The sequence below is a fragment of the Hemiscyllium ocellatum genome, chromosome 35 (genome assembly GCF_020745735.1).
Source record: "Hemiscyllium ocellatum isolate sHemOce1 chromosome 35, sHemOce1.pat.X.cur, whole genome shotgun sequence".
Lineage (NCBI taxonomy): Eukaryota > Metazoa > Chordata > Chondrichthyes > Orectolobiformes > Hemiscylliidae > Hemiscyllium > Hemiscyllium ocellatum.
Window position 1 is genome coordinate 36,659,791 of NC_083435.1, and position 144,179 is coordinate 36,803,969.

General features: G+C 46.1%; 4 protein-coding genes across 8 annotated transcripts; all 4 read left to right on the forward strand.

The window, feature by feature from the left end:
* The first annotated feature begins 2,917 nt into the window (after window positions 1-2,917).
* On the forward strand, window positions 2,918-14,846 carry LOC132832630 (beta-2-microglobulin-like). The gene is made up of 5 exons (XM_060850712.1): window positions 2,918-3,044; window positions 3,162-3,440; window positions 12,804-12,911; window positions 13,310-13,342; window positions 14,348-14,846. The coding sequence occupies exons 1-5, from the start codon at window positions 2,918-2,920 to the stop codon at window positions 14,350-14,352; spliced, it is 552 nt and encodes a 183-aa protein (XP_060706695.1). The 3' UTR covers window positions 14,353-14,846.
* A 5,911-nt stretch (window positions 14,847-20,757) lies between these two features.
* On the forward strand, window positions 20,758-57,580 carry LOC132832631 (uncharacterized). Its single transcript, XM_060850713.1, has 15 exons — window positions 20,758-20,938; window positions 22,373-22,633; window positions 24,031-24,306; window positions 24,423-24,701; window positions 32,067-32,174; window positions 32,581-32,613; window positions 33,110-33,139; window positions 41,466-41,726; window positions 44,286-44,576; window positions 45,543-45,821; window positions 46,491-46,610; window positions 47,056-47,088; window positions 47,781-47,816; window positions 48,935-49,740; window positions 54,770-57,580. Exons 1-13 carry the CDS (start codon window positions 20,887-20,889, stop codon window positions 47,810-47,812), a joined length of 2,055 nt encoding a protein of 684 aa, XP_060706696.1. The 5' UTR covers window positions 20,758-20,886; the 3' UTR covers window positions 47,813-47,816; window positions 48,935-49,740; window positions 54,770-57,580.
* Window positions 57,581-57,923: 343 nt separating this feature from the next.
* Window positions 57,924-81,774, forward strand: LOC132832428 (class I histocompatibility antigen, F10 alpha chain-like). Of its 4 annotated transcripts, none has more exons than XM_060850410.1 (7): window positions 57,924-58,046; window positions 60,487-60,747; window positions 64,066-64,341; window positions 64,458-64,736; window positions 71,989-72,096; window positions 73,032-73,067; window positions 81,638-81,774. In XM_060850410.1, exons 1-6 carry the CDS (start codon window positions 57,995-57,997, stop codon window positions 73,061-73,063), a joined length of 1,008 nt encoding a protein of 335 aa, XP_060706393.1. In that variant the 5' UTR covers window positions 57,924-57,994; the 3' UTR covers window positions 73,064-73,067; window positions 81,638-81,774. The 4 variants fall into 4 exon arrangements, with proteins under 4 accessions (XP_060706393.1, XP_060706392.1, XP_060706390.1 ...); XM_060850409.1 differs by lacking the exon at window positions 81,638-81,774 and adding an exon at window positions 79,570-79,584; XM_060850407.1 differs by lacking the exons at window positions 73,032-73,067; window positions 81,638-81,774 and adding an exon at window positions 72,501-72,942.
* Window positions 81,775-110,105: 28,331 nt separating this feature from the next.
* LOC132832482 (uncharacterized) lies at window positions 110,106-132,107 on the forward strand. 2 transcript variants are annotated; one of them, XM_060850532.1, is made up of 4 exons: window positions 110,106-110,267; window positions 110,417-110,528; window positions 127,137-127,291; window positions 127,568-132,107. In XM_060850532.1, exons 3-4 carry the CDS (start codon window positions 127,192-127,194, stop codon window positions 131,338-131,340), a joined length of 3,873 nt encoding a protein of 1,290 aa, XP_060706515.1. In that variant the 5' UTR covers window positions 110,106-110,267; window positions 110,417-110,528; window positions 127,137-127,191; the 3' UTR covers window positions 131,341-132,107. The 2 variants fall into 2 exon arrangements, with proteins under 2 accessions (XP_060706515.1, XP_060706516.1); XM_060850533.1 differs by lacking the exons at window positions 110,106-110,267; window positions 110,417-110,528 and adding an exon at window positions 110,689-110,797 and having other exon boundaries at window positions 127,165-127,291.
* The last annotated feature ends 12,072 nt before the right edge of the window (window positions 132,108-144,179 follow it).

The window sequence follows — 144,179 nt, forward strand, 5'->3', positions numbered from 1 at the left end:
CCTTCCAGACACTAACATGTTTAAAGTGGTTTTCATGATAGTCTCTGACATCAATGATTTTCCTGAGTTTTGTGGTGGTGTTATTATGGTCAGTGGAGCCTGTCATTATGATGTTGTTTCTGACGGTGATTAGTAATCAGCTCCTTTCTTTGAGTTACAGCCACTAATGACCTTACTGTGATTTACGCAATTGTTTCTAGAATTAATGATTTTCCTGAAGCTACAAGCACTGCAATGGTCAATGGAGTTACAATAGGTTATCGTGACAGCAAAATCCATCACTGCATCCCCAGGCAGCAATTCATCAAAGAGTATGTTGACATAAAATTCTGGGATGACATCACAGGCCTTGTGATAGAGCATACAGAAATGGCAAACAAAACTCGAAAATGTGATAATGAAGAGGATAAACCAGACATGAGGTAAGAACAGGCGTGTCAGAAATTCCCTGTTTGTTGTCCCTTTTCATCACAAAACCTAATCTATTCCTCAGCACTGCCTGCTGGGCTCCAGTGCTGGGAAAGACATGTCTTTGTTCTTCTCCTGTTTCCTTGAACCTTGTTTCCATCACCTCCTCAGCTCCGACATTTACCCCACTCCTCACATCCTTGGGTATTGAAGAATGGGAGCCATTGTTACAGAAGCGCCAAACTGCTTTACGTACTTTCAGCAAAATTTCATGGCCTTTGTGCTCTGTTCCTGTTTTTAAAACACTCATTAGAAGCTTAGGTTTCAGTTTGACTCACTTTATCACCACAGCCGAGTCAGACAGTGACACAACTTCATAGAAACATTGAAAATAGATGCAGGGATCAGCCATTTGTCCCTTCAAGCCTACAGCACCACTCAATATGATCATGGCTGATCATGCAATCTCAGTGTCGCCATGCTGTTACCTATCCTACATTGTGTGATAAATATTTTCTCATTTTGATTTAAACAAATCAGATTTACAAATGCCACAGGGACATATAATACGACAGCAAATTATTGCAGCTACTGGAAACCTGAAATATAAATTCAAAATTCTGGAAATCCCCAGCAGGTCAGGCAGTATCTGTAATGAGAAAAAGACGGTCGAGGTCTCAGGTTCAACATCTGCACCAATCCTGAAGAAGGGTCTTGTTTCTCCCTGCACAGATACTGAGAGACATACTGAGCATTGTCAACACTTGGCATTTTCTCCTGAAGCAAAACAACCTGTTTGTCCATCCTGCAAAAAGCCATCAGAGCTCCTCATTCTCCAACAGCAAGAAACCCAGAGGCAGCTGCTTGAGGTCTTGTTTAGCACAATTCTAAACTTTAATTTTATATCATGTTAATGTATGAAGTAAACATTCACAACTTGCTCAGCAATCAAACTAGACAAAGCATGACATTGATAGCTTGTTACAAATTGAGTAATTGATAAAAATAACCAATGAAATGTGTGAAGATGCAGAGCGAACTAAAAATCTTTCTTATCTTTTTGCTGAAGAAGCAGAGCTGGAAGGGGACAGCCTGAGGCTCAGATCTGGGTCATCAGGGAGGGGGAGGAGATTCAATAAGGAGTTGGGTTTAAGTAACACTGAGTTGACATTCTCATCTGGTGGTGCACTCTCTGAGCTGCTGTCGATGGAATTCATACAAACAAAAGGTGTAGGAAGTGGGTTTCCCTCCCAACTGGGTTTTCTCCCCCTCCTGGTCCAGGGTTCACACAGTGGGACACACACCAACAGTCCCCTACTCCCACATTATACCATTGTGAAGGAGGAGTTGATTTGGGAGATGGTTGACTCAGGGCCTCACACCAGCCAGAAACAGTCCATTTTTAATTTTCTGGAAATAGTGTACATGTGGTCAGGTCAAGTTCAAATGAAAAAAATAGTTTTGGTAATTTATTGGAAATGTATTTAATAAGAGCACGCTAAATGTATCACAGAAATATACTACATCTCACCACTGGGTGGCATGGTGGCTCACAGCGCCAGGGTCCCAGGTTCAATTCTTGTCTGTGTGGAGTTTGCACGTTCTGCTCATGTCTGTGTGGGTTTCCTCTAACAGTCACAAAGATGTGCAGGTTAGGTAAATTGCCCATAGTGCCAGGTGCATTAGTCAGAGGGAAATGGGTCTGGGTGGGTTACTCTTTGGAGGGTCAGTGTGGACATGTTGGGCCAAACGGCCTGTTTCAGCACTGTAGGGAATCTAATCAAAACACAGAAAATGAGTTTCTAAGTTAAACAGAAAGTGAGGAATATAAAGATATTAATTGGGCAAGAATCATTCCTATTATTCATGAACTACATACTATTTGTAGTTGAGACATTTCCCAATCAGGAATCATATAACCAGTGAATTGAGAACAGGAGGGACATCAAAGAGAAATATTTGAGTGGTCACGGTCCATTCCTGGAGGCTGACAGGGTGGTAACAGACAGATATTGACTACATTCCCCCAGAATGCAGCCTGTGATTGAAATAAATGACAACAAGGACTATAACAATCACTCCAGGATAGTGGGAATGTGAGCGCTGGAATTCTGACCCGGATCAGAGAGCCTGTTCCTTATCTGCTCCAGGTTGAGGTGTGAGGCAGCCACTGGAGAAAGGGGCAGTACTGCCTGAGTCTGGGACCCTCTGACAGCACAGGCCCTGGGGATTCGCACCGTGTGTAACCCCCTCACCCTGGGCCTGATACGAGATCCCCAATCTGCTTTGATCAGACTGCATTTCTCAGTTTCAGTTCACAATTAATCACTGAGGATTGATCCCTGTTTGGTCACTGACAGGAATTCACATTCTCCAATGGATACATTCTGTTGAGGTCAGTGATGGTGGCTCTGTGAAGAGATCAATGAGATTTGGATTCAATGGAAAGGATTATATCAGTTTAGACCCAGACAGAATGAGATGGATTGTAACCAATCACTTTGCAGTGATGACAAAAGAGAAATGGGATTCCGATGAATCCTGGAACAATTACTGGGAAACACAGCTGCATGGAATCTTTGTTGAGTATTTAAAGAGATATCTGGAAGCTGGAAAGGAATATTTCAGAAGGAAAGGTATGTATTTCAGTTTTGATCCCATGTTCTGACCTAACCTCACTGATCCATGAAACCGTTCTCCCATTCCATTCAGTGTCTGTCTGTTGTTTGTGTTTTCACCCTTTCCCATCACAGTTCAGCCTGAAGTGTTCATCTCCAGGAGGGAGCCCAATCGCCAGGACAAGCCGCTCACTCTCTCCTGCCTGGTCACTGGGTTTTATCCTGCAGACATTGAGGTGACCTGGCTAAGGAATGGAGAGGTCATGTCTGAGACTCAATCCCCAGGGGTTCGACCGAACCACGATGGGACCCATGAGATCCAGAAAGAGATTGAGATCAATGCTGGGGATGAGGATCAATACTCCTGTCAAATTGAACACAGCAGCCTGGCAGACGCCAAGCTCTACAATTGGGGTAAGGGACTGGAGAGTCTGTATGTGTGTGTGTGTGTGTGTGTGTGTGTGTGTGTGTGTGTGTGTGTGTGTGTCTGTTCCACGATTCATTGAGGTTGCTCTGATCTGTCCCTCACTCCCTTTACCCATTCCTGCTCCATGTCTTTTGCTGCTCTTCCCCAATAAAACCCTCCTGGTCTCAGGCTGGAAATATTCAATTGATCCTCAGTGCTCACAGCAATTTGGTTAGAAAACTCCAGATTTCCATTCGCATCAATAGGAGGCCTCTGATTGGGCCGTTAACCTGATCCAATCAGGGAGTCCTGACTGACATTAAAAAAAGGGTGTGTCAGAGGTATTGAATCTGAATCTGAATGAGGTACTACTAAAGTCTAGGACTGTTCTTGTGTAAATGAAGGGTGACTTGGTGAGTGAATGCTAGCTTCTGTCGGGCTATTCCAGTGGCAATGGGAGTAAAGCATGATCGTGAAGAAACTTGCTCACAACAGGCGCCTTTCAGTCAGGGGAGCATTTGGTACATCATGCCTTTGTTTGGGAAACTTGACTCGTTCGATCCTGTCAGCGAGGACTGGGCCCAGTGTGTGAAGATAAGGTGGCATATTTTCTGGGTAAATGGCATTGTGGCAGGTGAAAAGCAACAAGTAATTCTCCTGACAGCTTGTGGGGCTGCAGCTTTTTCTGTTATTAGGATTCTAGCTTTCCCTGTGGCACCAGGTACTAAAACCTTTCAAACATTGATAGGAATAATTAAGGAATATTATGAGCAAAAGCCCCTGCTAATTCTGAGATGCTATCATTTTTATTTGGCAATTCAAGAACCAGGGAAATCCACACTGGGATATCTGACTAGGTTAAGAAGACTGGCAAAAGTATGTGAAATCGGTTTAACCCTTAATGAGATGCTAAGAGAATGGTAGGTGAAATTACTGCTGTAACTATGATGTAATACTGATATAACTGTGATGTAATGAATGATGTAACTATGATGTAATGAATGATGTAACTATGCAAAAACACCTACTGGCTGAATCCCAACTGCACTTCAGGCAGCTACTACAACTGGCTTTATCATTGGAAAATGCAGCAAGTGGAGCTCATGAATTACAGGGTATTCCAATGGAAATGGACACCCTCAACAGTCCGACTGAACTTGGAGGACCCCACCTGGGTGCATGCAATTGCGTAGCCTCAGTCAGGACATATCGATCAGAGGGACTTGAGGTTGGCTCACCGTAAAACACTAAACCAAGCCTCAACAAACAGTTAAAATGTTGATCAGGATCCTGGCCATTAAGGCATTGCAGTTTCTGTCGATGGGTGGAATTGAGACAGCAAAAGTGTCCTACTCGACTTAAATTGAGCGAGATAAATTATAGCCCCATATCCAGGTGGGTATCCTGAAAAATCCATCCATATCTGGTTTGGAACAGTTAAATTGCATCGCGACATCAAAATCAGAACCAACCAATTTAAACGTCTGGTTAACTGGTCATTCTGTTCTGATGGAGGTCGATCCGAGTGCAGCTGTATCAGTGATCACAGAACCAACCTTTAACAAGATTCACTCTGAACTCCAACCCTTAACTTTGCACAAGTTCTTGGCCAGACTGAGAACCTCAACTGAGGAAGCTTCAGAGAATAGGGGTACAACTTCAGTTCCGCTCTTTCATGGAAGGCAGCTGGTTCAGTTACCAGTGATTGTGCTAAAAGCTTCAAATCCGAGCTTAATGGGGAGAAATCAGTTGTGAGAGATTCACCCCAAATGGCTCAAGATGTTTCACTTAGAAAATGGCTGCTTGAGTGAAATTCAATTTAATTACCTGTAGATCATCCAGAAAGATCTAGGGGTTATCAGAGGAGCCTTGATATTGACCAGGAATCAATCCCATGATGCTGTAAGGCCTGCCCAGTGCCATTGGCCTGACAGGCAAATGTCAAGGCAGAAATTAGAAGGCTGGAAAGTGAAAGAATTATCAAACCAGTCCAGTTTGTGGAATAGTAAAAAGTGAGGTCTGCAGGTGCTGGAGATCAGAGCTGAAAATGTGTTGCTGGTTAAAGCAGGAATGAAGGGCTTTGGCCCGAAACGTCGAATTTCCTGTTCCTTGGATGCTGCCTAACCTGCTGTGCTTTAACCAGCAACACATTTTCAGTTTGTGGAATAGGCAGCAGTGATTGGAATGGTACTGAAGCCCAGTGGGTCGGTTTGCCTTTGTGGCGATTTTAAATAAAGTGTAAACTGCTTTTGACAGCAGAATAGATCGCCAGCCCCTCAGGATTTGTGCCCAACGTTGGTGCAGGATGGGCGTTCTCCTTCACACAGCTGGACATGAGCTACACTTACTTGCAATTGTGATCAGACCAGGTTCCCAGATGTATGCTACAATTAATATCCATCAGGGATTGTACCAAGATACAAGACTGCCATTTGAGGTATTGTCAGCCTGTTCGATCTTTCAGTGGACAATAGAGAACATCTTGCATGGTCTACCCCAGGTCGCCATTTACGTAGATGGTAAATTAGCCAATAACAGGGAAAACTAATAAGGAGCAGTCAGAGAACTGGATATAGTCCAAAGGTGATTCTCCAAGGCAGGCATTTGCCTAAGAAGGGAAAATGTGTATCCGTAATGATCTACTTGGGATACAGATTCGACAACTCTGGGTTACACTTGTTGGAAGATAATGTGAGGGAGATCAAAGTTGCTCTGGTTCCTACGTCTGTCCAGGAACTTACGTCATATCTTGGGCTGGTAAATTATTTTGGAACGTTTGTACATAACCTGGCCTCCGTCCTGGCACCATTACATCAACTCGTGACAGAAAGGATCAGCCTGGGAAATGGTTGCAAACATAAGACCGAGCTTTCAATGAAGGAACGATACAACTGTCATCCTCTAAGGATTGGCACTCTGTGATCCCAAGAAAGACCTAGTACTGACATGCGATGTTTTCCTGCACAGCACTGGAGTTGTATTAGCTGATGATGGCTCAGTGGAGAGGAACATCCAACAGCATATACATCTAGGACTTTGGCCAATGCAGCACGTAAATACACCCAGATACAGAAGGAAGGATTGATGGTCATATCTGGGGTCAGGACATTCCACCAATACCTTTATGAATTAAAATTTGTGATAATCATGGACTACTTGGTGTGCTGAAAGAGGACAAGGCAGGGCCACCCTGTAATTTTGGGCCACCTTCAATGGTGGGTTCTAATACTAAGTGCTTACAATTGCAAGCCAGAACACTGCCTGGGAGGCTGAGTAGTGAATGTGGATGTATTGAGCCGCCTGGCCATGAGCAAATACACCACTGGTAGCGCCCCCCAGTGGAAAGGTCTGTAATGGTATTAAACTTTCTGGACAAGCTCCTAATCAGAGCTGACTATCAGGCTTTGGACACAGAAAGATCCAATCCCTTCAAACTGGAAATAACTTGTATTTATGGGGAAACCAAAAGGCACTTGAAATCCTTTGAATTGAAAAATGTTTGGACCCAGAGATACCAGCTCACGGCAGAGGATGGAAAATTGTTAGAACTTGTTAGAGAAATTGTGATTATCCTGAGTAAAGGCTGCCGCCAAACTCTAGCTGAACTCCACCAGGGATCTCTACAATGAAATGTGCGGGGAGACATCACATGTCAACACTAGATCTTTCTTGGGATCACAGAGTGCCAATCCTTAGACAATGACAGTTGTTTCATTACTTCATTGAAATCTCGGGCTTATATTTGCGAGCAAGTTAAAGTGTTCAGCCATCTCTGACACACACACACACACACACACACACACACACACCACCCTGTGGCTGAATACTTTAACTCCCCCTCTCACTCTGCCAAGGACATGCAAGTCCCTGGGCCTCCTCCACCACCAAACCCTAACCACCCGATACCTGGAGGAAGAATGCCTCATCTTCCACCTTGGGACCCTTCAACCACACGGGATCTTTGTGGATTTCACCAGTTTCCTCATTTTCCCTCCCCACACCTTAATCCCAGAAGAAACCTTCCAACTCAGCACCGCCCTATTGAACGGTCCCACCTTTCCATCTTCCTTTCCACCTAACCACTTCACCCTCCTCTTCGACCTATCATCTTTACCCCCACCTTCATCTATCTATTGCATTCCCAGCTACCTTCCCCTTACCCAACCTCCCGCTCCCCCCCCTCCCATTTATCTTGGGCCACAAGCCTCATTCCTGATGATGATCTTACGCTCGAAACATCGATTCTCCTGCACCTCAGATGCTGCCTGACTGGCTGTGCTTTTCCAGTGCCACACTCTGACCCTGACCAATGAAGGCAAGATGCCATACGCCTTCTTTACCACCTTATCTACTTGGGTGATCACTTTCAGGGAGCTATAGATTTGAACCTGAAGATCCTTCTGTCTATCAATGCTGTTCAGAGTCCTGCCACTAATTGTATCCTGTTCCTTAACATGTGATCTCCCAAAGCACAGCACCTCACAATTACCTGGATTAAACTCCATCGACCATTTTTCCGCCCATATCTGCAACTGATTTATATAAATGATGAAAAGCAATGGAGCCAGCACCGATCTTTGTGGCACACCACTGGTCACAGGCTTCCGCTCCAAAAAGCAACCCTCTTAGACCAACCTTTGTTTCCCACCTTGAAGCCAAGTTTTATATTCAGTTAGCTAGCTTCCTCTGGGTCCCATGTGGTCTAACCTTACTCACCAGTCCACATGTAGAACTTGGTCAAACACTTTGTTGAAGTCCATATGGACAACATCTACCCCTCTACCTTCACCAATCTTCTTTGTTACCTCTTCAAAAAACACAGTTAAGTTACAGAGACACAATTTCCCACGCACAAAGCCATGTTGACTATCCCTAATCAGTCCTTGCTTTCCAAATGCACGTAAGTCCTATTCCTCAGAATCTCCTCCAACTATGTACCCACCACTGATGTATGGCTCATCGGTCTATAGTTCCCTAGCTTTTCATTACAGCCTTTCTTAAATTGTACCACCACATTAGCCACCCTCCAGTCTTCTGGCACCTCTCCCTTGGCTATGGATGATCCAAACATCTGAGCTAGGTACGCAGCAACCTCTTCCCTAGCTTCCCACAGAATTCTGGGTAACACCGGATCAGGTCCTGGGGATTTATCTACCATTATGCATTTAAACTTCAGTACCTCCTCTTCTGTAATGTGCACTGTTTTCAAGCCATCACTATTTATTTTCCCAAGTTCCCTAGCTTCCATGTCCTTCTCCATGATACGTACTGACACAAAATATGTGATTAGAATCTGATTGATCTCTTATGGTTCCACACATAGACAGCCACATTGATCTTTAAGGTGCCCTATTCTCGAACTAGTTACTCTTTTGCCAAAATGTACTTTTAGAGTCTCTTTGGATTCTCCTTAACTGCATTTACTAAAGCTGTCTCATGTTCCCTTTTTGTCCTCCTGATTTCCCTCTTAAGGATACTCCAACTGCCCTAATACACTTCTTGGGATTTACTCAATCCCTGCTGTCTATACCTGATAAATGCCTCTTTCTTTTTATTGACCAGAACCTCAATTTCTCAAGTCTTACAGCATTTCCTACATCGACCAGCCTTGTCCTTCTATTATCATGCAGTGGTCAAACCCCTCTGTTACGTAAAAAGAATAACTCTGATAGTGAACATTAAACCAAAAAAAATTCACATATCCAAACCCACCCCCCCCCCGGTTCTCTTAATTTCTTACGATCTGACCCCAACTCTACAAATAAAAGCTATTCCAATAACACACTTATTAAACATTACTTTAACTTAACCTCAAGACCACATACCCTCTATCTTCTTCGGTGTCTTCAATCTTCCCCCTGCTGTTCTCCCTGGGGTTGTTTCCTTTCTTTGTTACCGCGAGGATGTTTCACATGCAAAGGTACCTTTGATAGAGACTGTTTCTAATTTCTTTGAGAGCAAGATGTCAGATGGGCAGTTGCTCAATGGATCGATGGCAGTTGCTTTCTGACCAATTTTCAAAACTCCCATGTTTTATAGCCTCCATGACACAGTAAATTCTTATAATTTGATTGGTTTCCAGGTGTCAAAACAATAAACTCAAACTCAGTTGGGTTTTTAGTATCCTCGGCACAATTTAAACTGATCAGTTAAATTCGAGTTGTTGTCAAAACAGCAGCAAAACTCAGGGTAGACAGGCAGGAGGCTGGAAGAACACATCAGGCCAGGCAGCATCAGGAGGTGGAGAAGCCAACACTTCAGGTGTAACCCTTCTTCAGGTCTGGGGCTGGGTGTAAGGGAAGCTGCAGGTATCTATTTCACAGCCAGTTGCTGCATGTATCTATTTTGGAACAGCTCATCTCCCAGTCTTTCCATTCAGGCAGCTGAGCCTGCACTTGAAGTTTACTTCAAACTTCAGAAAACACTTTCTACTTTAAAGTGAACAGACAGGCTTTTGACGTTGTAACACTTCACACTAACAGGAACATACTGTCTCTAGACCCTCATTATCTTCTTCTTAAAGGCCTCCCACTTCCCATTCATCCCTTTACCTGCAAATAGCCTCCCTCCAATCATCTTTTGCAAGTTCCTGTCTGATACTGTCCAAATTAGCCTTACTCCAATTTAGAACTTTACCTTTTTGATCAGTTCTATCCTTTTCCATCACTACTTTAAAACTAATAGAGTTATGATCACTTGCACCACAATGCTCCCCCTGGACACCTCATTCACTTGCCCTACAATTGTTCCCAACAGAAGTTCAAGTATTACTCCTTCTCCAGTCGGTCCATCCACATATTGAAGAAGAACATTTTCTTGGACATACTTAACAACTTCCTCCCAATCCAAGCCGTTAACACAATGACAGCCCTAGTCTATGTTTGGAAATTAAAATCGACTGTTACCATGCGAATATTCTTACAGATATGAGATCTCCTTACACATTTGGTTTTCAATTTCCTGCTGCCTACTGGGGGCTATAATACAATCTCAACCAGGTGCTCATCTCCTCCTTATTTCTCAGTTCCACCCATATAACTTCACTGGTCACTCTCCCAATATATGCCTCCCTAAGTACAGCTGTAATGTTATCCTGAATGAAAATCTTGTCCTCCTCTCTTGCCCCTCACTTTCTATCCTTCCTAGAGCATCTATACCTTGGAACATTGAGATACCAGTCCAGTCCATCCCTGAGCTATGTCTCTGTAATAGCGGTGACACCCTAGTCCCATGTTCCCAACCATACCCTAAGTTCATCTGCCTTCCCTGACATACCTCTTACATTGAAGTAAATGCAGTTTATCATTCTGACCTTGGTCACTGCCAAGCTCTTGCCTGTTTTGACGATTTGAGCTGTTCCCCTCAGAGCTGTACCAGCCTCAGCCCTTTCTCTTTACTCACTGTTACTTTGATTTGAGTCATCCCCTTACTAGTTTAAAGCCTCTGGAGTAGCACGATAAAGCCTCCCAGGTAGCACAAGGAACGGACCACAATTTACAAACCATAAATTTTGTCATGTTTTTAAAATGGTTTGAGATTCTTCAGGTAAGGACAGCTTCATACCACCCAACATTGAATGGCCTGGCAGAAAAAGCAGTCCAAACTTTAAAGGCTGGCTTGAAAAACAGCCGACCCTCTTGATAGTTACCAAGGTATCATGGTTCTTATTTGATTATGGGATCACCCCACATGCAACAGCAGAGTTGGGACCAGCAGAGTTGCTGATGGGTAGAAGACTCTGCACCAGGTTGAATCTGATCTTCCCGGACCTGTGGGAGTGGGGTGTAATGGCCTCAGGAACACCAATGCTGGACACAAGTCTCTGCCAAACAAGAGAAACTGTTTAATACAGGGAATTAAGGATCAGACCAGACCCCTGCAAAATATTTTAAGAAGGCAGCCTGGGACCTAACTTTATCTTATTTTAAAGGCACATGTAAAATGCTGTGTTCCAGATGCAATTCGATTGGTCACACTACTCAGCTTTAGGCAAAACACACTTTATTGAAACACTAGAGCTAAAATATAACTAAAGAAAGTGGAATTTAGAATACCATAAATCTATCAGAAAAATGAACAAATCAATAGACACAGTACTGATTACTAATTAATGATTCAATTTAGTAACATCCCATAAACACACCCCTTGGCAAAGTTCAGAATATAGATTTGTCTCACAGGTAACTGCAGCAAGCCAGAAGGAAAAGCTTCAACAGAAAGCTCAGAGAGAGGAGCAGCAAGGAGACATTTACTGTAATTCCGAGCCTGTTGAGACTCCAACAGTAACTGATGCTGAATCGCAAAGCTAAAAAACTACAAATTAGAAATCTAGGTCCGAGAGCTGGCCACACCCATCCAGGCTGCTTCTATTGTTCCTGCTTTAAAAAACCCAAGGCCTTGTAAGCCAGTTACTTCATTGGCTTTCCAACCAGACAGCTTGACACCTCTGCCTTACAACCTCTCTTTAAAAAGAAACAGGACAAAATAACCCTTTAAAGTCGCAGTATCATCACAGTAAGGGGAGGAGGTTTGGTGTAAGAATGATGGAAATGGCCCTGTATGGGAAAGAGGCATTCTCCATGTGAGATCGGGACCAGTGATGTGGAAAGGTCAGGCAGGTGCGATGCTCCTGAACCAGCACAAGGTCCGTTTGAAAGTTGTAAATTTGTAAACAATGCAGGAGCAAAACATACCCTGCCCCTCTGAGCAGTCAGAAAGGCTGCCAGAACCCAGGGGTTCACTATTTCTGTCAAGCATTGTTGAGAGTTTAGAATCTGAGATGGACATGACGGAAGGAGCCAAATCGATGCCTCTGCCACTGGAAGAAGAAAATAAAATCCTGCCAAGGCACTCCTGGCACAAGAGGCGAGCTCCTGTGCATTTGATGTTGCCGTTATTATCTGCTGAACATGGAGGAAGCTGTCCCAGTGTTAAACCGCCCCAGGATGCTCTCCAAGGAAAATGGCTGGCCTATGTTCTCAGACTCAGGGGGAGGGAAGTTGTGATTGTAACGAGGCTAGCCAGCAGGACCTCAGGGAATATGAGTTCCCTGATTGATCCAGCCCCAATCAGGGAGCCCTGGCTGACAAATAAAAAGGGAAGTATCAGAGATGATGACACTCATCTCTGAAAGAGTCAGTCCTAAAGTCAAGGACTGTTCATATGTAAATAAAGGGTGACTCGGTGATGGATACCATCCTCTGTGCAGTTATTACATCGATCCCATCAATGAGATCTGGAGTGCAAAATTTATTGAACCAAGTCCATCAATTCCCAATGGGTGGGTTAAACTAAAACTATCCCCAATTAACACAGACCGAGAGTGGATCCAGGAACAGAGATAATCCTGATATTATTCCAATGTGTTTCAGAAATCCCAGAAAACAGTATGGTACGTTCCCATCTTATACCTTTGATTGGATTAATTGCTGCAATGGCTGCAATATTCGGAATAATCATCTGGAAAAGGCCCTGGAGAGGTAAGATTCAGAGAGAGGGGAATGTGGAAGTGAGAGGACATAGTTAGTGTGGGGGAATCTCCAGTACTGGGAGTACAGGACACTGTGGGGAATGGAACTGATTGAATTCCAGCACAGATACACACGTATAAACCCGTCTCGTTCCCTGTCTGATCATCCTTTGGCCTAGATCAGGTCTAACATTGATCAATAAACCCATCACACACACTTATATCCTCACTGACTGAATATCAATGGGATGGGAGAGATCTCCAGAATCTCCATAAAGTGTAAGGATAGAGGGGAGTGTGGGAATGAGGATTTCTGACACAATCTCCATCCCCTCACAGTTGTTGTGTTCTCACTGTCTGAGAATGGATTATTCCCCATTCTAATGGACATTTATTTTGTTTCTGCAGGTTCACCAAGTGGGACCTACACAACAGCTCCCAGTAAGTGACTGAGGGGACAGAGTGTTGGGAATGATGGGAGAGGGATTGGAAGGTGTAGAGTTACATTCTCCTGGATGGGACACTCATCAGTTTCCTCACGGTTCAGTTCTTCGTGACTCTCTCATCCTTCTCTTCCTCAACTCCAACCCCCACAACCTCTCCATTGAATCCTCACCCCCTATTTTCCCATTCCGTACTCCCTCTCCCTCACTCCTTCACCCTTAATTCCTTCTGCACTGTGCTGTGTGAATGTGGTTAGTCAGTGCTGAGGGTGATTAAATCCGGGGTCCAGTGAGTGAGAGAGAATATTTCAGAGTATGTAACTTTATATTTCATTCCATTCCAAACATTCTCTTTTATTTTCTTATCTTTGGACGTCTCTATTCCAGCTTCTTCATAATTTAGTCAATGAGATGTCAATTTCTGTCCGTAGACTTATTTGGAAATTCTTCACTCTCCTCCTGAACCTGTCCCACCCTCCCAGACACTGTTAAACCCTGTCAGACTCATTTCACTCCCCTCCTGACCCTGTCCCACCCTCCCAGACACTGTTAAACCCTGTCAGACTCATTCCCCTCCCCCCGACCCTGCCTCACCCTCTCAGACACTGTTAAACCCTGTCAGACTAATTCCCCTCCCCTCCTGACCCTGTCCCACCCTCCCAGACACTGTTAAACCCTGTCAGACTAATTCTCCTCCCCTCCTGACCCTGTCCCACCCCCCCAGACACTGTTAAACCCTGTCAAACTAATTTCACTCCCCTCCCCATCCTGAAGAGATTGCCTTGTGTCTGTCCATTTCTGACCTTGTGGGTTTCCTGAGCTCCACTACAGGTCATTCCCGGAGCTTCATTGCAGAATAATGGGATCCTCCTGTTCCAGTTTGAACATGGACATCAACGTCCATCCTTCCATATCACAGCAGACACACAGAATTACAGCTCATTGCTCACACCCAGTCGATTCAGGATTGAGATTGACTTTTCCTGAAAATGTGTTTCCACAGGTTGAACAGTGGATCCCAGATCCGCACGTGGATCCTGATTCTGCAAGTGGGACCCTCTCAAGTCGTGTTTCCATCCCGTCTCAGAAATGTGAGCAGTGTCACCATCAGAGGGATCTTCACGGATGGTTCCTCCCTCACACTTTCTCATTCTCACTGTCTTCAGTGTCTTGACCTGAAATGTAGCAATGTCCTGAACTCCCTCTGAGCGAGGTTTGTACTGTAGGACGTGAATCATTTCTGCACTTTATGCAACAACATTTTAACTTTTATGTGAAAGTCTCTATGAATTTTGTTACGGTCATATTGTTAGATTGATATCTCTCTCTCACTATTTAACTTCTACTCTTCTATTTTTATTCTCATCTGTTTTAAGCTGAACTGATCGGTTTTGCACTTTACGTAAACAGCGTGATCAAATGTGAACTTTTATGTCAACTTCCTTTATTTTATTTGTTCACAATCATGTATTTATTGCAGCAAACATCTGTCATTATTTATCATCAACAATTAACTGCAGATACTGATCGTTGCAGTTGTTAATCAATAAATTATTGCTGATCATTGATTTGTCTGAATTCTTCATTAATGATTTCACAGGAAAGGGTTAATTCATTCACTCTGCAGATTGTGGATCTTGGAATCAGCAGTGTTTGAGCTTCAGTTCAGTATGAACTGGGAGGGGGTTATGACCATGTAACTCCCCAGGAAGCCTTTCCTAAACCAAGCAGGATGTACACAGTAAAAACCGACAGCACTGTACATGCTGTAAATCAGAAACAACAATGGAAATGGCTGGAAAAGCTCAGCAGGTCTGGCAGCATCTATGCAGAGAAATCAGAGTTACCGTTTCAGGTCTGGTGACCCTTCCTCAGAACTGGTCTGATTTCTTTGATTTCTCTTGACAGATGCTGCCAGACCTGCTGAGCTTTTCCAGCAAACTGTTTTTGTTCAGGATGCACAGTGTGATGTTTATTTAATGTGTGTGTTTCAGAGTTGGATGGTTGATAATGTCTGGGAGTGTTCATTCTCTGGGGTGGGGGAGCGGGGAATGTCCGTTCGGAAGGATCTGAATGAGTGTGAAGAGAGGGCCAGGCAGCTGCTGGGAATCAGGAATACTTCACTGACTGGTGACCCAGCAGCTATTGGAGGGAGGAAAGGGCAGGCTCACCAGCTGAATGTTTCACCCAGGGCTGAGCACACAAGCTTCTGGTCTGGGACAGATGAAGAGGAACCTTCATTGTCAATGTTTCCTTCTGACAGGTGCTGCCTTTGGACACACCGCCTGGATGGGGAGGGGGGGGAAGGGAGAGTCTGTGTCAGCAGCTGAGACTCTGTCTTACTCCCCAATGTGACCCAGGGCTCGGTGCCCCTCCAGGTCCCCTGCCTACTCCCTCGGCTGCTGTCACACCCACCACACCCCACTAGACACACACGCGCGCACACACACACACACACACAATCACACACATAGAGGCACATATTCAGCGACACACACACATACACCGAGAGACCATATATCCAACGCTAATATCTGTCAGAAAAAACATTGACAACAAATACTCACACCTCAGTGAGTGATGTTTGTGTCATGCAGTGGGTTTTGAGTTTTATTGGCGAAACTCTTCAAAAAAAAAAGTGGTTCTGTGATGATGGAAAGTCAGTGTTTACAATATAAAATTTGCATTTCACAAATGATATCTCTTTTTGTTTAAAATACATTAAATGTGTCAACTATCATCTGCAGTTAACACTTAATTACTAGATACAGTTCACAAAAAATATTCCTCAACAAAACTCTTCCTTGCAGTCTGTCCCACTTTCCCCTGAAGCCGTCCCACCTGGTGTGGGCACAAGTTGGTGATCTTGGTTGTTTGAGTGAAAGCTGCTTCTTGTTCCTGCCCCAGTACCACTGGCCCTCCTCAGGACTGAGCTTGGACATTGGTTCACAGTCTCATGACAAATTAGACAAGAACTTTCCGGTGTGGTTTATGTGACCAACACAACACTGCACACTTCTCACATCTGTCCATCCCCATGTCTTTGTTACAGCTCTCACCTTGTCAGGATCAGGGTGAAGTCCTCTCACTATCGAACATTTCCTGTGCACTCGACTTCAGTTTCCTTCACCTTTTCCTTTTTCAGTTTCCGCTTCATCTGTCAGGACCCCTCCGCAGTCACATTTTATTTTAATCAGAAACTGTGCAATGGCTTCTTTCACTGTCTTTCCACATCTATATATGAGCAGCTAATCCACAATAATATCCACTGTCAGAAGATCCCTGATGTTCTCATGCTGTCTGCTTTGATGCTGTTCTGGAACAATCATTGAAATCCTTTGGATCGATGCAGACTCTCAGATTTCCAGGTGTTTTTTTCCCCATGGCCGCGATGCTGCAAATGCATTCTGTGGGAGTTGTCCCTTTCTTGATAACTCCCTGTTTTTTTCCCAGCTCGACTATCTTTCCTTTCAGGTTGGACAGGAGGGCAGCTGGATCTCTCCTCAGCAAATGCTGCACTGGTCTCCCACTCTCATCCTCTTTGAGATGATATGTGTTGCCAATCTAAGCTTTAGACTTGCTTCAGCTGGGATGAATGGATTGTTACTCAATGTCTACGATCTGGATCTGCTGGTCTTTATTGTGACCAATCACATTGGTTTCTCAGCTTCATTTGTCCACTTGGGAAGAGTGAGGTTTCATTAGGTGGTCTCATATTTACCCTTGATGGATTCATTTTCAGGTCATCAAATAGAGCCACTTCACACGTGTCTGTGAAGATTATGATGTTGCATGAATCACTGGTGCCTGTCTGACAGTTCACATTCACCTGATGCCCTCCTTCTGCAGTCATCGTTCTAACAATAACAAACTGTTTGTTACCTTGAGACCCAGTGATACTGACAGGTTATATGGTTTAGAATGACCCGTTTAGAATCACCATCTGACACGTCTCCAGCAATAATCAGTTTGGGCCTGCTTTTCCTCTTTTCAGCTGAAGACTTGTGTTTAAAGTGAATCAGATTCTGGCATGTAGACCATAAATTCCCCCCAACACTTGATGTCCTTCCTTTTCTTTGCTGTGTTGTCCTCTACAACATTTACATCCTGTACACTGGGGCTTGATGTTTCTGCTGGCCCTTCAGCAAATATTTCTTCTTGTTTTTCCCATTGTGCTGTTCTTGTTTACCGGGACAGAGTCTCAGCATAATGCAAAACCTTGTCTTTGTCCGTTAATCCTCTCCAGCTTTGATTGACAACCTCAGAGCTTCTGCACACGGCAATAGATTTCTCGAGCAAGTTTCTCCTCTCTCAGAAGCTGCGCTGTCATGGTGGGACCTCTCAAAAGACATTCTTATCTCCAACAAGATTAGCTTCTATTATCCAGACTCTGAGATTCCAGCCAGATACCTCAATGCCATCACCGTACTGATCCATATTCTTTGTCTCCTTCAGGGATCTGAGGTCCAGCACAGCTCCGTTCTGTGTAATCAGTAATGGAGTGCTCAAAAAATAGCTTCAAGGCTTTCAAATTGTCTCCAGCCTGATGTTTCTGTCCCCAGTGAGGTCTAGAATGTAGACCAGCTTGTAGCTGGAGCTTGGGCCTGATGGGATGCATCCCAGCGTATTCAAGGAAGTAGCCAAAGAGATAGTGGATGCATTGAATCTTCTGGAAATTATCCGATTCTGGAAAAATCCCAGAGGATTCGAAAACTGCCAATTTTACTTAAAAAAGAAAGGAAGCAAAAAATGATAACTTTTGGCTAGTCAGCTCAATACCTATTGTTGGGATATAAAGAGGTTGACTGAATGTGCCAACACTTGGCGGATGGAATGTAATGTGGGAAAATGTAGGTTATGCACTTTGTCAGGGCAAACACAGGGACTGAATATCATTCAAATGGAGAAAGCCACAGGAAAGAGGGATTTCAGAGTCTTCAGCCCTGAATCACAAAAAGCCAGTGTTCAGGTTCAGCCGGAAGGCAAATGGAATGTTGGCCTTGACTTCAAAAGGATGGAGTGTAAAAGTAAGGAGGTTTTGTAAAAACTATAGATGGCACTGGTCAGACCCAGTGGGAAGACGGTGACCAGGTTTGGGCCCTTTATCTAAGGAAGGATATCCTGGTAGTGAGGGCAGTCTGAAGAAGGTTCACTCGGCTGCTCCCAGATATGGAGGTTCAGTCTGATGGGGAGAGCTGGAGTAGATTAGCCTGCACTCATTGGAACATAGAAACATGAGAGGTGGCCTTTCCCCAGAGGAGGGGAGTCCAAAACTAGAGGATAGAGGGATAAGAGGGGAAAGATTTAAAGGGAGCTGAGGGGCCAGTGTTTCACACAAGGAGTGGTGGGTATATGGAACCAGCTGCCAGAGGATGTGATAGAGGTGAGTACAATTACAATATTCAAAAGACATTTGGACAGGTATATGGACAGGAAAGGTCGAGGGGAATACAGGACAAACACAGACAAATGGGATTCATCTAGTTTAGGAAACCTGGTGGTGGGCATGGGCGAGTTGGGCTGAAGGGTCTGTTTCCATGCTATATGTTTCTACAACTCTCTGTGACTGTAGGCCTTTTTTTTATTTTTTTATTTCAAAAATATACTTTATTCATAAAATATTTTGATAATCTGTACAATTGGTTATGCCATACATACGTAAACTTTCCATTTCTTGGCATACAGAGACCGGTCGGTACGACTACTATCCACATATTTAGGCGTGGGCCCCCTGATCTTCTTTAGGCAGGCAGATGTTACACGGTGGTCTTTCCCCACTGCGCCTTGGCGGCAGCTGCCCCAAGCTTCAGCGCGTCCCTCAACATGTAGTCCTGGACCTTGGAATGTGCCAGTCTGCAACACTCAGTCGGGGTCAACTCCTTCAGCTGGAAGATCAACACATTTCGGACCGCCCAGAGAGCGTCCTTCACCGAGTTGATGATCCTCCAGGCGCAGTTGATGTTCGTCTCGGTGTGCGTCCCGGGGAACAGGCCGTAGGACAGGTGATATGTAACGGTCCAACTACTCGGAGCGTCCCGCGGCAGCGAGGCCAGGCCTATCCTTCGCGACACCGGGGACAGGTAGAACCTCAGTACGTAGTGACACTTGGTGTTTGCGTACCAGGGATACATGCACAGCTTGATGCAGCCACACACAAAGGTGGCCATCAGGGTGAGGGTGGCATTGGGTGTTTTTTTTCCCCGTTGCCCAGATCTTTGTACAGCGAGTCCCTTCGGACCCGGTCCATCTTTGAACTCCATATAAACTGGAAGATGGCCCGGGCGACTGCAACGGCACAGGTTCTGGGAATAGTCCAGACCTGTGCCATGTATAACAGCAATGACAGTGCCTCACACCCGATGACCAAGTTTTTTTCCCATGATGGAAAGCGACCGTAGCCTCCATCTGCCCAGTTTCTGCCTCACTTTACTGATACGCTCCTCCCATGACTTGGCGTATGCCCCAGCCCCCCCGAACCAAATACCCAGCACCTTCAGGTGGTCGGTCCTGACGGTGAAGGGGATCGAGGATTGGTCGGCCCAGTTCCCGAAGAGCATGGCCTCGCTCTTGCCTCGGTTTACCTTGGCCCCCAAGGCCCGTTCGAACTGGTCACATATGCACATGAATCTGCGCATGGATAGCGGATCCGAGCAGAAAACGGCGACGTCATCCATGTACAGGGAGGCCTTAACCTGCAGGCCCCCGCTGCCAGGAATAGTCACCCCTCTCAGGCTCGCATCCTTCCTGATGGACTCAGCAAATGGCAAGGCAGGAGAGAGAGGGCAGGCCTGCCTGACTCCAGATCTGACTGGGAAGCTATCTGATTCCCGCCCATTGACTGAGACTGCACTGACTCCAGGCCTGCTCTAGAAGTAACTCCCAGACCATGGGCCCTTCAGGACCTCACTCTGGAGCTCAGGGACACCTGGTACTTGCTTTGCATCAGCCAGGTCACTGTGTGCAGGGATAAACAGTATCTTCCATACCCAGACAGACTGACCTTAATACATAACGCTGGATACAAGGGGAAATGTACAAGTTTAAACGGACGCAAAGAGGGATGCATCCACCCGGATAGAGATGAGAGTTCAGGGTCTCACATGACCAGCTTTTATAATTGGATAGGGATCACTGTCCTTTCTAATGAAGAGTGGGAGCGGGGCTGTCGGATGGAGAATGAGGATTTCCCTCCCATTTCAGCTGCAGCACACGGTCTGTGCTTTCACCTCCTGGAGCGATCCCCGTTCCTGATGTGGGCAGCGTCTCAAACCTGCAGCTCTTGGTGTCAAACCCCTGTGTGTCTGCCTTTCAGTCTCCCGGTAACTGGTGACACTCTCACGGTTTCACATTTAATTGGGTGTTTTTTTTCTGATACGAACCAATCATTCCCCTCTCTGTTTGAGTTGGAGGAAGTGATCAAATTTCCATCCAACTTGGAGAATGGATTCACTACAGACGTTTTTCTTTGTCATTTCCAGTCCATTATCAGCAGCTTTTAACCCAATCCGTTTTTGATGGGAATAGGGAGAGTGGATTCCCAGAATGTTGCTGATCCTTCTCTCCATCTCCCTGTGTTTTTCCCGGGTCTCTCCCGGTAAGTACAGAATTCAGCTTTCCATTCTCTCTCTCTCTCTCTCTCTCTGTGTCTGGGGTGAATGTGAGTCTGTTGGGGAGAGTTTGAAATGGGGGATGTTTGATCAGCCGCCTGTTATACAGCCAGCCTGATCTTTTACACATTGAAGGCAGCACAGTCTGGGAGACTCTGATGGGATTTGTGTCCAGGTCTCCTGACAGCAGGATGTAGAAACCCCGAGATCAGAGAAGCTCCGAGCAAATGGTTCCAATGGAGAATTTTAATTTTCACATCGATTGGGAGAAGCCAAACAGCTTCATCATTCCTGGTCTAAAGTCTTGTAAACACTGCGGGGAGGAGAAGGAGACTCCATGTCTAACCCAGCCCAGGCCCAGCTGTGATGTCCTAATGTTAGGAGTGAGTGTTGTGGATGGGCTAACAATGAAGCAGGCCGTGAGTCAGCAGTTACTCACTGCAGAATTCCCAACACCTGACCTGCTCTTGCATACAGTATACATGTGGTGCATCCACTTCAGTTTCTGGACAATTCAGTGATTACAACACCATTGAATATCAAAGGGAGATAGTCACATTCTCACCGGTTTCAGTTGGTCAGTACACGAGGCCTGTGTGTGCTGCCAGTATAACTTGCCACTTACCAGCCGAAGCCTGAATATTGTCACAAGTGTGGCACTGGAAAAGCACAGCAGGTCAGGCAGCATCCGAGAGGCAGAAAAGTTAACGTTTCAAGCATAATATTCTTCCTGAAAATTGCCCAGGTGTTGCTGCATTTGGAAATGGATGGTTTCAGTACCTGAGGAATTAGAAACAATGCTGAACATGGTGCAATCATCAGTGACTATCCCTATTTCTGACCTTATACTGGAGAGAAAGTCCCTGAGGAGCTCTTGTACTGATGTCCTGGAGCTGAGATGCCTGACCTCCAACAACTACAACCATCTTCTCCTGTGCCAGGTATGACTCCAACCGGCAAAAAGTTTTCCCCCTTTTTCCCACTGATTCCAGGGCTCCTTGATGCCACACATGGTCAAACGTGGCCTTGATACCCAGGGCTGCCACTCTTGCCTCCCCTCTGGAATCAGCTTTTTGTCCATGTTTGAACCAAGTCTATAACGAGGTCAGGAACTCAGTGGCCCCAGGAGAAGCTAAACTGGGTGTCACTGAGCAGGTTATTGCTGCTTGATGACACTATTAGTGACACTTTCCATCAGTTTACTGATGATCGAGAGTAGGCTGATGGGGCAGTTAATTCACTGGGTTGGATTTGTCCTGCTTTTTTGTGGTCATGCCTGAGCAATTTTCCACATTGTCACGTTGAGGCTGGTGTTGGAGCTGTACTGGAACATCTTGGTTAGGTGTGTAGGAATTTCTGGGGCATATGTCTTCAGCAGTGTGTAAATGTTTATTAACCCCTTCTTTAACTGATATTTGCAGACACCCACTCACTGACTGTGATCTACACGGCAGTCTCTGGCATTAAGGATTTTCCGGAGGTGACTAACATTGCGATAGTCAATGGAGTTCAACTCAATTACCATGACACTAATGTTCGTCGGATGGTCCCCAGACAGCAGTTCATGGTGGACTATTTTGATGCAGAATACTGGCAATATCTCACAGGTCTCGGGAATACACGATCAGACATGGCAAAGGAGAATCTGAATACAATGATGCAAAGTACTAACCAGACATCTGGTAAGATCAGTGATGGGGTATTTCTGAAGGGTAATGTTGACTGTGTTAGAGGTGGTGTCCCTCTGGGTTCTGCATCAGAAGGTTGTAGGTACAAAGCCCCACCCCAGGGCATAAACACAGCAATTACACTGAACATGCCAGTTCAGGCTGTACAGAATGCTGTGCTGTTGAAGTTGCTGTCTGTCAGATGAGATGCTGAACAGACTCTCCGTTGGCTTTATGTTGATGAATCTTTGAGGAAGAGCAGGGAGGTTATCCTCAACACCCTGGTCAGTATCAAACTTCAACTTTCATCATTTGCAAGTTTGTAGGAGCCTTCCTGTGTGTAAATTATCTCCCACATTGCCTCCTTTTAAACCAATTACTAAAGGTAATGAATTACATCACACTTCAGCATTCCTAGAGATCAAAAAACTTGCTTTTTAAAAACAAGTTTAATTTTATTTGTTCTTTCCAATGAGTGACAGGCAGGTACAGAGCCTGAGTTATACTGTTCCCTGTAACACTTGTACATTCCACATGAGACACCGTGTGAGCCAGAGGTATGCAGAGTGAGACTCTGTTCCTTCTGCATTTATCAAGTGTGTCATACTGATGAAGATCAGGAGATGGTTTACGATTGAGTGAGTGGGAATCTGGTAAGATGGGTGTGATCCTCCAGGAACAAGCAGATTGTTGGAGAATTCCTGTCATCTCACTGGGTCTCAATGTCTGTTCATACATAAGGTGGGCGAGGGAGCATTGATTTTCTCCCGTATTACAGAATGGACAATGTGAATTCACCAGGCAGTGTGAGAGGCCAATGAGAAGCTCTGTAGGAAATATCTGAGAGAGATAAGGCAGTGGAGATAATCAAGTCCATTCCCCAGCACTCACCTTTTTTCACTCCACTCAGTCCATCCCCCAGCAGTGACCTCTGGGTCACCCCACTCAGTCCATCTCCCAGCAGTGACCTCTGGGTCACCCCACTCAGTCCATTCCCCAGCACTGACCCCTGGGTCACTCTACTCAGTCCATTCCCCAGCACTGACCCCTGGGTCATTCCACGCAGTCCGTCCCCCAGCACTGAACCCTGTGTCACTCCATTCAGTCCATCCCCCAGCACTGACCCCTGGGTCACTCCTCTCAGTCCATCCCCCAGCACTGACCCCTGGGTCACTCCTCTCAGTCCATCCCCCAGCACTGATCCATGGGTCACTCCACTCAGTCCATCCCCTAGTACTGACCCCTAGGTCATCCCACTCAGTCCGTCTCCCAGCACTAATCCCCTGATATCATTCATTACTAGACAATAATTTCCAATTCTATTTGATACTAGATTACTCTCCCCTCAGATCAGGCAGGTTGCCATGTATTTGCAAAAAATTAAATACTATTTCCTGTTTGATCACCGATAGGAATTCACACATTTCAATGGATAACAATTGTTGAAATCACTGATGACGGCTCTATTAAGAGATCGATGCGAGTTGGATTTGATGGAAAGGATTACCTCAGCTTAGATTCAGATAGAATGAGATGGATCGCAACCAATCACAATGCAGTAAAGACTAAAGAGAAATGGAATGCTGATGAATCCTGGAACAAATATTGGGAAACACATCTCGAGCAAGGGTTTGTTCAGGATTTAAAGAGATATTTGCAAGCTGGAAAGCAGTATTTTGGAAGGAAAGGTATGTATTTCAGTTTTGCTCCATGTTCTGATCTAACCTCACTGATCCATGAAACCGTTCTCCCATTCCATTCAGTGTCTGTCTGTTGTTTGTGTTTTCCCCCTTTCCCATCACAGTTCAGCCTGAAGTGTTCATCTCCAGGAGGGAGCCCAATGGTCAGGACAAGCCGCTCACTCTCTCCTGCCTGGTCACTGGGTTTTATCCTGTAGACATCGAGGTGACCTGGCTAAGGAATGGAGAGGTCATGTCTGAGACCCAATCCTCAGGGGTTCGACCGAACCACGATGGGACCCATCAGATCCAGAAAGAGATTGAGATCAATGCTGGGGATGAGGATCAGTACTCCTGTCAAATTGAACACAGCAGCCTGGCAGAGGCCCAGCTCTATCAGTGGGGTAAGGGACTGGAGAGTGTGTGTGTGTGTCTGTGTGTGTGTCTGTTTGTGTGTGTGTGTCTGTGTGTGTGTCCATTTTTTTTATAACACCTAAACTTTTAAAACTATGAACATACTTTGATAGCTCTTTCTGAGATTGACCTTAGATTTTCTGAGACTCACACTTCCCCAGACTGGGTAAAATGATGGTGGGTGGAATTCCCTCTTTTAGTGAGGAGGGGAGGTGATGACGAGGTGGTATTATCACGAGATTATTAATCCAGAGACCTGAATAACATCCTGGTGACCTGAGTTTGTATTCAATATGTTAGATGGTGGAAGTTGATTTGAATGAAAATCTGGAATTAAGAGTCTAATAATGACAATGAAACCATTGTTGTGTAAACCTGTTTGGTTCATGAATTCCCTTTTGGGTGGAAATCAGCCGTTCTCACCTCCATGTGACTCCAGACATACAGCAGTGTGGGTAACTCTCAACTGCCCTCTGACCAATTAGGATTGATTTATAAATGCTAGACCAGACAGTAACACTGCTGTTTATGATTTATAGAAATTACGTAAAGTTAAATGTTCGAGGGTTATTCAGTAAGTTCTCAGATGATATGAAATGAGTGTGGTGGGACATAGTGAAGAGGATAGCCTTCGATTACAGGAAGATATAGAAGTTCTGGTCAGGTGGGCTGATCAGTGCCAAATGGAATTCACTCTGAATAAGGCGAAGATGATGCACTGGGGCAGGACAACCAAGGCAAGGGAATACATGATGGATCCTGGGAAGCACCGAGAATCAGAGGGCCCTTGATATGCTGGTCACTGGTCCCTTAAGGTATTAGGACAGGGAGATGAAGTGGTTAAGAAGGCATGTGTTACACTTGCCTTTTATTAACTGCGTCATAGATTTGAAGATAAAGGAAGTTACACTGGACATGTATCAAAACTTGGTTATATCACAGCAAGATTATTGTATACAGTTCTGGAATCCATATTACGGCACGGTGGCTCAGTGGTTAGCACTGCTGCCTCACAGTTCCAGGGACCCAAGTTCGATTCCCAAGTCGGTGGCCTGTCTGTGTGGAGTTTACACTTTCTCCCTATTTCTGTGTGGGTTTCCTCTGGGTGCTCCAGTTTCCTGCCACAGTCCAAAGATGTGCAGGGTAGGGTGAATTGGCCATGCTAAATTGCCCATAGTGTTAGGTGCATTAGTCAGAGGGAAATTTAGGGAAATGAACAAAGAACAAAGAAAATTTACATCACAGGAACCGGCCCTTCGGCCCCCCAAGACTAAAACTGTTGCTCAATTCTTCAGCATCTGTATCCCTCTGCTCCCCACCTACCCATACATCTGTCCAGACGCACCTTAAATGAATCTATCGTGCCTGCCTCTACCACCTCTCCTGGCAACGCATTCCAGGCACCTACCACCCTCTGTGTGAAGTATTTGCTGCATGTATCCCCCTTAAACTTTTCACCTCTCACCTTGAATGTGTGACCTCTTGTTATTGAATCCTTCACCCTGGGAAAAAGCTTATTCCTATCCACCCTGTGTATACCCTTCATGATTTTGTAGACCTCAATCAGGTCCCCCCTCAATCTCCTTTTTTCTAATGAAAACAATTCTAACCTACTCAACCCCTCTTTATAGCTAGCACCCTCCATACCAGGTAACATCCTCATAAACCTTCTCTGCACCCTCTCCAAAGCTGAAAATGTGTTGTTGGAAAAGCGGAGCAGGTCAGGCAGCATCCAAGGAGCAGGAGAATCGGCGTTTCAGGCATGAGCCCTTCTTCAGCTCTGATCTCCAGCATCTGCAGTCCTCACTTTCACTCTCTCCAAAGCGTCCACATCCTTTTGGTAATGTGGCGACCAGAACTGTACACAGTATTCTAAATGCGACCGAACCAATGTCATGTACAATTTTAACATGACCTGCCAGCTCTTATACTCAATACCCCGTCCGATGAAGGCATGCCTTCTTGACCACTCTATCCACCTGTGCAGCAACCTTCAGGGTACACTGGACCTGCACTCCCAGATCTCTCTGCTCATCAACCTTTCCCAAGACTGTTCCGTTTACAGTATATTTCGCTCTAGAATTAGACTTCCCAAAATGCATCACCTCACCTTTGTCTGGATTGAACTCCATCTGCCACTTCTCCGCCCAGCTCTCCAGTCTATCCATATCCTCCTGTATTCTTTGACAGTCCCCTATGCTTTCTGCTACCTCACCATTCTTTGTATCTTCTGCAAAATTACTGATCAGACCAACTATGTCCTCTTCCAGATCGTTTATGTATATCACAAACAACAGTGACCCCAGCACTAACCCCTGTGGAACACCACCGGTCACCTTTCTCCATTTGGAGCAACTCCCTTCAACTACTACTCTCTGTCTCCTGTTGCTCAACCAGTTCTTTATCCACCAAGCTAGAACACCCTGCACACCATGTGACTTCACTTTCTCCATTGGTTTACTGCGGGGAACCCTATCAAATGCCTTACTAAAGTCCATGTATATGACATCTACAGCCCTTCCTTCATCTATCAACTTGGTCACTTCCTCAAAGAACTCTATTCAGTTCGTAAGGCATGATCTCCCCCACACAAAACCATGTGGCCCTAACACTGATAAGCCCATTCTTTACTAAATATAAGTAGATTTTATCCTTCAGTACCTTCTCCAGCAAGTTTCCCACCACTGACGTCAGGCTCACTGGTCTGTCATTACCTGGAATATCCCTACTACCCTCCTTGTACAGGGGAACAACATGAGCAACCCTCCAGTCCTCCAGCAGCTCACCTGTGTTTAAGGACGCTGCAAAGATATCTGTCAGGGCCCCAACTATTTCCTCTCTCGCCTCCCTCAGTAACCTGGGTTAGATCCTATCAAGTCCTGGAGATTTGTCCACCTTAATATCCTTTCGCCTATACAACACATCTTGCCTCTTTATGTCAACGTGATCCAGAGTAAACAAACTTCTCTCTCTAATCTCATGTCCCTCTCCTCAGTGAACACTGATGCAAAGTAATCATTGATAATCTCACCCACTTTCTCAGGTTCAACACACAACTTTCCTTCCTTATCCTTTAGTGGACCAACCCTTTCTCTAGTTATCTTCTTGCTTCTTCTGTATGAATAAAAGGCTTTGGGATTCTCCTTATTTCATGACCCCTTTTAGCCGCTTGATTACTTGTTTAAGATTGGTCTGACTCTCCCTCCAAGGCCCATTCTGTTCTAAGCTGCCTGGACCTTATGTACGATTCCCTTTTCCTCTTGGCAAGTTGCATAATTTCTCCGATCGTCCACGGTTCATGAATCTTGCCTTTCCTATCCCTTGCCTTTAACGGGTCATGCCTATCTTCAACCTGTCTTTGAAAGTCTCCCACATCTCAAATGTGGACTTCCCTTCAAATATCTGTGTCCAATCCACATTTCCCAGCTCCTGCCTAATTTTGATATAATTGGCCTTGACCCAGTTTAGTACTCTTCCCTTAGGACCACTCTCACCTTTATCTACGAGTATTCTAAAACTTACAGAATTGTGGTCACTATTCCCAAAGAAAACCCCCCACTGCAATTTCTACCACCTGGCCTGGTTCATTCCCCAACACCAGATCCAATATGGCTGCTTCCCTTGTCAGACTATTGACATACTGCTCCAGAAAACTTTCCTGGATGCTCCTTACAAAATCTGCCCCATCCAGACCTCTGACACTAAATGTATTCCAGTCAATGTTGGGAAAATTAAAATCTCCCATCATCACCACCTTGTTGCCTTTATATCTTTGCATAATCTGTTCACCTATTTGTTCTTCTACCTCATGCTCACTGTTGGGAGGCCTGTAATACAGCCCCAACAATGTAACTGAGCCCTTCTTATTTCTCCAACCCACCAATAATGCCTCACTACCCAAGCCCTCCATAGTGTCATCCTTTAGCACAGCCGTGATATCATCGCCGACCAGCAATGCAGCTCCTCCCCCGATTTTACTTCCCTCCCTGTCCTGTCTGAAGCAGCTATATCCTGGAACATTTAGTTGCCAATCATGCCCTTCCTTCAACCAAGCCTCTGTGATCTCAGTAATGCCATACTCCCAGGCACCAATCCAAGCCCTAAGTCCCTCTGCCTTACCCACAAAACGTCATGCATTAAAGTATATGCACTTCAGGCCGCCAGTTCTTTTGCGTTCATCTGCTGTCTGCCTACTCTTCCCCTTGGTAATACTAACTTCATGATCCTTTCAGTCTCAGTTTCCAACTCACTGTCTACTAGTTGTCTCTTCTGGTTCCCAGCCCCCTGTCGCATTAGTTTAAATCCTCCCCAACAGCAGTAGCAAAAACTCCCCCAAGGACATTGGTTCCAGTCTGGTTCAGATGTAGACCGACAATTTGTAATAGTCCCACCTTCCCCAGAACTGGTCCCAATGTCCCACAAATCTACACCATCCCTCAAGCCCCATGTTCATCCTGCCTATTCTTTCATTTCTCCCCTGGGTAGCACGTGGCACTGGTAGTAATCCGAGATCACTACCTTTGAGCTCCTCCACTTTAACTTCATCTCAATTTTTTACTGATATCGTTGGTGCCCATATGAGAGTCCCGTTTTCGGCCACAGAACCGCCGATCTAATCTCCTTACACTTGGAAGAAGTGTGTCCAGCTGCAGCTCTTGTTTGCCCGTGTGGTGGCTCTGGAAGTGCGGTTGGACTCACTGTGGGGCATCCGAGATGCTGAGGAGGTCGTGGGTAGCACGTTTAGTGAACTGGTCACACCGCAGGTTAGAACTGCTGAGGGAGACAGTGAATGGGTGACCAAAAGGCAGAAAAAGAGCAGGAAGGCAGTGCAGGTGTCCCCTGCGGTCATCTCCCTCCAAAACAGGTATACCGCTTTGGAGACTGCTGGGGGAGATGACTCACCAGGGGAGGGCAGCAGTTTCCAGGATAATGGCACCGTGGTGGGCACTGCTGTTCAGAAGGGCGGGAATAAGACTCGCATGGCCATAGTCAGAGGGGATTCTGTTGTAAGGGGAATGGGTTCATGGGTTCATATTCCTCGGAGAATCAGTGTGAACATGTTGGGCATAGAACCTGTTTCTACACAGTTGGGATTCTATTTTTAAAAAATCAAAATAACGAGAGTTAAAGCTTCAAGAGAGTCCATGAGTCCTGATCATCGATGATGCTGCACCACTATCCCTCTCCCACTGCCTCGCCCACTCTCTACACTGGACCCAGCCAACGTTGAAGCTGCCACTCTTCAGGCGCCATCTTGTATATCTGGGCCAATTCTCCTCTGCCACCACCTTGCTGCCACCCGCACCGGATCCACCAACATCAGAGTCTCATCTCTCACCATTTAGCCAACCTCATCAATGTCACTGTGAGGCCCTCCCACCACTGTATCTCCATCACTAGAGCTGGGTCCAACCAATGATGAAGTTACTGATCCTCAGGTGTTACCTTTCGCTGCTGGGCCGACTCCACCAACATCGCCCCCGCTGGGTAGCAGCTGCCAATTCCGATGCCAGCTCCCCATGCTCGGCCCTGGTAAAGTAAGTAAGCAAGGCTCACTTACCACCATCACAAGGTCCACACTAGGCCCAGTCGAGTCCACACTGGGATACCTTGCTGCTGCTGATGCTGTCCAAGCTCAGGAAAAGAGGTGAGTACAAACAGAAAGATCAAAAAATGGAAAAGCATTCAGAGGAGATGTGGAGCTATACTCCACCGCCATCTTGATGACACATTGTGCCTGTAATTTCTTTTTGATTACATTAGATTCCCAATAGTGTGGAAACAGGCCCTTCAGCCCAAGAGGTCCACACCGACCCTCCAAAGAGTGTCCACCCAGACCCATTTTTTTGTCTTTATCTTCCTGCCCGGGAGCAGTGGGAGACAGAGTGGAGGTGATGTTGGAGACCATGAACCCATTCCCCATTACTCTACATTTACCCCTGACTAATGCACCTCACCCACATTCCTGAACACAATAGGCAATTTAACATGGCCACTTTACCTGACCTGCACATCTTTGAATTGGGGGGAGGAAACCCATGCAGACACGGGGAGAATGTGCAAACTCCACACAGACAGTCGCCTGAGGCTGGAATCGAACCTGGGTGCCTGGCGCTGGGAAGCAGCAGTGCTAACCACTGAGTCACTGTGCCATCCCCTTGTTCTTAAAACTAATCAAAATGGTGTCAGATTGTGGTGACAGTGAAAAATCTTCTCACTGTATTTTACTGTTTTCTCACTGTAAAATACACATGACAATGAAATCCTTCGTTCATTCACATGATAGGACTGGAGAGGGTGCAGAGGAGATTTACCAGGATATGCCTGGTCTGGAGACTCCACCTGTGGAGTGGAGAGATCAATGAACAGGGGGAATAGATTTTATATCAGTCTGAGAACATCCACATTAATACTGAGAACGTTCCGAGGAGATGTGAGGAAAAGTGGGAAGTGGGAATCTGGAACTCACTGTCTGTTAGGATGTTGGGGCAGAAACCCTCATTAGCATTTAAGGAGTATTTAGATGTGCCCTTGTGATTCTAAGGCTGACAAGGCTATGGCCAAGTGCTTGAAAATGGGATGAGAACAGTTGTTGGTTGTTGTTAACATGATGTGCTGAAGGGTCTCTCTCTGTGCTGCAGGCATCTCTGTCTCTGTCACCCCCACATCCCAGGAGCAGATTAATGAGGTTAATGTGACCAGTGCTTATCGTTCACTCAACTGAATCTCCACTATACCCCCCTCCAAGAACAGTCTGTCTGATGTGAGGTTTGATGTTCAGGACACAATGTCATTCTCTGGATAGAGTCTGACCGAAGGTGCACTTTGCCACTTTATATTGTAACCCCCTTGAGGTAAAGGCCAACACTCTATTAACTTTCTGTGTTTTTTAATGAAACATGCATGAGATTTTTAATGATGTTTATACATGGCCTTGCTAAATGCATTATATTTAACCTCACAACATAATCTCACAACAGCAGGAAAGGATTCAGATTTGTCTTCCTCAGATCTAAAGTGGTTGATTGCACACTTCCCCACATTGGATAAAACGGAAGCAGATGGAATTCACTCATTTACTCTGTTACTGTCCCTTCAGTCCGTCTCTCAACCTAGCGCCTTCTGTAAACATGGATATTATCCCTCTAGATTGGGACAACACGGTGTTTACACCCCCTTCAATAGGACCTTTAGGGACTTCACTGGAGAGTGAAACTGGGTGATGGTCAAACCAATGTTAAACCAATCCCATCAAGTCCCAACGGACACGTTCTTTTCAATTGTCTCGAATTAACACGAATTGGGGACGGATCCAGGAACAGAGATAATCCTGATGTTATACAAATGTATTTCAGAAGTCCTGAAAAACAGTGCAGGATATGCTCATCTTGGAATTGTGATTGGATTAGTCGCTGCAATGGCTGCAATATTCGGAATAATCATCTGGAAAAAACCCTGGAAAGGTAAGAATCAGAGGGAGGGGAATGTGGACCTGAGGGGACAGGGTGAGTGTGGGGGAATCTTCAGTACTGGGAGTACAGGGCACTGTGGGGAATGGAACTGAATAACCCCCCCCACACACGCATACACACGTATACACACGTCCTGTCCCCTGTCTGACTTTCCTTCAGGTGATCGGCCCAGTCCAGGTCCAATATTGATCATTAAACCCTTCACTCACTCTCACCTCCTCACTGACTGAATATCAATGGGATGGGAGAGATCTCCAGCATCTCCATAAAAGGTTAGGATGGAAAGGAATGTGGGAGCTAGGATTTCTTACAGAACCTCAATTCCCTCACACTGTGTTGTCATCCTTTGAGAATGGAGTATTCCCCATTCTAATGGACATTTATTTTGTTTCTGCAGGTTCACCAGGTGGGACCTACACAACAGCTCCCAGTAAGTGACTGAGGGGACAGAGTGTTGGGAATGATGGAGAGGGATTTGCAAGTACAGAGTTACATTGCACTGAGTGTTACTCAGGCTGACACATCTGCCACCCTCCTCACTCTGAAGACCCTCAAACTCTCGTCTCTTATCCCACTTCTTCCTCATTTTCACACCTTCTTCCCCCCTCATTCGTCTCCATCCAATTCTTTGCTTTTTCATCCGTTATCCCCATCCATCACCAGTCAGTTCCTGTTCCCTCAGGCCCCAGTGTCCCACTGCCTCACCCTTCACTTCCCCATCCCCCACACTGCACTCCCTCAACCCCACCATCCACTCTCTTCCTCCAACCCCTCTTCCTCCACTCCCTTTGTGCTGTGCCCCCTGGGTCTGGTTTGTTAATGCTGAGGGGAATTGAATCCTGGGTCCTGTGACTGAGCAACAATAACTCAAAATGGTCACGTTTATATTTTGTTCCATTTCTCACGGTCTGTTTTTATTTTCTCAGCTTCTGATATGTCTGTTCCAGCTCCTTCATGATTTGGTGAGTGACATTTTAACGTAGCTCCAGTGATATGTAACATTTTCATGCCCCACCTGACCCTGTCCCACCCTCCCAGTCACTGTTAAACTCTATCAGACTAATTCTCCTCCCCCCACACCCTGTCCCACCCTCCCAGACACTGTTAAACCCTGTCAGACTAATTCCCCTCCCCTCCTGACACTGTCCCACCCTCCCAGACACTGTTAAACCCTGTCAGACTAACCTCCCTCCCCTCCTGACCCTGTCCCACCCTCCCAGACACTGTTAAACCGTCAGACTAATTCCCCTCCTCTCCTGACCCTGTCCCACCCTCCCAGACACTGTTAAACCCTGTCAGACTGATTCCCCTCTCCTCCTCACCCTGTCCCACCCTCCCAGACCCTGTTAAACCCTGTCAGACTAATTCCCCTCCACTCCTGACCGTGTCCCTCCCTCCCAGACACTGTTAAACCCTGTCAGACTAATTCCCCTCGCTCCCTGACCCTATCTCACCCTCCCAGACACTGTTAAACCCTGTCAGACTAATTCCCCTCCACTCCTGACCCTGTCCCACCCTCCCAGACACTGTTAAACCCTGTCAGACTAATTTCACTCCCTCCCCACCCTGAAGTGATTGCCTCGTGTCTGTCATTCCTGACCTTCACTGCAGGTCATTCCTGGAGCCTTATTGTGGAATAATGGGATTCTCCTGTTCCAGTGTGAACATGGACATCATTGTCCATCCTTCCATATCACAGCAGACACACAGAATTACAGCTCATTGCTCACACCCAGTTCTTTCTGGATTGAGATTGAGTTTTCCTGGGAATGTGTTTCCACAGATTGAACGGTGGATCCTGGATCTGCAGGTTTGGATCCCGATGCTTCAAATGAGACCTTCTCAAGTCGTGTTTCCATCCCGTCTCAGAAATGTGAGCAGTGTCACCGTCAGAGGGATCTTCATGGATGGTTCCTCCCTCACACTTTCTGATCCTCACTGTCTTCAGTGGGTCAGTGATTGACCTGAAATGTTTCAATGTCCTGAACTCCCTCTGAGCGAGGTTTGTACTGTAGGACGTGAATCATTTCTGCACTTTATGCAACAAAATTTTAACTTTTATGTTAAAGTCTCTATGAATTTTGTAACTGTCTGATTGTTAGATTGATATCTCTCTCTCACTATTTAACTTCTACTTTTCTATTTTTATTCTCATCTGTTTTAAGCCGAACTGATCTGTTTTGCACTTTACGGAAACAGTGTGATCAAATGTGAACTTTTATGTCAACTTCCTTTATTTTGTTCAGGATGCACAGCGTAGTGTTTATTTAATGTGTGTGTTTCAGAGTTGGATGGTTGATAATGTCTGGGAGTGTTCATTCCCTGGGGTGGGGGAGCGGGGAATGTCCTTTCGGAAGGATCTGAATGAGTGTGAAGAGAGGGCCAGGCAGCTGCTGGGAATCAGGAATACTTCACTGACTGGTGACCCAGCAGCTATTGGAGGGAGGAAAGGGCAGGCTCACCAGCTGAATGTTTCACCCAGGGCTGAGCACACAAGGTTCTGGGCTGGGACAGATGGAGAGGAACCTTCATTGTCAATGTTTCCTTCTGACAGGTGCTGCCTTTGGACACACCGCCTGGAGGGGGAGGGGGGGAAGGGAGAGTCTGTGTCAGCAGCTGAGACTCTGTCTTACTCCCCTCTGTGACCCAGGGCTCGGTGCCCCTCCAGGTCCCCTGCCTACTCCCTCGGCTGCTGTCACCCACCACTTTCCCCTAGACACACACACAAACACACCACACACACAATCACGCACATATTCAGCGACACACACACATACACCGAGAGACCATATATCCAACGCTAACATCTGTCAGAAAAAACATTGACAACAAATACTCACACCTCAGTGAGTGATGTTTGTGTCATGCAGTGGGTTTTGAGTTTTATTGGCGAAACTCTTAAAAAAAAAAATGTGGTCCTGTGATGATGGCAAGTCAGTGTTTATAATATAAAATTTGCATTTCACAAATGATATCTCTTTTTGTTTAAAATACATTAAATGTGTCAACTATCATCTGCAGTTAACACTTAATTACTAGATACAGTTCACAAAAAATATTCCTCAACAAAACTCTTCCTTGCAGTCTGTCCCACTTTCCCCTGAAGCCGTCCCACCTGGTGTGGGCACAAGTTGGTGATCCTGGTTGTTTGAGTGAAAGCTGCTTCTTGTTCCTGCCCCAGTACCACTGGCCCTCCTCAGGACTGAGCTTGGACATTGGTTCACAGTCTCATGACAAATTAGACAAGAACTTTCCGGTGTGGTTTATGTGACCAACACAACACTGCACACTTCTCACATCTGTTCATCCCCATGTCTTTGTTACAGCTCTCACCTTGTCAGGATCAGGCTGAAGTCCTCTCACTATCGAACATTTCCCGTGCACTCGACTTCAGTTCCCTTCACCTCTTCCTTTTCAGCTTCCGCTTCATCTGTCAGGACCCCTCCGCAGTCACATTACATTTTAATCAGAAACTGTGCAATGGCTTCTTTCACTGTCTTTCACATCTATATATGAGCAGCTAATCCACAATAATATCCACTGTCAGAAGATCCCTGATGTTCTCATGCTGTCTGCTTTGATGCTGTTCTGGAACAATCATTGAAATCCTTTGGATCGATGCAGACTCTCAGATTTCCAGGTGTTTTTTTTCCCCATGGCCGCGATGCTGCAAATGCATTCTGTGGGAGTTGTCCCTTTCTTGATAACTCTCTGTTTGTTCCCAGCTCGACTATCTTTCCTTTCAGGTTGGACAGGAGGGCAGCTGGATCTCTCCTCAGCAAATGCTGCACTGGTCTCACACTCTCATCCTCTTTGAGATGATATGTGTTGCCAATCTAAGCTTTAGACTTGCTTCAGCTGGGATGAATGGATTGTTACTCAATGTCTACGATCTGGATCTGCTGGTCTTTATTGTGACAATCACATTGGTTTCTCAGCTTCATTTGTCCTCTTGGGAAGAGTGAGGTTTCATTAGGTGGTCTCATATTTACCTTTGATGGATTCGTTTTCAGGTCATCAAATAGAGCCACTTCACATTGTGTCGTGAAGATTATGATGTTGCATGAATCACTGGCGCCTGTCTGACAGTTCACATTCACCTGATGCTCTCCTTCTGCAGTTATCATTCTAACAATAACAAACCATTTGTTACCTTGAGACCCAGTGATACTGACAGGTTATATAGTTTAGAATGACCCATTTAGAATCACCATCTGACACGTGTCCGGCAATAATCAGTTTGGGCCTGCTTTTCCTCTTTTGAGCTGAAGACTTGTGTTTAAAGTGAATCAGATTCTTGCAGGTAGACCATAAATTCCCCAACACTTGATGTCCTTCCTTTTCTTTGCTGTGTTGTCCTCTACAACATTTACATCCTGTACACTGGGGCTTGATGTTTCTGCTGGCCCTTCAGCAAATGTTTCTTCTTGTTTTTCCCATTATGCTGTTCTTGTTTACCGGGACAGAGTCTCAGCATAATGCAAAACCTTGTCTTTGTCCGTTAATCCTCTCCAGCTTTGATTGACAACCTCAGAGCTTCTGCACACGGCAATAGATTTCTCGAGCAAGTTTCTCCTCTCTCAGAAGCTGCGCTGTCATGGTGGGACCTCTCAAAAGACATTCTTATCTCCAACAAGATTAGCTTCTATTATCCAGACTCTGAGATTCCAGCCAGATACCTCAATGCCATCACCGTACTGATCCATATTCTTTGTCTCCTTCAGGGATTTGATGTCCAGCACAGCTCCGTTCTGTGTAATCAGTAATGGAGTGCTCAAAAAATAGCTTCAAGGCTTTCAAAATGTCTCCAGCCTGATGTTTCTGTCCCCAGTGAGGTCTAGAATGTAGACCAGCTTGTAGCTGTAGCTTGGGCCTGATGGGATGCATCCCAGCGCATTCAAGGAAGTAGCCACAGAGATAGTTGATGCATTGAATCTTCTGGAAATTATCCGATTCTGGAAAAATCCCAGAGGATTCAAAATCCGCCACTTTTACTTAAAAAAGAAAGGAAACAAAAAATGATAACTTTTGGCTGGTCAGTTTGATGCCTGTTATTGGGAAAATGAATCTAGAAATAAACAGCATGACCAAGCAGAATCAGCATGGCATTGTGAAGGGGAAATCCTGCCTGAAAAATAAATAAAACTCTTTGAGGAAGGAACAAGCAAGATAGATACAGCGGAAGCAGTGGGTGAACTGTCTGGATTTTTGATAATTGCCCATATATGAGGCTACTCAATAAGATAAGAGCCCATGATGGTGGAGGTAGTATATTAGTATTGATTGAGGATTAGCAAAGGAATTAAAGAGAGAGAGTTCCAATCAAGGCAGCGTTTTCACAATAGCAGCCTGGAACTAGTGCCACAGGGATCAGTGTTGGGGCCATAACTATTTACAAAAGATATTAATGACATGGAAGAGAAAAGTGAATGTAATACAGTCTGGTTTGAGGATGATACAAAAAGATGTGGGATGGCAAGTGATGAAGATGACATGAAGTGTCTGCAGAGGGATATAACGAGGTTGACTGAATGGGCCAACACTTGGCAGATGGAATGTAATGTGGGAAAATGTAGGTTATGAACTTTGTCAGGACAAACACAGGGACTGAATATCATTCAAATGGAGAAAGCCACAGGAAAGAGGGAATTCAGGGTCTTCAGCCCTGAATCACAAAAAGCCAGTGTTCAGGTTCAGCCGGAAGGCAAATGGAACGTTGGCCTTGACTTCAAAAGGATGGAGTGTAAAAGTAAGGAGGTTTTGTAAAAACTATAGATGGCACTGGTCAGACCCAGTGGGAAGACGGTGACCAGGTTTGGGCCCTTTATCTAAGGAAGGATATCCTGGTAGTGAGGGCAGTCTGAAGAAGGTTCACTCGGCCGCTCCCAGATATGGAGGTTCAGTCTGATGGGGAGAGCTTGAGTAGAGTAGCCTGCACTCATTGGAACATAGAAACATGAGAGGTGGCCTTTCCCCAGAGGAGGGGAGTCCAAAACTAGAGGATAGAGGGATAAGAGGGGAAAGATTTAAAGGGAGCTGAGGGGCCAGTTTTTCACACAAGGAGTGGTGGGTATATGGAACCAGCTGCCAGAGGATGTGGTAGAGGTGAGTACAATTACAATATTCAAAAGACATTCGGACAGGTACATGGACAGGAAAGGTCGAGGGGAATACAGGACAAACACAGACAAATGGGATTCATCTAGTTTAGGAAACCTGGTGGTGGACGAGTTGGGCTGAAGGGTCTGCTTCTATGCTGTATGTTTCTACAACTCTCTCTGACTCTAGGCCTGCACTAGAAGTAACTCCCAGACCATGGGCCCTTCAGGACCTCACTCTGGAGCTCAGGGTCACCTGGTACTTGCCTTGCATCAGCCAGGTCACTGTGTACAGGGATAAACAGTATCTTCCATACCCAGACAGACTGACCTTAATACATATCGCTGGATACAGGGAGAAATGTACAAGTTTAAACGGATGCAAAGAGGGATGCATCCACCCGGATAGAGATGAGAGTTCAGGGTCTCACATGACCAGCTTTTATAATTGGATAGGGATCACTGTCCTTTCTAATGAAGAGTGGGAGCGGGGCTGTCGGATGGAGAATGAGGATTTCCCTCCCATTTCAGCTGCAGCACACGGTCTGTGCTTTCACCTCCTGGAGCGATCCCCGTTCCTGATGTGGGCAGCGTCTCAAACCTGCAGCTCTTGGTGTCAAACCCCTGTGTGTCTGCCTTTCAGTCTCCCGGTAACTGGTGACACTCTCACGGTTTCACATTTAATTGGGTGTTTTTTTCTGATACGAACCAATCATTCCCCTCTCTGTTTGAGTTGGAGGAAGTGATCAAATTTCCGTCCAACTTGGAGAATGGACTCACTACAGACGTTTTTCTTTGTCATTTCCAGTCCATTATCAGCAGCTTTTACCCCAATCCGTTTTTGATGGGAATAGGGAGAGTGGATTCCCAGAATGTGGCTGATCCTTCTCTCCATCTCCCTGTGTTTTTCCCGGGTCTCTCCCGGTAAGTACAGAATTCAGCTTTCCATTCTCTCTCTCTCTCTGTGTGTGGGGTGAATGTGAGTCTCTTGGGGAGAGTTTGAAATGGGGGATGTTTGATCAGCCGCCTGTTATACAGCCAGCCTCATCTTTTACACATTGAAGGCAGCACAGTCTGGGAGACTCTGATGGGATTTGTGTCCAGGTCTCCTGACAGCAGGATGTAGAAACCCCGAGATCAGAGAAACTCCGAGAAAATGGGAAATGGTTCCAATGGAGAATTTTAATTTTCACATCGATTGGGAGAAGCCAAACAGCTTCATCATTCCTGGTCTAAAGTCTTGTAAACACTGCGGGGAGGAGAAGGAGACTCCATGTCTAACCCAGCCCAGGCTCAGCTGTGATGCCCTCATGGTTGAATAGGTCGGGTTATCTCAGACACCAACATCCTACTGGCCGTGTATAAAGGGCTGATTAAAAAGCTCAGTGAAGGACAGTGGGGATCCTGTTCGGGATTGTCCATCCCCCTATTTGACAGAGAGACTGTTCACACAGTGACTGTCCCCTATGGTCTCACACTTCATCCTCCCAAATATTCCTGTTTCTCTTCATTTCAATCCGGATTCACTCACCCCACACCTTTCCTGGTTATGGATAAACCTGCCCTCGGATTATCCTGAATTCCTCACTCCAGATGGACCATGGGCAGGAGAGTCCTTTCAATGTCCTTTTTCAGTCTATCCTGGGACATTGCTCCAGGTTAGTGATAGACCGGGTTTGTCCCTGGCTCCTGCTCCAGGTTAGTGATAGACCGGGTTTGTCCCTGGCTACTGCTCCAGGTTAGTGATAGACCGGGTTTGTCCCTGGCTCCTGCTCCAGGTTAGTGATAGACCGGGTTTGTCCCAGGCTACTATCCAGGTTAGTGATAGACTTGGTTTGTCCCTGGCTACTGCTCCAGGTTAGTGATAGACCGGGTTTGTCCCAGGCTACTATCCAGGTTCGTGATAGACCGGGTTTGTCCCTGGCTACTGCTCCAGGTTAGTGATAGACCGGGTTTGTCCCTGGCTACTGCTCCAGGTTAGTGATAGACCGGGTTTGTCCCAGGCTACTATCCAGGTTAGTGATAGACCTGGTTTGTCCCTGGCTACTGCTCCAGGTTAGTGATAGACCGGGTTTGTCCCTAACTACTATCCAGGTTAGTGATAGACCGGGTTTGTCCCAGGCTACTATCCAGGTTAGTGATAGACCGGGTTTGTCCCTGGCTACTGCTCCAGGTTAGTGATAGACCGGGTTTGTCCCAGGCTACTATCCAGGTTAGTGATAGACCGGGTTTGTCCCTGGCTACTATCCAGGTTAGTGATAGACCGGGTTTGTCCCTGGCTATTGCTCCAGGTTAGTGATAGACCGGGTTTGTCCCTGGCTACTATCCAGGTTAGTGATAGACCGGGTTTGTCCCTGGCTATTGCTCCAGGTTTGTGATAGACCGGGTTTGTCCCAGGCTACTATCCAGGTTAGTGATAGACCGGGTTTGTCCCTGGCTATTGCTCCAGGTTAGTGATAGACCGGGTTTGTCCCAGACTACTATCCAGGTTAGTGATAGACCGGGTTTGTCCCTGGCTACTGCTCCAGGTTAGTGATAGACCGGGTTTGTCCCTAACTACTATCCAGGTTCGTGATAGACTGTGTACCAGGTTACTGTTGCAAATTAGTGATTAATCTGTTTAACATTCCTGTCCCAGCCTCTTCCCTGCGTCCACACTGACTCCATTAAGGTTAGATTAGATTCCCTAAAGTATGGAAACCGGCCCTTCGGCCCAACAAGTCCACACCGACCCTCCGAAGAGCAACCCACCCAGTCCTATTCCCCTACATCTGACACTACGGGCAATTTAGCATGGTCAATTCACCTCACCTGCACATATTTGGACTGTGGGAGGAAACCGGAGCACCCAGAGGAAACCCACACAGACACAGGGAGAATGTGCAAACTCTGCACAGTCACCTGAGGCGGGAATTGAACCCGGTCCCTGGCACTGTGTAACCACTGAACCACCGTGCCACCCCAAGTATCTGAGTGATCCTGATTCTGTGTTTACTCCCTGTTCTGAGAGGCTGCAGCAGCTAATTCTGTCCCAGTTGTGTCTGATTCGCTTTATGACATCAGACAGGACTCTGACAGTCTGATGAAGTGGTGGACTATGGGAGATAGTCACTGTGTAGATGGGTCCTTAGACAGATTGTAGTCCATGTAAATAGCTAGTAACCTGTCTCTTGTCCTTTTACAGATGCTAACACATTTTCAGTGATCTTCACAGCAGTCTCTGGCATTTATGATATGCCTGAGGTTATTGGGATTGCAATGGTCAATGGAATCCAGATTGATTATTTTGACACCAAACTCAATCAGACCGTCCCTAAATTGCAGTTCATGGCAGACACTTTTGGTGTTGAATACTGGAAATATATCACAAGTCTCGTGAAGACACGATCAGACATTGCAAAGCAGGTTCTGGATACAATGATGAAAAGTACAAACCAGACAACTGGTAAGTTCAGTGTGTGATGAAGCAGACCAACCCCCGCCTCAAAACATATGAAGAAAATGGCCTGGACCCTAACTTCTCATTTTTTGTTAAGGCAAGTGTAAGGCACTCTTTTCAGTTTTGGTTTGATTGGTCATCATCTTAGCTTTCAGCAAAACACATTTTATTCTTACAACATGAGGGATTGATGAAGGCAGATTGGTGGATTGATCTATATGGACTTCAGTAAGGTTTTCAACTAGGGAGACTGGTTCGCAAGGGTAGATCTCATGAAATACCAGGAGAATCAGCCATTTGGATTCAGAACTGGCTTGAAGGTCGAAGACAGAGAGTAGTGATGGAGGGTTGGTTTTCAGACTAAAAGCCTGTGACCAGTGGAGTGTGCCACTAGGATCAGCGCTGGGTCCACTGCTTTCCATCATTTATATAAGTGATTTAGATGTGAACATAGGAGCTATTGTTAGTAAGTTTGCAGATCGCATCAAAATTGGAGATGTAGTGGACAGCAAAAAACATTACCTCAGAGTACAATGAGATCTTGAGCAGATGGACCAATGGGCTGTGGAGCGGTTAATGAAGTTGTTATGAAGATGTGGGTGTATTGTAACTTTAAGAGAGTTAAAAGCAACAGACCTACCTGACAGAACCAGTATTCTGAAAAAACTATGTAATGTAACATTTGGTCGAACAGCTTGATTAGCTGGTTGTCTGGAGACAAAAACAGATTCAAATTAGGCCAATCAGTTTAAATTATATCCCCCCCCCCCCCCCAAAAAATACCTCCAATCCAGTTAGAACTTAGTATATTAACAATTTTAAAAACCAATGACACATTCCAATGCTTTGGGGATATAAATCTGGGGAAAGTGTAACAGTTGGGAGGAGAGCAGCCAAGCCACTAGCATGTAAAAAGGCTGCCCAAAAAAGAACCGTCTCAAAGGTACCATTATCACTCAGTAACCTAGGAAGCAGAAGTCCTGAGAAGAAGAAAAGAAGACAGGAATACAGAGAAGAACCGAAAGCTGTTTGGGTTGGAGATAAGAAATTTTGTTTTGTAAACTTAATCAGGAGTTTTATCTGACTAGTATTGTAGAAAGGGAAAGTAAAAGATAGGTTAGAGGAAGGAGTTGTAAATAGTTGTTAGTTAATTATTCTCTGTTATTCTTTAAGAAATAAAGTTGTTACTTTCCCTTTAATTATTTCTTGGCCTATCAACTTTCACACATTGCTGCACAGGATAAATCTTTTCTGTGTTGCTGGGTTAAAATAAGCAGGAGGGTTTACCCATGTCATTTTTTTTAGTTTAATTTAGATAAATGTGAGGTGCGGCACATTGGAAAGGCAAATCTTAGCAGGACTTATTCGCTTAATGGCAAGGTCCTAGGAGTGTTGCTGAACAAAGAGACCTTGGAGTGCAGGTTTATAGCTCCCTGACAGTGTGAGAGAGAGAGAGAGGGAAGATGTTGAATGCGATAGTGAAAGTGAGCCTTGGTGGGAAGTGGGTGTAGTGACAGCAATAGTGTATGTGAGGCAGCAGAGAACAGATGATGGCCCTTACCCTGACAGAGCAGAGAAGGTCAATGAGCTTCTTCCTCCATTTGCTGAGCCTTCCTCCAGGCAGCTGACACTGCACTGACCCAGGGGACAACCTGCCAGCAGGATGTCAGGGTGTAGTAAGTGCCTCTCTCTGCTGGTCCTGAGAGAAGAGGACACTCCTCCTCTACACCACCCTGTCCATCAGCACTCCCACTACCCATCCACAAAGCATGACGCAATATTCCTCTGCTGTCCCAAATATCCTAAAGTGTGCAGGACAGATCCAGACAGACAGTCCCTGCCCAGGTGAGCAACGTGTTCAATTCTTTGGAAGTTGGCAGCAGCTTCAGAGATGCCAGTCCATTCTGGGATACCCAGACAGTGATGGGTTCTCAGTATTGTCACTGGTAGAATCAGATCACAATGGGTGTCAGGGGTATGTCTGGCAGGGCAGGTGATTATTGAGGAGGGTTTAGGATGTTAGAAGGTGGAGACCCATTAGGCCTCATAGATAGAAACTGTCCTTGAAACGTGATGAAATTGACCCTTCACAAAATAAAAGCAGAATTCAACCCTGTGGCTGTAACCCACTCTTCAGCTCCAGTGCTGTACGGAAGGATGTCCCTGGATTTTGATCCTGTGATTGTGAAAGACTGGTGTTGAAGTTCACGTTCCAGTGGGATTGGAGAGGAACTGGCAGGTTTGTGGTGTTCTCAAATATCTTCACACCTTCCCCTTTTAGGTAGAGTTCGCAGGTTTGGGAGTAGCTGCAATGAGGAGCCTTGGTGAGTTATTGGAGTGTATACCTGGTAGGTAGCACACACTGCTGTCACTGTGCGTTGGTGCTGTTGGGGGGGTGGGGGGGGGGGGGGGGGAGGAAGGAGGAATGCTTAAGATGATGGATGGGCAGTTGATTTGTCTGGATTCTCTGAAGCCTCATGTGGGTTGCTGGAGCTGAAACTATCCAGACAAGTGGAGCATGTTCCATCAGAATTGATTGTTGACCCTTTTTTTGGTCACTGGCAGGAATTCACATTTTTCAATGGATTAGGAGTGTGGAGGTGAATGAAGATGATAAAGTCAGCAGAGGTTCCACAAAGAGATCGATGCGTTTTGGATTTGATGGAAACGACTATATCAGCCTTGAGCCAGACAGAATGAGATGGGTTGCTTCCAATGACAACGCAGTGAAGATAAAGGAAAAATGGGATTCTGATGAATCCTGGAACAAATTATGGAAAGAGCATCTGGAAGAAGTATGCGTTCAGTATTTAATGAGATATTTGCAAGCTGGAAAAAAATACTTCAAAAGGGAAGGTATTTATTTCAGTTGTTATGACCCACTGGGACAGTCTGCTGTAAATTGTTCTGTCCCTGGAGACATACCAAATGGTAAAGTTTCTTTTTAAGGTTCACATAGTACCTCAACCTGCTTGATGTTCAGCCCAAGTTTTATCCAAAACACAGACCAGGTTTCTGTACTAACCAAGAATGATTACTTACCATAAGTAATTAGACTATTGTTACAAGTAAACGGAAACATATCCGTGGTATATAACACTACTAACTAAAACTCTAGTCCCTTTATAAAGTCCCCCTTAAACATACAAAGATAAACAAATGGGGAAAATGGATCACTGAAAGAGGAAAGTCAGTCCAATGGTCTCTGTTTTCTGACATCAATGTTGAAATCATCCTGTCAGTGAGCCAGACCACTTACTGTTCAGTTGTCTTTCTCACTTCAAAACACACAGCCCACAGCAAATGCTGCAGGAAAAGGAACTGGTTTACTTCAAGTTTAAAAATCAGGTTCTTTTTACTGCATAGAACAGGTGGCTTCTACAAGGAAGAACTTCAGCACAGGTGTGTGTGTGTGTGTGTCTGTGTAAGTGTGTCTGTGTAAGTGTGTCTGTGTAAATGTGTCTGTGTAACTTGGTTGCAGTTCCAGCCTGCTCAGTTAACTAAGAATGAATCAGCTTAATTTAGAAATAGCTACTCAACTCCTGCACATTTCAGGAACACGCAACCATCAAAAACAGAGTTCAAAATAGGTATCAATTTCCTTGCTGGGAAATTATGCAGTCATCCTGGCAAGTCCCTGTTTACAAAAGCAGTCCTTCCTCCTCATAGTCCACAGTTTTAAAGATACAAAGATATAAGCAACATAGACCTGACATGGTTCTAATCCCATGTTCTGATCTAACCTCACTGATCTATGAAACCGTTCTCCCATTCCATTCAGTGTCTGTCTGTTGTTTGTGTTTTCACCCTTTCCCATCACAGTTCAGCCTGAAGTGTTCATCTCCAGGAGGGAGCCCAATGGTCAGGACAAGCCACTCACTCTCTCCTGCCTGGTCACTGGGTTTTATCCTGCAGACATCGAGGTGACCTGGCTAAGGAATGGAGAGGTCATGTCTGAGACCCAATCCTCGGGGGTACGACCGAACCACGATGGGACCCATCAGATCCAGAAAGAGATTGAGATCAATGCTGGGGATGAGGATCAATACTCCTGTCAAATTGAACACAGCAGCCTGGCAGAGGGCAAGCTCTATCAGTGGGGTAAGGGACTGGAGAGTGTGTGTGTCTGTGTGTGTGTTTATGTGTCTGTGTGTTTGTGTGTGTGTGTATGTATCTCTGTATATGTGTATGTGTCTGTGTGTATGTGTGTCTGTGTGTGTATGTGTGTCTGTGTATTTGTGTGTGTCTGTGTGTTTGTGTGTGTATGTATGTGTGTGTGTCTGTGTGTATATGTGTGTTTGTGCATGTGTGTGTGTCTGTGTGTATATGTGTGTTTGTGTGTCTGTGTGTGTGTAGAGTCTGTGTATGTGTCTCTGTGTGTATATACACGTGACAGATGAAACCATTTCTTGGACACTTTTTCACTAACTACACCCCTCCAACCATTCACTCACTCCTTCACCTCACCCAAGGCCGATCTACCCCACCAGCACTAGTAAGGACAGGACACAGAGATATCGGGGAGAATGGGAACTGAACTGTCTGGGGAGGTAACCCCCAGGACAGGTACAACACGATGTTTATACCCCTATCAATGGGATCTTGGTGACTTCACTGGAGAGTGAAATCGGGAGAGGGTCAAACCAGCATTTCAACCAATCCCAACAATTCCCAACAGCTCGGAGCAGTTAAAATTGTTCCCAATCAATACAGAGCTAGAAATAAATCCAGGAACAGAGAGAATCCTGATATATTTCCAATGTGTTTCAGAAAATCTGAAAAGCAATTGGCTGCATTCCCATCTTGGAAGTCTCATTGCATCAATGGTCATTCTATTGGCTGTTATTGTCGGGATAGTCGGAATAATCATCTGGAAAAGGTCACGGAGAGGTAAGAATCAGAGAGAGGGGAATGTGGAACTGAGGGGACAGAGTGAGTGTGGGGGAATCTCCAGTACTGGGAGTACAGGGCACTGTGGGGAATGGAACTGATTGAATCCCCACACACAGATACACACGTATAAACACGTTTCGTTCACTGTCTGATCATCCTTTGTGTGATCAGCCCAGACCAGGTCTAATATTTATCATTAAACCCACTTCACACAATCAGATCCTCACTGAGTGAATATTAATGGACATGAAGGGGTTTTCTGCATCTGGTGGGGATGCAGGGGAGGGGAGTATGGGAATGAGGATTTCTGACACAATCTCTGTAAAACCTTCCTTACTGCCTTGTTTGTGTGCCATCACCTTGATAACTTTTTAACATTTGTTTACAGTCTCTGAGAATGGATTATTCCCCATCCTAATGGATGTTTATTTTGTTTCTGCAGGTTCACCAAGTGGGACCTACACAACAGCTCCCAGTAAGTGACTGAGGGGACAGAGTGTTGGGAATGATGGATAAGGTAATGGGAGGTGTAGATCAGATCACCTGCAGAATGGAAACAGGCCTTTCAGCCCAACTCTCTGAAGAGTAACCCACCCAGACCCATTCCCCTACCCTATATTTACCTCTGACTAACACACCTAACACCATGGGCAATGTAGCATGGCCAGTTCACCTTTGGATTGTGGAAAACCGGAGCACCCGGAGAAAACCCACACAGACACGGGGAGAATGTGCAAACTCCACACAGACAGATACCCGAGGTGGGAATTGTACCCGGGTCCCTGGTGCTGTGAGACAACAGTGCTAACCACTGAGCCACCGTGCTGCCCCTATTAGAGTGTAGAGTTATATTTGCCAGGGTGTTGCTCAGGGTGACGGGTCCGCCTCCTCACAATGCTGTTTCTCAGCCAACACTCTCTTATCGTCCTGTTTCTCTACTCCATGTCCCCAGTGCCTCTCCTTCGAATTGTCACCCTCCATTCCCTTCCCCCACTGCCCCTCCCTCCACTCACTCACCCTTAATTCCCACTGGGGGGTGCTCGGAGAGTCTGGTTAGTTAATGCTGAGGGCGATTAAATCCTGGGTCCAGTGAGTGATAGAGAATACCTCACACTGTCTGATTTTATATTTGATATAATTTCTCATGTTCTGTTTTTATTTTCTCAGCTTCTGAAGTCTCTGGTGCAGCTTCTTCATGATTCAGTAAGTGACATGTCAACTTTTCTCTGACTTAGGTTTATTTAGATTTAGATTCTCTAGATTTATTTGTGACATTTTCACATCCCTCCTGATCCTAACGCACCCTCCCAGACACTATTAACCCCTGTCAGACTAATTCCCCTCCCCTCCCCACCCTGTCCAACCCTCCCAGACACTGTTAAACCCTGTCAGACTAATTCCCCTCCCCTCCTCATCCTGTCCCACCCTCCCAGTCACTGTTTAACCGTTTCAGACTAATTCCCCTCCCCTCCTGACCCTGTCCCACCCTCCCAGACATTGATAAACCCTGTCAGACTAATTCCCCTCCCCTCCTCACCCTGTCCCACCCTCCCAGACACTGTTAAACCCTGTCAGACTAACTCCCCTCCCCTCCCCACCCTGAAGTGATTGCCTTGTGTCTCTCCATTCCTGACCTTGTGGGTTTCCTAGGCCCCACTACAGGACATTCCTGGAGCCTCATTGCGGAATAACAGGATTCTCCTGTTCCAGTGGGAACATGGACACCATTGTCTGTCCTTCCATATCACAGCAGACACACAGAATTACAGCTCATTGCTCACACTCAATTCCTTCAGGACTGAGATCAATTTTTCAGGGAATGTGTTTCCACAGGTTGAGCAGTGAATCCCAGATCCCCAGGTTTGGATCCTGGTTCTTCAAGTGAGACCTTCTCAAGTCGTGTTTCCATCCTGTCCCAGAAATGTGTGCAGTGTCACCGTCAGAGGGATCTTCACGGATGGTTCCTCCCTCACACTTTCTCATCTTCACTGTCTTCAGTGGGTCAGTGATTGACCTGAAATGAAGCAATGTCCTGAGGGAACTCAGAGACAGTTTTTATATTGAAGGAAATTGGTTTTGTATCTGACATTAACAAATTTCACATGTTATGTCAGCTCTGTACATACATATCAGTTTTACAAATTCTAATTCTTAGATAAATATCTATATAAATACTCTAAATCTGATTTATTGTTGAATACTAAAATCTGTCACAACTTATCACCATTGTTTAACTACAATCACCAATATGTGTCATTTGTAATCGCTAGAAGTTATTTATTGTCTTATTGATTTTGATGTTTTTATTAATGATTCCACAGGAATGATTATATTCATTTACACAGCAGCAGCTTGTGGCTCTTGGAATCAGCAGATGTTGAGCTTCAATTCACTGTGAACTGGGGGAGTTATGACCATCCAACTCCCCAACAAGCCTTCCCCAAACTAACCAGGAAGCTCAAAGTGAGGTTTATTTCATATGTGTGTTTCAGAGCTGGATGGTTGATAATGTCTGGGAGTGTTCATTCCCCGGGAGGAGGGGGGGATGGGTGAGGGGGAGTGTGAAGAGAGGGCCAGGCAGCTGCTGAGAATCAGGAATACTTCACTGACTGGTGACCCAGCAGCTATTGGGGGGAGGAAAGGGCAGGCTCACCAGCTGAATGACCCACACAATCCTTGAGACGTTATCAGGAGAGAATCGTAAAGTGACCCCTGACCTGTCCACTCTCCAGGAATGAGATTTCAGCTTCAAGTCTATCCTGCAATTGGACATGTTAATGATTATACTGAGATGATAACTCTTGACAAAAAGTCATTGCTCCTGATCAATCCTGTCAGAATCTTTTAAACGATGTCAGCTATGTTTTGGTACAATGTAATTCTTGTTTGAAAAATGATACAGTGCTTGAATAATGAGAATGTAAGAAATGGGAATAAGATGAAAATGGATTTTATTCCTGACTCTCTGTTCCCTCAGTCGCTTCCTGCAAGTCTGTGTCACACTCGTTCCATCTGCAGGAACAAAATTCCCGTCAGTTTGAATGATATTCGGTCACCAGGGACAGTCCAATCCTGGAATGAAACCTGGGTTCGAGGTGGAATATTTGTAGATGGGGTTCCCATGCAGGTTAGTCACTGAAACATATTCACATGAAGCTGCTGATGTTCTTTTACAAGGGAGTCTATGTTGACACAAGAAAGGAAAAGAAACAACCAAAGCTGTGTATTTTATATACAGTATATATCCGCAGTCAGAAAGATCTTTGTGCAAATAAGAAAACTGGTTCAATCTGTTCCACAACACGGTTACAGATATTCACTAAAAGGTCAATTCTGTCAGTATTTATTTTACTGGCTCTCCCTAGTTCCTTATCCTTGGAACGCTGAGACAGATTCATGACTCCTTCCCAAATCTGTTGGAATGAACCTTTCACAATTCAGATTGTTTCAATCTTTCCAGTTCCAACAATTGACTTTGATCCAAACCCTCCCGGTTGAGAAGTTCCAGAAACTGCAGCCCTCTGGCTCGGGTCTCTGGTTTTCCTGAATTGAACTAAAAATGTCATTTTCTTGCAAGGAGAAAACTGTTCTCACCCCTGAACTGAGACCTTTAACCTTCTGTCCTGAAGTTAAAACAAAACTATTGACCTTTCTCTCTTTTCCCGGTTTGGCATGAACTCAGCAGTGACAACTCTTAATTCATTCACACCCAAGGGATTCTGTTTGTTTGCTCGATGAGAATTGATGCACAACGATCACTGTTTTAAATGACTTCCTGACCTCTTTAATATGATCACCTTTACAAACTGACCAATATCCATCTGCCTCTATTGTAAAATCCAAATGATAATTCCGTACCTGTCAACACAATCAGGGAAAGTCCATTCCCAGAGAGTGGGAACACACAAGTGTGAGGGAATGGAGATTGTGTCAGAACCTGATGGAGATTCTGGACATCGCTTCCATTCCATCGATATTCCCTGAGGATGTGAGTGTGTGAGATGGGTTTGATGACCAACATCAGACTTGTACTAAAGGACATAGCTGCTAGACTGGGTCTGCAGCAGGTGGTGCAGGCTTGTGCTATATCCAAACTGTTCCAGTACAGTTACAACACTGGCATCTACCCACACAATCAGGAAAAATCCCAGGATATATTTCCTGTGACACCTCAGTTGTTGGGTTTTCAACTGGTTTTCCAAACACAGTAGGTATCACTCCCACCCGTAATCCAGCTGCCTCCTTTCCAAGGATAAACTGTATTTCCTGAACAGGGAATTTCTCTCATATTCCTATTGACCCTCCACCACTTTTCACCGGACTCTCCAACCTCACTTTGAATTTGAATGCAACATATTACCATCTCTTCTGTCAATACAGTAGTCTCCCCCGTACCCAGGGGGGATACGTTCCAGGACCTATCCGCGGAAGCTTGAAATGGCGGATAGGAGCGAGCCCATTCATTTACATGGGAAATGTACCTTCCCGGCAGCCTCCTGGTCCCTGGTTCTGGAACATTCCCTTTCATATGTTCGGGCGGCAGTAACTGAAACCACAGAAAACAATTCCATGGATACTGGGGTCGCCCCTGTCCTCCTTTTGAATGACATATTCCCTCATTCCTCAGCATCAAAGATTGATGTTTCCTGTTTCCATGCGCTTCCTCCTGCACAGGAACGTTCCTTAAAGAGATCTGGCCCTTCTCAACCAACCCCTGACCAGGCTGTACATTCCTCCTGCAGCTTTTTAGCTTCTACTGTGATCAATCTCCTTTACTGCTTTAACAAACCCCACTGGCTTCTCCTGTTTTACCATATCCTTCTTCCCAGTGCTTTTCCTCAACCGCCAACATTGCAACTCATGTCTCCCTCCTTATGACAGTGAAAATGTCTGAGTTTTTAAAATTTCTCTTCCCCTTTCTTGGTTTTCCTTTTTAACTTGTGGTAAACTGTCTTTATTGTCTTCAACCCTTTCCTTTACCACCTGAGGATAGCTCTTTGCCCAAATTCTGTCCCTCACAGATTGAAATAATCATCAGCCGATTCTGCTGCTAATCTCTGAGCTCTTCCATATGAGTTCACACGAAATCAGGGAATGAATTTTCAAATCCTCCAAAATAACAGTTCCCCCTAAAAGTGTCATATGTCTGATCTATTTTAATGCCCCTATTCACCTCTCAAAGTTACTTTGTTTGATTCTTTCAAACTCAAAGTAGCCTGATGAGGTACCTTCTTTAGATTTCAAAACATTAGCTGTTGACCTCTGGCACTAGTTCATCTGCATATTTGGTTTTGTTTACCTTCTCATATTCCTCAGGTACCTCCTCTGATAGTGATTCAAACACTTCACCAGCTTTATCTACTACCTCTGTTTGCATTAACAATACCCTCAATTATCACTAGCCATTCCATTTGTTTAGAGCTGAAAATGTGTTGCTGGAAAAGCGCAGCAGGTCAGGCCAGCATCCAAAGAGCAGGAGAATCGAGGTTTCAGGCATGAGCCCTTCTTTCTGAAGAAGGAATCATGCCTGAAACGTCGATTCTCCTGTTCCTTGGATGCTGCCTGACCTGCTGCGCTTTTCCAGCAACACATTTTCAGCTCTGATCTCCAGCATCGGCAGCCCTCACTTTCTCCTCGAAGATTCCATTTATTTAGCCACTTTCACAAATGAAATAAAAAGGGCTTCTTGCCGAACCTAGCCAAGGCTTGGACAGAGATAAAGAGATCCCACCAGGCCTTTGGCTACGCTGGGTTTACTGGCCATCACTATTCCCATCACTAATCCCACCTTTCACCTCTACACCCACCATTTTAAATTGTCTTTCATTTTTCAGTACCAACTTCTGAAGTTCAAAATCTCTCTCTTTCTCCCTTTTCCCTCTCGGCTTATCCATGCACTAAAGTGAGTAACTCAACCTGTCTGAGTGTGACCCTCCTGGGAACTGGTGACAGAAATCTGTTCATCCCTTTAGTGGGTATTTTACTGAGACTGGGACCAATCATTGACTCTCTGCTTCTGCAGCTTGAAGCTCAGGAAATGACCTGCAGCTCAGCATTGACATGGACTGGTGAGGGAGAAGGTGGTTTGTCCTTCCAGACTCTCAACACCAGTTGTTGCCAACTCCCCTTCCTCCCAGTCTCTGATTGGAACAGGGACAGCGGATTAACCCCATTCTCCAGGATGTAGAAACCCTGAGATCAGAGAAGCTCAGAGCAAATGGGAAATGGTTCCAATAGACAACTCACCCCTTGTAAGTCATCCCCCCCACAAGAATCCAAAACGGTACTTGTTCATGAGGGAACGGCCGCAGGGGGTCTCTGCACTGGCTGCTTCATCCCAGACCCCCTCACTGTGACCCATCTGTCTGCAATCTTTGGAGTTACTACTTCCCTAAAGCTCTGACCTATGACCCCCTCTGCCTCCCGAATGATCCTAAGTTCATCCAACTCCAGCTCCAGTTCCCTTACACGGCCTTGGAGGAGCTGGAGATGGGTGCACTTCCTGCAAGTGTAATCAGCAGGGACGACCATGGCATCCCTCACCTCAAACATGTTGCAAGAGGAACATTGCACTGCCTTCACTGCCATCCCTCTAAAAGTAACCTTTAAAAAAAACTCGGTCTAAACACTAGAAAAAGCAAAATGTAGCACTTACCTTCTTACCACAACGGGGCTTATTATTAGGTGAGAGGAGGAGGGCGGGTGGGAGGCACTACCTCAGGTTCCTCTCCTGCGCGCCTTTATAGGGACACAACTTACCCAGGTAAGCTTGCGCTACACCAGCTTCCGGGTCCGCTCCGTGCTTTTTAAAAAAAAATTCAAATTTAAACCGTTAAACAAACGTCACCGAGCCTTCAAGCAGCACTGCCAAACAGCCCTTACCTGCTCTGCTGAGAGAGTGAGGCCGAGGCCTTGAAGCTGCACGCCTTTATAGGGGAAAAAACAACCAACTTACCCAGGTTCTAGGTTAACACCAGGGTACTGCCCAGGAAGTGGGATAGGCTGGGCTGGGGGAAAGGTAAACAGATGGCTAACTCCTCTGTCTTTAATCCTGTTTTAATGGGGCATCTAACCTCATGGACTGGAACATCCTATCTCTTTACTGCCCCTGGGGAAGGTCCTAGGCTGGCAGTACTGGGTTTCCCATGGGAAAGGAGTCATTTTCTCTGGGCTGAGCATCATTCCCGGGAGAGTGTTAGTGTCTCACTGTCCTGACTGATTTTTCTCTCTGCCTCTGGGACATGCCCATTTGTTTGAAGCTTTTCTCCTCTGTTTGTGTCCTGTTTGTTCTGCTGGCATGTCTGAGCCAAGCAGCCTGAATGCATTGGATTAAATCAACTGTTTTTCTTAAACTGCCTTCTGTGGGAGATCAATTTAGGTTAGAGATGGACCAGGTGTGTTCCAGGTTAGTGATGGACTGGGTGTGTCCCAGGTTATTGTTCCAGGTTAGTGATAGACTGGGTGTGTCAAACATCACAGGGATTTTTGGTGAATGGGTTAAAATTCATTGATGTATTTGAATAAGGTAAGGTCCATGTGAAAAGTGGCAGATTGTCCCCGATTAGTAACAGCATGAAGAGATCTATTTAGGTTAGCGATAGACCAGGTCTGTCCCCGATCACTATTCCAGGTTAGTAATAAACCAGGTGTGTCTTAGGTTACTGCTCCAGGTTAGTGATAGACTGATTGTGTCCCAGGTTACTGTTCCAGGTTAGTGTTAGACCAGGTGTATCGCTGGTTACTGTTCCAGTTTCGTGATAGACTGTGTGTTGCCAGGTTACTGCCACAGGTTAATGATAGACCGGGTGTGTCCCAGTTTACCATTCCAAGTTAGTGATAGACCAGCTGTGCCCTGGTTACTGTTCCAGGTTAGTGATAGATTGAGTGTGTCCCTCATTACTGTTCCAGGTTAGTGATAGACTGGGTGCCCCCCGGTTACTGTTCCAGCAATTTCTGGCACTGAAGATTTTTCTGTTGTAACAAAGGTTGCAATGGTGAATGGAGTTATAGTTAATTATCATGTCAGTAATATTCAAAGGACAATTGCCAGGCAGCAATTCATGGCACAATCTTTCAATCAGTGTTCTGGACCAGGCCAGGCCCCACAAAACACTTTAAGAAGGTCACCCAGACCCTAACATTTTCCTGTTTTAAAGGCAGATGTGAAGTGAATATTCCAGGAGTGATGCAGCTGGTCAAACCACTCCGCTTGAAGCAAAACACAACTTATTTACACCCTACAGTTGAAACATGAACAAAATAAAACAGAATTCGGAATAACAGCGATTTGAAAACCCAACTGACCTGAGATAGCAACTTAACTAAGGAGCTATTCCAGTCCCTGTGATGCTCCACAAACATATCTCTTGGCAAAAAGGAATTTCAAACCCAGGTTCTTACAGGCAGAAGAGATTGAAGAGAGAAGAGTCAGGCAAGAAATATCTGTTGAAGCATGGAACCTTTTTTTTAATTGTAGCGGCTTCTCTGCTACCAGCAAGTTCTGACTTCCTGCTGAAAACAAACCAAACTAGAAAATGACCTGAGCTGGGAGAACTGGCTACTCCCCTGTCATTGTTTATAGTAACCGTTTGCAGACATATTGGCACCTCTGCCTTTACAACCCGTCTTGAAAAAAGCCGAGGACAGCTTTTAGGTGGACTTCAGTGTCAGGATCTTGTTTCACCACCTGGTCTCCATTGGCAGTGTCAGGTAGCTCAGGGGATGGTGATTCCAGATCATAATGTGACCTGAGTATTTGACCCACATTTCAGGCAGACAGAGGGATCCAATGGGTGGATAGGAAGAAGGAGGAATTACAGCGAAAGGCAAATAGACATTGATGCAATGTTAAGATAGCAACAGTACATACATGCACACACTTACACACACACAGACACACACAGACACACACAGACACACACAGACACACACACACACACACACTCACACACACACACACACACACACACATACACATGAACACACCGGATCATCAACGCCACACTCACAGGAATCCGATTCACGAGAGAGGAAGAAAAGGACAACCAGCTCCCATTCCTAGACGTGATGGTACAGAGAACATCGAACGGAGAATTCACCACAAAGGTATACAGAAAAGCCACACACACAGACCAAGTCCTGAACTATGAAAGCAACCACCCCAACACACACAAACGAAGTTGCATCAGGACATTATTCAAAAGGGCCACAACACACTGCAGCACGCCTGAACTACAAAAAGAGGAAGAAGAGCACCTATACAAGTTATTCACCAAGAATGGATACCCGCGCAATTTCATCAACAGATGCCTTAAGGAAAGACAACGAAATGAGGACATGCCACAACCCAAAGGACTGGCCACACTCCCATATATCAGGAGCATTTCTGAACTGACAGCCAGACTGCTGCGACCACTAGGACTCATAACAGCACACAAACCAACAGCCACCCTCAGACAACAACTCACCAGGACAAAGGACCCGATACCCAGCATGAGCAAAACCAACGTAGTGTACAAAATCCCATGCAAGGACTGCACAAAACACTACATAGGACAAACAGGAAGACAGCTAACAACCTGCATCCATGAACACCAACTAGCCATGAAATGACACGACCAGCTATCCCTAGTAGCCATACACTCAGATGACAAACAACACGAATTTGATTGGGACAACACCACTATTATAGGGCAGGCCAAACAGAGAACAGCCAGGGAATTCCTAGAGGCATGGCACTCATCCACAAATTCTATCAACAGACTCATCGACCTAGACCCGAGATACCGACCACTGCAGCGGACAGAAACTGACAACCGGAAGTGGCAGATTCAAACCAGTATAAATGCCGGAGGAATCAGCACAGAAGCGCTTCACAGGAGGCTCCCAAGCATTGAAGATGTCACCTAGAAAGGGGACGAAACGTTTGCAACAAAAACTCCCAGCTAGGCGAACAGAATCACATTAAACAACCCCTCAGTTCAAGTTTAGTCTGCACTGTTGACAGAACCCACAGCTACACAAACAGGGTTCGAAAAAGGTATCCAATTCCTTAATTTGAAAAAATACAACCATCCTTGTAAATCCCTGGGACTAAGAAACCCTGTCCCAAGCAGGTCCTCGTAGTTGGACCGTTCCATACCACCTGTCCTTCGTGGGGAAGTTTATGAAGAAAAACACCTTTGACCACAAGTCCATTAGGAAGTGGTCAGCACGTAGTGTTCTCGAGACCCTTCGGGAAAAGGAGAGGGCGGATCCTATCGAGCGGTTCCCTGAGCAGACTGTCAAAGTCATTTGGCAGAATGCCTCATCGCCTGAACTTTCCAACAAGCACCAAGACATGGCTTGGCTGGTGGTTAGAAGGGCTCTACCTGTGAGATCCTTTATACACATCCGGACTCTCAGCCGCACCGCATGCTGCCCTCGAAGCGGCTGCGGGGGGCACGAGACTGTCACACACCTCCTTCTGGAATGTGCCTACGCAGAAGAAGTCTGGCGAGGAATGCAGTGGTATTTGTCGAGGTTCGTCCCGAGCAGCGCCGTGATGCGGGACTCCGTGCTCTACGGCCTGTTCCCCGGGACGCACACCGAGACGAACATCAACTGTGCCTGACGATCATCATCTCGGTGAAGGACGCTCTCTGGGCGGTCCGAAACCTGTTGATCTTCCAGCTGAAGGAGTTGACCCCGACTGAGTGTTGCAGACTGGCACATTCCAAGGTCCAGGACTACGTGTTGAGGGAATCGCTGAAGCTTGGGGCAGCTGCCGCCAAGGCGCGGTGGGGAAAGACCACCGTGTAACAGCTGCCTGTCTAAAGAAGATCGGGGGCCCATGCAGTCGTTTGGGATCTGCTGACGCCTCGGCTAAATATGTGGATAGTAATCGTACAGACCTGAATATATGAATGATTACTGTCTCTGTATGCAAAGAAATTGAATGTTTACATATATATGCTATGACCGATTGTACAGATCATCAAAATATTTATGAATAAAGTATATTTTTGAAATAAAAAAAAGACCTGAGAGGCTTCCCCATTGGGGCAGGAGTCCTTAAATACAAAGACCACACCCTGATTCCTGCTGGGGAGGAAAAGCAATTCTGACAGTTTCTGTTTCCCTGCGGGTAACACAACCTGTCTGAGTCTGATCTCCCTGGTAACTGGTGACAGAAATCTGATCATCCCTTTAGTGGGTATTTCACTGAGACTGGGACCAATCATTGACTCTCTGCTTCTGCACCTTGAAGTTCAGGAAATGACCTGCAGCTCAGCAAGTGGAGTCAAAGTAAGTGTTTTGTCCTTCCAGACTCTCAATAGCAGTTTTCCCCTCTGTGTTTTATTCCCAATCACTGATTGGAATAGGGAGAGTGGATTCCCAGAATGTTGCTGATCCTTCTCTCCATCTCCCTGTGTTTTTCCCGGGTCTCTCCCGGTAAGTACAGAATTCAGCTTTCCATTCTCTCTCTCTCTCTCTCTCTGTGTCTGGGGTGAATGTGAGTCTCTTGGGGAGAGTTTGAAATGGGGGATGTTTGATCAGCCGCCTGTTATACAGCCAGCCTGATCTTTTACACATTGAAGGCAGCACAGTCTGGGAGACTCTGATGGGATTTGTGTCCAGGTCTCCTGACAGCAGGATGTAGAAACCCCGAGATCAGAGAAGCTCCGAGCAAATGGGAAATGGTTCCAATGGAGAATTTTAATTTTCACATCGATTGGGAGAAGCCAAACAGCTTCATCATTCCTGGTCTAAAGTCTTGTAAACACTGCGGGGAGGAGAAGGAGACTCCATGTTTAACCCAGCCCAGGCCCAGCTGTGATGCCCTCATGGTTGAATAGGCCGGGTTATCTCAGACACCAACATCCTACTGGCCGTGTATAAAGGGCTGATTAAAAAGCTCAGTGAAGGACAGTGGGGATCCTGCTCGGGATTGTCCATCCCCCTGTTTGACAGAGAGACTGTTCACACAGTGACTGTCCCCCATGGTCTCACACTTCATCCTCCCAAATATTCCTGTTTCTCTTCATTTCAATCCGGATTCATTCACACCACATCTTTTCTGGTTTTGGCGATAAACCACAGACCTGCCCTTGGGTTGTCCTGAATTCCTCACTCCGGATGCTCCCTGGTCAGGAAGGTTTCCTCAATATCTTTCTTCAATGCATTCTAGGTTACTTGTCCAGGACAATGATATACCGGTTGTGTCACAGGTCACTGTTGCAGGTTAGTGAAAGACCCAAGGTTTGTGATCGACTATGTCTGTGCAAGTTGCTATTAAAATTTAGAGATGGATGCAATTGTGGTGGGTGTTGCTGGCTGGGCTCGCAATTATTACTCATCCTGAGTTGGAGTTATATATCCATCCAGTAAAGAAGCGACTCCTCAACCTATCGAGTCTGTACTGCCAGCAATACACTAAATCTACATTCGTCCCACTTCCAAGTGAACGGCCCGGAACCATGAATGTGCTCATCGAGGGTTCACCCAAATAATTTTGATCTGTTGTGACTGTTCCCACCTCAACTCCCCTCCCCAGGCAGTGCATTCCAGCCCAACTCCCTCTCAGTGAAAAAGACTTTTCCTCAAATCCCTTTGAAACTTCCTGCCTCTCTCGTTAAAATTTTGCCCCCTTGCTATTGATCATTCCAAAGGGAACACATGCCCTTGCGAGGGTGCTGGCGAGCTGTGGGGTTTGGATACACACCCAGTGCTGTTAAACAGGGAGTTCCAGGATTATGAACCAGCAAATGTTATGGAATGGCGATATATTTCCAAATGATGGTGTGTGGCCTGGAGGGGAATTTCCAGGGGTTAGTGTACGTTTGCATCTCTTGCTGTTGTCCTCCTCGAAGGTAGATGGTAGATGTCACACGTTTGGAAGGTGCTGTCAGAGAAGTTGTGTTAAGTTTCTGCAGTGAATCTTGGAGATGGTACACACTGCTGTGCATTGGTTTAAATAAAGAATGAATGATGACATTGCTAGTTTTTGGGGAATGAAGAGGTGAATTACTTACTGCAGAATTCCTAAAATCTGACCTGCTCTTGCTTACAGTAACATGGTTAATCCACTTCAGTTTCTGAACAATTCAGTGATGGTAACACCATTGAATATTAAAGGGATGCATTGCATTCTCACCTATTTCAGTTGGTCAGTACATGAGACCTGTGTTTGGTTCCAATATAACTTGCTACTTACCAGCCAAAGCCTGAATATTATCCAGGTGTTGCTCCATTTGGAAATGGACTGTTTCAATATTTGAGGAGTCGGAACAATGCTGAATGTTGTGCCGTCATCGGCAAACATTCTTATTCCTGACATTATAATGGAGGGAAAGTGCCTGAGAAGCTGCTGGCAAGATGTCCTGGAGCTGCTACACCTGACCTCCAACAATTGCAACCATTTTCCCATGCGCCAAGTATGAATCCAACCAACAGAAAGCTGATTCCCATTGATTCCAGTTTTGCTGGGCTCCTTGATGCCACACTCGGTCAAAGGTGATACTGATATCAAGGGCTGTCACTCTCACCTCACTGCTGGAATCAGCTGTTTTGTCCATGTTTGAACCAAGGCTGTAATGTGGTCCTGGGGGAAGCTAAACCTGACGTCACTGAGCAGGTTATTGCTGTTTGATGGCACTGTTGGTGACACTATCCACCAGTTTATTGATGATCGAGAACAGGCTGATGGAGTGGTTAATTCACTGGGTTGGATTTGTCCTGCTTTTTTGTGTACAGGTCATACCTGAGCAATTTTCCACATTGTCACGTTGAGCTGTACTGGAACATCTTGGTTAGGTGTGTCGGAATTTCAGGGGCATACGTCTTCAATACTATGTAAATGTTTATTAACCCCTTCTTTAACTGATATTTGCAGACACCCACTCACTGACTGTGATCTACACGGCAGTCTCTGGCATTAAGGATTTTCCGGAGGTGACTAACATTGCGATAGTCAATGGAGTTCAACTCAATTATCATGACACTAATATTGGTCGGATGGTCCCCAGGCAGCAGTTCATGGTGGACTATTTTGATGCAGAGTACTGGGAATATCTCACAGGTCTCGGGAATACACGATCAGACATGGCAAAGGAGAATCTGAATACGATGATGAAAAGTACAAACCGGACATCTGGTAAGTTCAGTGATATGGAATTTCATAGAATTCCTACAATGTGGAAGCAGGCCACTTGAGTCCATATTGACTCTCCAAAGAACATCCCACCCACTCCATTCCTGTAACTCCACATTTTTCATGGCTAACCCACTGAGCCTGCACGTCCTGAGACATTATGGGTAATTTAGCATGGTCAATCCACTAACCTGCATATCATTGGACTGTGGGAAGAAACTGGAGCACCCAGAGAATGCAGACACAGGGAGAACGTGTAAACTCCATATGGACAGTCACCTGAGGCGAGGATTGAACCTGGGTCCCTGATGCTGTGAGTCAACAGTGCTAACCACTGAGCTGCTGGGCTTCCATTTCTCCAATTCGGATTATTTTCTCACTCTGTCTGATCTCTCTCTCTGTGTAAGAAATAGGAACAGGAGCAGGCCATTCGAATTGTTGAACCTGCTCACTCATTCAATAGGATCATGGCTGATCCAACATTCCTCACATTCACTTTCCTTTCTCCGCAAACTCACGATTCCCCGATCGATCCAAAATTCTCCGTCTCAGCCTTAAAATATGATTGGACTGGGGTGGACAAAGTTACGTGGCACCAGGCCACAGTTCAGCAGGTTTATGTAGAATCACAATTTGAATTTTTACCTGATGAGGGAGCAACGCTTCGAAAGCTTGTGATTTCAAATAAACCTGCTGGACCATAACCTGGTGTCATGTGACCTCTGACCTTAGCCTTAAACATGCAAAGGATGTGTTCCCCACAGCTCTCTCTGGCAAGGACTATCAATCCTCCTCATCTCCTCCTCATCTCAATTTTAAATGGGCACCCCTTTATTCTGAGTCTGTGCCCTCTGAGCCTAGACTCTCCCATGAAGAAAAACATCCTCTCAGTATTTATCCTGTCCAGCCCCTTCAGAATTTGATATGTTTCAATGGGATCACCTCTCATCCTTCGAAACTCCAGTAAATAGACTCCCATACAAAGAACAAAGAAAATTTACAGCCCAGGAACAGGCCCATCGGCATTCTAAGCCTGATCCAAATGTACTGTCTAAACCTGTCGGTCAATTCCTAAGCATCTGTATCCCTCTGCTCTCCAACTACTCGTGCATCTGTCCAGACGGATCTTAACTGAATCTACTGTGCCTGCCTCTATGCTGGCAATGCACTCCAAATACCCACCACTCTCTGTGTGATGTACTTGCCACGTGTACCCCCTTAAACTTTCCAGCTCTCAGTGTGACCTCTCGTTACTGAATCCTTCTCCCTGGGAAAAAGCTTGTCTCTATCCACCCTGTTTATATCCTTTATAATTTTATAAACCTCAACCAGGTCCCCCCTCAATCTCCTTTTTTCTAATGAAAATAAACCTAACCTACTCAACCTTTCTTCATAGCTAGCACCTTCCATACCAGGCAACCCTCTGCACCCTCTCCAAAGTGTCCACATCCTTTTGGTAATGTGGCGACCAGAACTGTACACAGTATTCTAAATGCGGCTGAACCAATGTCGTGTACAATGTTAACATGACCTGCCAGCTCTTATACTCAATACCCCATCCAATGAAGGCAAGCCTTCTTGACTACTCTATCCACCTGTGCAGCAACCTTCAGGGTACAATGGACCTGCACTCCCAGATCTCTCTGCCCATCAACTTTTCCCAAGGCTTTTCCATTCATTGTATAATTCACTCTAGAATTAGTCTTGTCTAAATGCATCACCTCATATTGTCTGGATTGAAATCCATCTGCCACTTTAACGCCCAACTCTCCAGTCTATCTATATCCTCCTGTATTCTCTGACAGTCCCTTATGCTTTCTGCTACTCCACCAATCTTTGTGTCATCTACAAACTTGCTGATCATTCCAACAGTGCTCTCTTCCAGATCATTTATGTAGATTACAAACAATAGTGGCCCCAACACTGACCCCTGTGAAACACTACTGGTCACCTTTCTCCATTTCGAGAAACTCCCTTCAACTGCTACTCTCTGTCTCCTGTTGCTCAACCAGTTTCTTAACCACCTAGCTAGAACACCCTGCACACCATGTGACTTCACTTTCTCCATCAGTCTCCCATGGGGAACCTTATCAAATGCCTTACTAAAGTCCATGTATATGACATCAACAGCCCTTCCTTCATCTCTCAACTTGGTCAGTATTGTTTAGCCTTTGCTCATATGACAATCCCTCCACACCAGGGATCCTCCTAGTGAGTCTTCTCTGAACTGCCTGGAATGAAATATTATTTTTCCTTAAATAAGAGAATAAAACTGCTCTCAGTACTGCAGATGTGGTCTCACCAGCATCTTGTACCATTGTATTAAGACTTCCCTACACATATACTCTAACCCCTTGAAACAAGGGACAACAGTTCATGCCCCTTCCTGGTTACCTGCTGCCCTTGTGTGCTAGCTTTCTGTGTTTCCTGTATAAATTCCTTTTTATTTCAGCTTTTCTCCAGTTTCAATGAGACTCTGTTCTCCCTCTGTCTCCTTCTGAGCTTCCTACTCCATTCCCCAGGGTTCAGGGTCACTCACTGAAGGGTAGTGTTGTCTATGGTGCAGATGGTGTCCCTCTGGGTTCTGCATCAGAAGGTTGTAGGTACAAAGCCCCACCCCAGGGCATAAACCCAGCAATTACACTGAACATGCCAGTTCAGGCTGTACAGAATGCTGTGCTGTTGAAGTTGCTGTCTGTCAGATGAGATGCTGAACAGACTCTCCGTTGGCTTTATGTAGATGAAGAGCAGGGAGGTTATCCCCAACACCCTGGTCAGTATCAAACTTCAGTTTTCATCATTTGGAAGTTTGTAGGAGCCTTCCTGTGTGCAAATTATCTCCCACATTGCCTCCTTTTAAAACAATTACTAAAGGTAATGAATTACATCACACTTCAGCATTCCTAGAGATCAAGAAACTTGCTTTTTAAAAACAAGTTTAATTTTATTCTTTTTCTTTCCAATGAGTGACAGGCAGGAACAGAGCCTGAGTTATACTGTTCCCTGTAACATTTCAGCATTCCTTATGGAGTACAATTTGAACAGGAGATTTGCAGAGTGTTACTCTATTCCTTTTCCCTATTCTGACTGAGGTATTTATAAAGTTGCATCACACTAATGAAGATCAAGAGATGGTTCATGATTGAGTGAGTGATCTACTCAGTCCATCCCCCACCACTAACCTCTGGGTCACTCCACTCAGTCCATCCCCAGCACTGATCCCTGATTCTACCTGACGCTAGATTGTGTTTCCCCTCTGATCAGAGTGATTGTCATTTTATGCAAAAAATTAAATACTATTTCCTGTTTGATCACCGATAGGAATTCATGTGTTTCAATGGATAGCAATTGCCGAGATCACTGATGACGGCTCTATTAAGAGATCGATGCGAGTTGGATTTGATGGAGAGGATTACCTCAGCTTAGAGCTAGATAGAATGAGATGGATTGCAACCAATCACAATGCAGTAAAGACTAAAGAGAAATGGAATGCTGATGAATCCTGGAACAAATATTGGGAAACACATCTCAAGCAAGGATTTGTTCAGAATTTAAAGAGATATTTGCAAGCTGGAAAGCAGTATTTTGGAAGGAAAGGTATATATTTCAGTTTTGATCCCATGTTCTGATCTAACCTCACTGATCTATGAAACCGTTCTCCCATTCCACTCAGTGTCTGTCTATTGTTTGTGTTTTCCCCTATCCCATCACAGTTCAGCCTGAAGTGTTCATCTCCAGGAGGGAGCCCAATGGTCAGGACAAGCCGCTCACTCTCTCCTGCCTGGTCACTGGGTTTTATCCTGTAGACATCGAGGTGACCTGGCTAAGGAATGGAGAGGTCATGTCTGGGACCCAATCCTCAGGGGTACGACCGAACCACGATGGGACCCATCAGATCCAGAAAGAGATTGAGATCAATGCTGGGAATGAGGATCAATACTCCTGTCAAATTGAACACAGCAGCCTGGCAGAGGGCAAGCTCTATCAGTGGGGTAAGGGACTGGAGAGTGTGTGTGTGTCTGTGTGTGTCCGTGTGTGTGTGTGTGAGTGTCTGTTTGTGTGTGTGTGTCTGTGTGTGTGTCCATTTTTTTTATAACACCTAAACTTTTAAAACTATGAACATACTTTGATAGCTCTTTCTGAGATTGACCTTAGATTTTCTGAGACTCACACTTCCCCAGACTGGGTACAATGATGGTGGGTGGAATTCCCTCTTTTAGTGAGGAGGGGAGGTGATGACGAGGTGGTATTATCACGAGACTATTAATCCAGAGACCTGAATAACATCCTGGTGACCTGAGTTTGTATTCAATATGTTAGATGGTGGAAGTTGATTTGAATGAAAATCTGGAATTAAGAGTCTAATAATGACAATGAAACCATTGTTGTGTAAACCTGTTTGGTTCATGAATTCCCTTTTGGGTGGAAATCAGCCGTTCTCACCTCCATGTGACTCCAGACATACAGCAGTGTGGGCAACTCTCAACTGCCCTCTGACCAATTAGGATTGATTTATAAATGCTAGACCAGACAGTAACACTGCTGTTTATGATTTATAGAAATTACGTAAAGTTAAATGTTCGAGGGTTATTCAGTAAGTTCTCAGATGATATGAAATGAGTGTGGTGGGACATAGTGAAGAGGATAGCCTTCGATTACAGGAAGATATAGATGTTCTGGTCAGGTGGGCTGATCAGTGCCAAATGGAATTCACTCTGAATAAGGCGAAGATGATGCACTGGGGCAGGACAACCAAGGCAAGGGAATACATGATGGATCCTGGGAAGCACCGAGAATCAGAGGGCCCTTGATGTGCCTGGTCACTGGTCCCTTAAGGTATTAGGACAGGGAGATGAAGTGGTTAAGAAGGCATGTGTTACACTTGCCTTTTATTAACTGCGTCATAGATTTGAAGATAAAGGAAGTTACACCGGACATGTGTCAAAACTTGGTTATATCACAGCGAGATGATTGTGTACAGTTCTGGAATCCATATTACGGCACGGTGGCTCAGTGGTTAGCACTGCTGCCTCACAGTTCCAGGGACCCAAGTTCGATTCCCAAGTCGGTGGCCTGTCTGTGTGGAGTTTACACTTTCTCCCTATTTCTGTGTGGGTTTCCTCTGGGTGCTCCAGTTTCCTGCCACAGTCCAAAGATGTGCAGGTTAGGGTGAATTGGCCATGCTAAATTGCCCATAGTGTTAGGTGCATTAGTCAGAGGGAAATGTAGGGAAATGAACAAAGAACAAAGAAAATTTACATCACAGGAACCGGCCCTTCGGCCCCCCAAGACTAAAACTGTTGCTCAATTCTTCAGCATCTGTATCCCTCTGCTCCCCACCTACCCATACATCTGTCCAGACGCACCTTAAATGAATCTATCGTGCCTGCCTCTACCACCTCTCCTGGCAACGCATTCCAGGCACCTACCACCCTCTGTGTGAAGTATTTGCCGCATGTATCCCCCTTAAACTTTTCACCTCTCACCTTGAATGTGTGACCTCTCGTTATTGAATCCTTCACCCTGGGAAAAAGCTTATTCCTATCCACCCTGTGTATACCCTTCATGATTTTGTAGACCTCAATCAGGTCCCCCCTCAATCTCCTTTTTTCTAATGAAAACAATTCTAACCTACTCAACCCCTCTTTATAGCTAGCACCCTCCATACCAGGTAACAACCTCATAAACCTTCTCTGCACCCTCTCCAAAGCTGAAAATGTGTTGTTGGAAAAGCGGAGCAGGTCAGGCAGCATCCAAGGAGCAGGAGAATCGACATTTCAGGCATGAGCCCTTCTTCAGCTCTGATCTCCAGCATCTGCAGTCCTCACTTTCACCCTCTCCAAAGCGTCCACATCCTTTTGGTAATGTGGCGACCAGAACTGTACACAGTATTCTAAATGCGACCGAACCAATGTCATGTACAATGTTAACATGACCTGCCAGCTCTTATACTCAATACCCCGTCCGATGAAGGCATGCCTTCTTGACCACTCTATCCACCTGTGCAGCAACCTTCAGGGTACACTGGACCTGCACTCCCAGATCTCTCTGCTCATCAACCTTTCCCAAGACTGTTCCGTTTACAGTATATTTCGCTCTAGAATTAGACTTCCCAAAATGCATCACCTCACCTTTGTCTGGATTGAACTCCATCTGCCACTTCTCCGCCCAGCTCTCCAGTCTATCCATATCCTCCTGTATTCTTTGACAGTCCCCTATGCTTTCTGCTACCTCACCATTCTTTGTATCTTCTGCAAAATTACTGATCAGACCAACTATGTCCTCTTCCAGATCGTTTATGTATATCACAAACAACAGTGACCCCAGCACTAACCCCTGTGGAACACCACCGGTCACCTTTCTCCATTTGGAGCAACTCCCTTCAACTACTACTCTCTGTCTCCTGTTGCTCAACCAGTTCTTTATCCACCTAGCTAGAACACCCTGTACACCATGTGACTTCACTTTCTCCATTAGTTTACTGCGGGGAACCCTATCAAATGCCTCACTAAAGTCCATGTATATGACATCTACAGCCCTTCCTTCATCTATCAACTTGGTCACTTCCTCAAAGAACTCTATTCTCCAGCACGTTTCCCACCACTGACATCAGGCTCACTGGTCTGTAGTTACCTGGAATATCCCTACTAGTACAGGGGGACAACATGAGCAACCCTCCAGTCCTCCAGCAGCTCACCTGTGTTTAAGGACGCTGCAAAGATATCTGTCAGGGCCCCAACTATTTCCTCTCTCGCCTCCCTCAGTAACCTGGGTTAGATCCTATCAAGTCCTGGAGATTTGTCCACCTTAATATCCTTTCGCCTATCCAACACATCTTGCCTCTTTATGTCAACGTGATCCAGAGTAAACAAACTTCTCTCTCTAATCTCATGTCCCTCTCCTCAGTGAACACTGATGCAAAGTAATCATTGAGAATCTCACCCACTTTCTCAGGTTCAACACACAACCTTCCTTCCTTATCCTTTAGTGGACCAACCCTTTCTCTAGTTATCTTCTTGCTTCTTATATATGAATAAAAGGCTTTGGGATTCTCCTTATTTCATGACCCCTTTTAGCTGCTTGATTCCTTGTTTAAGATTGGTCTGACTCTCCCTCCAAGGCCTGTTCTGTTCTAAGCTGCCTGGACTTTATGTACGCTTCCCTTTTCCTCTTGACGAGTTGCATGATTTCTCCGATCGTCCACGGTTCATGAATCTTGCCTTTCCTATCCCTTGCCTTTAACGGGACATGCCTATTTTCAACCTGTCTTTGAAAGCCTCCCACATCTCAAATGTGGACTTCCCTTCAAATATCTGTGTCCAATCCACATTTCCCAGCTCCTGCCTAATTTTGATATAATTGGCCTTGATCCAGTTTAGTACTCTTCCCTTAGGACCACTCTCACCTTTATCTACGAGTATTCTAAATCCTACAGAATTGTGGTCACTATTCCCAAAGAAAACCCCCCACTGCAATTTCTACCACCTGGCCTGGTTCATTCCCCAACACCAGATCCAATATGGCTGCTTCCCTTGTCAGACTATTGACATACTGCTCCAGAAAACTTTCCTGGATGCTCCTTACAAAATCTGCCCCATCCAGACCTCTGACACTAAATGTATTCCAGTCAATGTTGGGAAAATTAAAATCTCCCATCATCACCACCTTGTTGCCTTTGTACCTTTCCATAATCTGTTCACCTATTTGTTCTTCTACTTCACGCTCACTGTTGGGAGGCCTGTAATACAGCCCCAACAATGTAACTGAGCCCTTCTTATTTCTCCGACCCACCAATAATGCCTCACTACCCAAGCCCTCCATAGTGTCCTCCTTTAGCACAGCCATGATATCATCGCCGACCAGCAATGCAGCTCCTCGCCCGCTTTTACTTCCCTCCCTGTCCTGTCTGAAGCAGCTATATCCTGGAACATTTAGTTGCCAATCATGCCCTTCCTTCAACCAAGCCTCTGTGATCTCAGTAATGCCATACTCCCAGGCACCAATCCAAGCCCTAAGTCCCTCTGCCTTACCCACAAAACGTCATGCATTAAGGTATATGCGCTTCAGGCTGCCAGTTCTTTTGCGTTCATCTGCTGTCTGCCTACTCTTCCCCTTGGTAATACTAACTTCATGATCCTTTCAGTCTCAGTTTCCAACTCACTGTCTACTAGTTGTCTCTTCTGGTTCCCAGCCCCCTGTCGCATTAGTTTAAACCTTCCCCAACAGCAGTAGCAAAACCTCCCCCAAGGACATTAGTTCCAGTCTGGTTCAGATGTAGACCGACAATTTGTAATAGTCCCACCTTCCCCAGAACTGGTCCCAATGTCCCACAAATCTACACCATCCCTCAAGCCCCATGTCCATCCTGCCTATTCTTTCATTTCTCCCCTGGCTAGCACGTGGCACTGGGAGTAATCCGAGGTCACTACCTTTGAGCTCCTCCACTTTAACTTCATCTCAATCATTTACTGATATCGTTGGTGCCCATATGGGAGTCCCGTTTTCAGCCACAGAACCGCCGATCTAATCTCCTTACACTTGGAAGAAGTGTGTCCAGCTGCAGCTCTTGTTTGACCGTGTGGTGGCTCTGGAAGTGCGGTTGGACTCACTGTGGGGCATCCGAGACACTGAGGAGGTCGTGGGTAGCACGTTTAGTGAACTGGTCACACCGCAGGTTAGAACTGCTGAGGGTGACAGTGAATGGGTGACCAAAAGGCAGAAAAAGAGCAAGAAGGCAGTGCAGGTGTCCCCTGCGGTCATCTCCCTCCAAAACAGGTATACCGCTTTGGATACTGTTGGGGGAGATGGCTCACCAGGGGAGGGCAGCAGTTTCCAGGATCATGGCACCGTGGTGGGCACTGCTGTTCAGAAGGGCGGGAAAAAGACTTGTAGGGCCATAGTCAGAGGGGATTCTATTGTAAGGGGGATGGGTTCATGGGTTCATATTCCTCGGAGGATCAGTGTGAACATGTTGGGCATAGAACCTGTTTCGACACAGTTGGGATTCTATTTTTAAAAAACCAAAAAAACGAGAGTTAAAGTTTCAAGAGAGTCCATGAGTCCTGAGACAACTCATCATCGGTGATGCTGCAGCGCTATCCCTCTCCCACTGCCTCGCCCACTCTCTACACTGGACCCAACCAACGTTGAAGCTGCCACTCTTCAGGCGCCATCTTGTATATCTGGGCCAATTCTCCTCTGCCACCACCTTGCTGCCACCCGCACCGGATCCACCAACATCAGAGTCTCATCTCTCACCATTTAGCCAACCTCATCAATGTCACTGTGAGGCCCTCCCACCACTGTATCTCCATCACTAGAGCTGGGTCCAACCAATGATGAAGTTACTGATCCTCAGGTGCCACCTTTCGCTGCTGGGCCGACCCCACCAACATCGCCCCCGCTGGGTAGCAGCTGCCAATTCTGATGCCAGCTCCCCATGCTCGGCCCTGGTAAAGTAAGTAAGCAAGGCTCACTTACCACCATCACAAGGTCCACACTAGGCCCAGTCGAGTCCACACTGGGATACCTTGCTGCTGCTGATGCTGTCCAAGCTCAGGAAAAGAGGTGAGTACGAACAGAACGACCAAAAAAATGGAAAAGCATTCAGAGGAGACGTGGAGCTATACTCTACCGCCATCTTGATGACACATTGTGCCTGTAATTTCTTTTTGAATACATTAGATTCCCAATCATGTGGAAACAGGTCCTTCAGCCCAACAGGTCCACACCGACCCTCCGAAGAGTATCCACCCAGACCCATTTTTTTGTCTTTATCTTCCTGTCCGGGAGCAGTGGGAGACAGAGTGGAGGTGATGTTGGAGACCATGAACCCATTCCACATTACTCTACATTTACCCCTGACTAATGCACCTCACCCACATTCTCGAACACAATAGGCAATTTAACATGGCCACTTTACCTGACCTGCACATCTTTGGATTGGGGGAGGAAACCCATGCAGACAAGGGGAGTATGTGCAAACTCCACACAGACAGTCGCCTGAGGCTGGAATCGAACCTGGGTGCCTGGCACTGGGAGGCAGCAGTGCTAACCACTGAGTCACTGTGCCATCCCCTTGTTCTTAAAACTAATCAAAATGGCGTCAGATTGTGGTGACAGTGAAAAATCTTCTCACTGTATTTTACTGTTTTCTCACTGTAAAATACACATGACAATGAAATCATTAGTTCATTCACGTGATAGGACTGGAGAGGGTGTAGAGGAGATTTACCAGGATATGCCTGGTCTAGAGACCGGGGAATAGATATTATATAAGTCTGAGAACATCCACATTAATACTGAGAACGTTCCGAGGAGCTGTGAGGAAAAGTGGGTCGTGGGAATCTGGAACTCACTATCTGTTAGGATGTTGGGGCAGAAACCCTCATTAGCATTTAAGGAGTATTTAGATGTGCCCTTGTGATTCCAAGGCTGACAAGGCTATGGCCAAATGCTTGAAAATGGGATGAGAACAGTTATTGGTTGTTGTTAACATGATGCGCTGAAGGGTCTCTCTCTGTGCTGCAGGCATCTCTGTCTCTGTCACCCCCACATCCCAGGAGCAGGTTAATGAGGTTAATGTGACCAGTGCTTATCGTTCACTCAACTGAATCTCCACTATACCCCACTCCAAGAACAGTCTGTCTGATGTGAGGTTTGATGTTCAGGACACAATGTCATTCTCTGGATAGAGTCTGACCGAAGGTGCACTTTGCCACTTTATATTGTAACCCCCTTGAGATAAAGGCCAACACTCTATTAACTTTCTGTGTTTTTTAATGAAACATGCATGAGATTTTTAATGATGTTTATACATGGCCTTGCTAAATGCATTATATTTAACCTCACAACATAATCTCACAACAGCAGGAAAGGGTTCAGATTTGTCTTCCTCAGATCTAAAGTGGCTGATTGCACACTTCCCCACATTGGATAAAACGGAAGCAGATGGAATTCACTCATTTACTCTGTTACTGTCCCTTGAGTCCGTCTCTTAACCTAGCGCCTTCTGTAAACATGGATATTATCCCCCTAGATTGGGACAACACGGTGTTTACACCCCCTTCAATAGGACCTTTAGGGACTTCACTGGAGAGTGAAACTGGGTGATGGTCAAACCAATGTTAAACCAATCCCATCAAGTCCCAACGGACACGTTCTTTTCAATTGTCTCGAATTGACACGAATTGGGGACGGATCCAGGAACACAGATAATCCTGATGTTATTCAAATGTATTTCAGAAGTCCTGAAAAACAGTGCAGGATATGCTCATCTTGGAATTGTGATTGGATTAGTCGCTGCAATGGCTGCAATATTCGGAATAATCATCTGGAAAAAACCCTGGAGAGGTAAGAATCAGAGGGAGGGGAATGTGGAAGTGAGGGGACAGGGTGAGTGTGGGGGAATCTCCAGTACTGGGAGTACAGGGCACTGTGGAGAATGGAACTGAATAAACCCCGACACACACATACACACGTATACACACGTCCTGTCCCATGTCTGACTTTCCTTCAGGTGATCGGCCCAGTCCAGGTCCAATATTGATCATTAAACCCTTCACACACTCTCACCTCCTCACTGACTGAATATCAATGGGATGGGAGAGATCTCCAGCATCTCCATAAAAGGTTAGGATGGAAAGGAATGTGGGAGCTAGGATTTCTTACAGAACCTCAATTCCCTCACACTGTGTTGTCATCCTTTGAGAATGGAGTATTCCCCATTCTAATGGGCATTTATTTTGTTTCTGCAGGTTCACCAGGTGGGACCTACACAACAGCTCCCAGGAAGTGACTGAGGGGACAGAATGTTGGGAATGATGGGAGAGGGATTTGCAAGTACAGAGTTACATTGCACTGAGTGTTCCTCAGGCTGACACATCTGCCACCCTCCTCACTCTGAAGACCCTCAAACTCTTGTCTCTTATCCCACTTCTTCCTCATTTTCACACCTTCTTCCCCCCTCATTCGTCTCCATCCAATTCTTTGCTTTTTCATCCGTTATCCCCCATCCATCACCAGTCAGTTCCTGTTCCCTCAGGCCCCAGTGTCCCACTGCCTCACCCTTCACTTCCCCATCCCCCACACTGCACTCCCTCAACCCCACCATCCACTCTCTCCCTCCAATCCCTCTTCCTCCACTCCCTTTGTGCTGTGCCCCCTGGGTCTGGTTTGTTCATGCTGAGGGGAATTGAATCCTGGGTCCTGTGACTGAGCGACAATAACTCAAAATGGTCACGTTTATATTTTGTTCCATTTCTCACGGTCTGATTTTATTTTCTCAGCTTCTGATATGTCTGTTCCAGCTCCTTCATGATTCGGTGAGTGACATTTTAATGTAGCTCCAGTGATAGGTAACATTTTCACGCCCCACCTGACCCTGTCCCACCCTCCCAGTCACTGTTAAACTCTGTCAGACTAATTCTCCTCCCCCCACACCCTGTCCCACCCTCCCAGACACTGTTAAACCCTGTCAGACTAATTCCCCTCCCCTCCTGACCCTGTCCCACCCTCCCAGACACTGTTAAACCCTGTCAGACTAATTCCCCTCCCCTCCTGACCCTGTCCCACCCTCCCAGACACTATTAAACCCTGTCAGACTAACCCCCCTCCCCTCCTGACCCTGTCCCACCCTCCCAGTCACTGTTAAACTCTGTAAGACTAATTCCCCTCCCCCCACACCCTGTCCCACCCTCCCAGACACTGTTAAACTCTGTCAGACTAATTCCCCTCCCCCCACACCCTGTCCCACCCTCCCAAACACTGTCAAACCCTGTCAGACTGATTCCCCTCTCCTCCTCACCCTGTCCCACCCTCCCAGACACTGTTAAACCCTGTCAGACTAATACCCCTCCCCTCCTGACACTGTCCCACCCCCCCAGACACTGTTAAACCCTGTCAGACTAATTCCCCTCGCTCCCTGCCCCTGTCTCACCCTCCCAGACACTGTTAAACCCTGTCAAACTAATTCGCCTCCCCTCCTGACACTGTCCCACCCTCCCAGACACTGTTAAACCCTGTCAGACTCATGCCTCTCCCTTCCTGACCCTGTCCCATCCTCCCAGACAGTGTTAAACGCTGTCAGATTGATGCCCCTCCCCTCCTGACCCTGTCCCACCCTCCCAGACCCTGTTAAACCCTGTCAGAATAATTCCCCTCCCCTCCTGACCCTGTCCCACCCTCCCAGACCCTGTTAAACCCTGTCAGAATAATTCCCCTCCCCTCCTGACCCTGTCCCACCCTCCCAGACCCTGTTAAACCCTGTCAGAATAATTCCCCTCCCCTCCTGACCCTGTCCCACCCTCCCAGACCCTGTTAAACCCTGTCAGAATAATTCCCCTCCCCTCCTGACCCTGTCCCGCCTTCCCAAACACTGTTAAGCCCTGTCAGACTAATTCTCCTCCCTTCCTGACCATGTCCCACCCTTCCAGTCAGTGTTAAACCCTACCAGACTAATTTCCCTGACCCTGACCCACCCTCCCAGACACTGTTAAACCCTGCCAGACTAATTCCCCATCCCTCCTCACCCTATCTCACCCTCCCAGACACTGTTGTCTCTCTCGGCGGACCAAGTAACGGCTGTGTGGTGGTGTTTTTGAAGTCGCGGGGTAAGTCCAGTTCGTGTTTTTTTTTAAACAGCTAAAAGTTTTAAAGTTTTTTTTAAAGTGCCTGGCGGACCCGGAAGCTGGTGTCGCGCTAGGTTACCTGGGTAGGGTTTTTTTCTTATATAAGCGCGCAGGCGAGGAACCCGAGGCACTACAGGGGTAGAGCCTTCCACCCGCCCTCCTCCTCTAACCTAATAATAAGACCCGTTGTGGCAAGCAGGTAAGTGCTGCATTTTGCTTGTTTGTTTCTTTAGATTTAGTTTTAAAGCTTACTTTTTAGAGGGATGGCAGTGCAGGCAGTGCAATGTTCCTCTTGCAACATGTATGAGGTGAGGGAAGCCATTAGCATCCCTGCTGATTACACTTGCAAGAAGTGCATCCATCTCCAGCTCCTCCAAGACCGCGTTAGGGAACTGGAGCTGGAGTTGGATGAACTGCGGATCATTCGGGAGGCAGAAGGGGGTCATAGATCAGAGCTTTAGGGAAGTAGTTACACCGAAAGTTATAGACAGATGGGTGACAGTGAGGGGGAGTGGGAGGAACCAGCCAGTGCAGGGACCCCCTGCGGTCATTCCCCTCAAGAACAAGTATACCGTTTTGGATACTTGTGGGGGGGATGACTTATCAGGGGTAAGCAACGAGGTTCAGGCCTCTGGCACGGAGCCTGTCCCCATTGCTCAGAAGGGAAGGGTGGAGAAAGGTAGAGCGATAGTTCTTGGGGACTCAATAGTGAGGGTACAGATAGGCGGTTTTGTGGGGGCGACAGAGACTCACGATTGGTATGTTGCCTCCCAGGTGCAAGGGTACGTGATGTCTCTGATCGTGTTTTCCGGGTCCTGAAGGGGGAGGGGGAGCAGCCCCAGATCGTGGTCCACGTTGGCACCAACGACATAGGTAGGAAGAGGGGTGAGGATGTCAGGCAGGCTTTCAGGGAGCTAGGTTGGAAGCTCAGAGCTAGAACAAACAGAGTTGTTGTCTCTGGTTTGTTACCCGTGCCACATGATAGAGAGTCGAGGAATAGGGAGAGAGAGCAGTTAAATGCGTGGCTACAGGGATGGTGCAGGAGGGAGGGATTCCGGTTTCTGGACAACTGGGGTTCTTTCTGGGGAAGGTGGGACAGGATGGTCTACACCTGAACCTGAGGGGCACCAGTATCCTTGGGGGGAGGTTTGCTAGTGCTCTTTGGGAGGGTTTAAACTAACTCCGCAAGGGCATCGGAACCTGGACTGTAGCTTTAGGGTACAGGACCTTGAGTGTAGGGAGGTTAGGAACAAGGCATCGATCTCGAAGGAGGGTGCCTGTAAACAGGAAGGTGGCTTGAAGCGTGTATACTTCAATGCCAGAAGTATAAGAAATAAGGTAGGTGAACTTGCAGCGTGGGTTTGTACCTGGGACTTCGATGTTGTGGCCATTACAGAGACGTGGGTAGAACAGGGACAGGAATGGCTGTTGCAGGTTCCAGGGTTTAAATGTTTTAGTAGGGTCAGAGATGGGGGTAAAAGAGGGGGAGGTGTGGCATTACTAGTCAAAGATAGTATTACAGCGGTGGAAAGGACGATGGAGGAAGACTTGCCATCTGAGGTAGTTTGGGCTGAGGTTAGAAATAGGAAAGGTGAGGTCACCCTGTTAGGTGTTTTCTACAGGCCTCCTAATAGTCCGAGAGAAGTAGAGGATAGTATTGCGAGGATGATTCAGGAGACGAGTGAAAGTAGCAGGGTGGTTGTTATGGGGGACTTTAACTTCCCAGATATTGACTGGGAAAGCTATAGCTCGAGTTCGTTAGATGGATCGGTGTTTGTCCAATGTGTGCAGGAGGGTTTCCTGACACAATATGTAGACAGGCCAACAAGAGGTGAGGCAACACTGGATTTGGTTCTAGGTAATGAACCAGTCCAGGTGTTAGACTTGGAGGTAGGTGAGCACTTCGGGGACAGTGACCACAACTCGGTGACTTTTACTTTAGTGATGGAGAGGGATAAGTGTGCACTGCAGGGCAAGAGTTATAGCTGGGGGCAGGGAAATTATGATGCGGTGAGGCATGACTTAGGATGCGTGGATTGGAAAAACAGGCTTCAAGATAAGAACACTAATGATATGTGGAGATTGTTCAAGGAACAGCTATTGAGTGTCCTTGATAAGTATGTACCAGTCAGGCAGGGAGTAAAGGGTCTTATGAGGGAGCCGTGGTTTAATAAGGAATTGGAATCCCTTGTAAAAGGGAAGAGGGCGGCCTATGTAAGGATGAGGCGTGAAGGTTCAGTTGGGGCGATTGAGAGTTATAAGGTAGCCAGGAAGGATCTAAAGAGAGAGCTAAGAGCAGCGAGAAGGGGACATGAAAAGTCCTTAGTTGGTAGGATTAGGGAAAACCCAAAAGCTTTCTATAGGTTTGTCAGGAATAAAAGGATGACTAGGGTAGGTATCGGTCCAGTCAAGGATAGTAGTGGGAAGTTGTGCGTGGAGGCGGAGGAGATTGGAGAGACACTAAATCAATACTTTTCGTCAGTATTCACTCAGGAACAGGACACTGTTGCTGGTGTGAATATTGAGTCACAAGTGATTAGAATGGATGGCATTGAAGTATGTAGGGAAGAGGTTTTGGGAATACTGGAAAGGATGAAAATAGATAAGTCTCCTGGGCCTGATGGCATTTACCCTAGGATCCTCTGGGAAGCTAGGGAGGAGATAGCAGAGCCATTGGTCTTGATTTTTATGTCGTCATTATCAACGGGAATAGTACCAGAAGACTGGAGGATAGCGAATGTGGTCCCCTTGTTCAAGAAGGGGAGTAGGGATAGCCCGAGTAACTATAGGCCAGTGAGTCTCACTTCTGTGGTGGGCAAAGTCTTAGAGAGAATTGTAAGGGATAAGATTTATGAACATCTGGATAGGAATAATGTGATCAAGGATAGTCAGCATGGTTTTGTGACGGGCAGGTCGTGCCTCACAAACCTTATTGAGTTCTTTGAGAAGGTGACTAAGGAGGTGGACGAGGGTAAAGCAGTAGATGTGGTGTATATGGATTTTAGCAAGGCTTTCGATAAGGTACCCCATGGTAGGCTAATGCTAAAACTACGGAGGTATGGCATTGAGGGTGCATTAGAGGTTTGGATTAGGAATTGGCTGGCTGGAAGGAGACAGAGGGTAGTAGTTGATGGACTAGGTTCATCTTGGAGTGCAGTTACTAGCGGTGTACCACAAGGATCTGTTTTGGGACCATTGCTGTTTGTTATCTTTATAAATGATCTAGAGGAGGGGCTTGAAAGCTGGGTGAGCAAGTTTGCGGATGACACAAAAGTCGGTGGAGTTGTGGACAGTGAAGAAGGATGTGGCAGGTTACAGCGGGATATAGACAAGTTGCAGAGCTGGGCAGAAAGGTGGCAAATGAAATTCAATGTAACTAAGTGTGAAGTCATTCACTTTGGTAGGAGTAACAAGAAGATGGATTACTGGGCTAATGGTAGGCTACTTGGTAGTGTGGATGAGCAGAGGGATCTTGGTGTCCATGTACACAGATCTCTGAAAGTTGCCACCCAGGTAAATAGTGCTGTGAGGAAGGCATATGGTGTACTGGGCTTTATTGGTAGAGGAATTGAGTTCCGGAGTCCTGAGGTCATGTTGCAGTTGTATAAGACTCTGGTGTGGGCTCATCTGGAGTATTGTGTGCAGTTTTGGTCGCCATACTATAGGAAGGATGTGGAGGCATTGGAACGAGTGCAGAGGAGATTTACCAGAATGTTGCCTGGCATGGTAGGAAAATCGTATGAGGAAAGACTGAGGCACTTGGGGCTGTTCTCATTGGAGAAAAGAAGGTTTAAGGGAGATTTGATAGAGGTGTATAAGATGATTAGGGGTTTAGATAGGGTAGACACTGAGAACCTTTTACCGCTAATGGAGTCAGCTGTTACTAGGGGACACAGCTTTAAATTAAGGGGTGGTAGGTATAGGACAGATGTTAGGGGTAGATTTTTTACTCAGCGGGTTGTGAGTTCATGGAATGCCCTGCCAGTAGCAGTGGTGAACTCTCCCTCTTTATGGTCATTTAATCGGGCATTGGATAAGCACATAGAAGTTATTGGGCTAGTGTAGGTTAGGTAGGATTTGGTCGGTGCAACATCGAGGGCTGAAGGGCCTGTACTGCTGTATTTTTCTATGTTCTAAAATGAACCTAGATTTCAGTGGGCTGAGTATTTTAACTAATCATTTCCTAGCTTTGATTTGATTTCATTTGATTTATTTGTTGTGATGTGTTTTTTTGTTACAAAATACAGTAAAAAGTGTTGTATGGTGTTACCATTCACTGGCATCATCTTAAAACACACACAAAAACCCAAAGCATTGAATATTCAGGCAGCAAAATAAAGGAAACCATGTTCAACTTGACAGTCCCTCTTGTTCACTGCCTCCCCCATGGACCTGGGGATGAGGTACAAGGCCCCCTTTGCCAAGCTGCTGCTGGCACGGAAGTGTCTACCCTTCAGCATGGTCTTGCCCCCCCACCCCCCCACTGAGACCCTCACCATGTTCTACTGGGTGGGGGATGCTTCCAGATTCCCGAGATAAGTGATGACAAAGTGCAAGTGAATTCTATCATCACTGACCTTTCATCATCATCATCATCAACTGGAATGGCGGAGGGGATGGTCCATCTTGGTTTCATTTTGACAAACCCATTTTCAGAAATGTCCATTTTCAACTGTAAAATAAAAACATCAAACCCTGGAACAGCTCAATGACACAGTGGCTCAGGGGTTAGCACTGCTGCCTCACAGCACCAGAGACCGCGGTTCGATTCCAGTCCCAGACAACTGTTTTCGTGGCGTTGGCATGTCCTCCCAGTGTCTGCGTGGGTTTCCTCCCACAGCCCAATGATGTGCAGGTTCGGTTAATTGTCCATTCTGTTTAGGGATGTGAAGGTTAGGTTCATTCGTCAGGGCAAATGTACAGCAATTGATTGGAGGGGAGGTGGGTTACCCTTCAGAGGGTCGAAAGGCCTGTTCTCACAGTGTCGGGGTTCGATAATCTGGCAGCATCAATGGAAACAGAGCAAACAGTTTGAGTCTGATTTGACTTTTCAGAACTGGTTCAGAAGAAGCCTCATATCAAACTTGAAACATTACCTCTGTTCCGCGTGCTGCCAGACTTGGAGTTTCTCCATCAATTTTTTTGTTTTTATTTCAGATTTCCAGCATTGGTAACATTTTGCTTTTGGAATTTTCAGATAATCTGACTCCACATTATATCAATAAATGTCACTGTCCACAGTCAGGGTTGTATCTCAGCGACAGTCCTGGAGCGTCAAGTTCTGGATCTAACTCTCCTCCCTACCAAGCGAGAACACTGTTATCTAGCTGAGAATTACCCAGCTATGTCCTGCTGCACAAATGTTTCACCAACTCAAGCTGTCCAATAGCAATTTCCAGACAATTATGAAATTAATGATGTATTCAGTATTTAATATTTAAAATGCAAAATGCATACAGTTCCCAACTTTGAAATCCACTATAATCACCCAGTTTTAGTCCCTCAATTTAAATCCAAAATTAGTTTTCTTCAGTAGTCCTGACCAATCATTGCTCAATTACAATGTTATAAGTCGTGAAATAATCAGAGCTGCCTTAGAAGGATTTGTCTGTTCAAGTTAAAAAACTTCTACTGCATGAACAATGGCTGAATCCAAGGTCACCGATATTAACCAGAGGATATTTTTTATTACAATCTAATGTTGAACTGAAACTTCACCTGTCCTCCATGAATCGCTTTTATGTAAGGATAAAAGGGATTAGTTAGACACTGATAGTAAGGCAGTCATGACCTGTAAAAAGAACAGGAGTTAACATTTTATTTCATAATCACTGTAAAATCCTTAACCTTAAAAGAAATCATGTTAAATTTCCATAATAGAAATCAGATTCAAAACAGTCCCGGATCTCAAGCTCCTGGGAACAAAGTACAAACACTCAATCACCAACAAACAAATGTGCATTCAAACTGAATCACAAAGGGTTAAACTTTCTACCAGGTGTACAGCTCTTTTCTCTCTCTCTCTTTCTCACACACAGTCACACAGTCACACACAGTCACACACACACACACACACACACACACAGTATCCCACAGACACTTTCTGAGCTTCCCACAACAGCACCTCTAGGTGCTCCTTGCTTCCCCCCTCTATCTTTTGAATATTTTTCTGGATGTCTGGCCATGAGTTAGTTACAAGGTGTACCCTCAGTAGCCCTTCAGCTACGAGCCCTTCCAACTTGAAGCATAATCTGATCCCTCCTGACTGAAAGGCTGTTTTCCATTGACATATAGATTCAATCACTTACAAACCCAGTCTTCGTCCGACCCATCCTTTGGCCAGAAGATGGTGGGACAAAGAATGGATTCCTTAGTCCACACAAAGCAACAATATTTCATCATCTTTTTCTTATCTTTTCCCCTTGTCCAATTTTTCAACATCCATCCCGAGTGTGGACTTTCTGGAGGGATATCTTCTGGGAATTCTTTCCCCTTTATCCCAGGTGCCTCATTTTTGCTTCCTTTGCCTCCCATCGTGGCCAACCCATCAGTCCCTTAGTTTGACAGGGATCACACTCCCAGTCACCAAGGCCATTCTAACTCAAACCCCAATCAAACCCAGGGGACTCTAACCTCAATCAAACTTCGGGGACCATCCCTCCCAAAGGACTTTCTGGAGGTATGTTGTCAGGGACCCCGCCTCCATTCCCATTTCCTTTTTTATCCTCAGAGGCTCTGTCCTTACCCTCGGTGCAGCCTATATTGAGTTTCTTCGTTAGTCCCTGATTAACTACTAGAAATCAATCCCAGCCACCAATGCAGTACTTAAAAGTCAATGTTCCTACCTTGGTCTGTGCATGGAGTTGCCTGGCCGTTCTCCGCATTCAGAGCTGGCTTTACTCTCCCCACTGCGTGGTTCTGAAGTCTCCTTTCAAAGATTCTTACCACCAACCCAAGGCACGAGACCGCTCCTCAACTGGGAATGGGACGCATCTTCTCAGTGTCCAGGGACAGCCTCTCCCTCCCAGCGATGGAAGATATCCCAGACCAGCCCCCAATTGTGGGAAATAGACCCCACTCACTTCAATAATTTCAGTCCGAGACAAGATCTGAAGCAGCAGTATTTCACTCTCGTGGTCTATTTTTAGCGAATATCCTCCCTCACTGCCAGCTGCTTCCTTGCTTGCTAAAGCGATATTTCCTTTCAGTCTTTGCCCATCCTGAGCGTTATGACCTCCTGATTGTGGTCTGGTTTGTTTTTGCAGAAGCGGGAACCAGATGCTTGTACCTGTTTGGACAGACATATCGAGTTTAACCTACACCCCCTCCCCGTACAGCACATTATCTAATTGTCTATAACATCTACCATTGTTTACAGGCACATTTCATTCTTGTATGTACATTTTAGCTAATACAAAAACAGTTATACATTTCCTTCACATAGTTTTCATTCTTGTTAACTCAGCCCTTGGCTGAAACAATTATACACCGGTGTGAGTTCATTGACCTTGCATAAGTAATTATGGTTGCAGAAGCAACACTGCTTTACCTATATCCCATACATTCCTGGGTTCTTGGGGACAATTGTAACTGATCCCACTTGTTGGGAATTGATCCCTGCAGTACAGGGACAGGGACAAAACCTCCACACCATCTCTCCAACAAGCATCCCACCCAGACTGACTGTATAACCCTGCATTTCCCATGGCCAATCCACCTAACCTGCACACCTTTAGACTGTGGGAGGAAACTGGAGCACCCACAGGAAACCCACACAGACACAAGGAGAACGTGCAACTCCACACACACAGTTCCTAGAGGCTGGAATTGAGCCCAGATCCCTGGTGCTGTGAGGCAGCAGAACTAACCACTGAGCCACTGCACCAACAGGTTGATGTCTGAAGGATTGTGTGGGTCTGGTGCACATTGTACAAGGTTCCCCTGCAGGAAGCACTGAGCCTTCAGCCCACAGACCAGATGGGGACAGAAACCGATGAAATGGAGGCTCCCAACATGGATGTGACTGGAGCCAGGCCCTGTGGAGCAGCTGAGGAAACCCCGCCTGCAGCTGCCAGGGCAGCTCGAGAGCAGCTGGGGGCTGATGGATTTGGACATTGAGAAGGAGAATATCCCTCTCCCTCCCCCAGGAAATCAGAGAGAAGAGCAGTGGAGATGGAGGGAAACAAGGGACATTTTAGTTCAGCAGCAAATAGACTTTGCAGGATGTTTGTGGGAGATATTACTGAACGGAGTCAATTTCATGTGCTCAGGTCAAAACCTTTCAGATCATTTATATTAATGAGCAGTTTCTCTACTTAGTAAACTGTTGCAATGACATGTCATTTAAAATTGTTTTGTACAATTTGAAATTATTCCAGGCCAATCTATAAATAAAAAAGGACTCCAACAGAACAGGTATATTTAGTAATATGTCACTCCTTAAATAAAACATTTCCCCAAAGTGAAACAGTAAAAATTCACCTTCTCATCAGTGCCTGACAATGACTCTTACAGGGGCAGGAGGGGGGGCAGGTAAAGCTGACTTGCCCAGTTAGAGCTACCACCCTCATGCCTCCTGTATCTCCCCCTGTGCCCATGTCCTGCCCCCCTCCTGTCCCAGAGACATGCCCAGCAGCTGAGAACTCCTCCCTGGGGAGCTGCTGGCCAGAAGCTGCATCCATGAGAGCTCCAGCTGCTGTCCCGTGGGCCTGCCCTGTTTCTGTACTCGGAGCTGGCAGGAGGCCTTCTATTGGGCTGCTTTGTATTCCTGCCCGAGCAGCTGTCTCCAACTGCTGGGTTTGTATTAGCCTCTGGTTAGGGGGCCTTGCAGCATCCTCCATGTGGCCAGAAGGATTGAGATGGGTCTGCTTTGGATCAGGCAATGCATCAGGAATGCTTTTTCTCCAAAGGCCCAGCTGCTGAGTAGCCCTTGTCTGAACCTCCCCCATCTCCTGTGTGGAAGTCATTTTGTCACCTACTAATTGTGTGGAAACCATGTTATCACATAACTCAGCGCCACAACCTGAAGAAGGCCTTTTTTACCTCTGTCAAGGAATCCTCAGCAGCAGGACACAGGGAGCAGCTGGGCTTTAACTCTGGGGCATGTCACAGTGTGAGATTAGAATGGAAAAGCAGGATGGTCACACAGACCATTCACTTTGATGCAGTAAAAGGTTGGGTTGCTGCAGAATTCAGCAGCAGGGCAACCGAATGTGGAACAGATCCTGTGCATGGATACTCCAGCACATAACTGTGGAAGGAATCCCATGGAACAGGGATTGTCTTGTTATGGAAGTGACATGAATTCATCTGCCTTTTACATTGTGTGTGTCTGTGTGTGTGTCTGTGTGTGTGTGTGTGGGTGTCTGTGGGGGTGTGTGTGAGAGAGATGCAAGCTTGATTTGATTTATTATTGTCACATGTATCTAAGTTGGCTCGTGTAGACTCAGACCGTTCCCTTGCTCTCTCTCCATGGGTGCTGTCTGACCAGGATTTGTTGTTTTCAGTCCAGGTCCCAGCATCTGCAGGAATTTGCTGACAGTGGAAAGTGTTGGTTTGTGTGCAGTCCAGGCAGATGATACCATACAAAGACCATGTGGTGATTGAACAGGTCTCATTTCCCCCTCCTTACAAAACATGTGATCACTCAGGCAACTTTCATCCAACACCAAGGTGAGTGTTTTCCAGGTTTCTGGGGGATCTGTGAGTGATCACAATTCTCACGATATCATAGAATCGCACAGAATAGGACAAGGGCCCAGTGGGGTCTCTCTCTGACTTTTTGGTGATAACTATCATCCCGGCTGCAGGTGGCTGTGGCGCTGGGGGTTTAGAGAAACTATTCTTCATGAACAAAGTTACAAATCACACAACATCAGGTTATAGTCCAACAGGTATATTAGGAAGTACTAGCTTTCAGAGCGCTGCTCCTTCTGTGGTAGCTGTGGAACAGGATCATAAGACACAGAATTTACAGCAAATGATCTCAGTGTCATGCAACAGAAACGATATTTTGAACAAACTTAAATTGTTGTTGAGTCTTTCATCTTTTCGATTGGAGCGAGCCACATCGTATTCTTGATGGAGCAACACCACCACCTTGTGGCTGACGTCGGTACTCTACGAATTTATTCCTTTCCTGCATTACCAGCTCTGGGCTGTTGGTGGTGCTATTGTCCGTCTTCCACATTCAAGCCACCGCATTGCCATCGTTGATTATGAACAAATACAATTTGTCAGATAAAGAACTTCCCTATTCTACAGGCATGACCCTGAACTTCTAGTCACATGGTTTCAATTGACTCAATCTCATTCCAACTTCTCCTTTACAATAGCTTGAGAGACAGCAATATCTCATCTTTCTATTTGCAACCTTCCAGACTCAACATCAAATTCAACAATTTTACTTCCAAATTGCCGACACCATTGTTTTTGGGTGATGTGTTTTGGCGATGTTTCTGTGATTCCTATCAATATGCCATTGAAATACACCTTTACATGTCCCACTGCTATTTCCTCCTGCCTTGCTCTCACCATCACTTCACCATTTCGCCTTCCGCTCTCTGCCCTGTCTTCTTTCTGCATTGCCTCCTGTTCTTATCGCACCACCGCATTTTTCCCTGCGGCTCCACAAACATAGAATCTGCAACATTTTTGGCCTTTTCCCAGTTCTGATCAAAGTTCACAGAACTGAAACGTTTTGATTTTGTGAAAGTGCGATCCATTGGATGTGATCGACACTGACAGAATGCCGCAGTTCCGTTTGTCGCCAGGAGGTGGCAGCCCTGTACCATCAGCGTCACCTGCGGGATAATGTTTTGCTTGCAGTACCAGACACCACCAGCAGGTGGACATATTGCACCGACTGGGACAAAACTGTTCAGATCCATTCAATGTGACAGGAGGCACAGAGGGGAAAATTGTCTAGAAATACCGCACCTTAAAATCCAATGGTCTTACCGTCCCTGAATCCACCAGGACCAACATCCTTGGGGTTACCATTGACCAGAAACACCACTGGACTCAGCACATACACACAGAGGCTACAAGAACAGTCAGAGACTCGGAATACTGCGGTGAGTAAGTCACCTCCTGACTCTCCAACACCTCTCCATTACCTACAAGGCACAAGCCAGGAGCCCTCTTACCTGGATAGGTGCAGCTCCAACAACACTCAAGGAGCTTGACACCTTCCAAACCCACGGCCACTTCCATCAGGAAGGAGATGGGCAGCAGATATACAGGAACACCACCACCCTCAAATTCCCCTCCAAGCCATTCACCATCCTGATTTGGAAATATATTACTGTTCATTCACTGTCACTGGGAGAACATTCTGGAATTCCCACCCTCAGGGCACTCACCCCATTTGGATGATGTTTTGATCTCTGCCCTTGGCTTCCTGCCCATAAATTCTGTTTCCTGTGCTTCCCTCTCACTCCACCTGACCAAGGGCTGATGCTCCAAACACCAGTGATTCCGAAGGAACCGATTGGACTCTAACCTGGTGTCATGGGAATTCTGACAGTAACCTGGGACACACCCGGTCTATCATTAACCAGGGTCAGTAACCTGGGATACACCCGGTCTATCACTAACCTGGATCAGGAACCTGGGACATAACTGGTCTATCACTAACCAGGGTCAGTAATCTGGGACACACCCGATCTATCACTAACCAGGGTCAGTAACCTGGGACAGACCCAGTCTATCACTAACCAGGGTCAGTAACCTTGGACACACCCGGTCTATCACTAACCTGGATCAGTAACCTGGGATACACCCGGTCTATCACTAACCAGGGTCAGTAACCTGGGACACACCTGGTCTATCACTAACCAGAGTCTGTAACGTGCGACCCTGTTTTACTCGTGGTTCTGCCCAAACCATTGTCTCCCTGACCTTTGTCCTGGAACAGTAACCGAGGAGACAGCAGGTTTATCTCAGAGAAAGATAAAGTGGAATAAAGTCAATGTGAACATAAGGAAACGAAGTCTCGGACACCACACATCACATGACAGGCGAGACAAAGACACACACGAGAATCCTTAGAGACACGGCACTCGAACCAGAACTCCATCAATAAACACATCCATTTCGATCCTATCGACCTACCCTTGAATAAAAGAACCGGAAATGACATCACCCACCTTATAAACAGAGAGACAGGACATCCCACCGGGGCTTCACCGGAGACTCTCACTGAGGGTGTGACTGCATATGCTGATGAAACATCTGAAAACAAGCCTTCCAGCTCAGTGAGCTAACTTACAGACTTATCATCAAACTGAGCTACAAATCTTCTCAAAAACCGCTAAGGTGCTGAAGTGTTCCTTTTTGCCAGAGAACATCTGGAGAGAGATATTGAGGAGAAACTCCTGCCCAGGGAACACCTGGAGTGAGGAATTCAGGATAACCTGGGGCAGGTCTATGGTTCACCACCAGAACCAGGAAAGGTGTTGGGTGAATGAATCCAGATTGAAATGAAGAGAAACAGGAATATTTGGGAGGATGAAGTGTGAGACCATGGGGGACAGTCACTGTGTGAACAGTCTCTCTGTCAAACAGGGGGATGGACAATCCCGAGCAGGATCCCCACTGTCCTTCACTGAGCTTTTTAATCAGCCCTTTATACACGGCCAGTAGGATGTTGGTGTCTGAGATAACCCGGCCTATTCAACCAAGAGGGCATCACAGCTGGGCCTAGGCTGGGTAGTGAGTTTTATTCAGATAAAGTTGATGTGTTGAATTTTGGGAAAGCAAATCTTAGCAGGGCTTATACACTTAATGGTAAAGTCCTAGGGAGTGTTGCTGAACAATGAGACCTTGGACTGCAGGTTCATAGCTCCTTGAAAGTGGAGTCGCAGGTCGATAAGTTAGTGAAGGTGTTTGGTATGCTTTCCTTTTTTGGTCAGATTATTGAGTACAGGAGTTGGGAGATCATGTTGCAACTGTACAGGACATTGGTTCAGCCATTTTCAGAAGATTGCATACAATTCTGGTCTCCTTCCTTTCATGAGGATGTTGTGAAACTTGAATGATTTACAAGGATGTTGCCAGGGTTGGAGGATCTGAGCTATAGGGAGAGGCTGAACAGGCTGGGGATGTTTTCCCTGGAGTGTCGGAGGCTGAGGGGTGACCTTATCGAGCTTTATAAAATCATGTGGGACATGGATAGGATAAATAGGCAAAGTATTTTTCCTAGGATGGAGGAGCCAGAACTAGAGGACATGGTTTTAAGGTGAGAGGGAAAAGGAATAAAAGAGACGTAAGGGGCAATGTTTTCCCACAGAGGGTGGTGCGTGTATGGAATGAGCTGCCAGAGGATGTGGTGGAGGCTGGTACAATTGCAACATTTAAAAGGCACCTGGATGGGTATATGAATAGGAAGGGTTTATAGAGGGATATGGGCCAAGTGCTGGCAAATGGGATGAGATTAGTTTGGGATATCTGGTCAGTGTGGACAGCTTGGACTGACAGGTCTGTTTCCGTGTTGTACATCTCTATAACTCTATGACTGACTAAGTGTCTAAGTGACTGATTCCTTGCTTATTCCCTGTTCTGAGAGGCTGCAGCAACTAATTCTGACCCAGTTGAATCTGGCTCTGTTTATAATATCAGACAGGACTCTGACAGTGTGATGATGTGGTGAATTATTGGTGCTTGTCACTGTCACTGTACGGATGGGACCTCACTTTGTACTGAGAGGAATGTGGATGAGTGTTTGTTAAAATGTCCCTTTAATTTTTGTTTTCCAGACAGCAATTTCAGGTACTGAAGATTTTCCTGTTGTAACAAAAGTTGCCATGGTGAATGGAGTTAGAGTTAATTATCATGACTGTAATATTCAATAAACACTGGTCAGGCAGCAATTCATGGCAGAATCTTCCAATCAGTCAGACTGGAAGTAAATCACAGCATTTGGAAACAATCATTCAAACTTCACCAAGAAATATCTGTGTACAATAAAGAAGAGCATGAACCAGACACCAGGGGAGAGAATTGATTCAGAAACTCCCCCTGGTCTGTCCGGTGTTCCCAGTCCCATAGCCAGACTCCACACTGGAATACCATGAGTTATGGACACAGGGCAAGTTCTTCTGTTCTCTCTCTTTTTCCTGAAGAAGATATTTGGAAAGTTGTGATGCACTGAGGAAGGTCAGGAGGTGGGTTTGGGATCAAGTGGGCACCTGGTTGGATGGTTAAGATTGTCCAGGGATGAGCAGCTTGTTGGATAATTCCTGTCATCCCACTGGATCTCAGTGTCTATTCATATAGCAAAGCTGGGAATGGGAACTCGATCTTAACTAGGATTACGGAATGGGCAGTGTGGATCCAGGAGGCAGTGTGAACAGGGAATAGAAATCTCTGTAGGAAGTGTTTCTGAGAGATAAAGAAGGGGAGATGATCAAGGACAGAGTCAGTCCCTCGTGGAGAGAGACCGTGAGGGGAATCAATCGGCAGAAATGAATGTGCCGGAGTGTTTGCTGGAGAGGATGGCTCCCTGGTCCTGTTCAAACTGCCAGGGCTCAATCAAGATAATTAATTCCACACCTGCGCGGTCCAGCTCTAACTGACCAATCAGCTGATGAAACTGATGGGTTGGTGAAGGGGGGGGCTCCTGTCTGACCAACCTCACTGACTGTGAGGGGGAGCTGACTGACACGGTGTGGAACAGGTTGGCTTTGGATCTGGTCCATATGGAGTTCCAGACGTTCATTGCTAAGGTTCCACACCACACAATTATTGACCATAAGAAGACTGTCGGAAATTGGAGGGGGTCAGGCAATGCTGAAATAAATCAGAACAATAGGGTTCCATTCAGCCGACACAGCCAAGAATCTCAGAATTGACTCTCAACTAACGCGACTTGGAACATACACTACAATGACCACAATGTTCAAATTTTCATTATTTGTGAATAATTCAGAGATGGATCTACTTTTTAAAAAAAATTCATCTTACTTCTAAACTCTTATCATGTGTGTTGCGTCCCGATTTTCTCTTGTAGTTAATATTAAATATACTCAGTTTTTATTAATGCTGGATACTCTGATTACATCAGAAAAATATCAGTACATTCAGGTGATTAACCAGGGCTGAATGCAGCCACACACAGACACAGACACAAGGGCAGATACAGATGCACAAACATTGGGCCCAGTCCCTTACCCCACTGATAGAGCTTGCCCTCTGCCAGGCTGCTGTGTTCAATTTGACAGGAGTATTGATCCTCATCCCCAGCATTGATCTCAATCTCTTTCTGGATCTGATGGGTCCCATCGTGGTTCGGTCGAACCCCCGAGGATTGGGTCTCAGACATGACCTCTCCATTCCTTAGCCAGGTCACCTCGATGTCTGCAGGATAAAACCCAGTGACCAGGCAGGAGAGAGTGAGCGGCTTGTCCTGACCATTGGGCTCCCTCCTGGAGATGAACACTTCAGGCTGAACTGTGATGGGAAAGGGTGAAAACACAAACAACAGACAGACACTGAATGGAATGGGAGAACGGTTTCATAGATCAGTGAGGTTAGATCAGAACATTGAAACTAAAATACGTACCTTTCCTTGTGAAATATTCCTTTCCAGCTTTCAAGTATTGCTTCAAACATTGAACAGACACACCCAGCAAATATCGTTCCCAGTATTTGTTCCAAGATTCATCCGAATCTCATTTCTTCTTCGCCTTTTGTGCAAAGTGATTTGCGGCAACCCATCTCATCCTGTCTGGTTCTAAACTAATGTAGTCCTTTCTATCAAATCCAAATTGTATTGACCTCATCACTGACCTCAATGGAACATATCCATTGCAGAGTGTGAATTCCTGTCAGTGACCAAGCAGGGATCAATCATCAGTAATTAATAGATAATCACCCACTGTCTGATCAGAGAGGAAAGGGGGTGCAGTATCAGACTGAAATAAAGAGACCAGGAGTTGGTGGGGATTTGTTGCAAATGACCATAATCACAAAACACCGATAATGTTGGTTTGACATTGAGACAAAGCCTGGATCTTACAGTAAGCCAGGTTTGCATTCCATCTTGTACCCAATCTCCACTGCACAATAAGGAGGAGAAATGTGTGCCAGTTCTCTGACAGAGAGTGCAGTACATTTGTTCTGTTTGGTCTTTGGAGGTAAGATGTACTTGTGGCTAAGGTGAGGCCCTTCAGGAGGTAGATGCATTAATCAGGCATTGTAGGGTCAATGATGAGACACATTCACTATCAAACTACTCTTCACTTACAGCTCACCCCTTGACCAACAATATACAGCCTCAAACAGGAAACCTGGCTAGCATGGATGAGTTGGGCTGAAGGGTCTGTTCACTGTATGATTCTTTGAATCTATGAGCAATCATGTCCATTCTATTGAACAGGACAATTTCACTTCTTGGAAGCAGAACAGATATTGATACGGTGGCTCAGTGGTTAGCACTGCTGCCTCACAGCACCAGGAACCCAGGTTCGATTCCAGCCTTGCGTGACTGGATGGAGTTTGTACATTCTCTCCGTGTCTGTGTGGGTTTCCTCCGGGTGCTCCGGTTTCCTCCCACAGTCCAAAGATGTGCAGGTCAGGTGAATTGTGCAGAGTGTTAGGTGCATTAGTCAGAGGGAAATGGGACTGGGTGGTTTACACTTCGGAGGGTCGGTATGGACTTATTGGGCTGAAGGGCCTGTTTCCACATTGTAGGGAATCTAATCTAAAAAAACCAGTGTTGCTTGTAGTCACCAATTCTCAAATGTATTATAAAGTTCTCATGACTACACAAGGTCTCTGAGCTGTTTCCCTCTCACAGTGAACTGTAAGTATGTGATAACATGTGCACTGACATTCACTGCTGTCTTTCATGGTGACAGATGGGATGGGAGCTGGGTTGTAACATGGAGGACGTATTCATCCCATGGTTATAATATCCCAATGTTTGTGAGTGCCATAACTTATGTTGGGTGTAATGTGTCACAGCTGAAAATGTGTTGCTGGTTAAAGCACAGCAGGTCAGGCAGCATCTCAGGAATAGGAAATTCGACGTTTTGAGCATAAGCCCTTTATCAGGAATGAGGAGAGTTTGCCAAGCAGGCTAAGATAAAAGGTAGTGAGGAGGGACTTGGGGGAGGGGCGATGGAGGTGGGATAGGTGGAAGGAGGTCAAGGTGAGGGTGATAGGCCGGAGTGGGGTGGGGGCGGAGAGGTCAGGAAGGAGATTGCAGGTTAGGAGGGCGGTGCTGAGTTGAGGGAACCGACTGAGACAAGGTGGGGGGAGGGGAAATGAGGAAACTGGAGAAATCTGAATTCATTCCTTGTGGTTGGAGGGTTCCCAGGCGGAAGATGAGGCGCTCTTCCTCCAGCCGTCGTGTAGTTGTGTTCTGCTGGTGGAGGAGTCCAAGGACCTGCATGTCCTCGGTGGAGTGGGAGGGAGAGTTAAAGTGTTGAGCCACGGGGTGGTTGGGTTGGTTGGTCCGGGTGTCCCAGAGGTGTTCCCTGAAGCGTTCCGCAAGTAAGCGGCCTGTCTCCCCAATATAGAGGAGGCCACATCGGGTGCAGCGGATGCAATAGATGATGTGTGTGGAGGTACAGGTGAACTTGTGGCGGATATGGAAGGATCCCTTGGGGCCTTGGAGGGAAGTGAGTGTGGAGGTGTGGGCGCAAGTTTTACATTTCCTGCGGTTGCAGGGGAAGGTGCCGGGGGTGGAGGTTGGGTTGGTGGGGGGTGTGGACCTGACGAGGGAGTCACAAAGGGAGTGGTCCTTGCGGAACGCTGATAGGGGAGGGGAGGGAAATATATCCTTGGTGGTGGGGTCCGTTTGGAGGTGGCGGAAATGACGGCGGATGATACGTTGTATGCGGAGGTTGGTGGGGTGGTAGGTGAGAAACAGTGGGGTTCTGTCTTGGTGGCGGTTGGAGGAGCGGGGCTCAAGGGCAGAGGAGCGGGAAGTGGAGGAGATGCGGTGGAGGGCATCATCGATCACGTCTGGGGGGAATCTGCAGTCCTTGAAGAAGGAGGCCATCTGGGCTGTGCGGTGTTGGAACTGGTCCTCCTGGGAGCAGATGCGGTGGAGACGAAGGAATTGGGAATATGGGATGGAGTTTTTACAGGGGGCAGGGTGGGAGGAGGTGTAGTCCAGGTAGCTGTGGGAGTCAGTCGGTTTATAGTAGATGTCTGTGTTGAGTCGGTCACCCGAGATAGAGATGGAAAGGTCTAGGAAGGGGAGGGAGGAGTCTGAGACAGTCCAGGTGAATTTGAGGTCGGGATGGAAGGTGTTAGTAAAGTTGATGAACTGTTCAACCTCCTCGTGGGAGCACGAGGCAGCGCTGATACAGTGATGAACGGTTCAACCTCCTCGTGGGAGCACGAGGCAGCGCCGATACAGTGATGAACTGTTCAACCTCCTCGTGGGAGGATGAACTGTTCAACTTCAACCTCTGTAATGTATCAGAGGTGCATGTAGATGCATTGCACAGCCTTCTCCTTGGAAGACCCATGATCACTGTATTGCAGTCTGTACTCAAACCTCATTGTTGTTTGGTGCAACCATTCAGGCATCACATGACTGAGAAGCTGTACTATTTCTAATATTTCCCACATCGAATCATCACAACCATCCAGAAAGGGTCCAGCAATGAAGATACTAGTGTTTTTTTGGCATTGTCCAAAGACAGAACAGAAAAATTCAGGTGCTAGAAAGCTAAGAGCGAGTCTCAGGCCAGAATAACATCCAGCAACTATCAAGAATGGCTAAACAGGTTTAACCTGTATCCATTCGGGTTTACTAGAATGGGAGGTGATAGTATTGAAACATACCACATTTTGAGAGTGGGTAAATGTTCAGAAGGCATTTTCATTAATTGGGAATCTTGAACAAGGGGGCATAGTTACAGAAAAATGAGACACTCATTTCGAATGGAGGTGGAAATGAATTTCTTCTCCCAGAGGATGGTGAATGTCTGGAATTCTCTATCCCAGAGATTTACAGAGGCTAGAATACTGAAAACATTTAAAAAGTGGAGGGAGATAGGTTTTTGAAATAGTAGGTAGCTGAGGGTGATGAGGAGATGAGACCTGAGACAGATCAGCTATGACCTTGTAAATGACAGGCCAGGCTGAAGAAGGGGCTAACTGCTTCCTGCTGCTCCGATTTCTCATATTCTCGTGAAATCAGGTCTAAGTCCCCATTCCCCTTCGGGCCTTGTCAGTAATGTAAAGCACCATCAGCCAGACTGATGGAGTGCAGCTCTGTGTATGTTATCGGCTGCCACGGAGTATGTACTGGCCCAGAGTCTCCATGGCAACTGCTAAACTCTCCATGGAGACAATCAGACACATGGTATGTAGACCCAGCCCAGAAAAACTAACATCGATGGACTCTTCTAACCTTCAATCCAATGTCTCTGAACAAACCTGCCCGCTGCTGCTATGCCTGTACAGTTTAGTGAAATCATGACTGACCAATCACCTGCTCCCTGGGACTGAGCAGGCACTCAGTCTCTGACCATCCTCCAAATGCCAGGGGCCTGGGCTGTTCCTTCCACAACCCACTGCAGAGACGTGCCAGAGATGTGCCCACCAGAATGTGGGGCTGTGTTAACGGGAGAAAGAGATCCCACTGCAGTGAATGTTACTCACCTGGTGGGGAGTGGGAGAGGGGGTTCAGTTGGTGCACCCTCTGAGGGTGTAGTGACGCCTCCCCAGCAGTGGAGGAGGAGCTGACACACGGAGGGGTTTGCCTCTTTGGGTGGGGGCTGTGTGGCTGCTGCCTGTAAAAGGGAAGAGTGGGCATTCATTGTCCAATAGGTTTGTGTATACTAAGATGTTGACAGTGCTGGTGATGGATGTACAGAGCAGTCCAGATTAATGTAGCTCACTGGGTCACCAAGACATGCAGCTATCAGTATTTCCACATGAATGGTTACACTCCTCTCCAGCAATGTCGAGGGTCTTCTCCACTTTGGGACTAAGGAGTCAAACGGTGGTGAGCTGTCACTTCCACCTTGGTTTGGTCAGCCTGAAGGTATGAGAAATTCTCCAGCAATGTGACAAAGAAAGGGAACACCAACTTAATATTTCCAATCTGATGTGACTCTTTTTTGGAACTCAGCATTCGGAACGGAATTACAAAGATGAGCCAGACTGAACTCAAAATGTTCGGTCTGTGTTTCTGTCCCCACAGATGTTGCTTGACCTGCTGAGTTTCTCCAGCACTTTCTGCTTTTATTTCAGATCTTCAGCAGCTGCAGTGCTTTGCTTTGGTTTGAGGCAAAGGGAGGGATTGAGTCAGATGACAATGCATGGAGGAGCAGTTCATAAGACCATAAGACCATAAGACATAGGAGTGGAAGTAAGGCCATTTGGCCCATCGAGTCCACTCCGCCATTCAATCATGGCTGATGGGCATTTCAACTCCCCTTACCCGCATTCTCCCTGTAGCCCTTAATTCCTCGTGACATCAAGAATCTATCAACCTCTGCCTTGAAGACATTTAGCGTCCCGGCCTCCATTGCACTCTGCGGCAATGAATTCCACAGGCCCACCACTCTCTGGCTGAAGAAATGTCTCCGCATTTCTGTTCTGAATTGACCCCCTCTAATTTTAAGGCTGTGTCCACGAGTCCAAGTCTCCTCTCCTAACGGAAACTATTTCCTAGCGTTCACCCTTTCCAAGCCATGTATTATCTTGTACGTTTCTATTAAGTCTCCCCTCAATCTTCTAAACTCCAATGAATACAATCCCAGGATCCTCAGCTGTTCCTCGTATGTTAGACCAACCATTCCAGGGATCATCCGTGTGAATCTCCGCTGGACACGTTCCAGTGCCAGTATGTCCTTCCTGAGGTGTGGGGACCAAAACTGGACACAGTATTCCTAATGGAACCTAACCAGAGCTTTATAAAGTCTCCATAGCACAACAGTGCTTTTATATTCCAACCCTCTTGAGATATGTGACAACATTGCATTCGCTTTCTTAATCACGGACTCAACCTGCATGTTTACCTTTAAAGAATCCTTGACTAGTACTCCCAGATCCCTTTGTACTTTGGCTTTACGAATTTTCTCATCGTTTAGAAAGTAGTCTATGCTTTTATTCTTTTTGCCAAAGTGCAAGACCTCGCATTTGCTCACGTTGAATTCCATCAGCCATTTCCTGGACCACTCTCCCAAACTGTCTAGATCCTTCTGCAGCCTCCCCACTTCCTCAGTACTACCTGCCTGTCCACCTAACTTCGTATCATCGGCAAACATCGCTAGAATGTCCCTAGTCCCTTCATCCAAATCATTAATATATAATGTGAACAGCTGTGGCCCCAACATTGAACCCTGCAGGACACCGCTCGTCACCGGCTGCCATTCTGAAAAAGAAACTTTTATCCCAACTCTCTGCCTTCTGTCAGACAGCCAATCCTCAATCCATCCCAGTAGCTCACCTTGAACACCATGGGCCCTCACCTTGCTCAGCAGCCTCCCGTGTGGCACCTTATCAAAGGCCTTTTGGAAGTCTAGATAGACCACATCCACTGGGTTTCCCTGGTCTAACCCACTTGTCACCTCTTCAAAGAATTCCAACAGGTTTGTCAGGCATGACCTCCCCTTACTAAATCCATGTTGACTTGTTCTAATCAGACTCTGCTCTTCCAAGAATTTAGAAACCTCATCCTTAATGATGGATTCTAGAATTTTACCAACAACCGAGGTTAAACTGATTGGCCTATAATTTTCCATCTTTTGTGTTGATCCTTTCTTGAACAAGAGGGTTACAACAGCAATCTTCCAATCATCCGGGACTTTCCCTGACTCCAGTGACTCTTGAAAGATGTCAATCAATGCCTCCACTATTTCCTCAGCCACCTCTCTCAGAACTCTAGGATGTATCCCATCGGGGCCAGGAGATTTATCAATTTTAAGACCTTTTAGCTTTTCTAGCACTTTCTCTTTTGTAACGGCAACCATACTCAACTCAGCCCCCTGACTCCCTTTAATTGTTGGGATATTACTCATGTCTTCCACTGTGAAAACTGACGCAAAGTACTTGTTAAGTTCTCCTGCTATTTCCTTATCTCCCATTACTAGGCTTCCAGCATCAGTTTGAAGTGGCCCAATGTCTACTTTTGCCTGTCGTTTGTTTCTTATGTATTGAAAGAAACTTTTACTATCATTTCTAATATTACTGGCTAGCCTACCTTCATATTTGATCCTCTCCTTTCTTATTTCTCTCTTTGTTATCCTCTGTTTGTTTTTGTAACCTTCCCAATCTTCTGATTTCCCACTGCTCTTGGCCACTTTATAGGATCTCTCTTTTTCTTTAATAGATTTCCATGACAATGCAAGAGCAGGAGAGGTGGTGAAATATCCCCAGTGAGGGAGTAAGAAACACAGAGGGCAGGTAGGGTTAGTCATTTAGGAGGATGAAGTGGGTGAGAGTCAGTGAGAGGTGATGCTATGAATAATGGTGACAGTTGTAAACCATGAGCCTTTTGAGCTTCCTGTGCAGTGATTATGGAGAAGCAGAGTGAAGGTGGTGACACTTACACCAGCAGCGTAAAGAATATCAGCAACTTTCTTCCAGCACTGCTGTGCCTTTATATGCTTGCACAAAGTGGAACTGACTTGGGTGACTGCATTAATCCAGGCTCCCTGGATCTGGGGGCAAGGCCTCCTTTATCAGTCAGCAGGATACATCACTGCCCTCCTCTCTACTGTCTAGTCCCCCAGCAAAGGATTCTGGGTAATCCAAGATGGAGGACAGGAAAGCTTTCTGGCTGTAAGAGCTGCTCCTTTTTGTGAAGTATTTTAGGTGCTGGAGGTGATTTTCTCGAATTCCAGGAGCAGCAATTACTGTTTTATTTGCTGTTGCATTGTTTTGGAACTTTGGGGGGAAAAAAAGTCAAAACAACAGCAGTTTTTAAAGGGAGAAGAACAGACAAAGGAAGCACATGGTGAGGACATTGCAGGGGGGAGAGAGAGAGAGAGAGAGAGAACCTGCACAGTACTGCCTTTGCTGAATTTGAATTCATGTGTCGCTGGATATCGGAGTGCGTCTGGGAAAATTAACAAACAGTGAATTTCACAACTAAACTTGGAGCAACCTGTTAGCTGCCAGAGGATGTGGTGGAGGCTGGTACAATTGCAACACTTAAGAGGCATTTGAATGGGTATATGAATAGGAAGGGTTTGGAGGAATATGGGCCGGGTGCTGGTAGGTGGGACTAGATTGGGTTGGGCTATCTGGTCGGCATGGATGGGTTGGACCGAAGGGTCTGTTTCTGTGCAGTACATCTCTATGACTCCATGACTCTCTAACTCCAGGTCCCTGTCAATGAAGCTTCACATCCTCATTGGAGCAGAACAGTGAGAGGGCAGTCTCAGGCTTCGAGGTTTTGAAGTGTTGGGGAACTGGATGTTAAACATGACTCCAGCATCGAAGCAACTCAAGGCCCCTGTGCAGTGGTAATTATCTCCGGTAAGATCCGAAAGCCCAAAAGGACATCTAACTGTTAATTAATGAACAGCAAAGCATAGAATTGTACAACACAAGTCACCATGGGTCATGGTGGGAAATTCATCAAGAAACCTCCGGAAATCTACACACAGCTTCAAAAGGAGAAGCTTCAGCCCCGTAACCTGTTATTGATCATCTCCACTTCCTTATCTCTGAGGTATTTAATTTAGAGATCCCCATCTCTTTTCATATTTGCTCCTGGATTCATATCGTCCATTCTGTAACACGGGAGAGTATTGATCTCCCCCCTTTATGTATGAATGGACACTGAGACCCCGTGAGATGACAGAATTCCCCAACAATTCTCCTGGAGGATCACAACCACCTGACTGGATTCTTACTTGCACAATCTCAAATCTGTCCCCAGGGGAGCTGGTGGTAACATGGTACTGTCACGAGATTTGTAATCCTGAGGTTTAGGTTAATGTTCAGGGGACACATGTTCAACTTAACCAAAGCAGCTGGTGGAATTTAAACTGCAAGAATAAATCTGGATTCTGAAGCTAATCTTGGTTGTGGTGACCATAGCAATTTTCATTGTTTTAAAAACCTATCTTTTCAGAAAGGAAATGGCCATCCACACCCAGAGTAGCCAAAATATGATTCCTGACTGACCTTCTTAATGGTCCTTAAACTATCCAGTTGGAATAGTCAGGGATGGAGAGCAAATGCTGCCTTATATGTATAATGTCTAAAGAGATGTAAATCTCCTGATCTTCATTCCCAGTGATCATTATTCTGAAAGATTGAACATAGTTATTGGTAAGGATAAGGCTGGTCCTCAGGTGAAAGGGCGAAACTGGGTAAAGGATAATTCCAAACGGATTTGGCAGGAATTGGAGAAATTAGATTGCGGGGGACTGTTTGATGGTCAATCCACATCTGACATGTGGGAAGACTTTTTAAGGCCAGTTGATCAGAATTCAGGACCAGCCTGTTCCTGTGAGGATGAAAAATAAGGATGACGAGATTTGGGAATCCTGGATGATAAGAAATATTGAAAGATTAGTTAAAAATGAGAAGCAAAGTATGTTACGTTTAAGAAACTGAAATCAGACAAAGCAATTGAGAAGATAAAGGAAGTAAAGAAGTATTTAAATAAGGAATTAAGAGCAATAAAATGGGCCATGAGGTGTCCTTGGCAATCAGGATTTAGGAAAATCCCAAAGCATTTTATACATATATTAGAAAGTGAGCAACTACGGAAAGGGCAGTGTGGGGGTTAATGGGGTGGATCATCTACAGAGAGCCCAGTGTGGGGGTTAATGGGGTGGGTCATCTACAGAGAGCTCAGTGTGGGGGTTAATGGGGTGGGTCATCTACAGAGAGCTCAGTGTGAGGATTAATGGAGTGGGTCATCTACAGAGAGCCCAGTATGGTGGTTATTGGTTTGGGTCATGTACAGAGAGGCCAGTGTGGGGGTTAATGGGGTGGGTCATGTACAGGGAGCCCAGTGTGGGGGTTAATGGGGTGGGTCATGTACAGAGAGCCCAGAGTGAGGGTTAATGGAGAGGGTCATGTACAGAGAGCCCAGTGTGGGGATTAATGGAGTAGATTGTGTACAGAGAGCCCAGTGTGGGGATTAATGGAGTAGATTATGTACAGAGAGCCCAGTGTGGGGATTAATGGAGTAGATTGTGTACAGAGAGCCCAGTGTGGGTGTTAATGGAGTAGATTGTGTACAGAGAGCCCAGTGTGGGGATTAATGGAGTAGATTGTGTACAGAGAGCCCAGTGTGGGGATTAATGGAGTAGATTGTGTACAGGGAGCCCAGTGTGGGGGTTAATGGGGTGGGTCATGTACAGGGAGCCCAGTGTGGGGGTTAATGGAGAGGGTCATGTACAGAGAGCCCAGTGTGGGGATTAATGGAGTAGATTGTGTACAGAGAGCCCAGTGTGGGGATTAATGGAGTAGATTATGTACAGAGAGCCCAGTGTTGGGGTTAATGGAGTCGATTGTGTACAGAGAGCCCAGTGTTGGGGTTAATGGAGTAGATTGTGTACAGAGAGCCCAGTGTGGGGGTTAATGGAGTAGACTGTGTACAGAGAGCCCAGTGTGGGGGTTAATGGGATGGGTCATGTACAGGGAGCCCAGTGTGGGGATTAATGGAGTAGATTGTGTACAGAGAGCCCAGTGTGGGTGTTAATGGAGTAGATTGTGTACAGAGAGCCCAGTGTGGGGGTTAATGGAGTAGATTGTGTACAGAGAGCCCAGTGTGGGTGTTAATGGAGTAGATTGTGTACAGACAGCCCAGTGTGGGTGTTAATGGAGTAGATTGTGTACAGAGAGCCCAGTGTGGGTGTTAATGGAGTAGACTGTGTACAGAGAGCCCAGTGTGGGGGTTAATGGAGTAGACTGTGTACAGAGAGCCCAGTGTGGGGGTTAATGGAGTAGATTGTGTACAGAGAGCCCAGTGTGGGGGTTAATGGAGTAGATTGTGTACAGAGAGCCCAGTGTGGGGTTTAATGGAGTAGATTGTGTACAGAGAGCCCAGTGTGGGGGTTAATGGAGTAGATTGTGTACAGAGAGCCTAGTGTGGGGTTTAATGGAGTAGATTGTGTACAGAGAGCCCAGTGTGGGGTTTAATGGAGTAGACTGTGTACAGAGAGCCCAGTGTGGGGGTTAATGGAGTGGGGTACATCTTAAGATCAGCCAAAATAGGAACAGAAGGAGGTCATTCGGTTCCTCCTCCATTCAATAGGATCGTGGTTGGTCTGACAATCTTCACATTAAGTTTGTTGCCTTTTTCACATTACTCTTAATCTCATCCTGATCAAGAAACTATCTCAGCCTGAAAAACCCACAAGGATTCTACCCCACAGTTGTCTGTAGCAAGGAGTTTCAAACTCCCCGAAGCCTCTGAGAAAAGAAATGTCTCCTTAATTTAAATTGGAACCCCTTTCATTCTGAGACAATACCTTTTGAGTCCTCAGCTCTCTCTTGAGGGAAACGTTCTTTCAGCATTGATGATGTGAATCTCCTTAAGAATGGTACATGTGACCATGTGATCACCTCTCATCCCTCAAAACTGCAGGGAGAAGAGTCCCAACCTGGTGAAGCTTTTCTCACAAAACAATCCTTCCATACCAGGGATTATCCCAGCAAACCTTCCCTGACCTGCCTCCAAATCTGTGATATCTGTCCTTAAATCAGGGATCCGAAACTGCTTACCCTGCTTCAGTGATCCCACAGCACTAGGTACAGTTGCATTTAGACCTCTCAACTCTTCGACTCCAAGCCCCTTGAAACAATGGCCAGTATTCCATTTACCTTCCTGATTACCTGCTCTTCCTGTGTGCTCGCTTTCTGTGTTTCCTGCACAAGGATCCCTTAGCGTTCTGCAGTTTTTCTCCATTTAACTGATATTGTGTTCTTTTGTCCCCCTTCCAAAATGAATACGTTCACGTATTCCCACGTTGTACTCCTTTTGTCCACTTATTTATTCTTTTGATATTTTTCCATCAAGTCTATATCGCAACTTGCTTTCTCATTTAATGTTCATGGGAGATAATGGTTGTGTAGAGAGCCCAGTCTAGGGGTTAATAGAGTCGGTCATACAGAGAGTCCAGTCTTGGGGGTTAATGCAATGGATGAGAAATGAATCATCTCAGACTGCCTCCATGTGAGCTGATTGCAGTTCACTGCTTAATTCATCAAGAGGATCCGTCCACACAGACCCTACTGCTGAGCACCATCATGTCAAAAGGAGCATTAAGCTTTAACCTTATTAAAAGTGGACATTTAAATAGCCATCAGTTGAAAGAGTTACCGAAAGCCTTGGAATCAGAGTTCAGTGAGTTAATGTACTTTTATGAAGAGAAATGACTCCTCCACAGTGGGAGGACGAGGCTGATGTGATTTCACAAACTGAGGCGCAAAGTGAATATTTTCATGAAGACAAAGGAAAAAGCTGCTTCTGACCTGAGTGAGAGCAAGTGACTGCGATACTGGGCAGTACCTGCCTGACCTCAGTGTCACATTGCAAGTTCCTAATCATCCTCATGTTTTTGCAAGGTTTGTGAAGGTTTGTAGCTCAGGTTGAGGTTTAGGGTGTAGGTTTGCTCGCTGAGCTGTAGGTTTGATATCCTGACGTTTCAGTACCTGGCTACGTAACATCATCAGTGGCGACCTCCAAGTGAAGCGAAGCTGTTGTCTCCTGCTTTCTATTTATATCTTTCTCCTGGATGGGGTTCCTGGGGTTTGTGGTGATGTCATTTCCTGTTCGTTTTCTGAGGAGTTGATAGGTGGTATCTAGATCTATGTGTTTGTTTATGGCGTTGTGGTTGGAGTGCCAGGCCTCCAGGAATTCTCTGGGATGTCTTTGCTTAGCCCGTCCCAGAATAGATGTGTTGTCCCAGTCGAAATTGTGTTTTTTTTCATCCGTGTGTAGGGATACGAGGGAGAGAGGGTCATGTCATTTTGTGGCTAGCTGGTGTTCGTGTATCCTGCAGCACAGATGAACTTCAGAAAACAGAGGAGAACCATCTATACAACGTATTCAAGAAGAACGGATACTCAAAAAATACAGTGCGCAGATTCCTCAGGAACAAACCACGACAAGCAGACCAAACACAGCCAGAAACCCTAACCACCTTACCTTACTTCAAAGAAATTTCAGAAATGACAGCCAGACTACTAAGACCCCTCGGAATCCTAGTAGCACACAAACCCACCAACACTCTCAAACAAAAACTAACAAACTTTAAAGACCCAATACAACCCATGGACAAAACCAATGCCATCTACAAAATTCCATGTAAGGACTGCCACAAACACTACGTAGGACAAACAGGAAGAAAGTTAGCCACCAGGATACACGAACACCAGCTAGCCACAAAAAGACACATCCCTCTCTCCCTCATAGCCCTGCGAATCCAGCTCAGATTAGATTTAAGCTGCCACATCCAGTCCTGATGGCAGTGACTAATTCAGCAACTCACTGGCAGAGGAGACTGTACAAATATCCCATTGTCAATGCTGGGGGAGGCCAGCACATTAGCTGCTGCCTCCGATGCCTTTGTCAATGCTGGGCAGGCAATGAGTTTCCTTCCTTATTTTACACTTTGATAAGTTTGACTTTACTCATGAGACTATTCAGTGATTCTTTATTTGTTCAAGGATGTGGATGTCACGGGCAAAGTATGTATTTGTTGTTCATCATAATTGACCTTAATTGAGTGACCATTTCAGAGGACAGTTCAGAGTCATCCCCATCTGTGTGTATCTGTAATCACATACACGACAGGCTGGGTGAGGATGGCAGATTTCATTCCTCAAAGAACAGTAAAGATTGAAGATATCTTTTTCCCACAATTGGCATCCAGAGTAATTTGTCACAATTCTGATACCAATTTTCAATAGCAGTTTTTATTAATTGAATTTAAATTCCATCAGTTAAATCCTGTCAGTTTTTAGCCTATATCCCAGAGAAGTATCCTGGGCTTCTGAACAATTAGTCCAATGATATTAGCACTTCACCAGTGTCTCCAAAAACAGGCTAAAAACATTACTATCCAGGTCGTAATGCTGCTTATTGATTGGAGAGACCCCAAAATAAACGGACAGTTGGAAGTATAACTTTTCAGCATCTTTCTGGGACTTGGAGGATGATTAGTGTGCCCCTGGTCATCACAGCTGCTTTCATCATTTTTTATGTGTTCGAACATCGTGCCCTCTCTTCCCAGTGAAACAGCCCAGACCCTCTTTAATCTCTAAGAAAGAAAACACCCAGGTTTGTTGTCAGACAGATGTCAGACAGGTCTCAGTTTCACCTTACCTTTGTCATACCTTAAACACACAGTCCCAAACAGTTGTAAAGTTATAAATCTGATGATAAATGGGACTGGCAATCCGTGAGAATAGCATGTGGTGGGATATCCCATGCAGGGATATTGTAGAATTACCTCGGGCATACAGCAGATGAACAGCCCAGTGAATGCAGTTAGTTCAGACCAGTATTTGTGCTCCACTTGAGCCTGTCTGGAGATCCCTTCTCATCATTTTTGGTCAATATAGCCCTCTATACTCTTCTTCTTTTGATTGTCTTTTAACTTCCTGCTCAGTGCATCTGTGCTGCAACCACTCCCTGTGGAAGGGAGTTCCTTATTCCTGCCACTATCTGGGTGAGGAATGCCCTGTCAGATACCTTGGTGATGAGGGAATATTGACATCCTCTTATATTTCTTTTCCCCAAAGTGGAATTGTTTTTCTCAGGATCTACTTCATCAAACATTTTCAGAATTTTAAAGACCTCTATTAGATCAACCCTCAGCTCTTTTCAATAATAAACAAACACAGCTTGGTCTTCCTTGCCTGATTTGCACATCCATGTGAATCTGGCATTGTCCTTGTAAACTGTCTCTGCAAACTCTCCATCCATTTCATAGAATCCTTCCAGTGTGGAAACAGGCCATTCAGTCCATCAAGTCCACACCAACTCTCTGAAGGGTTCCTCAGCCAGACTCACCTCCCCCCACCCAACCCTATCATCCTGCATTTCCCAGGGCTAATCCACTGACATTGCACACTATGGGCAATTTATCATGGCCAGTCCACTTAAACTGCATATCTTTGGTCTGTGGGAAGAAACCACAGCCAGCCCACACAGACACAGGGAGAAAGTGTAAACTGCCACCAGACAGTCACCCAAGGTGGAATTGAGTGCTCTGGCACTGTGAGGCAGCAGTGCTAACCACTGCACCACCATGCCACCCCGGTGCTCTTTCATAACGTAGTGACCAGAACTCTATGCAATATCCTCAGATATGACCACATTCCATGCTGTTTTTTCATAACTTCTCTAATTGTCAATTCTATGCCTCGACAAACATTCCACAGGGCTTGGTTTGTTTTTGTCAGGATTTTCATACTGTAGTGGTTTACCTATTGCCTGATATCGCTTTGCTGCACAATACAATTTAGTTTCTTCATTTCAAATAATGTGTGGCTTCTTTATTTTAGTCTCCAAAATGCAAGCCAATCATCTCATGTTGCCAAGAACAAAGCTCTGGAATATAGCAATGCATCACAGTAGACCATCATATTTCTTTCTATTACTGCAAGGAAATACAAGTCTCCTGCTATAGGGGAGAGGAGGAGAGGGGGGGTAAGTGTGACAGTCCCCCAGTGTAAGTGCTGCCTTCAGATGTGAACGCACTTGGACATCTGTATGTCTGCTGAAGTCTAGCGGCCTGGGGAATTGCTTCCAGCCTGGATCCAAGCTCTGCCCTGGTTCCTGCTGCTCACCATGGAGACCATTTCCCATCATGCTCTCTTGGTCATTGTGGGCAGGATTCCACCAGCCACTTGGGTCCAATATCAAAATCTATCGACCTACCTGAGCAGGAGCTGGTAATCTTGGCAGCCCCTCCGAGCTATTCCTCACTTTGTCTCCTTTGTTGCATTCTGCCTTTTTATTTATTTAAATATAAATATGGCTACGTAAAGATTTCAGCTTCAGTTGGTTTCACATTAAACAGATGCTTGCTTATATACAAACCTATGCTCTCGAACTCAACAATGCCTGATGTTGGTGAGTTTGTGGCTGGTATAGAAGCATAATAGAAAATTGCCCAATAGCAGGACAATCCACCCCAGCTACTTACTGCCCCATCAGTCCACTCTCAGGCCTCAGTAAAGTGACTGAAGGTGTCATCAAGCAGCACCCACTCAGTAATAACCTGCTCAGTGACACCCAGTTTGGGTTCCACCAGGGTCACTCAGCTCCTGACCTCATTCCAGCCTTGAATAAAACATGGATAAAAGAGTTGAATTCCAGAGGGGAGGTGGGAATGACAGCCCCTGACATCAAGGTCACATTCGACCGAGTGTGACATCAAGTAGTCCCAGCAAAACTGGAATCCATGGTTATGAGGGAAAAATCTCTCTGGTGCTTGGAATCATAACAGGCACATAAGAAAGTGATCTGGTTATTGGAGGTCAGTCATTTCAGTCCAGAATATCTCTGCAGGAGTTCCTCAGGGCAGTGTCCATCTTCACATGCTTTATCAATGACCTTCCCTTCATTATAAGGTCAGAAGTGGGGATGTTTGCTGATGATGACATAATATTCAGTCCAATTCGTGACTCCTCAGATACTGAAGCCATCTATGTTCAAATGCAACAAGATCTGGGCAATATCCAGGCTTGGACTGACAAGTGGAAAGTCAAGATTAGAATGGTGCTGGAAAAGCACACAGGTCAGGCAGCATCCGAGGAGTAGGAAAATCCACGTTTTGGGCAAAAGCCCTTTGTCAGGAATGACAAGTGGAAAGTAACATTCATGCAACACCAATGTCAAGCAATGACCATCTCCAGTAAGAGACAATCTAACCTCTACCCTTTGACTTTCAATGGCATTAACAACATTGAATTCTCACTATCAACATCCTGGGAGTTATCATTGATCAGAAACTGAACTGGACACGCCACATAAATACAGTGTCTGCAAGAGCAGGTCAGAGGCTCGGGATAACGCCATAAGTAACTCATGTCCTGATTCGCCAAGGCCTGTCCGTAATCTACAAGGCATAAGTCAGGAGTACGATGGAGTACTTTCCTCCTGCCTGGAGCTCCAACAACATTTAAGAAGCTTGACACCAGTCAGGACAAAGCAGCCTGTTCGATTGGCATTACAGCAAAGGGATCGTGATCAATTGGGCCAATGGGCTGAGGAGGAGCAGACGGAGTTTAATTTGGATGAAAGCGAAGTATTGTATTTTGGTAAAACAGACATAGGCCGGACTTGTACAGTTAATGACAGGGCCTTGGGTAATGCTGCTGAATAGAGAGACTGAGGGGCTCAGGTACATAGTTCTTTGAGAGATGCGTCACAGGTAGACAGATTGGTTAAGAAGCCGTGTAACGCACTTGCCTTCATTGCCCAGACTATCGAGTCTCGGAGTTGGGATGTCATGTTGAGGTTGTACAGGACATTGGTAAGGACATTTTGGAGTACTGTGTCCTGTTATGTTCACTCTGCTTTGGGAGGGATATTATTAAGTTGCAGAGGATTCAGATAATGATTTATCAGGAAGTTGCAGGAGTGGCGGGTTTGAATTATAAGGATAGGCTGGATAGGCTGGGATGTCTTTTTACTGGAGCGTCGGAAGGTAAAGGGAGACTTTATAAAGGTTTATAAAATCATGAGGGACGTAGATAAAGTGAATAGCCTTTAGATGGGCGTGTTCAAAAGTAGGGTGCATATTTTAAGGTGAGAGGAGGAAGATTTAGAAGGGACCTGAAGGACAACTTTTTCACCAGCGCAGGGTTTATGTGTGGAATGAGCTACCAGAGGAAGTGGTAAATGCAGGTGCAGCTACAGCATTGAAGAGACATTTGGACAGGTACATGAATGGGAAAGGTTTGGAGGGCTATAGGCCAAATGCAGGCAAGTGGGACTAGTTAGTTCGAGAAACTTGGTTGGCATGGCCGAGTTGGATGGAAGGGTCATTTTCCATGCTCTCTCACTGCCTGACTCTCTGTGACCACATTCATCTCGAAGCGTAAGGGCAGCTGATACATGGGAAATCCCACCACTTCAAGTTCCTCTCCAACCCACTCACCATCCTGATTTGGAAATATTTCACCAATTCTTCAGTCTCACTGGGTCAAAATCCCAGAGATCCCACCCCCCCCAAGAGTATTGTGGGTCAAGTGAAGCACATGAACTACACGTGGGCAATAAATACTGACCCAGCCAGTGATATCCGTCTACCACGAGTGAATACAAAAGGCAGTGCATCATAGTTAACCATCACACATTCATCTATCACTGTGTGTACAGCTACAGGAACAGTTTGGAAATGCTGTCGGAGGGTTACGTTTCCAGTCTCTCAGCACAGATGCAGGCTTCAGATGTGAAATCATTTAGACACATGAAATAATTCAAAGCCTAGCAACCTGGAGAATCTCTTAGAATAGAATAGACTATCCTTTATTGTCACGTGTACTCCAACACAGAACTACACAACACAGTGTAAAGCTTTTAACAGCTGCCTTTAATAGTGCCATCTTTATGTTTGGGTGTCTCTGGAGAAGGAGCATGCAGTGTCTACCAGCACCCTGAGGTTTTCAGGGAGAGCTGGGTGCCACGGGGAGTGGAGTGCTTTATTTGCCCCTCCAACTCAATTTTGATTTAATCCCTGCGCCCCCCCCCCACTTCACTTTTTTGACCATGCAGCATTGCCGTCTGAGAAGGGCACGACTTGTCATTGGCCACTTGGACGTTTCCTCTCTTCCTGGTGGTGGGAATTGAATAAAGATTTGTATAGCTGTTGTGTCACACACACACACACACACACACACACCATGGGTGCTGGGGGGCGTACAGGCTCTACCGCTGTTCGGCGGTGGGGTGGGGGAAATGAAAAAAAGGAGAAAAAGATAGTGCCAGCTTCGGTACAAGTATCGAGGTACAAATCTTGCACAGTGAATCAAAACAGTGCAGCTACACAGTAAAATGGAATGTAAGTGAGCGGTGAACAGTGAAGAAGCCCAGAATTATGAGAAATGACCATGAGAGCTGAAGTCCCAGTCCATGCCCACAGACTCCACAACACGAGTTCATGCTGCCTCCACGTGCCGGACTCCATCCAGGACTCACAGCAACGGCGCTCCAGGAATCACCCATTCGCTCCACTCCGTGCCAGAACACAGCCCGTACTCACTCCATCCCGGGACACGGCCTGTGCTCACTCCATCCCGGGACACGGCCCGTGCTCACTCCATCCCGGGACACGGCCTGTGCTCACTCCATCCCGGGACACGGCTCGTGCTCACTCTGTCTTGGGACACAGCCCGTGCTCACTCCATCCCGGGACACGGCCTGTACTCACTCTGTCCCCGGGACACGGCCCATGCTCACTCTGTCCCCAGGACACGGCCCATACTCACTCCATCCCAGGACATGGCCCGTTCTCACTCTAGCCCTGGACACGGCCCGTGTTCACTCCATCTCGGGACACGGCCATTGCACACTCCCCCCCACCCCCGGGACATGGCCCATGCTCACTCCACCCCGGGACACGGCCCGTGCTCACTCCGCCCCAGGACACGGCCCGTGCTCACTCCGCCCCGGGACACGGCCCGTGCTCACTCCGCCCCGGGACACGGCCCGTGCTCACTCCGCCCCGGGACACGGCCCGTGCTCACTCCGCCCCGGGACACGGCCCGTGCTCACTCCGCCCTGGGACACGGCCCGTGCTCACTCCGCCCTGGGACACGGCCCGTGCTCACTCCGCCCCGGGACACGGCCCGTGCTCACTCCGCCCTGGGACACGGCCTGTGCTCACTGCACCCTGGGACACAGCCTGTGCTCACTCTGCCCCGGGATACGGCCTGCCTGCTTTTTTTTGTGCGAAGGGGAGGGCAGGGACTAAATCAAAATAGAGTTGGAGGGGGAAACAATGCACTCCACTCCCTGCGGAGCCCACCTCTCCCTGCACAACTCCAGGGTGTTGGTGGACACCACGTGCTCCTTCTTCAAGGACACCTGGGCTCGAACGTAACCATGGAAGAGGGGCAGGCAGTCGCCCCTGAAGACCTCCTCCACGCCCGCTGCCTGGACCTGTTTATGGCCAGTTTGGCCAGGCTCAGGAGCAGACCCACAAGGAGGTCCTCGCACCTGCCCTACGGCCTGCCTGCTTCCTGCTTGAATCCATGATCTGATTGGTGCCTGCTGCTCAGTGCAGAGGGCATCTCCCATCATGCTCTCTTGGTGACTGTGGGTGGGGTTTCATCAGCCACTTGGGGCCAATATTAGAATCTATTGATCTCCTTGAGCAGAATTTATAAATCTTGGTCTTGGAACCCAGGGCCAGCACCCCACCTCCCAATACTCCTCACCTCTGAATGGTATTTAAATACAAACATAAAGATTTCTGCTTTGATTGGTCTCACAGTGAATGAATATTTGCTTACATCCATGAACCCATGTTCTCAAGCACAGCAGGATCTGAAGTTGGGAAGTTGGGGGTCGGATAGGGGGTTTCAGGCGGTCATGGAGAATATTGCTGAACCAATGCACAGTCATCCAGAATGTGTCCCTGTTTTGTGCTGAACAGAGATTCCTGCTCTCATCCTTGTGTTCCCCATTTCTCTCTCACTACCTCATATTGTACAGCACAACTGTTAAATCAGCAAACAAGAACTTTCACTATTGCTTGGAAATGATTCGGTATTCATTAAACCAAGCAGAACTTAAAGTTTTGCTGAATCTCTTTGGTCTGTTGTGGAAAATGAAACTCTACAATCGGCATTTCAGGAAAACGGTTACCTTATGTTGGAAGAACAGAGTTAAAGTAAAATGTTTTGACACCTCATTGCTGAATCTCGGAGACAGCAGCAGCACTCCCTGGACAAGTTCAGAAGGTTACTATCTGCAAACAGGATCATCAAGTGTCCACAGTAATTATTCCTTTCTTGCATCTGATCACAGTGTTTTTCCACATCCCAATACCAGTTAACGTGAGACTTTCAGTCACTGAAACAATCAGAGACTGACTACAATTCCCACCGAGGATGAGAGTCTGACCAGTGTTTCTGTTTTCTACCAGATACAATTATTACAGGAGCTGAGATCTCAGTGACAACCCTGGTCCATCCAGTCCGGATAGTGATTCTCCCACAGCTGAATCACAGACAGCTCAGTGAAACAGACTGCTGTTTGTAAGTGATGGTTATGGGGATGATCTTCTACATTATTCTGAGACAGTGAGAGGGTGGCTGAATGTGATAAAAATCAGTGTAACAGTTTGAGATACCATTCAAGTGTTTGTGAAATATTTGTGGAAAAGTGTATAACTGTAAAGCATATATTATGCTTCAATGGATATGTGCTTGAGACAATCCGAAGTGAAAGCCAGTAAAACAGGAAAATGAGATATATCCATTGGATTCATCTTTTATACCTCCAGGTATGACCAGTTCATTTCCAGGTATGTAACTGTTGTTCCTCTCTCTGAGTTATTCTGGTTATTTAGTAACATCAGCTTCTGAGTTGGGGGTTGCTCCTGCGTTGTGATGTATTAAACATGTTGAATCAGTACATTGCACTTCTCTGACAAATGTGACTGAGAGACTTCAGTTTTCTACTAACACTGTATCTGTTCTTCTTCAACACCTTTAGTCTGCTCCTGAGCAGAATGCCATCTTTTTGCAATTGTTGAATTTTCAACATTCTTCAATGTTGGCATTGTTATTCTGTCTGAATGTTCATTTCTGTGAAACGACCATGAATCAGGAACGACTGACAGTTTTCCTGTTTTATACCAAGTGCTGTTGCTCCAGGAGGTGAGATCTTAGTGAAATCACTGCGTCTCTCCACCTACTACAGTGATTTCCCACAGAGCTGGAACTTCATGTATGGATGAGTAGAATAATTTCATCTCAAGGGATCCTGTTGAAAGGGAGTATAACTGTCTGAGTATGAAGGTTCCTGGTGTATTATTGTGAGACAGCAAGAGTGTATGTGAGTGTGACAGTTGTGTGAGTATATCTCATTAAGTGTGTATGTATGTGTGTGAGACAATGTTTTTGGAAATGTAAATGACATTATATTGTACTTCCATGTGCGCAAACTTTCCTATAAAAGTCAGGAAGTTATGTTGTCATCAGAAAGGACACTGGTGTAACCACATCTGCAGCTCTGGGTACAGTATTGGTCTTTCACGGAGGATGTAAAGGCATTGGAAAGAGTTCAGAGAAGGTTTACCAGACTAATACCTGGATTGGTCGGGTGACCTGATGACGAAAGGTTGGACAGGCTATGTCTGTATCTGCCGGAGTTGATATCTGCCTGTCAAGGCAACCTGATTGAAACAGATTCGATCCAGCGGGATCTTGACAGATTGATTTGGAGGCGGTGTTTTCTCTGAAGGGAGAATTGAGAAGGAGGGATGACTCCTTAAAGTGAGGGGGACGTTCATTGAAATCAAAGACCAGGTACATTTCTTTTTGTCTTGAAGGGTTCGTGAGGAACTGGAACTCTCTCACTGAAATGGCAGTGGAAACAACCCCTTGTGTATTTGTGAGTTGAAGGCAGAAGGATTCTTAGGGATAGAGAAAATTTTCCAACTTTTCCATGAAAAGCTGCAGAGAAGGAGGTGACAATGACCTGGTGCTGAGTTTCTGAGTGAGCACACACACAGAAATACAGCAGCATCCTGAAGCTCAGTGACAGAGTGTGGAGTGATTCAGATTAAAGGGGGTGGGATTGAGCAGTTTCCTGCCTGTTGTGTATAATATCTCCAAGGCAGGGTTTACTGACACCCACATTGCTTTGCAGCCTTACCTTCTCTCAGGAGCTGTCTCTGAGAGTTTGGGACTTTAGAACAATTTAAATCCTGGAAAGGCCACGTTTGCTGACACCTGGGCAGGTGCATTTAGACACAGTGAGTTCCAGGGGGATGGTGTGAGTAACTGGGAGGGTGTTCAGTTGTGGGGATGGGGGTGGGTGAGCTGAGTGATTGGATGCTTTCTATGTATGTGGTTGGTAGTGATCAGTTTTATATCTAAGTCAGTAGTTAGAGATGGTTTAATTCCCTCTGTATTTTGCTGGCTAAAGTAAGTCAGTCAGAACCCTCTAATATCCCCAAAATCCGCTGAACAGTCGGGACCTTTCCCAATGGGTTTGTATGTTATGCAGAGACCCTCTGATATTCAGTTTCCTGGGCAGTTCCCGCACAGTCAGTGCATTCCCTCTTTCAGGATGTTCCAGTGGGTATCTTCCCATGTCTCCCCTTGAATGTTGTCCTGATCAGTTGCTGTGGGCGAGTGTCTAATGGCAGGGATTGTGGAGAGATCACTCCTTCTGGGCAGTAGCACTGCTTGCTTGGAAGGTTTTACTGACCCAATAATACTGTCTATTTCCTCTGGGATTTTCCAATCAGGAATTCCGGGCTGGGAATTCAGTAGCTGCAGGAGGTGGCCATTCAGCCCTGAAGATCATGGCTGGTCTGACTGAGGCATCAGCTCCACTTTGAGATCAGCCACATGATCAGATTGAATTTGTAGAGTAAATCAATACATCACAATTCAAACTTCCTGGGGAATTACAGACTGGCTGTGTATTGTGTCAGGATTTCCAACAGGAGCATGGGATGAGGTTTTCCCTGATATCGGAGAATGGGATTGTTGTATATTTGATGAGAGATTACCGAATCGACAATAAGTTTGAACAAGAAGTGGTTTGTCACATGTTGAGGATCTGTAGACAGTCTTCCATGTGGACCACTGTCTCCATTAGATCCAACATAGAAACCCCACAGTGTGGGAAACAGGCCCTTCAACCCTTCACATCAACCCTCTGAAGAGCATCCCCCTCCCAAACCCATTCCCCATTACTCTACATTTAACCCCAGAATAACCTACACATCCCTGCACATCATGGGCAATAATCTTTGGATTGTGGGAGGAAACCAGAGCACCCGGAGGAAATACATGCAGACATGGGGAGAATGTGCAAACTCCACACAGTCTCCCAAGGGTGGGATGGAATCTGGGTCCCTGGTGCTGTGGGGCAGCAGTGCTAATCACTGAGCCACCGTGCCACCCCTAGAATCTATGGTGCATCTCACAAGTCGCTCTCTCTCTCTCTCCCTCTCTCTCTCTCCCTCCCTCTCTCTCTCTCTCTCTCTTGCTCCCTCTTTCCCTCGTGGTCTCATATGTCCACAGTTGAGGTGTTACTCACACTGTACCAGAGAGTGACGCTTTCAAACCTTTGATCAAGGGCAGGGATTTTCTTTTAAACATGTTTGATAATTAGTCAAAGGAAAGTTCTGGAATGTGCCTTTGTAAAAGAAGTCAGGAGAAAGAAGCAGTTGTTTTTTGTTGCGGTTCATCCAGAGCAACTCGATGAAGCAGGACTCTGTGCTCTATGGGCTGTTCCCTGGGCCACACACTGAGACAAACGTTGAGCGTACCTGCAGGACCATCAATTCAGTGAAAGATCTCTTTGGGGCCTTTGAGTTGCCCCTGACCAAGTGTTGCTGACTGGCATATTCCAAGGTCCAAGGACTACGTGCTGAGGGATCACTAAAGCTTGAGGCAGATGCTGTCAAGGCACGGTGAGGAAAGACCACTATCTGAGGTCTTTCTGCCAAAGTTTAATGGGGGTTCGTTCAGTTACCAGATCCACTGGTGCTTCATATGCAAGTTAATATAGTTTTGTACAGTAAGAGATACCTTTGGTTTATTTGTTGGATAGAATCAAACTCCAATGTTTGTTTTTTTCCTTCACATGCTGTTTTACAGAACAGAACTGTATTTGTGATTATGTGTGTATAAAGAAGTATTTTTTTATGAGTAAAGCATACTTTTGAATGAGAACATATAAAAGGCCTAATGCCTTGGTTGAGGCTGTGACTGGGAGAATATATCTCTCTATCCTTCACAAAGATGTTGTTGCTGTTATACTGCCAGAGGAGGTAGGTAAGACCCTGGCTGGACGGCAAGTTGAAACAGTTATGTTAGAAAGGCTGGGCTGTAATTTATGTTGATAAATCATCAGGACTGAATGATTTTGCATCCAAGGTTTCTGATGGAAGACAGTAGAAATTGCAGAGGCTCCGATCAGTATTTCTCAATCTCTACAAAGACATTGAGGTGCCAGAGGATTGGGGAATTGTAAATGTTTCTCTAGAAGCCCAGAGATTCAGAATGGTTATGGTGTAGAAGGAGGCCCTTCAGCCCATCCTGTTTGCAATGCCTCCCTGTTCAGTCTAACTTATCTCCTGCCTTTTTCCCATATCTCTGCACATTATTTCCATTCAAACCATCCGATACCCTCTTGTCTGTCTCAATTAATCCCGTCTCCACCATACTTTTAAAAGTGCATTCCATTCCCTCACGATTTACGGTGTGTAATTACTTTACTTATCTCATTTTTGCTTCTTTTTCAAAATCACTTTAAAACTGGGCACTCTGGGTCTTTATTTATATGTGTGTGTGAAAACAGATTCTCCCTACTCATTCTATTCAGACCACTCTTTTGGAATACTGTGTACAATTCTGGTCACCCATTTATAGGAAGGATGTTGTTAAACTTGAGAGAGTGTAGAAAAATTTTACAAGGAAGTTGCCAGGACTGGAGGGTTAGGCCTATCAGGACAGGCTGAATAGACTGGGGCTGTTTTCCCTGGAGCATCAGAGACTGAGGGGTGACCTGATAGAGGTTTATAAAAACATGAGGAGAATTGATAGAATGAACAGCCAAGGTCTTTTTCCTTGGCTGGGGGAGTGCAAAACCAGAGGGCATAGGTTTGAGGTGAGAGAGGAAAGACGTAAAAAGGATCTGAGGGGTGATATTTTCAAGCAGAGGGTGGTGCATGTCTGAAGTGAGCCACCAGAGGAAGTGGAGGAAGCAAGTAAATTTAGAACATTTAAAAGGCATCTGTATGGTTGGATGAATGAGAAGGAGTTAGAGGGATACGGGCCAACTGCTAGCAAATGGGAGTAGGTCAGATTGGGCCGTCTGGTTGGTGTGGATGAGTTGGACCGAAGGATCTGTTTCCATGCTGTACAGCTCTATGACCCTATGTACCTCGCGAGTTTGTAAACTTTGATCAAATCTCTTCTTGGTTTTCATTTCTCCAGGGTAAAATGGTTCCAACATCTCCAATCTCTCCTTCTAGCTGGACAGAATATAAACAAAAACACAGAGAATTACCAAATGATTAATAAGGAGAGAAAAAAAAATAGAGTATGAGAAAGTTACCCAAAAATATCAAAACAGATAGGAGAGGTTTCTTTAAATGTTTATCAGAAATTTAACAATATCAGTGTGGGTCCTGTACAAACTGAGTCTGGGGAGTTAGTAATGGAGGATCAGGAAATAGCAGACAAATTGAACAAATATTTTACATCGATCTTTGCAAAAGAGGATACAAGTGACATCCCAAACAAAGCTATAAATCAGGAATGGTGAGGGTGGGTGAAATGCAAGAAAACTATAATTACCTCAATGGAATACTAAGTAAGCTGCTGGAACTGGGAGATGACAAGTCCCAGGCCCTAATGAATGTTACTCTTGGGTCTTAAAAGAAGTAGCTTGTGAGAAAATTAATGCGATCGTTTTCATTTTCGCAAACTCATTAAATTTAGGGAAGATGCTCTTACATTGCAAAGTTGCAATTATAGCTCCTTTATACAAAACGGGGGGAGGCGAAAAGCAGGAAATTATGCTAACGAAAGTGAGCTTAACAACTGTCATAGAGATAATGTTAGAAGGTATTATTAAAGATTGTATAACAGGGCACTTTGGATTCATTCAAGACAATCAGGCAGAACCATAACATCTTTGTCAAAGGGAAATCAAGTTTAACTGATTTATTGGAGTTATTTGAAGAAGTAATTTATGCTGCAGAGAAAAGGGAACCAGTAGATGTATTCAGATATCCAGAAAGTATTTAATAAGGATCACATCAAAAGATATTGCAGATTGTAAACTCTTCTGGCGTCAGGTGTATCATATTGGTTTAGACAGAAGAGCGGCTGGCTAACAGGAATCAGAGAGTAGGGAATAAGTGGGACTTTTTCAGGGCGGAAGTGGGTACTGCAGATGCTGGAGATTAGAGTCAAGATCAGAGTGGTGCTGGAAAAGCACAGCAGGTCAGGCAGCATCCGAGGAGCAGGGAAATCGACGCTTCAGGCAAAAACCCTTCTTCAGGAATTCCAAAATGTCAACTTTCCTGCTCCTCAGATGTTGGCTGACCTGCTGAGCTTTTCCAGCACCACTCTGGTCTTTTTTCAGCCTGGCATGATATCATTAACGGTGTGCCATAGGGTCATTGCCAGCATCTCAACTGTTTACAATTGGTATTCATGATGTGGATCAAGGGATCAAAGGTATGGCAGCTAAGTTTGCTGATGATACAAGAAAAGGAGACAAAAGGAACCTACAAGGGGTGTAGATAATTTAAGTGAGCGGGCAATGATTTGGCAAATGGAGTGCACTGTGGGAAAGTGTGAAACTGTCCAGTTTGACAGCAAGAATTAAAAGAGTATGTATCTAATGTTGTGAGGGATCCTAGAGTGCTGAAGTGAAAGCGAAATGGTGTCTCGGTGCATGAATCAGAGAAGGTTAGTCGACAGGCACAGCAAGTAATCAGGAAAACTAATTGAAATAACTTCACAGAGGCTGGTACTCTGTCACTGAGTCACCCTTTATTTACTTGTGTGCAGTTCTCTGGCTGAGACCAGCCAGTTCGGGGCCAGTCCCATGAACCAATGAGACTCTGATTCTCCTATTTATATTTGTTTGTTTTTGGTTATCCCCACATTACTACAATACAATAGTGTTACTTGTTCTCCCCCACAGCACCTGGGTTGTGTGTGTGTGTAAGTGCACGGCCTCAGTGAAAATCCCATTGTGCAAATAACTTTACTCAATATTTCTACCACCAGGAAAAATACCCACGTGGCCAAAGAACCAGAAACAAGCAAGACCCAAAAGGGGTGATGCTTACATGAAAATCACGGTGAAGCGGGAGGGTGGGGATTAAATGAAATTAGAATTGGAGAGCAATCCACAGACCCAAAGTGCCTATCTCTAATTCCCCGTGTTTATATTTTTCTTCAAGGTATGATGTTGGAAATGCTTATTCCAATTCCAAGATGGTTGTTGCAAGCAAATGTTCTTTAGGCACATCCTGTCTTCTCCCCTCACCACTGAAATAACTGCACGAAAGCTGGCATCCCAACACCAAGGCCCCCTTTATGTACTTGGGCGCAGTACACTGGCTGTGGCGAGCTAGCTCAGGTTCAGCTCCCTGCACTGAGGAGATTTTAATCCTCTGATTTTATACATACATATTTGATATATATATAAAATGTTAATACTCCTACACTACTGCAGTAAGGCTTATATTCCCCAGCACCAGTGTTTGTGTCTGTGTGCAGGTGTAAGACACGGTCAAAAAGGCCAAGTGTAAATAACTTTATTCACACTGTGCCACCAGGAAAGACCCCCGTGTGGCGAGTGGCCAGGGAGAAACGCAGCCCGGAGTGAGCATTGCTCACGTGAGAAAGGTGAACAGGAGGGAACGGGCTAAATCAAAACCGAGTTGGAGAGGGAAATAAAGCACCCCATCCCCTCCCCACGGTGCCCACCTCTAATCCCCAGTTTATATATTCATTCTTTCCTTTTTTAGCTCAAAGAAACAAAACAGAAACAAAAAAAAAGGAAGGCAATGTCTCAGACCAAGAGGAATTTTCCACAGAGGGCACTGGCTGCGGCCGACCAACTCACAGTCAGTCCCCGGAACTGAGGAGATTCTCATCTCCTGGTTTTATATATTGGTGGGCGGCACGGTGGCACAGTGGTTAGCACTGCTGCCTCACAGTGCCTGAAACCCGGGTTCAATTCCCGACTCAGGCGACTGACTGTGTGGAGTTTGCACGATCTCCCCGTGTCTGCGTGGGTTTCCTCCGGGTGCTCCGGTTTCCTCCCACAGTCCAAAGATGTGCGGGTCAGGTGAATTGGCCATGCTAAATTGCCCGTAGTGTTAGGTAAGGGGTAAATGTAGGGGTATGGGTGGGTTGCGCTTTGACGGATCGGTGTGGACTTGTTGGGCCGAAGGGCCTGTTTCCACACTGTAAGTAATCTAATCTAATATTCACGTGTGTGGATATTCTTTATTTCTGTTCTTCCACACAGAGAAGAAACATCAACTACAAAAAAACTTCATTCATATTCCACCACAGGAAGACCAAAGCACCCACGTGGCCAGTGATAAGCAGAGCCCTTCTCATCAAAGGGAGGGCAGGGATTAAATCAAAATAGAGTTGGAGGGAGAAATAAAGCACTCCACGCCCTGGGGTGCCCACCTCTTCCTCACACCCTCGGGGGTGTTGGGTTGACACTGCGTGCTCCTTCTTCAGGGATACCTGGGCCCAAACAGTCCCCTGGTGAATATTTTCTTTATTGAGGAGTTTCTAAATCTCCTGGTTATATATTTTTAATTCATCCCCCCCACACAGACACACCCACGTTACCACCTAACAGCAGTAGTGCTTATATTTTTCCCCAGCCCCCATCTGGTGTGTGTGCAGGTGTCGAACACAGTGAAGAACAATAAGTGTGTAAACCATTATTTATATTTCACCACCAGGAAGAATGGAAACACCAGGGTGGCCAGTGACAAGCAGTGTCCTTTTCAGAGGGCGTTGCTGTGTGATCAAAAAGGTGAAGGGGAGGGCAGAGATTAAATCAAAACAGAGTTAGAGGGGGAAATAATGCCCTCCACTCCCTGTGACGCCCACCCGAGGAAACTGGTGAAGTCCACATTGATGCCGTGTGATTGGAAGGTCCCAAGGTGGAAGATGAGGTGTTCTTCCTCCAGGCGTCGGATGGTTGGAGGGTGGCGATGGAGGAGATCCAGGATTTGCATGTCCTTGACGGAGTGGGAGGGAGAATTGAAGTATTCAGCCACAGGGTGGTGGGGTTGGTTGGTGTGGGTGTCCCAGAGATGTTCTCTAAAGGGCTCTGCAAGTCGGCGTCCTGTCCCCCCAATGTAGAGAAGACCTCATTGATCTTTTTATTTCAAACTGCCGCCTTGATCACCTTAACCTGTCTACCACCCCTTCCCCCACTCCAACCTCTCACCCTCGCAACACATAGCCCTCCACTCCCTCCGTTCCAACCTCAACTTCACCATCAAACCAGCGGATAAAGGGAGTGCAGTGGTAGTTTGGCACACTGACCTCTACACCGCTGAAGCCAGGCGCCAATTCGAAGACACCTCCTCCTACTGCCCCCTTGACCATGAACTCACCTCCCAACACCAAACCATCATCTGCCAGACCATACACTACCTCATCACCTCAGAGGACCTCTCACCCACAGTTTTCAACACCAAGGTTCGGGAACCCTGCACCTCATGGTTCTGTCTCCCACCCAAGATCCACAAGCCTGACTACCCTGGCCAACCTATCATCTCGGCCTGCTCCTGTTCCACCAAACTAGCCTCCACCAACCTTGATACTGTCCTATCCCCCCAGTCCAGAAACTCCCCACATACATTCGGGACACCACCCATGCCCTCTGCCTCTTCCAGGACATTCATTTCCCTGGTCCCCAATGCCTCATCTTCACCATGGACAGCCAGTCCCTATACACCTCCATCTGCTATGACCAAGCCCTCCGTTCTTCCTCTCCCAGTGTCCCCACCAGGACCACTTCACTGACACTCACATTTGTTTGACTGAACTAGTCCTCACTCTCAAGAATTTCTCCTTCGAATCCTCCCAGTTCCTCCAGATGAAAGGTGTAGCCATGGGCAGCCGCATGCGCCCCAGCTATGCTGGTCTCTTTGTTTATGTGGAATAGTCTATCTTCCACAGTTCCACTGGCACCGCTCCCAATGTTTCCCTCCGCTACATTGATGGCTGCATTGGTGCCACCTTGTGTTCCCATGAGGGGGTTGAACAGTTCATCAACTTCACCAACACACTCCATTCGACCTGAAGTTCACCAGGACCACCACAGACACCTCCCTCCTCTTTTTGGATCTCTCCATCTCCATCAACAGTGACTGACTCAACATAGACATTTTCTACAAACCCACTGGCTCCCACCTCTACCTGGACTACACTACCTCCCACCCTACTTCCTGTAAAAATTGCTATCCTGTATTCCCAATTCCTTCGCCTCCGCTGCATCTGCTCCCAGGAGAATCAGTTCCACCACAGAACACACCAGATGGCCTCCTTCTTCAATGACAACAATTTCCCCTCCCACGTGGTTGATGATGCCCTCCGGCCCCCTTCCTGTACCTCTGCCCTCCAACTGGAACAAGGATAGAACCCCCGATCCTCACCTTCCATCCCGTACACATCACATCATCCTCTGCCATTTCCGCCACCTGCAAACGGACCCCACCACAGAGATATATTTCCATCCCCACCCCTACTCGCTTTTCGTAAAGACAATTCCCTTTGCGACTCTGTTGTCAGGTACACGCCCCTGACCGACCCACCCTCTCCTTCGCCAGGATTGCAAAACCTGCCCTCCTCATCTCCGTCCAATGCCCCAAAGGAGCCTTCCACATCCATCAGAGCTTTACCTGCACTTCCACACATGTCATTTACTATATCTGTTGCTCCCAATGTGGTCTCCTCTACACTGGGGAGTAAGGCGCCGACTACTTGCAGAGGACTTTAGAGAACATCTTGGGGGCACCTGCACCAACCAACCCCACCGCCTTGTGGCCGAACACTTCAACTCCCCCTCCCACTCCGCCAAGAACGTGCCAGTTCTGGGCCTCGTCCATCGCCACACCCAAACCACCTGACACCTGGAGGAAGAACACGTCATCTTTCGCTTTGGGACCCTCCAATCTCACAGCATCAATGTGGTCTTCACCAATTTCCACATTTCCCCTCGCCACACCTTACGTCAGTTCCAACCTTCCAGCTCAGCACCATCCTTCCTGTCCATCGTCCTTCCCACCTATCTGCTCCACCCTGCTCTCTGACCTATCATCATTACCCCCATCTTCATCCACTATCACAGTCTCAGTTACCTTCTCCCCAAGCCCAACCCGTTCCCATTGATCTGTCCACCCTGAGGCTCCCAGCCTCATTCCTGATGAAGAGCTCTTACCCGAAACGTCCATTCTCTTGCTCCTTGGATGCTGCCTGACCTGATGTGTTTTTTCAGCATCACACTCTCGACCCCGAATTCTATGGAGTTGAGTGATGTCATTGAAAGATAGATTCTTGAGGGGACTTGGCTGGGTGGGTGTTAAAAGGATGGTTCCTCAGATGGAGCAGGTGTAAAAGGCCGAGTGGCCTCACCTTCTTCCTTGTTCATAGCCATTAATTCCAGATTTCTGAATTACATTTAAATTTTATCATTTGCACTGTTGAAATTCAAATCCAAGTCCCAGTGCATTAGCTAGGGTCTGGGTGGATTATTATCCAGTCAGGGTTTGAAGACTTTGGGAATCTTCTTTTATTGTTGGCTGTTTAAGTGCCCACTAGCATTTCCAACAGGATGTGGTCAGAGTTTGGATTTGATCTGTTGGTTATGGGATCACTTCAATCTGTCTCAGGCTGCTGAGTGTGCCAGTTCTCTTGCAGCATTGCTTCCCAAGGCTGACACCTCATATTTGTAAATGCTCTTGGCAGATCTCTTTAAAACTAGGGTCACTCCTCCAGTCCAGTGGGGATTGGCTGGGCCAGGAGCTCACAGATTGTGGTCATATGTAGATTAACGACGGCTGATGGCTACATCTCCTCATGGAAGCCCAGGTTGAGTTGCTGGATCTGTCAGGGTCACACAACAGAGATTCCCCGAATCATAGAGATGTACAGCATAGATCATGGCATTCAGATATCCGAGATAAATCTAGTCCCATTTGCCAACATTTGGCCAATATCCCTCTAAACTGTTGCTATTCATATATGCATCCAGATGCCTTTTAAACGTAATTGCACCCACCTCTTCCACTCCCTCTGGCAGCTCATTCCATACATACACCACCCCGTGTGTGAAGAAATTGCCCCTTTGATCCCTTTTAAATCTTTCTCCTCTCACCTTAAACCTGTGCTGTCTAATTTTGGATTCCCCACCCTGGGAAAAAGACTTTGTCTGTTTACCCTATTCATGCCCCTCATGATTTTACAAACCTCGATAAGATCAGCCTTCAGCCTCTGACATTCCAGGGAAAACAGCCCCTCCCTATAGGACAAAGGGTAACTAAGGAGAGAATAGGGGCCCTCAAAGGTCAGCAGGGTGGCCTTTGTGTGGAGCCGCAGGAGATAGGGGAAGATACTAAACGAGTATTTCGCATCAGTATTTACTGTGAAAAAGGACATGGAAGATACTGAATGTAGGGAAATAGATGGTGACATCTTGAAAAATGTCCATATTACAGAGGAGGAAGTGCTGGATGTCTTGAAATGCAAAAAAGTGGATAAAACCTCACAACCTGATCAGGTGTACCCTAGAACTCTGTAGGAAGCCGGGCCTCTTACTGAGATATTTTTATCATCGATAGTCACAGGTGAGGTGCCGGAAGACTGGAGGTTGGCAAACACTGTTTAAGAAGGGTGGTAAGGACAAGTCAGGGAACTAAAGACTGGTGAGCCTGACTTCGGTGGTGGGCAAGTTGTTGGAGGAAATCCTGACGGACAGGATGGTCATGTATTTGGAAAGGCGAGGACTGATTAGGGATAGTCAACATGGCTTTGTGCGTGGGAAATCATGTCTCACAAACTTGATTGAGTTTTCTGAATAAGTAACAAAGAGGATTGATGAGGGCAGAGCAGTAGATGTGATCTATGTGGACCTCAGTAAGGCATTTGACAAGGTTCCCCATGGGAGACTGATTAGCAAGGTTAGATCGCATTGAATACAGGGAGAGCTAGCCATTTGGATACAGAACTGGCTCAAAGGTAGAAGACAGAGGGTGGTGGTGGAGGGTTGTTTTTCAGATTGGAGGCCTGTGACCAGTGGAATGCCACAAGGATCGGTACTATGTCCACTACTTTTCATCATTTATATAAATGATTTGGATGCGAGCATAAGAGGTACAGTCAGTAAGTTTACAGATGACACCAAAATTGGAGGTGTAGTGGACAGCGAAGAAGGTTACCTCAGATTGCAACGGGATCTTGATCAGATGGGACAGTGGATTGAGAAGTGACAGATGGAGTTTAATTTAGATAAATGTGAGGGGCTGCATTTTGGAAAGGCAAATCTTAGCAGGATTTATACACTATATAATGGTGAGTTCCTCGGGAGTGTTGCTGAACAAACAGACCTTGGAGTGCTGGTTCATAGCTCCTTGAAAGTGGAGTCGCAGGTTTGAGCTATAGAATCATAGAGTGATAGAGATATACAGCATGGAAACAGACAGGGCAATGAAGAAGGCGTTTGGTATGCTTTCCTTTATTGGTCAGAGTATTGAGTACAGGAGTTGGGAGGTCATGTTGCGGTTGTACAGGACATTGGTTAGGCCACTGTTGGAATATTGCATGGAACTCTGGTCTTCTTCCTATCGGAAAGATGTTGTGAAATTTGAAAGAGTTCAGAAAAGATTTACAAGGATGTTGCCTGTGTTGGAGAATTTGAGCTCTTGGGAGAGGTTGATTAGGCTCAGGTTTTTTCCCTGGAGCACTGGAGGCTGAGGGGTGACCTTATAGAGGTTTACAAAATCATGAGGGGCATGGATAGGATAAATAAACAAAGACTTGTCACTGGGGTGGAGGGAGTCCTGAACTAGAGGGCCAAGGTTTAGGGTGAGAGGGGAAAGATATAAAAGAGATCTAAGGGGCAACTTTTTCATGTAGAGGGTGATACAGGTTTGGAATGAGCTGCCAGAGGATGTGGTGGAGGCTGGTACAATTGCAACAGTTACAAGGCATCTGGATGGGTATATGAATAGGAAGGGTTTGGAGGGATATGGCCCGGGTGCTGGCAGGTGGGACTAGATTGGGTTGGGATATTTGGTCGGCACGGACGGGTTGGACCGAAGGGTCTGTTTCCGTGCTGTACATCTCTATGATTCTATAGCTCAAACCTCAGCCTCTGATGCTCCAGGGAAAACAGCCACCCCATAGCTCAAACACTCGAGCATTGGCAACATCTTTGTCAATCTTTTGAGTTTCACAACATTCTTCTTTTAGCCTGGAGTACAGAATTGCACACTGTATATCTTTTAGACTGTGGGAGGAAACTGGAGCACCCACAGGAAACCCACGCAGACACGGGGAGAATGTGCAAACTCCACACAGACAGACAGTCACCTGAGGCCAGAATCAAACCCGGATCCCTAGCGTTGTGAGGCAGCAGTGCTAAACACTGAGTCACCGTGCTGACTTGCGATCCAGTAATAACACCACTAGGCCATTGCACTGAGCAATAAAGGAAAGCATACAAAATTCCTTCTTTACCGTCCTAACTACCTGTAACCCCACTCTCAAGGAGCTATGAATCAAGGTCTCTTTGTTCAGTCACACTCTCCAGGACCTTACCATTAGGTCATGCCCTGATTTGCTTTTCTGAAAAGCAGGACCTCACATTTATCTAAATTCAACTCCATCTGCCACTCCTCAGCCCATTGATCCATCCGATCAAGATCCTGTTGTAATCTGAGGTAACCTTCTTCCCTGACCAGCACACCTCCAAATTTTGGTGAAATCTGAAAACTTACTGACTCTACCTCCTATGTTCACATCCAGATCATCCTCTGCCCAGCTGCACCAGTCTCAGGTTGATCTCTTTCCTCACTGTCTCCTTGGGTCGCACCCCCCGACCTTACTAGTTCAAATCCTTCTGAACAGCTCTGGCAAATCTCCCTGCCAATATATTAGTTCCCTTCCAATTTAGGTGCAATCTGTCCTTCTTGTACAGGTCACTTCTACCCCAGAAGAGATTCCAATGATCCAAAAATGTGAACCTTTCTCCCCTGCACTTGCTCCTTAACTACCCATCCATCTGCTCTATCCCTTATTCCTATTGTCACCAGCTCATGGCACTGAAAGTCATGCAGATATGACAATACTCCAGAACCTTTTTTCAAAAATTCTGGCCTAACTTCCTAGATTCTCTCCTCAGAATCTCATCCTTTTCTCTTCCTATGTTGTTAGTTCCAATATGTACAACAACCTCCTGCTGGTCCCTCTCCCCTTTGAGAATATTCTGCACCCTTTCCCAGGTATCCTTGATCCGAGCAGCAGGGGGGCAAGGCACCATTCCGATTTCTTGTTGTCGGCTGCCGAAAAGTCTACCTGTGCCTCTGACTAGAGAGTCCCCGATCACAATCGATTGCTTGGGATCTGACGTACCCCTTTTTACATTAGAGCCAGTTTTGGTCAGAAACATGGCTGTTCATGTTACATTCCATCACCCCTCTCCATTTTCCAAAACAGTATACTTGTTTGAGATGGGGATAACCACAGGAGACTCCTGCACTCCCTCGCTCCCTCTCCTACCTTTCCTGGAGCTGACTGTGTGCAGCTTTTCCTCCCTTCGTCTCACTGCCATCCATCACACCTGCCCCCGACCCTCACCCCGGCTCCTGTACATTCCTCATTGCCTCTCACTGCCATCCATCACCCCCCCCCGCCCCCGGCTCCTGTACATTCCTCATTGCCTCTCACTGCCATCCATCACACCACCCCACCCCCCGGCTCCTGTACATTCCTCATTGCCTCTCACTGCCATCCATCACACACCCCCCCCCCCGGCTCCTGTACATTCCTCATTGCCTCTCACTGCCATCCATCACACACCCCCCCCCCCCGGCTCCTGTACATTCCTCATTGCCTCTAGCTGCTGCTCCAACCGATCCATGCAATTTGATAGGGTTCACAACCAAACAGACTTCCTGCAGACATCATTATCAGTAACATGGAAACTCTCCCTCATCTCTCACATCTGACAGGAAGTGCACATCATTTGACTGAAGGCCAGTGCTGCTCCTTAACAATCCACAGAGCCAGAAAATAGCACAGTCCTCCTGCTCTAAATAAAAACACTAATCCATGCTGACTTCATACCTATGTTTTATATTTTTTAAGTTTAATCAAGAGATAATTCTCAATCAAACATAGAATCAAAGAAGAGCCCACTCTACTTACTGTTGTAGCTTTACAAAATAGACAGTAAGGAGACACTTTAAAAAGTCTCTTTGCTGCTGCCCTGCTGTGAGCTGTCCCACACAGGTTTCTCCAAGGTTAGCTGTGAATTTCACTGTTTGTTCATTTTTCTTTGACAAACTCTGGTGTCCAGAAAAATCTTGAAATCAAAGAGCTGAGGCAGTAGCTGTGCAGATTCACTGCTGGGTCAGACAGTCAGGTAGGTTTTCTTCTCTGTTTGAATTACTTCCCGTGTGGTCACTACCTTTGTCTGCCTTCCTCCTTTTTTAAAGTGCCATTGTTTTGATCTTTTTTGTCCCAGAGTTCCAAAACAATGCAACAGCTTATAAAACAGTAATTACAGCTCTTCGAATTTGAGAAAATCAGCTCCAGCACAGAAAATAACTCAAAAAGGGAACAGCTCTTACAGCCACAATGTTTTTCTAGCCTTCCATCTTGGATGAGCATATGGAAGACATCTTCAATGTGAAGGTGGTATGGCATAGCCCATCGATGGAATCAGCATCTTTCATATTCTCTCAGGAACAGCATCTTGCACAACTTATTTCTTATGGCGATTTGCAATCCCACTCAATTTTCTACAACATGTCAGGACACTGACCACATTGCCTGTTGTTCCTGGTTTGTGACAGACTATGCTCTGATTTGAGTTTATATGACTCTGTATGACAGGTATTGAGCTGCAATCTTCAATTCCCAGTGACACTGGATTGGATCGTGTGACACCATGAGTCAAGGAGAAACAGTGGTGATAGAGCAGGCAACTTTGGGCCGTCCTTTCCAACTGGGAATGCTGTACGACTGCCGATCCGACTGTCTGATCCCAGGTAACACAATCTAACTAACTGTAGAGCAATCGACACTGATCTCTATCAGATCATGTGATCCACACCTTGTGATTTCCCAATGTACACCATAAGGTTCACGTGATCCTCAGAATTTTGTTTCAACTCTGTCGTGTCATTGTTGAATTTTGGAACAGGTAAAACGCAAATAAAACATATGGAAACTATATTACCTGCTGTACACAGTATATATTTTCCTCCTTTTGATTCACCATGTTCCTATCAATATTACTGTAATTTGAATTGTTCTTTCTGTAGGGATCACACTGTGGGAATTAGAGAAATTGCAACCTCATGTCCGCTCTCAGCGTAACACCGAGTTTCATATCATTGCATCTGACTCCACTGATTCAAAAGCCTCTGCACTGAATGTGGATGGATCATTGAAAGCAAGTTTCTTGTGCGGTTTGGTGGAAGTGGCAGGATCAGCGAAATATCTCAATGACACAAAGAGATCGAGGCAACAAGCCCGGGTGACCCTTCAGTACCGAGCAACAACCAGGTTTGAGCAGCTGACAATGAGCCACTTGGGGCTGCAGAATATAACCCACCCGAATGTGTTTGATGAGGGGACAGCAACTCACGTGGTTACAGCAGTGCTGTACGGGGCTCAGGCTTTCTTTGTGTTTGATCAAGAGATCTCTGCAACAGAGAACCTACAGGACATTCAGGGTCACCTGGAGGGGATAGTTAAAAAGATTCCAACTATTGCAATCGAGGGTGAGGTCTCCCTAGAAATGACAGAGGAACAAATATCCAATGCCCAGAAATTCAACTGTACATTTCATGGGGATTTCTTCCTGGAAAACAATCCCACCACATTCCAAGATGCTGTCAAAATCTACACAACCCTCCCAAAGTTACTGGGAGATGATGGAGAGCACGCAGTGCCCACGAGGGTCTGGCTCTACCCACTCAACAAACTGGACTCCAAAGCTGCTCAGCTGGTACGGGACATAAGTATCGGGTTGCTCAATGACTGCCAGTCTGTGCTGGAGCAGCTCAGTGAGACAGTGATCAGATGTAATGATATGATGAGAGACAGTGTCACTGTTCAATTTCCAGAGATCAGGGACAAGATACTGAAATTCCGAGAGATGTGTCGGGAATACAAGCTGGTTTTCCAGAAAGCTTTATCCAGTGTGTTACCATCTATCCGTGGAGGTGGGGAGGAGGAAGGGACACTGGTGAATATTCTGAAGAACAAGGAACAGTCCCCATTCAAACACCAGGCACTGAGCAAATGGCTGGATGACAAGGAGAGGGAAATGAATGTGGTGAGATCATATCTCATGATATTGAAAGATATTCACACAGTGAAATCAAGGAGTGAGTTGGATCGTGAAGTGTTGGATCCAGAGACAGAGAATGTGGTCTGCCTGACATTCACATCCCTGCAGCAAGAGGATTTGTATCTGTCAGAAGCAGACAGCTACCTACAGTCTCACACAGCTGAGAAAATGCAGATACCAGATCCTGCTAACCAGGTCAGTGCAGAACATCACAACCAGCAGTGGTTTCACTCAGAGTCTGTATCCCAGAAGATGAGGGAGCTGTCTCGCTTATTCCTGGATTTTGCCACAGCGAACCGAGCACAAGGGAAAACAAAGTTCATTGCTGCGTCTGTGCAGGATGACAGTAATGTGGGAGCATCGATTTACCTGTATGGGGGAGGGTTTGTGCTGAATCACTGCTTCACACCCCCATCACAACCAGAGAGACCTGTGGTCAGTGGAACATCACATGACAGTGTGACTCTTCAATTACAGCCACCGAGACACGGTGCTGGGGAGACTGTTGGGTACAGGGTGGAATACCGAAACATCCAACAGGAGGAATGGAAAACTGTAGATACTCCTGATAAATCTGAATCCATCACAATTCCTGGGTTGCAGCCACATCAGGAATATCAATTCCAATACAGAGCAGTGACCAAGGTAGGGGTCAGCAAGGCCAGTGAGAGTTCCCAGGTCACCACACGGCCTACAAGCCCACCTGGTAAACCTTTAACACTCAAGATTTACTGGTGTGATGTATCACTCACCTGGGACAGGCCAACTGAGATTGGAGCTGGTGTTAATATTGTTCAGTACAGGATCGAATATAGAGAAGGAAAGGCAGGTCCCTCCAGCACAGAGAATGCATTGTGGGAGGAAATAAAGACAACTGACAGTGAATGTTATTATACTTTAAAGGGATTGATACCCAACACCTCCTACAGAGTGCGAGTGTCTGCTGACTGTGGAGAAGGAGGTTCGAGTGAACCAAGTGAGGAGCTTTTAATAGAAACTGAAAGTCAACCAAAGAGACTGGCTGTGAAACTTCTCAGAGAATGTACATTAACAGCCAGGGGGAACCCTCCCATTTACACACTGCCCTTACAGAAGAAGGTACTTGATGAGGCTGGACACCATATAAAATTCTCCTTTGGAAAACCCACTGGAAAACACAGTGTGAGGACAATCATGGTTCTTGGAGCAACAGGAGCAGGAAAAACAACCCTCATCAATGGGATGGTCAACTACATCCTGGGTGTGGGATGGGAGGACAACTTCAGATACAAATTAATTGATGAAGGGACAGGAAGATCCCAGGCTGAAAGTCAGACATCATCAATCACTGCTTATGAACTGCACCATCGAGCAGGATTCCAGATTGATTACTCTCTCACTATCATCGACACTCCAGGATTCGGAGATACCAGGGGGATAACCCGAGATAAATTGCTCACTGATCAGATCCGAGAGTTCTTCACTTCCCCAGATGGTGTTGATCAGATCGATGCCGTGTGTTTTGTTGCTCAGGCCTCTTTGGCTCGTCTGACCCATACACAGAAATATGTCTTTGATTCAATTCTTTCCATTTTTGGTAAAGATATTGCAGACAACATCCGAATCCTGGTGACATTTGCAGATGGGCAGGTTCCCCCTGTTCTGGAGGCCATCAATGTTGCTAAGATACCATGTCCCAAAAATAAAAAAGGTTTCCCAGTTCACTTCAAGTTCAACAATTCAGCCATATTTGCTCAAAGACCAGCTCCTGGTAACTCTGTCAACAAGAGGGACCCTGATGGTAGCAGTGAGGAGGAGGAAGATAGCGATACCTTTGATGCAATGTTCTGGAAGATGGGATCAAACAGTATGAGGAAATTCTTTTCAGCTCTGAGCAAAATGGAAACAAAGAGCTTACGTTTGACAAAGGAGGTCCTGAGGGAGCGTCAGCAGCTGGAGGCTGCGATAGAGGGATTACAGCCACAAATCCAAATGGGTTTGACCAAACTGGAGGAGATCAGGAAAACACAACAAGCTTTGAACCAACACCAGCTCGATCTAGATGCAAATAAAGATTTTGAGTATGAGGTAGATATCACAGTTCCGGTGAAGATCGATATCAGTGGGAGCGGTAATTACATCACCAACTGTCAGAAATGCTTCATCACCTGTCACTATCCCTGTGGCATTCCTAATGATGATGATAAAATAGGATGTTCAGCAATGAACCAGCACGGATACTGCACAGTCTGTCCAGGTAAATGTATCTGGTCTGTTCATTTCAACCAAAAGTACAGATTTGAATATGAAACCAAAAAGGAGAAAAAAACATACGCAGAGCTGAAGGAAAAGTATGAGAAGGCATCTGGTGAAAAGATGACACAGCAGAAAATCATGAAGAAACTTCAGCAGGAGTTAGAGGAGGTGCAGGCTGTGGTGTTGGAGTTGATTGAAACATCGTCTCAGTGCATTTTAAGACTTGAGGAAATAGCTCTCAGACCAAACCCATTGTCAACCCCAGAATACATTGATCTGCTGATTCAATCTGAGAAAGAGGAGGCAAAGCCTGGGTTCAGGGAGAGGATCCAGTCACTGAATACAGTCAAACAACAGGCTGAGATCATGGCAAAAATAGCCAGGAACGAGGAGCTGTTACCAACCAAACACAAAGGCAAAGCCGCAGATGCAAAGAAAGGACTTTGGGAAAGATTGAATGGGAAGATTTCTGGCATGTTCAATTGGTTCCCATCTTTAAAATAATTCACACCTTGGGCTGGAATAAATGATGTCAGTAATGAAATATCTCATTAGTAAATGATGTCATTCAGTTGTTTCAGTTGTTCCCTCTGTGAACAAAAGAATTCCTCTCCAATAAAATATTCCTAATTCCTCTTCACTGATTTACCCAACTCCATCCAGCTGTAACCAAAACAGAAGCTTCACTTCATATTGTTTCTGTGATTTCTCCTGTTTGGAGAGTGAGATGTTCTTTGGCAGATCTCTGGTGACATTGTAACAGGCAATCGTGGTTTGAAAATGCTTCAGTTATTGACATTGAAAAATGAGAAATAACATTAGGAGAAGAATATAAAGCCCATCAAACCAACAATGCCATTTAATGTGATCAGCTTTAATTAAACTTTCCTGTTCACTCCCCAGCTCATGCAACTTTCAGAGGAACTCAAATGTCTGTATGTCAATCTTAAATGTATTCAGTGATGTCTCATCCACAGGCCTCGGTGGTCAAGAATTTCAAAGATGCCGAACGCTTTCAGTGAACAAATTAACAATCATTTCTGTCCTAAATGATTGTTCTCTGTGCCGGAAACTCTCTCCCCAGGTTCTAGATTTCCCATCCAGTTGAAACAACCTCTCAATGTCTATTGTAAGTCCATTCAAAATCTTGAATTCCCTGCGGGTATTTACTGCTTGGAGTCTGAAACCTGTGGCTGGAATGTGGTTACCTGTGGACAGCTGTAGTTGTAGGTTTGGGTTCATCTTGGTGGGTGGGTGGTCTAGTGGCCCCACCATGCACTATCCTTGCCCCCCCCCCCCCCCCCCCCCCACCGTCCAACTAATGAACAGCATTTGGTGAAAACATTGAAGATGGCAGGGGCATTGAATGTATTTTGGGTGGGACATTTCAATGCACACCACCAAGACTGACTGGGCAGCAGCATTACTGATCAAGCTAGTCTCATCCAAAAGGATGCAACCGGTCGGCTGGGACTACAGCAGGGCATGAGGATAAAACATATTCATCCCATCTTTTGATCGAGGATTGATTTGAAGTGAGCAGTGTTGGATCCAGAGGCAGAGAATGTGCTCTGCTTCACATTTATATCACTGCATTAAGAGGATTTTTATCTATCAGACGCAGACAGCTACCTGCAATCTATCTACCCACAATCCATCTACTTCCAGCTACTTCCTGAAGATTTTGATTCGATTCTTTCCATTTCCGGCAAAGATATTAGAGTGAGCATCTCTTTGGGAAGTACAGAAGCAATGCTGTGCTCATGTACCTCCAGGCTTTCCATTGTCACGTGACCTCTACCACGAGGCTCTTATCGTAGGATCCACCTCACAGTCAATTGAATAAAGACACAGTCGAGGCTAAACTGCTTCCTGTGGGCTCATAACAACATCCCAATCCCAGCGACCGTCACAGATGACCAGTACCCTCAATGAGGACCTCATCCATGATGCTGAGTGTCTGGAAGATCAAAAACAAGATATTCTATTTCACCTCAGTTTCAACAATTTAGTTAAATTCAATCAAAGATCAGCTCCTGGAATCTCTGCTCACTACAGGAGTCCCAGTGTGACCAATTCCAGTCATTTACATTTCCAAACTAAGGAAGACTGTCAGTTGATATTTGGAAATGAATGGTATCGCTGAGATACCTCATTGTGTCTCCAACTTGTAGATTTGGCTTTTGTTGCTCTCAATGATGAGATGCTGGGATGTTGCCCAGGTATTCTTGTGCATGGAGATACATTCCTACTTTTTAAAGGTACCGAAAGGAAAAAGTGGGAATGCGACATTACAACAAATGTTCAGCCATGATAATATTGAATAGTACAGCAGGCTGGAAGGGCAGAATGGCCACGTCCTGCTCCAAGTTTCCATTTTGTTCAGAATTGTGCTCACTATTGCTAATGCTGTGTTCTTTCTGGTGATCCTGTTCATCTTCACTCCCTGGATAGTGACATTTCTGCTCTTGTTGATGGTCTTTTCCATGTTCCCAGCTCTGGTGGAGGTTGAATATGGACTCAGTCTTTTCTTATTTCTCACTAATTTCACTCAAAATTTTGCATGACCTTGCTACCTCAGCATTAGTGACAGTTTTGCTAAACTCCAGGCATTTGTGACTGGTCCCTGTATAAGTATGGTCTTTCCAGAAACAGCGCAGCTCAGTTTGAGCATATTTGTTTAAATATAGACCTCCTCTTTCTTCTATTCCAGTGAATTGTTGTCCATCTTCCTCCTGGTCACCTGGAGAATGTAGTTAGATTAAAGAGTGACCTTACACCCTTCTTCCATTCAACAACTCCACAGTTGGCTTCTTCTATTCAATCACAGGATGAGGATGTCTCTAACTAGGTCTACATTTATTGCCCATCCCTAATTTCCCAGAGAATAGTTAGGAGTCAACCATATTGGTGTGGGTCCAGGGTCAAATGGAGGCCAGGCCAGGCAAGGATGGCAGATTCCTTCCCAGAGGACATTAGTGAACCCGATGTTTTTTCTGACAATTGACAATAGATTCACGGTCATTATTAGACTCTGAATTCCAAATATTTATTGAATTCAAATCCCACCAACTGCCAAGATGGGATTTGAACCTGGGTCCTCACAGTATTGCCTGGGTTGCCAGATTAACAGTCTAGTGATAATACCAATGGGCCATCACCTCCCCTTGGCTCTGTACAAGTTTTGAGAGGTGTGGATAAAAGTGAATATAAGGTAAAGTTTGGGTCTCCCTTTGTCTCAGCATTTCACAGGGGATTCTGTTGAACATCTGATCACATCTTGATGTGAAGGTAATGATGTTGAACCCATACTATTCAGTGAAATCCTTCAACTTTGTGATTGGGAATTGGATATCATTCTCTGATATTAATCTTTCATCGATCTCTTGCTAAGCAAGCCCTTAAAATTGTTTTACTGAGATCATTGCTGTGAGTCTTATACCTATTCCATCAAAGGGTTAAACTTGAAGTAGCCATCCTGAATTATGAGCTATGATTCTTGATTGTGTGTGAACAAACCAGCCCCCACAGCGTGCCATGATCGGGATGGTACGTCAGCAGCTATCATCCTCTCTTTCTATTGGCTGTTTCTCTCGTCCTTTTAAACATTGCATGGAGACACTATATTTTCAATGTCTTTGTAGATGCCTGTCCAGTACACAACGTTATGACTCTGAGCTTCCACTTCTCCATTCCAAGTGATCTTCATGTATTGTGTTGGATGCAATTATTCTGGATCCAGTCAGTGGGAACCCCATTTTTCACTGAGCTGTCATTTTTTCTTTTAAGAATAAAAATCCCTAGAGTGTGGAAGCAGGCCCTTCAGCCCACAAGTCGACACCGACCCTCCGGAGAGTAACCCACCCAGACCCATTTACCCCTGATTAATGTACCTACCCTCTACATCCCTGAACATTATGGACAATTTAGCATGGCCAATTCACCTAACATGCACATCTTTGGATTATGGGAGGAAACTGGAGCACCCAGAGGAAACCCACACAGACACCAGGAGAATGTGCATGCTCCATGCAGTTGCCTGAGGCTGGAATCGAACGTGGGACCGTGGCGCTGTGAGGCAGCAGTGCTAACCACTGAGTCACCGTGCTGCAGCTGTACTGCTGGCTGTGATTGCTGGCCCTGACCAGGTGATCTCTGGATCTCTTGCTCAGGAAGCATCTGTAACTCCTTGACTTTGTCGATCTCATCTCTAATCTGATTCTAATCTGATTCAGGTTCAGGGCAGTGTAACCTTCACAAAGTGGTGAGTCTTTCCACATTGATTTTCTATTCCATGTTACACCTGGAGCAACAACTGAGAACCAGGAATGTGCCAACTCCATTTCTATTCCTGGCCTTGTATTTCAGATTGGAATTGTAACTCTGAGACCTCAAGAATAACATCAGATATCTTGCAGCTGCTTTTTTGTGAGTTTGCTTCATTCATCACTCTCCACGATGAACTTCCTTACAGGGACATCAACATGGAAATTCTTAGGCCCATGAAAGTGTTCCTTTCTTTTGGAGTAACTGATCTGAGGTGAGGACGGAGCTTTGGATGTCAATGCTGTTGTCTTTCCCCTTTGTATCACTCCCTATCTCCTTGGTATAAGCATCTATTTGGAGAGGGACAGTTTTCTTTCTGTTGTTGTATAATAGACAGAACTACGGCATATTACCTTCTGGAGTTTCTTTGCACTTCTGTCAGGCAGCTCTGACAAATAGCATACAGCACCTCCCACAGGTTTGCTGTGTGTTCTGACACATTTAATATGAAGGTGCTTGTGTATTGAATCAAGTCAAGGAAGCATCTCGACTCTCTCACCATTGCTAGTGCCTTTCAGGAAGCCACTGAATGGCAGTCTGTGCTTTGGTTTAAATGTTTCGAATGCCTCTAAGATATAATCAGCTTCCTAATTCATTGTGAGCTCCAGCAGTACATTCATCATTCTGTCAGCCCGTGTTTCTGTTTTTTCATTTCTGCACAATTCAAGATGCTTTCCTTCTGGCACAAATGTGGGTTGATTTTCCAAACCAGTGGTATTGTTAATTTAAAGTGGTTTTGGCTTGGGCATAGATGCTCACTGCCACCAAACGATGGATTCTGCTTTTGTTGTTTCTCAAATGTTCGAAACAATCAACTCTGAAACTTGCAAAGATGGGATATTTTCTGTGTAATATTTGCCATTTAGCTTGGTTCTCCAGCATGTTATATGGTCCTTTCATGTAGCCTGGAACTCTTAGGCACTTGTTGGTTTCTGGCAAATTAGTTGTTTGCCCTTTTCCTGTAATGGAACAATAATTAACACAAGGACTGCTTCAGCAAGAGGCAGATGAGTTAAATATGGCATTTACATTTGTGTTCAATTTTTGTTATAATTATGTGGTACCATTTCATTGATTCAGAATTCTTTGCTTCAAATAATTATTTCAGATGCTGTTGCTTGCATTCAATAATAGTCAATAATTTTTCTAAGGTTTTATTCTGAATTTCCTCTACAATAAAAAAAAGTGTACATGACTGTCAACCATGTCAAAAATTTTCAACAAGTGTTTCCATATTCCATGAAGAATTGTATTTCATCAAGTGATTTGCTGTGAAACTGTAAAATTTTAATCAGCTATCATCTGCTTATGATTAAAACTTCACCTGCCTTGATCTGATGAAGGAGTAGCACTCCAAAACCTTTAGTAAACCTGTTGGATTATAACCTAGTCTCATGTGATTTCTGACCTTATCAATAAAACAAATGACTTAATAAAGTTTGGTGTAATTTTCGCTTACACTTAACTGCCTGTACAAAGCTGTAGTTTACAGTCACTGACTGGAGGTTGGGTGTCTCACATTAACATGTGAAGTAACATATGAATACATTTGCAAATCATTCATGTACGCTATGTGTAGCAAAGGGCCAGCACTGAACCCTGCAGTGCACTGCTGAACACAAGCTTCATACACAAATCCAATCATCAAACTTTGTTACCAAGCATTTACTTCCTGTCACAAAGCCAAGTCCACGTTTGGCTCCAATTTGCCCTGTAGCTTCCCTTACCCTGAGGATCTAAAATTTGAATTTAAGCAACAAAAATATGTTGATTTTTATCATAACAAAATGGTTTCTCGATTTAAAAGAAGACTATAAAATGGTCTGTGAACCATACTGCTGAACATACTGCTGATTTGCAGAATTAAGTTGCAGTTCAAAGATAAGAGGACAATAGAGTTTTCATAAGAAAAATACTGACACATTAATTGACCATTTGAACTAACTTTGAACTGATACATGGCATGACAATTTACATAAATAAGATATCCTTCTGAAAGAAAATACCATTGGATTCGCCTGTCTGCAATCACATCACCATATCACAGTTGATTGGACTTTTTTGTAACTAAGACCCCTTTCCCAGGAAATATCATTGGATTAACTTGTTGTAAATCATGTCACCTCATTATATGTGATTAGTCTTTCTTGTGATTTAGGCTGTACTATTATTAAAAAAAAATGTGTAATTTTCAAATGTAATTGCGCAGCTTTACCAAGGAACACAGAAGCTTCAATCTCTGTGTTGCTGGGTAGAATTGCGTCAAGGTACCTTAATTCAATAAACTAATCACCCTTGCTTTTTGAGTAGACCGCATTTGTCGCTTCTTTTGACCGATCTCGAACCAAGAGGCACCTCTTGAGGCATCTTAGATCTTCAACCTCATTATTGTTATTCTTATCATACCTTACCTTCTCAACCAGGCTCTCACGTAGGTCTTGCTGTATATGGTCTATGTCAGTACCTGAGATGTTGTGAATGGTGCTGAACATTGTTCACTTGTCAGTGACCATTCCCAGCCCTGACCTTTTGGTGGGAGAACAGTCATTAATGAAGCTGCTGGCTGGAGCTGTAGACCCAGGGTAGATATGACTCCAGTCAGTGGAGAGATTTCCCTGACTCCTATTGACTCCAATTTTGCTCTTGCTGCCTTGATATCAAGTGTAGTCATGCTCACCTCCTGAGTTCCAATCTATCATCTATGATTGAACCAAGGCAGTAATGAGATCGGGGACTGAATGTCACTTGTGGAAGCTGAAAATGTGTTGCTGGAAAAGCGCAGCAGGTCAGGTAGCATCCAAGGAACAGGAAATTCGATGTTTCGGGCATATGCCCTTCTTCAGAACTGTTCAACCTCCTCGTCACCATGCCTAAGTCCGCCCCCACGCCGATCTCCATCCCCGCCACCACGCCTAACCCCGCCCCCACTCCCAGCTCCAGCCCCACAGCAGGTCCTAGCTCCCAGCCCTGCCGTGTTTTCACCATCCTTCCAGACCTCCCCCTCTCTGAGGATGAAAGATCAGTCCTCAGCAGGGGCCTCACCTTCATTCCCCTATGCTCTCGGATTAACGATTTCAACACGTGGCGAGATATTGAACAATTCTTCCGCTGCCTTCGCCTCCGTGCCTACTTCTTCGACCAAGATTCTCGCCCACCCTCTGACGACCCCTTCTCCTGCCTCCAACACACCCCATCCACCTGGACGCCCCGTGCTGACCTCTCACCTGCCCTTGATCTCTTTATAGCCAATTGCCGCCGCGACATTAACCGCCTCAACCTGTCCACCCCTCTTACCCACTCCAACCTCTCACCCTTGGAATGTGCAGCCCTCTACTCCCTCCGCTCCAACCCCAACCTCACCATCAAACCGGCAGACAAGGGAGGTGCGGTAGTAGTTTGGCACACCGACCTTTACACCGCTGAGGCCAAACGCCAGCTCGCGGACACCTCCTCCTACTGCCCCCTTGACCATGACTCCACCTCCCACCACCAAACCATCATCTCCCAGACCATCCATAACCTCATCACCTCAGGGGATCTCCCATTCACCGCCTCCAACCTCATAGTCCCACAACCCCGCACCGCCCGTTTCTACCTCCTGCCCAAAATCCACAAACCTGACTGCCCCGGCCGACCCATTGTTGCAGCCTGCTCCTGCCCCACCGAACTCATCTCTGCATACCTCGACACGGTCCTGTCCCCCTTAGACAAAGAACTCCCCACCTACGTTCGGGACACCACCCACGCCCTCCATCTCCTCCATGATCTTCGCTTCCCCAGTCCCCAACGCCTTATCTTCACCATGGACATCCAGTCCCTGTACACCTCCATCCCCCATCACGAAGGACTCAAAGCCCTCCACTTCTTCCTTTCCCACCGTACCAACCAGTACCCTTTCACTGATACCCTCCTTCGACTGACTGAACTGGTCCTCACCCTGAACAACTTCTCTTTCCAATCCTCCCACTTCCTCCAAACCAAAGGAGTTGCCATGCGCACCCGCATGGCCCCAGCTATGCCTGCCTCTTCGTAGGATATGTGGAACAATCCATCTTCCGCAACTACACTGGCACCACCCCCCACCCTTTCCTCCGCTACATCGATGACTGTATTGGCGCTGCCTTGTGCTCCCACGAGGAGGTTGAACAGTTCATCCACTTTACCAACACCTTCCATCCCGACCTCAAATTCACCTGGACTGTCTCAGACTCCTCCCTCTCCTTCATAGACCTTTCCATTTCTATCTTGGGCAACCGAATCAACATGGGCATCTACTATAAACTGACTGACTCCCACAGCTACCTAGACTACACCTCCTCCCACCCTGCCCCCTGTAAAAACACCATCCCATATTCCCAACTCCTTCATCTCCGCCGCATCTGCTCCCAGGAGGACCAGTTCCAATACTGTACAGCCCAGATGGCCTCCTTCTTCAAGGACCGCAGATTCCCCCCAGACGTGATCGACGATGCCCTCCACCGCATCTCCTCCACTTTCCGCTCCTCCGCCCTTGAGCCCAACCCCTCCAACCGCCACCAGGCCAGAACCCCACTGGTTCTCACCTACCACCCCACCAACCTCCATATACAGCATATCATCCGCCATCATTTCTGCCACCTTCTAACGCACCCCACCACCAGGGATATATTTCCCTCCCCTCCCCTATCAGCATTCCGAAAAGACCACTCCCTCCGTGACTCCCTCATCAGGTCCACACCCCCCACCAACCCAACCTCCACTCCCGGCACCTTCCCCTGCAACCGCAAGAAATGCAAAACTTGCGCCCGCTCCTCCTCCCTTACTTCTCTCCAAGGTCCCTAGGGATCCTTCCATATCCACCACAAATTCACCTGCACCTCCACACACATCATCTATTGCATCTGCTGCACCCGATGTGGCCTCCTCTATATTGGGGAGACAGGCCGCCTACTTGCGGAACGTTTCAAAGAACACCTCTGGGACACCCAGACCAACCAATCCAACCACCCCGTGGCTCAACACTTTAACTCCCCCTCCCACCCCACCAAGGACATGCAGGTCCTTGGACTCCTCCATCGCCAGACCATAACAACACGACGATTGGAGGAAGAGCGCCTCATCTTCCACCTGGGAACCCTCCAACCACAAGGGATGAACTCAGATTTCTCCAGTTTCCTCATTTCCCCTCCCCCCACCTTGTCTCAGTCGAATCCCTCGAACTCAGCACCGCCCTCCTAACCTGCAATCTTCTTCCTGACCTCTCCGCGCCCCCCACCCCACTCCGGCCTATCACCCTCACCTTGACCTCCTTCCACCTATCACATCTCCATCGCCCCTCCCCCAAGTGCCTCCTCCCTACCTTTTATCTTAGCCTGCTGGACACACTTTCCTCATTCCTGATGAAGGACTTATGCCCGAAACGTCGAATTTCCTGTTCCTTGGATGCTGCCTGACCTGCTGCGCTTTTCCAGCAACACATTTTCAGCTCTGATCTCCAACATCTGCAGACCTCACTTTCTCCTGTCACTTGTGGAACCCAAACTAAACATCAGTGAGGAATTCACTCAACAGCATTCCTTCTATCACTTTGCTGATGATGAAGTGTAGACTGATGGTCAACATTTGGCCACGTTAGACTTGTCCTGCTTTTTGTGAATAGAGCATGCCTGGGTAATTTTCTACAGAGGAACCTCAATCATACAAATATCAATTATCCAAATTTCAGATTGTCCAAAGAAGATCTCAAGGTCCCAAAAGAAACCTTACAGCAAAGAAGTGTTTCAGTACTGATCTTGTCTTTGTTTACAATGATTAAAAATGAACTCGGTCTACTGAAGTGCTGCCAAGAGCAGTCCTGGACATCGATGGGAGCCCAGGCACAGTCTCCAAATGACTGACCGCCTGCTCTCTCTCTCTCTCTCACCCCACGCAACTTCCCTGGAGTTCTCCACAGGGGTGGACCTGAACCCCGTTCCCCAGATAATCTCTCCAACATTGTCCTGTACAAGGCAAAGGTGGAACTTGCCAAAAAAATTGTGTGTGTGTGTGTGTGTGTGTGTGTGTATACGCGCGCATGCATGTGTGTGTGTGCGCACGTGTGCGTGCGTGCATGGGTATGTGTGTGTGTATGCATGTGCGTGCGTGTATGGATATGTGTGCATGCGTTGGGCTGTGTGTGTGTGTGGGGCTCTGTGTGTGTGAGAGAGTGAGAGAGAGAGAGCATGTGTGTGGCTCTGTGTGTGTATGTGTGTGAGTGAGTGTAGCTGTGTGTGTGAGAGTGTGTGTGTGTGTGTGTATGTGTGTGTGTGGCTGTGTGTGTGCATGTATGAGTGTATGTGTGTGTGCGTGAGTGTGTGTGTGGCTGTGCATGTGTACATGAGTGTGTGTGTGTGAGAGTGAGTGTGTGCGCATGTGTGTGTGTTAGTGTGAGTGTGGTTTTGTGTGTGTGTGTGTGTGTGTGCGTGTGTGTATGTGAGCGTGAGTGTGTGGTTGTGTGTGTGTGCATGAGGGTGAGAGCGTGAGAATGTGTGGCTGTGAGTGTGCAAGTGTGTGTGAGAGAGTGTGTGTGCGTCAGTGTGAGAGTGTGCAGTTTTGTGTGTGTGCGTGAGTGAGAGTGTGTGGCTGTGTGTGTGTGTGTGTGTGAGAGAGAGTGTGTGTGTTTGTGTGTGTGTGTGAGAGTGTGTGGCTGTGTGTGTGCATGAGTGTGAGAGTATGTGGCTGTGTGTGTGTACGAGTGTGTGTGTGTGTGCGTGAGTGTGTGTGTGTGTGGCTGTGCATGTGTACATGAGTGTGTGTGTGAGAGAGTGTGTGCGCGTGTGTGTGTGTTAGTGTGAGTGTGGTTTTGTTTGTGTGTGTGCGTGCATGTATGTGCGCGTGAGTGTGTGGTTGTGTGTGTGTGCATGAGTGTGAGAGCATGAGAATGTGTGGCTGTGAGTGTGTGTGCGTCAGTGTGAGAGTGTGCAGTTTTGTGTGTGTGCGTGAGTGAGAGTGTGTGGCTGTGTGTGTGTGTGAGAGAGTGTGTGTGTTTGTGTGTGTGTGTGACTGTGTGTGTGTGCATGAGTGTGAGAGTGCGTGGCTGTGTGTGTGTGTGTGTGTGTGTGAGTGTGCGTGCGCGTGAGTGTGAGAGTATGTGGCTGTGTGTGTGCGTGTGAGAGAGTGTGTGGCTGTGTGTGTGAGTGTATGTGTTTGTGTGTGTGTGTGTATGTGTGTTTGTGTGTATGTGTGTTTGTGTGTGTGTGTGTGTGTGTGTGTGTGTGTGTGTGAGTGTGTGTCTGTCTGTCTAACAGCTCTACCATTAGATATGATCATGGCTGATTGATCTCCTTAATTGCTTTTACCCACACTATCCCCATCACCCTTTATGCATTGATCATCAGAAATTTATCAATCAGCAATTAAAGCCTTCCTGACACCTGTAAAATTTGCTCAGATTCACATCAATAGAGTGTGTGTGTGTCTGTGTGTGTCCATGTGTCCGTGTGTGTGTGTGTGTGTGTGTGTGTCAGTGTGGCAGGGAAAGCACTAGATACTGGAGCATTCAGTCTCTCATGGCCAGACTGTGCAACAGATTCTTCCCCCAGGCTATCAGGCTCCTGAGCACTGTATAATCAGACTCATTTCCATCTCAAATTCTTTGCACAACTTCGAATTGCTACTAGAAAAATGTCTATTATTTATTATTCCTCTATTACACTGGAACTTGTGTGTTTTGCATTTCTTATGCACTTTATGCCATGTTCAATTGTCCATGGAGCACCCTCAGTCCTGGAGGAACGCTGTCTCATTTCTTTACTGTATCAGTTGTATATGGTAGAAATGACAAATAAAGCTACTCTCCTGTTGAGTGATGTGCCTGCACTTCACCCAGTCTATCTGCTGTGATAGCTGCTCACACTGGACAGACACCACACAGACTGGGTGACCACTTTGCAGAATACCGATGATCCTTCCACAAAAATGCTCCTGAGCTTCCAACTGCCTGCCACTGCTGCACACCCCTGGGTTCCTACATCAGCATTTCTGCTGCAGGCCTGCTGCAGTGTTCTAGTCAGTCTCAGTGCAAGCTTGAAGAACACCTTGTCAGTTTTCATTTACTAACCCCGCAGCCTCTCAGGCTCAACATCAAGTTCACTAACTGGAGAGCTTGATTTCATCCTTCCATGTTTTGTTAACCCCACACTCAATCTTGATCTGACATGGGTTACTTTCAGCACAGTCATCCATTCCCACGCATCCCTCGGCCTGGTATCTCATTACAGGGCTTGCATTTAGCACCGTTCACCTAGTTTCTCTTACTCCTCATTCTCCTTGTCACTTATTCAGCTGTCATCTGCCCCCAGCTATCCATTTCCTTCTTGTGTGTATCTCACTCTCTCTCTCTCTCTGCTCTCACGTCCCCCCGTCACCCACTTAGCTGCTTTCCTTTCCCCTCCACTACCCCCTCCCCATCCTCATCTTCAGCACAAACAATACTCTTTACCAGCTACTAATCATTCGCATGAAGAAACACTGGACTCAAAATGTGAACTCTGCTTTCTTCTGCAAGATGCTGCTGGACCTGCTGAGTTTCACCAACAATTTCTGTTTGTGTCGCTGCATTATTCTTTGCTGTTGGCAATAACCAATCACTCCTTTATCAAGTGAGACATACAAGGCTGGCCTACTGGAGCCTTGCTGGCAAAGTATGTGGATGTGCTGTCAATCACTAAACCGTTAGGGACCCGGACATTGGGACAAAACACCAGCTCATTTGATCCAATGTTGCAGGACATGTGAGAGCTACATATTGTCCAGCTCCCTCATCCTGTGCAGGTCAGGCACCATTGATTATACCATGCAGATCCTGTCCCCGGCTGTTTGGTGTTTTCCCTTCTCTGCCTCCTCACCCTCCTTGTTCTCCCATTCCTACTCTTCCTCCTCCTCCATCCTTCCCTGTCCCTCCTTCACCCTTCCCTGTCCCTCCTCCACCCTTCCCTGTCCCTCCTCCACCCTTCCCTATCCCTCCTCCACCCTTCCCTACCCCCCTCCACCCTTCCCTA

Bases quoted from the DNA above. Each gene is read 5' to 3' on its own strand.
- LOC132832630 (XM_060850712.1), top strand. From the start codon at position 2,918: ATGACAAAAGAGAAATGGGATTCCGATGAATCCTGGAACAATTACTGG. The intron at 3,045-3,161 runs GTATGTATTTCA...TTCCCATCACAG, and splicing joins GGAATATTTCAGAAGGAAAG to TTCAGCCTGAAGTGTTCATC. The intron at 3,441-12,803 runs GTAAGGGACTGG...AATGTGTTTCAG, and splicing joins CGCCAAGCTCTACAATTGGG to AAATCCCAGAAAACAGTATG.
- LOC132832631 (XM_060850713.1), top strand. From the start codon at position 20,887: ATGTTGCTGATCCTTCTCTCCATCTCCCTGTGTTTTTCCCGGGTCTCT. The intron at 41,727-44,285 runs GTAAGTTCAGTG...GGTCACTGGCAG, and splicing joins AAGTACAAACCAGACAACTG to GAATTCACATTTTTCAATGG. The intron at 46,611-47,055 runs GTAAGAATCAGA...TTGTTTCTGCAG, and splicing joins CTGGAAAAGGTCACGGAGAG to GTTCACCAAGTGGGACCTAC.
- LOC132832428 (XM_060850407.1), top strand. From the start codon at position 57,995: ATGTTGCTGATCCTTCTCTCCATCTCCCTGTGTTTTTCCCGGGTCTCT. The intron at 58,047-60,486 runs GTAAGTACAGAA...TGATATTTGCAG, and splicing joins TTTTTCCCGGGTCTCTCCCG to ACACCCACTCACTGACTGTG. The intron at 60,748-64,065 runs GTAAGTTCAGTG...GATCACCGATAG, and splicing joins AAGTACAAACCGGACATCTG to GAATTCATGTGTTTCAATGG.
- LOC132832482 (XM_060850532.1), top strand. From the start codon at position 127,192: ATGAGTCAAGGAGAAACAGTGGTGATAGAGCAGGCAACTTTGGGCCGT. The intron at 127,292-127,567 runs GTAACACAATCT...TTCTTTCTGTAG, and splicing joins ATCCGACTGTCTGATCCCAG to GGATCACACTGTGGGAATTA.